The sequence below is a fragment of the Pan troglodytes genome, chromosome 22 (assembly GCF_028858775.2).
Source record: "Pan troglodytes isolate AG18354 chromosome 22, NHGRI_mPanTro3-v2.0_pri, whole genome shotgun sequence".
Taxonomy (NCBI): Eukaryota; Metazoa; Chordata; class Mammalia; order Primates; family Hominidae; genus Pan; species Pan troglodytes.
In genome coordinates, this window is record NC_072420.2 from 14,973,920 (window position 1) to 15,118,098 (window position 144,179).

Sequence of the window (144,179 nt, forward strand, 5' to 3'; positions counted from 1 at the left end):
CTGAATGGACATCTCTCATCCAGATCACAGGTGTGTCATGGCTGGGCTCCCAAGGCCTTGGGCAGCTCTGCACCTGTGGCTGTGCAGGGTCTATCCCCCACAGCTGCCCTCACGGGCTGGGCTGGTGTTGAGTGCCTGTAGCTTTTCCACACCAAGGTTGGAAAAGCCAACTGTTGGTGGGTCTATGAATCTGGGGTCTGGAGAATGGTGCCTCCATGTCTAGGGACTCCAGCCTTATATTCTCCTTCTGTACTGCCCTAGTAAAAGTTTCCCATGAGGCTCTGTCTCTTGGAAAAGCTTCTGCCTGAACACCCAGGTTTTTCCATACATACTCTGGAGTCTAGATGCAGGCTTCCAAGCGTCTAGTTTTGTCCTCTGTGCAGCTGCTGGCTTAACACTATTGGGAAGCCACCAAGGCTTGGAGCTTGCACCCCTGAAGCAGTGATGCAAGCTGTACCTGTGCATCTTTCAGCCATGGCTGGAGCTGGATCTGCAGGGATGCAGGCAGCAGTCTCCTGAGGCTGCACACAGAGGGGGGTCATGGAACTGGCCCAGGAAGCCATTCTTCTCTCCTAGGCCCCAGGGCCTGAGAGCAAGGGCTGCTGCAAACATCTCTGAAATGCCTCCAAGGCTTTTTCCCCCAGTGTCTTGGCTATTAGCACTGGCCTCTATTTTATGCAAGTTTCTGGAGCCTTCATGAATTTTCCCCCTGAAAATCAGCTTTCCTTTTTAACCACTTGGCCAGGCTGCAATGTTCCAAACTTTTGAGCTCTGCTTGTCATTTAAATATAAGTTCCAACTTGAGGCCATTTCCTCGGTCACACATAACCTCGGTCAATCATGAAAGCACAGGCTGTTTGATGCAGACATGCCCCCACCATTGTGCTATGCTGCCTAGAAATTCTTTCCACCAGATATGCACTAAATCTTCACCCGAGAGTTCAAAATTTCACAGATCTTGAGGGCAAGGTCGCCCTGCATCCATGTTCTTTGCTACAGCAAAACAAAAGCTAACCTTGGCTCCCGTTCCCAGTAAGATCCTCATTTTCATCTGAGACCTTGTAAGCCTGGCCTTCACTGTTCATCCTTCTCTCAGCCTTTTAATCACAACTATTTAACAAGTGCCTACAATGGTCCAAGCTTTCCTTCATCTCCCTGTCTTCTTTCAAGATCTCCAAACACTCCAACCTCTGGCTGTTACCCACTTCTGAACCTGCTTTACATTTTCAGCTATCTTTGTTACAGCCTGGCAATGCAGAAGAAAAAGAAGTCCATTTTCAGGGGGAGACTTCAAGAAGCCTTCAGATATTTGCATTAAAAAGAAGTCCAGTGCTAATAGCCAAGACGATGGGGAAATGTCATTGAAGATATTTCATAGCTCCACTTCGCAGTACTTTATTTTCTGTATGATCATAATGAAAAGGGGTTTAATTGGCTCATGGTTCTGCAGGCTGTAAAGAAAGCATAGTGGCTTCTGCTTCTGGGAGGACTCAGGAAGCCTCCCAATCATACCATTAGGAAAACTGCAATGAAATGTTTCATACAGAAGGAGTAGGAGCAAGGCTGAGAGAGGAAAGAGGTGCCACACCGTCCTATAACCGGATCTCATGAGAACTCACTATCACTAGGTCAGCATCAAGAAGATGGTGCTTAACCATTGGTGAAGGATCCGCCCCCCAACACAGCTCAACCCCCTACCATTCCAGACAGAAACCTGCTGCAGAGGCAGAGGCTCTTGGAAATCCTGTACTATGCCAGTGCAGAAGGAAAATAAGGGCTTTGAGTGACTATGCAGGAGGCCACCAGCCTCTAGACCCCAGATTCATAGACCTACCAACAGTTCACACCCTCAGTATGGAAAAGTGATAGGCACTCAACACCAGCCCAGCCCATGAGAGTAGCCATGGGCTACTTGCATGTAGCCTGCAAGGCCACAGGCGCACTGCCCTGGTAGAGGTTTTCCATGAGTCGCTGCCTCTGCAGCAGGCTACTCCCCCTTCCTACTACCCACCACCCTCCCACCACCCTACAGCCAGCCTACTCTTCCCCACCCTACCCACCCCTTTTTTCTTCCACCCCTACCCCTCCCATTCATGATTAAATAATCTCACACCAGGCCTCACCTCCAACATTTGGGATTACAATTCCACATGAGTTTTTCCAGGGGCACATAGCCAAATCATATTATGCTGACCTTGACCCCCCCAAATCTCATATCCTTCTCACAGAATAAAATACAATCGTGTCTTTTCAAAGTTTCCAAAATCCTTAAGTCATTCCCGCATTAACTCAAATATAAAAAGTTCAAAGTCTCATCTGAGACAAAGCTACAATCTCTTCTGCCTATGAGTCCCTGAAGTTAAAAGGGCATTCGTTTCTTTCAAGGTACAATGATGGTACAGATATTGGGTAAGCTTTCTCAATCCAAAGGGAAGAAATTTCCAAAAAAAATAACACAAATGGGACCACAGGCCCAATGGACATCCAAAATCCCGCAGGTCAGTGTTCATTCAATCTCACAGCTCCGAAATCATGAAGAGAACTCACTATCAGAAGGACGGCATTAAGGAGATGTTGTTTAACCGTTTGTGAAGGATGCACCCCCACCCCTGCCTTACACCCCCAACCCCACCACAATCCCCTCCAACCTTCCCCACCACCCAATCCACCCCAAACCTCCCCACCCCCCCAACCATCCAACCTCCACTCTCCATCATGTTTAAATCACCTTCTACCAGCCCCCACCTTTAACATTTCCCATTAACCTTCCGCTTGAACTTTGGTAGAGACAGAGAGCCAAAACATATTATTCTGTCCCTGGTCCCCCAATGTTCATGTCTTTCTCACATTGCAAAATGCAATGATGCCTTCCCTAGAGTCTCTCAAATCTTAACTCATTCCAGCATTTACTCAAATGCCCAAAGCCCAGAGTATTATCTGAGACAAGTCTACACTCCCTTCTGCCCATGAGCCACTGATTTATAAAGCAAGTTTACCACTTCCAAGGTAAATGATTGTACAGGCAACGGGTAAGCATTCCCAGGCAACAGAAAAAAAGAAAATTGCTAGAAAGAAGCACAAAACACAGATGGGACTCATAGGATACACAAGTGTCCAAAACCCAGCAGGCCAGTCCCTCAATCCTACAGCTCCAAAATCATCGTTTTTGAATCCTTGTCCCACATCCATGGCACAGGGCTGTGGGGGCTGAGCTCCCAAGGCCTTGGGCAGATCTGACCTGTGGCTTGGCAGCGTTCAGCCTCCGTGGCTGCCTCTCATGGACAGGGCTACTGTTGAGTGCCCATAGATTTTCCACACTGAGGGTGCAAGCTGTTTGTAGGTCTATGAATCTGGGGTTTGGACATTGATGCCTCCCTCCGTGGGGGCTTCAACCCTATAAGTCTCTTCTTTGCTCCCCTAGTAGAGGTTCCCCATGAGGTTCTGCCTCTTGGAAAAGCTTCTTCCTGGACATCCAGGATTTTCTGTACATCTTCTGGAGTCTAGACAGGAGCTCCCAAGCCTCTAGTCTCTTTCTCTGTGCACCTACTGGCTTAACACTATGTGGAAACCATCAAGGCTTTGAGCCACCTCTGAAGCAGTGACCCAAGCTGTACCTGTGCATCTTTCAGCCATGGCTGGTGCTGGAGCTGCAGGGATGCAGGCAGCAGTGCCCTGTGGTTGAGCACAGCAGCAGAGCCATGGGACTGGCCCAGGAAACCATTCTTCTCTTCTCTCCTAGGCCTCACGGTCTGTGACAGCAAGGGCTGCTGCAGAGGTCTCTAAAATACCTTCAATGCCAGTTTCCCACTGTCTTGGCTGTTTGCACTGGGTTCCTTTTTATGCAAATAACCTAAGCCTTCTTGAATTTTCCCCCTTAAAATCGGCTTTTCTTTTTGACCACTTGGCCAGGCTCCAAATTTTCCAAATTTTAGATCTCCACTTGAAGTTCCAACTTGAAGTTATTTCTTAGGTCACACATAAGAACACAGGCTGTTCAATGCAGACAGGACACCTCTTGTGCTATGCTGCCTAGATGTTCATTTCACCAGATACATCCTAAATCATCACCCCCAAGTTCATAGTTTCACAGATCTCCAGGGCAGGGTCCCTGTGCTGCCACATCCTTTGCTAAGGCCAATCAAATGTAATATTGGCCCCTGTTCATAGGAAATTCCTCATTTTCATCTGAGAACTTTTAAGTCTGGACGTCAGTGTTTACCCTCTCAGCCTTCTGATCACAAATATTTAACAATTCTCTATAGTGGTCCAATATTTTCCTCATCTTGTTGTCTTCTAAGCTTTCCCAACTCTTCCTACCTCTGTCTTTTACCCATTTCTGAACCTGGTTCTACATTGTCAGCTATCTTTATCACAGCCTGGCAATGTGGTAAAAGAGAAAAGTCCATTTTCAGGGAGAAAATTCACAAAGGCTTCAGATATTTCCATGAAAAGAAGCTGAGTGCTGGTTGCCAAGACAAAGGGGAAAGGGCCTTGAAGGCATTTCATGGCTCCACTTCACAGCACTAATTTTCTGTATGATCATAAAGAAAAGAGGTTTAATTGGCTCATGGTTCTGTAGGCTGTAAAGGAAGCATAGTGGCTTCTGCTTCTGGGAGGATCAGGAAGCCTCCCAATCATACCAGAAGGCCAAGGGGCAAGGAGATGTTTCATATGGCAGGAGTAGAAGCAAGACTGAGAGAGGAAAGAGGTGCCACACCCTGTTATATAACCAGATCTCATGAGAACACACTATCATGAGGACAGCATCAAGAAGATGCTGCCTAACCATTGGTGAAGGATCTGCCTCCCACCCCCACCTCCCAATGTTTCCAGGCAGAAGCCTGCTGCAGACGCAGAGTTCTTGGGTAACCTCTACTAGGGCAGTGCATTAGGAAAATATGGACTTGGAGCCCCCACACAGGGGACTACCACCCTCCAGACCCCAGATTCTTAGACCCACCAACAGCTTGCACCCTCCGTGTGGAAAAGCTACAGGCACTCAACACTAGTCCAGTCCATGAGAGCAGCCATGGTTCTCAAACCTGCAAAGCCACAGGTGCACTGCCCTAGTAGGGGTTTTCCATGAGGCTCTGCCTCTGCAGCAGGCTACTCCCCCTTCCTCTACCCACCACCCACCCACCACCCTACAGCCAGTCTACTCCCTCCCACCGTACCCACCCCTTTTTCCCTTCCACATCCACCCCCACCCATCCATGATTAAATCAGTCCCTCCCACTCCCTCTCATACTCTTATCCCTCCAAACCCTTCCAATCTTTGTTTGCTACCCACTACTGAGCCTGCTTTTACTTTTTCAGATATCTATATAGCAGGTTGGCTATGTAGCAATAACAAAAATCCCATTTAAGGGGAAAAATTCAAGAAGATTTCAGAAATTTGCATATAAAGAAGCCCTGTGCTAATAGCCAACACAAAGGGAAAAAGGCCTTGAAGACATTTCACAGCTCCTCTCTGCAGTTCTAATTATCTGCATTATTGTAAATAAAAGAGGTGTAATTGACTCATGGTTCTGCAAGCTGTGAAGGAAGCATAGTGTCTTCTGTTTCTGGGAGGAATCAGGAAGCCTCCTCATTATATCAGAAAGCCAAGGGAAAATGAGATGCCTCCTAAAGCAGGAGCAGGAGGAAGACAGAGTGAGGAAAGAGGTTCCACAGCCTGTTAAGGAATCAGATCTCATGAGAACTCACTCACTATCAGGAGGTGATGGTCCTTTATCAAGGTGATGGTCCTTTATCATTCGTGAAGGATCTACCTGCACCATTTTATGACTAAATCTTTTTCCACCTAGGCCCCGCCTCTGACATTACAGAATATAATTCCCCATGAGTTTTGGTAGGGACATAGAGAAAAACCATATTATTCTGTCCCTGACCCCACGAATCTCATATCCTTCTCACATTGCAAAATACAATCATGCCTTGCCAGCAGTCTCCCAAAGTCTTAACTCACTTCAGCATTAACTCAAAGTTACAAGGTCCAAAGTGTCATCTGGGTCAAGGCTACAGTCTCTTTGCCTATGAGTCTCTGAAATAAAAAGCAAGTTCACTGCTTCTAAGGTACAATGATGGTACAGGCATTGTGTAAGCTTTCCATATCCAAAAGGAAGACATTTTCCAGAAAGCTTCTTATTTCTCTCTGAGACCTCTTCAGCCTGGCCTTCACCGTCCATGTTTCTGTCAGGATTTTTGTCACAACCATTGAACCAGTCTCTAGGATGGTCCAAAAGTTTTCTCATCTATCTGTCTTCTTTTGAGCCCTCCAAATTCTTCCAACCTCCATCCATTACCTGGTTCCAAAGCTGCTTCCACATTTCCAGGTATCTTTATAGCAATGCTCCAGTCTTCATTTGCCATTTTCTGTATGATTTATTTTGAAAAAGAGGTTTAATTGTCTCGTGGTTCTAGGCACAGTGCTTCTGCTTCTAGGAGGCCTCAGAAATCTTTCAATAATCATGGAAGGCAAAGAAAGAATCAGTTCTCTCACATGGCAAGAGGAAAACACAGAGAGTAGGGATGTGACATAGAGTTTTCAGTGACCAGATCTCATGAGAAGTCACTCATTATTGTGAGCATGGTACAAGGGGATGGTGCTGAACCATTCATGAGAAATTTGCCTTCATAATTCAATCACCTTATAGCAGGATCCACCTTCCACATTAGGAAATATAACTCAACATGAGATTCGGTGTGGACACATATTCGAATTGCATCATCGATCTTTGAATATAAAGACGTCCACAGCAGGCTTTATCCAGCCAACTTCTTTGAGACTCTTTATAGGGTTTGAGGTCTAGAGCATATACACTAAAATATTCATACTTCAAAAAGCAATAAAGTGGTATTATCATTTTTCCAAAAGTTACAGCGGTAGTTTAGGCATTCATAGCATGATTTAGTTCATATTTGCTACCGTTTCTATTCTATCACCATATTAACTGTTTCCTATACAATTCTGTATTCAGCTGGATTTCAGTTGAGCACAAAACCATCCTTGTACTAGCTCTTTGCTAGTGTTATTATTCTGCTGTAGAAAGTATCCTTGAACTGGAAACAGTCCACGATGGAGTATCGAGTCATTCAACACTCTCAATTCCTGGGTGACTTTTTGAAAAAGTAGTATCTCTTGTTGCAAGAAATGCTGCATCTGTGAGTCCATGTCTCTCACTGGAATTGGATGGAAGTGGTGAATTTCAGCCAAAGTGGCCAAAGAAATCCTGTTCCTGTGATTCTGACATCATCAGCCTCTGCACCTCTATCTTCCCTTCTGCCACTTGTTGTTTGCTCTCCGTGACTTTAGTAAGAGCTTCCTTGTGTACGTGGACGATGTCCAGGATGTTGGTCTGGTGTCCCTGAGACAGCACTAACAGGTCCATGGCTGGGTCCAGGTCCTGCCTGGACTGATTGGCAAAGACCTCACAGACAGTGTGGAAGGCATCTATACTGAAGTGAATGGCCTGGTCCAGCTCCAAGGCCTGGCTGAGGCTGAAGAAGAACTGGCAGCCTTCTGATGCTCTTTCTTAAAGCCTGTCACCACTCATTGGCTGTGAAGTTGAGCTGAGTGCCCTGTTGTCCATCTTCTTGGTGAAGCACTTGAAGCCATCAATCTTGCTCTCCCACTCCTAAAGGTTGAGTGTTGCCCTGGGGGTGGGCTCAGGGCCAGGAAGAATCTGGCACTCACCAACTCATCCTTCTCAGCCTTCCTCTTGCCCTGTCTCCAGGCTGTCTCTTCAGTGCTGGTGGGGCGCATCAGGAAGTGACAAAAAATGTGGCACTGTGCCTGCATCCAGAAGCTGGCCGTGTGGTTCATCCACCAGATTGGGCCCTTTCTGCACTTGAACATATACCCCACTTCACCATAGATGCCTTCCACACTGTCAGTGAGCTCTTTGCCAATCAGCCCAGGCAGGACCTGGACCCAGTCATGGACCTGTTAATGCTGTCTCAGGGACACCAGGCCAACATCCTGGACATCATCCACATATCCAAGTAAGCTCTTACCAGAGTCCTTCTCAAGATGGCCTGTGGTCTGCCTCTTGGCATCCAAGAAGCCCACAGTGCTGTAGAAGCCCTGATGCATGGAATGGAGCCCCAAAGGCAGCACACACCCCGCTCCTGAGCCTGCTGCTCATTTCCTCTATGTGGCTCCATTTGCAGCACATTTGTTGCACTGAGGCCTGTGCATGCCAGGCAAGGCCAAGCTGACTCAAAGAGCAACCAGCCACCTCTGCAAGGGTGTGCCAGGGGCCGGTGGACCAGCCACCAACCTTACTCCCTGCCAGTCAGGGTAAATCAGTTATTCTGCCCTGGAGGTAGAGCCCCAGTGCCATCTGCTTTTCCTCAGGCCTCCACTCCATCAGCTGTCAGGTGGTGGTAACTCAGGCTGTGGGAACCTGGCCATCCCTGTTTTCTTTAAGTGGGGGAGGTTGGTGGCTGGTCCACCTGCTCCTGGCACACCCTTGCAGAGGTAACTGGTTGCTCTTTGAGCCAGCTTGGCCTCACCTGGCATACACAGGCCCCGGGTACTGACAAGCTGCTCCGAGTGAGTTTGTCTTGTCTTGGGCTAAATTCTAAGTCTGGCCAGGGCCACAGAAGGCCAAGTCCCCTGGCTGGTAATCCTGGCTGCTGCAGGGGGGCCTATGATGCCCCTCCCCTCCCAGGGCTCAGGATGAGGTCCAACTGGGACAGGATGCTTTAGGTATGGGACTTGTGCCCCAGGAGGGGGCCTCTGTCACACAGGTTGGGTGAGAAGATGTATGGCATGCTGCTGGCTGCCAGGGCTGTTAGGATGCACGTTCACCCTTCCCTTCAGGGACCTCAAAGTGACCAGCTTCCCCTTTAAGAATGACTTCCCAAGGCTCAGGAGCCATCTGGGGCTGCAGAGCAGCTGGCCGCATGCTGCCCTGGCTTCTTCCATGTTGTGCTGGTCACTACCCACCAAGGGGGTTCAGATGCAGGCACAATGCAGGACGGTTGTCTCTGGACCTGTGTCTTGGTTATCATGGAGCTGGACTGGGCCTGGTGACAGGGCCCTTATGGGGTTGTCCTGGGTGGTCACGGGGGTGATCAGAAAAGATGCAGAATGGAATTGCTGTGAGGACGAATGAGATGACTCTCAGCACAGAACAGGCACCTGGTGAGTGTTCAGGGATTACCCTCAGTAGCTGCCCAGAGACCAAAACCACCCACCTGATAGTGACTGTCCCCAAGCCAGGAGGAAGAGAAAAGAGCAGGTCCCACTCACCTGAGTCTGATCAGTGAGCTGTGTTGAGATGTGCCTCTCATCTAGAAAACGGTCCTTCACACAGAGCCACTCACGACACTGCTGTGTGTCTCTAACTGCTCCACAACACAGAGGCGATGGGGACTCAGCAACAGTGACATTGTGGGGTGACACAACCCACCACAATGGAAGCCTGCTTGGGTCAACAGGGCCCAGAGTCAGTGTCCTCTATCCCCTGAACTGACATGTGTGCATGCAATGTGTTTGTGTATGCATGTGTGCCTGTGTGTGTGTGTGCGCACATATGTGTGTGTTTGTCTTGCTTCTCTGGACAGGCCTAGCTTCTCCACTCATGGGTGCACCCAGGTCCTCATCACTGTCACCTTAGAGTGGGGATGCAGACAGACGAGAGGCACTGCATAATGCTGAGAGGGCTGGCACCCTCTCTAGGTGGAACACAGGTCATTTGTAAAGTTGTAGGTCTGCCAAGCAGTATTGGATTCAACACATCTTCTCACCTTCTCTTTCCAGCCACCCTCCAGGGTGCCCTGACTCACCTTCCCTGAAGATGGACATGAGGCTCCACAGACAAACCCCCTACCTGAGGTCACACAGTGGCCAGCGGGCCAGGTACTGACCAACCGCCGCTGACCAGGTTCCCAGTGATGAGGCCCCTAATGACCACTCCTCCATTGACCAGGTCCCACTGATCAAGTCCCCACTGACCATGTCTTCCTAACCAGGCCCGCACTTAATAGGCCTCATGGGCCGGACTCCACTGACCAATTTTCCACTGACCTGGTCCCCAGTGACAAGACCAGGTTTCCACTGACAAGACCACTATTTACCAGGTTGCTGCTCACCTGACCCCCCACTGAACAATTCTCCATGGATGAGTCCCCAGCTGACCAAGCCACCTCTGACCAGGCCCTCACTGACCAGGCTCCAAGCCACCAAGGCCCCACACTGACCAGGCCCCTGGTATACTGTATATGCCCCACCAACCAGTTTTTCATTGTTTATGTTCCAACCAATCAGGCCACACTAATAAGGCCACCACTGACTAGGTCCCCCCACTGACCAGGCTTCTAATGACTAGGTCACCAGGTCCCCACTGATGAGGCCTTTACTGAGGAGCCCACCACTAACCAGGCGCCTGCTGATGAGGTCCCAAATGACTAGGTCCTGATGACCAGGTCACCTCTGACCATGGTCCACTGACCAGGCCCCTGAGCAGCCGTGCTCAAAGTCTTATTACAATGTCCCCCTCAGCTCACAGACCCTCCCTCCCTGCATATAGGCCCAGAGGTCAGGCCCTGGGGTTTTTTTGGGGGGAAATGGCCTTTCCTCCAAGACACAGGGAGAGACAGTCAGCCTCAGGCTTCAGGTTCCCAGCTCCACACTCACCCCAAAGGCCCTCTGGGCCCATCTCAAAGAAGACAGTGAGGTGGCCTGGCACTGCCTGGACACGCCATCTACCCTATTCCTGAGTGTCAAAGTGTTAGGAAGGGAGGGACATTTGGCAGATGAGACACACTGTGCTGTTGGGTCTCCCAGGACCCTTCCCACAGAGCCCCGATCTAAAGACACAGCACAGAGGCTACAGGAAGACTAATCCAGAACCTCTGAGGCTGAGCCAGGGACCACATGAGGACTGTCCCCAGAGAGCCAGAAGGCCCTTTGCTAGTTTCTTGGTACCTCAGTGGATGCGGCAGCTGTTCTTCTGTTGGGGACCAGTGAGTACACGCTGGGGAGGGCTTGCCTGTGCTTCCTCAGTGGCTCCACCTCTGCTTCCAAAAAAAATTATTCATTCCAGCGCTGGGGCAGAGAAAATACAAGATGAGCTTAGAACATCTTGTGCCAGAAAGTAAAAAAGTGCTGACAGAGTAATGGAGACAAATCAAAAACACATCAAGTCAGCTTGGAATGTCTACCACTGGCCTAATCTTGGGGAATTGGAGCATCAGAATCATGAGCTTTCCTTCTCCCATATTTATTGGTTTTATTTCTCCATGTAGAACAAAGAAGAGAATAAGAAAATAATCATCTGGCAACCATCATAGTAATAATTGTTCAAACACAAGTCATCCATGAAATGCTAAATCTAGTGGGTTCTGAGGAGTAACCAGATATTTACAGAGCCTCAAAGTATCTCCATACAAAATATGGTTGAACTACAGAAACAAAATCGTAGCATTAGCATGGACAAACCTGGCAGGTACTCCTTAAGTCTCCTAAGTAATAAAAACTGTAAACTGCAAATAAGCCTTCGATGACCTTTACTAACCTTTACTAAAGTATCAATGATGACTTGGTTGTTTAAACAGCTGATATTTGGGCAATTTGAGTATGTCAAACTCAATAATACTTGTTTTTATTTGCAAGATCCACTTAAAACTTAAGGAGGCTAAAAAACATCATTTAAAATACCCTATAAATTATCATCGTACATATGATACAAAAATATCCTACTTCAGTAAATATTGTAATGTTATATATTTTATGAGAAACAATTAAAATGTGTAAATAGCCCAGTAATAAAGTTTTATAATCTTTTAAATCATACAATTTTTCCTTAAAACTTTATGGCTAAATATTCTCTTCATTAGATGTGGCTTACCAGTGGATTCTAGAGAAGAAAATTGATGGGAGCAAGTGTCCAACACAGCAACAGCTAGAAAGAAAAATAAAGAATTACATCCTTTACCTAAAGCACTTCAGTTAACTAAATGTGAGTTTAAAAACTAAAGAGTTGTGAACTTTATCAGAGTTTTTAAGTATGAGAAATATGTATGTACATTTACAATACAAAATTACTATTTAATAATTTACACATGGCATTAATTCTAATGGTGTTTAAATATCAGAGCTTTTTCAGTCTTCATTCATGTAATCAACAGCCACATGCTAAGGTACTAGAACCAGCACTGGAATTACAAGATGAAGATGGCATGGTCCACCTCTCAACAGTCATAAGCTATAACCTAAAAAACAGACAGGCAGGTAATGTCCATATAGAGTCATAGATACCATGACAGGTATACAGCAGGGCACTACTGGAACACATAGAAGGGACATCTACCCACTTTTATGTCAATATCATGGGCTTTCTGATGGAGGAGATAACATAGGTTGATACCTAAAGGACAAGAAAAAGCTTCCCAGATAGAGGGAAGAGGCAAAGGCAAAGAGCCTGAGGTGAGGAAGAGCCCTGCAGAGTTCCACTCCATCAAGTTTGGGCTAGAGCAAAGGGCAGAGTGCAGTAAGTGGTGAGAGACAAGGCTGAGTAACTTGACAAGAATTACATTGACATGGGTGTTTTTATTTCATGGTGAAAAATCTGGAATGTTTCCTGAGAACAAGTGTAAGCCAATGACACAGTAAATGACAGGAGATTTAAAATGTCACCTGTCAAGTGACTGCTTATGAAGGGTTATTGCTCAACTAAGCATTTCTGAATGAGTCTGAGGTCTGTTGGCCTTCAATTTCTACCAAAACCCTGAGAACTTGATGATGCCTGTGTTTTCTGAGAATCGTTTCAGTGTGCTGGCTGACAGTTCCATGAGGATGGCAAAACTTAAGAAAGTGTAGAGCCAGTGAAAAAGAGATGCACAGACTTCTTGGGAATTTTTTAAGCTACAGAACATGATGAATTTATGGTGCATAAGTACAGTCTTCTCTGTGAAAGTTTTTGTTTTCACATCTTTCATTAGATGTGTGTAAGAAAAAAAATACTTGACGTAGTATCTACTAACCCAAGAATGAAAAGGAATGCCATTTGCTATTTACACTTTATTTCTAAAATAAACCTAAATTTAATTAATAAATTTTGGCAACGTACTTCTCTTTGTTTCTCTAATTATTTGTTCCACACAGTCCAGCTCCATCTAAAATAAGTAAAAATAATAATAATGTTTAAGTTAAACAAGAAACATTATCATGAAAATAATGTATCATTTACAAAATGTGGCCTTTAGTATTTTTAGTGACTAGACATAACTTGAAGTTTGCTTAAATAGAAAAATAATCACATAAATAAAGTAAAATTTCTACTTATTTTAAGTTTAGATAACAGAGGATGTATATGTGTAATGCTGTTTAGAGTAATTGGACAAAAATACAGTTAATATTGATCTGTTGTATATACATGATTTTAGAAAGGTAGTGTTTTATTAGTACAAAGGTTAAACAATGGCCAGGCATGGTGGCTCATACCTGTAATCCCAGCACTTGGGGAGGCCAAAGCAGGCAGATCACAAGGTCAGGAGATCGTGACCATCCCGGCCTACATGGGGAAACCCCATCTCTACTAAAAATACAAAAATTAGCTGGGCGTGGTGATGCGAACCTGTAGTCACAGCTACTTGGGAGGCTAAGGCAGGAGAATTGCTTGAAGCCAGGAGATGGAGGTTGCAGTGAGCCAAGACTGCACCACTGCACTCCAGCCTGGTGACGGTGAGACCTTGTCTCAAAAAAAAAAAAAAAAAGATTAAGTAATTAAAGCCATCTTTTGCAATGAATGCATTGCTTTGAAATTCTTAGAAAACTCTGCCCTTTATAAAAGTTTAATCCATTTTTTACTTCAATAAATTTTATCTTAAAAAGAAATTTCTATTCTCTACTTATAGTAAACTTTTCTTTTTCTTTTTTTTTTTTTTTTTTAGTTTATATTCTAAATTAAGGTGGTACCTCTGTAGGATTCTTCCAAAGGTATATTGAGGGATGCCGAGGTTTGCAGTACAGTTGAGCCCATCACACAGGTAGTGAGCGTAGAACCCAGTAAGTAGTTTTTCAACCCTGGCCCACTCTGTCCCTCCCTGCTCTTATTTCCTAGTGTCTATTATTCCCATGTTTATGACAATGTGCACCCAATGTGTAGCTTCCACATGAGTGAAAACATGAGATACTTGGTTTCTGTTTCTGCATTGGTTTGCTTAGGAGAGTGGATTCCAGCTGTATCCATGTTGCTGCAAATGATGTGATTTTGTTCTTTTTATGGCTGCTTAGTATTCCATGGTATATATGGAATTTTCCAATCTACCTTGGATTTTCAATCTACCTTGGATGCACCTGGATTGACTCCATGTCTTTGCTATTGTGAATAGTGCTGCAATGAACATACATGTGCATGCATCTTTTTGTTACAATGATTTATTGTCCTTTCAGTATACCCCTAGTATAGTAATGGGGTTGCTGCATCCAACGGTCATTCTTAGTTCTTAATTTCCAAACTGCTGTCCATAGTAGCTGAATTAATTTACATTGCCACAAACGGTGTGTGTTCCCTTTTCTCCACAGCCTCCCCAACATCTTTTATTTATTTATTTATTTATTTTACTTTTTAACAAAAGTCATTCCGACTGGTGTGAAATGGTATCTCACTGATGTTTTGTTTGGCATTTTTCTGATTAGCAATGGTAAGCATTTGTTAATGTTTGTTGGCCACTTACATGTGTTATTTTGAGAAGTGTCTGTTCATGTCCTTTGCCCATGTTTAATGGTGTTATTTATTTTTTGCTTGTTGATTTGTTTAGGTCTCTTATAGATTCTGGATAATAGGATAATACGCATTTGCTATACCCATAGTTTGTGAATATTTTCTTCCATTCTTTAGGCTGTCTGTTTAATCCCGTGATAATTTCTCGTGCTGTGCAGCTCTTTAGCTAAATTAGATCACACTTCTCAATTTGTGTTATTCTTGCAATTGCTTTTGAGGACTTAGCCATAAATTGACAAATATGATGTCTAGAAGAGTATTTCCTAGGTTTTCTTCCAGGATTTTTATAGTCAGAAGATGTACTCTTATGTAGGAAAAGCACAAGCCTTTTTTTTTTTTTTTTTTTTTTTTGAGACGGAGTCTCCATCACCCAGGCTATAGTGCAATGGTATGATCTTGGCTTACTGCAACCTCTGTCTCCTGGGTTCAAGTGATTCTCCTGCCTCAGCCTCCTGAGTATCTGAGATTACACATGCCTGCCAACATGCCTTGCTAATTTTTGTATTTTCACTAGAGACAGGTTTCATCATGTTGACCAGGCTGGTCTCAAACTCCTGACCTCAGGTGATTCACCTGCCTCGGCCTCCCCAAATTTTGGGATTACAAGTGTGAGCCACTGCGCCTGGCCAAGCACAAAGCTTTTAACATAAAAATGGAAATGAACATTTTAGTGTTTGGTTTAATTCATAAAATGCAATTATTTTGGATTCTCCTAAATAATAAACATCCATATGTGGTAAAGTGTTTGGATGCCAATCATTCAGTTGTGATTATGGGTGGGAAGAGTTGAGATGGTGCAAATAAACTTTTTTTTAATTTTTTATTTTCAAGACGGAGTCTTTCCCTGTTACCCAGGCTGGAGTGCAGTGGTGCGATCTCAGCTCCTGCAACCTCTGTCTCCCAGGTTCAAGCAATTCTCTGCCTCAGCCTCCCTAGTAGCTGGGATTACAGGTGCCCACCACCACACCTGGCTTTTTTTTTTTTTTTTGTACTTTTAGTAGAGACGGGGTTTCACCATCTTGGCCAGGCTGGTCTTGAACTTCTGACCTCGTGACATTCCTGCCTCGGCCTCCCAAAGTGCTGGGATTACAGGCATGAGCCACCGCACCTGCCTGGTGCAAAGAAACATTAAAAGTGACATGGGCCGGGTGCGGTGGCTCATCCTGTAATCCCAGCACTTTGAGAGGCTGAGGCAGGCAGATCACAAGGTCAGGAGTTCAAGAAGAGCCTGGCCAATATGGTGAAACCCTGTCTCTACTGAAAATACAAACATTAGCTGGGTGTAATGGTGGGTGCTTGTAGTCTCAGCTACTTGGGAGGCTGAGGCAGGAGAATCACTTGAACCCGGGAGGTGGAGGTTGCAGTGAGTGGAGATGGCACCACGACACTCCAGCCTGGGTGACAGAGTGAGACACTGCCTCAAAAAAAAGAAAAAAAAATGTGGTATGAACCACAGCTAAACTACAATCAATTAGAGAGTAAGCCAAAGTATCTCAAAGTATATCATCAGTTATAAGGCAATAACATGCAATTTCTAAAACCTAACTTAAATGCAGCTTTTAAAGATATTTTAAACATGTCAGTTTAGTCACATTTATTGAATAAAGTTAGCAAATGGATATCTCTCAAAAATGAGAGCTCCAGGGAATTAAAAAATGTAAAGTTCCCATTTCCTTTCTGTGTTAACACAGCTAATTATGATCTTTACTTAACATGCATAAGTCAACAGAACAACTCAGTATTTCACCAAATTAAAAACAAGAATTACGCTAGAGAAATGAAACCCTAAAGAGAAACGGTCATATAACGAACCTCAGTCAAGTAGTTCTGGCAGTTATTTGAGGTCTGAGGGTTTGAAGTAGGAATTCTTACGGGCATTTGGGGAATATATTTTCAGTTGAGTCCTATACTAGTAAGATTTTCAACACAAGGTGACTCTGGGCCTCGCCTTGTAGGAAGAGTGCTGAGAAAATATTTCACCCGCTCTTTCTCCATAAGGAGCTTGGTGCTGATCATTGCTATTTTCTTATTAGATCTATAAAGATAGCAAAGACAGATGCTTAGTATTTCATTTTTCCTTAAATGATTCTTAATGACTTGTAGTTTTTAAAAACTTGCCCTGAGAGTAAACCAAATTACCCACTAAACAGTGTTTTCACACAGAAGATGTGTGAGAGCATACCTGTTGTAAGGAATTATACTTTTAAAATCATTCTAAAGAAGCACCTGTGTTTCTAAGGTGATTTATACCGAAGAAGCAGCTCAAACAAAGTAGACAGGGAAGAGAAATGGCTACCAGTGATGTATGGCTCAACGGGTAAAACTTGCTGCCTTCTAAAATGGCTCTACTTGTAAGATTCTGAAGATTCCACTTGAAATACTTGTATTTAAAGGGTAACAACATGGGAAAAGGAATATGTTGATTTGCTTGATTATAAGAACCACTTCACTAGAAATAATTATATCAAAACATCATGTTGTGCTCCTTAATGTAGGTTAAGAAAACTAAAATGAACAAAAAAAAATCTAGGAATACTTGTGTTTAGTAAACCAGTTTCAGGTTTCACCCTTGTACATTTCACCAATTATCTAGGACCAATTAAACATTTGGTAATGAGGAATAATTCAGAGCAACAACTCCTAGGGGAGAACTAGATTGTTTGGTTGTTGATCAAAAAGAACTAAAGCATCTCTGAAGGCAATTAGCCCCCAGCACTGTGACCAAGGCACCGCAGGTGGGACTTGTTCTTTTTGCCTTCCACACACCCCTTCAGACTGAACAAGGTGTTATTTTTTAACCGCTTTGTGAATTACACTTCTTTAAATTCCTGTGATAATTATTCCCTATTTCATAAGGATGCCTTTCTATAACATCTTGAATATGTTACACAGGTAGTCTTTCTTGAGGCACCCTCTAGTCATAATACTAAAGATCACAATCAAAAATGATTGTGCCCAGAGTAGCAGTACCACTTGACACTTTGGGTTTAGGTCGTGATCTACCGAAAAATAAACTTATTAGTATTACTATTTAGGGAAATTCTGACAAGTAATTTAAAACAAGATCACTTTATTAATTATAAAGCTTCAAAAATACTTAGTAAAAAAAACTAACAGATTAACTACAAGAGACTTTTCAGGGGAAAAAAGCCATACAAAAGCAAAAAAAAAAAAAAATGAGAGGAGAGACAGAAACTATCCTTGAATAACATTTTAAAAGTAAGATTACTTACTAACATTATTTTCCAAAATTACATTGTCAAATTAGCATTGACTTCCTACTAATATCCAGAAGCCATCTCACTAAAAATTATGCTTTCAAAACAAATTAATGAGCTGAATTCATTTTCTATGAGTGTATGTTTGGACTTACTTCGTTAATTTTTTTGACATGGAATTGTTAGCTTTCAATGCTGCTGCAAAGCCTTCCTTGTATTCTTCTAATTTGGTTGTAACCTCTTCATAAGTAGTTTTCATTTTGGAGAATTTACATTCCACATCTTTAAGTGTGAGATCCTTCTTATTTAGTGAAGCCGTATTACCCTTGTTTAACTGCTCTAATTGTTTTTCATATTGTGCTTGTTTCTAAAACAAATGAAAAGAATATATTTTTAAAACAATTATAACCTAATTATTATATGTTTGTTGCCTTTCATTTTGAGCCAGTGATTCAAAGAGCAATTTTGAATATGTTAAAAAAAGAGGCTGAAGCTTAAAATGTTTATCAGCAGTATCAAAACTAATAACTGAATTCAGAATCAAGTCTGATTTATAAAAATTTGAAATCATAATTATGTTAGTATTAATGTAATCTGGTCATATAAAAAGCAATAGAATCATTCATAATTTTAAAAAGTGATCAACGAACAAAGTAGCTTAAGACCAATTCAAAAGTATCACATAATTTCTAAATCACAACTTTTTCTTATGCCAACTGGTCTTAATCATCAAATGACTCCATAGTAAGAATCATTACTCTGAAAGATTGATTTTGTTATAATAATGGAAATTTAAATATTTAAAAGAAAAAACATGCCATTTTTTTTCTAAAACTCTACAAAGCAAATTGCTACAAGAGAGGCAGAGGAAACACAATATACACATATCCAAAATATAATTTGCAGTGAAATAAAGGAAAGCACATTACAGATAAACTTACCTGATTTAAAAAACTAACCTGTAAATGGATTTCTTCTAATTTTTCTACTGCCTGCATTGCCCTTTCATCTAGCTCCGGTTTATATTCTTGTAGTTTACTAAGTTCTACCATATTGTTTTCCATATGTGTCTTAAGATTTAATATTTCTTCTTCCAACATCTTTTTTTTTTTTTTGAGACGGAGTCTCGCTCTGTCGCCCAGGCTGGAGTGCAGTGGCACGATCTCGGCTCACTGCAAGCTCCGCCTCCCAGGTTCACGCCATTCTCCTGCCTCAGCCTCCCGAGTAGCTGGGACTACAGGCGCCTGCCACCACGCCCGGCTAATTTTTTGTATTTTTAGTAGAGACGAGGTTTCACCGTGTTAGCCAGGATGGTCTCGGTCTCCTGACCTCGTGATCCGCCCGCCTCGGCCTCCCAAAGTGCTGGGATTACAGGCGTGAGCCACCGCGCCCGGCCCCAACATCTTTTTATCCTCCTCAAGTTTTCCACATTCCTGTTGTACTTTTTTCATAGATAATAACTCCTGTTGAAGAACTTGATTGTCTTTAGCCAAATCAACACATTTTGAAGATACAGCTTCCTTCTCTGCTGTAAGATCATCAAACTGCATGAATAAAATAGTATAGCTTGATAATGAAGTAGGCTGAGAATAATCTAATACAAAATCAATAGCAAATTTTGAAATGCATTTACTCGGAATAAACTGTTATCTGTAGTGCAGTAGATTCTTCAAATGTGAACCCTTAAAATACTCAGAATTTTAAGAACAAAGTTAAAGCTACCATGAGTCACAAAAATACATTATTTAACTATCATCATCTTTGCCACAGAACTTTTGCACTTCATCTTACTTTTATTTTTCTGTTAATTTATTTTTGTTCCTCCTTAAGTAGCACTAAGCTATCTCTTAGTAAAAAGTGTCTATCCCCCTTCCCTCATTATCATTCCCCATAATATGTCAAAAAAAGTTTCAGAAATATCACACTGAGTTATTTAGGCCAAAGTCAATAAATGGCTCTAGGAATAAGACTTTGAAAATAATATAACACTCTATACTAGGCATGGTGGGTCATGCCTGTAATCCTAGCACTTTAAAAAGCTGTGGCAGAAAGATTACTTGAGGCCAGGAATTTGAGATCAGCCAGAGCAACATAGTGAGGCCCCTGTCTCTACAAAAAAAGGTGTTTTTTAAATTAGCCAGGCATGGTGGCTCATGTCTGTAGACCCAGCTATTTGGGAGACCGAGGCAAAAGGATGGTTTGTACCCAGAGTTCAGGGCTGCAGTGAATTATGACCACATCACTGCCCTTCTGTCTGGATGACAGACAAAGACCCTATCTCAAAAAAACACAAAATAATGAAACCTATAAATAAGTATTCTGATGCCATAAACCTTTCCTTAAACTGCAAATGTTTCATGCTAATTTGAGTTGCATTTTAAGAAGTAATGATTCTTGGGGTAAAGGCCACAGAATACAGCACCCAGAAATAAATCCACATATTTCCAGCCAAGTGATTTTGGATGAACATGCCAAGAACATACACTGGGGAAAGGACAGCCTCTTCAAATGAATGGCACTGGGAAAACTAAATATCCATATGGAGAAGAATGATACTAGATTCCTATGTAACACCATATAACAACATAAACTCAGAATCAATTGAACACTGAAATGTAAGGCCCAAAATTATCAAACTACTATAAGTAAACATAGGGAAAATTCTTGAGGACAGTCTGCACAAAGATTTTTATGGGTAAGATATCAGAAGCATAGGCAAAAAACAAATGATAGAAAAATGGTACTACATTAACCTTAAAAGCTTCTGTCCAGCTAACAACTGAGTGAAGAGAAAACTTGTAGAATGGGAGAAAATATCATCAAGCTATTAATCTAATAAGGGACTAATATCCAAAATGTACAAGAAATTCAAACAACTTGACAGTAAAAAAAAAATCTGAGTTCAAAATTGGGCAAAATATCTAACTATACTTTTTTTTAGAAAAAAGAAATACAAATAGCCAATAAATAAATTTAACAATGCTCAGTATCACTAATCCTCAGAGAAATACAAATCAAATCTACAATATGATATAATCTTGCTTCAATTTGAATAAATTATCATCACAGAAAAGATTTAAAAAAAATGCTGGTGAGGTTCCAGAGAACAGTAAACTCTTACGTGCTGTTGGTGGGAAGGTAAATTAGTGCAGCCACTATAGAAAACAACATGAGGTTTCCTCAAAAAATTAATAATGGAACTGCCGAGGGATCCAGCAAGCCCACTACTGGGTATTCAGTCAACAGAAAAGAAAACAATAGATCAAAAGGATACCTGTCCTCATATGTTTATTGTAGCACTAGTCACAATGGCTAGTGTATGGAATCAACCTACATATCCATCACCAAATGAAAAGACAAAAAACTGTGGCACACATACACAGTGGAATACTATTCACCGTATAAAGGAATTAAATCCTGTTATCGTGGCCACGTGTATCAGTCTGGGGGATGTTATGTTAAGTGCAGACACAGAAAGATAAATACTGCACATTCTCACTCCTGTGTGGGAGCTAAAGAAAAATTGAGGGCTGGGCAACATGGCTGATGTCTGTAATTTCCTAGCACTTAGAAAGACAAAGACAGGAGAGTCACTTGAGACCAAAAGTTCCAGAGCACCTGGGCAGCATAGGGAGATATTTCTATAAAGTCAAAAATCAGATGGGTGCAAGGGTGCATACTCATAATCCTAGCTTCTCAGGAGGCTGAGGTGTGAGGATCACATGAGCCCAAGAGTTGGGGGCTGCAGTGAACTATGATCAAACCACTGTCTCCCATCTGGGTGACTACAGTTGCCCAGAGCCCAGACTACACTAGCAAGACCCTGTCTCTTAACAACAACAAAAATCTCAAAGAAGTAGGGGAAGGTAGGTTGGTTAATGGATATAGAATTACAGTTAGATAAGAAGAATGAGTTCTGGTGTTCTGTGGCATTGTAGGGTGAATATGGTTAACTATGATTTATTGTATATTTTTTAAAAGCCAGAAGATTGTGAATGTTCACAATTCAAAGAAATGAAAAATGGTTGAAGTAGTAAATGTGCTAGTTAGCTTGATCATTACACCCTATTTACATGTATCAGAATATCACTCTATAACCCATAATTATGTATATATGTGTCAATTAAAACAAAAGAGAAGTTACATTGATCCCATTTAAAAAAACAGAATATGGGCCAACCTTACTGACTTCCTCCTAATGAATAGAATGCAGTAAAAGGGATACCATGTGGCTTACCTATCTCAGACTGCTTTCCCTTGGAACCCAGCCCCCAGATTGTGAGAGCACTCAGGCCACAAAGAGAACCTGGCAGTGCCAGTGTCAGTGTTCATGCTGCCTGTCCCAACCAAGGTTCCAGCCAATGGCCAGCATCAACCATCAAACATGTGGGCGAGCAACGCTTCAGAGGATTCCATTTCCCCAACTGATAGCTGTTCCTAGGGAAGCTGAGGGGAGTAGAGACAATCTGTCCTGGCCAAGCTTTTTCCAAACCACAGGTTCATTAACAAAATAAATATTTTTCTTTTAAGCCACAAAACTCTGGGTAATCATTAGAAAAATAAGTTTTAAAAAGAGACAACAGGAAACATAACTTATGCAGCAGAAAAGAGTCTCCTTTAAAGTAAGATCTAACACATGTTGAGGTTAATGTATTGATGGAAAACATTATTGAGAAGCAGCAGATAACCAGGACAGAGACATAAGCTGCTGAGGAGGAACATTTCCTAAAACTCCTTCAATTATGAACTCTGATAACAAGGCAAGGGTGTCTCCTTACAGTTTCCCCTCAAGTTAGGAAATAAGACTGGGAAGCAAGAAGAAGACATATGGTATGAAAAAAAAACTAGAAATACTTGGTTACACAATCAAAATCAGACATTTACCTGATATGAATTAACTAAAATTCTAAAAGATAAGCTTTCAGTATTTATTAATCAATCTAGTATTTAATTTTTATTTTCCTTTTCTCAATGAGGAAATAAGGAGAACATTATGAAATGATTTTTAGTCTTCACAGAAGTAAAATAAACATAGTTGCTTTGAGTGTTAAGCAATCAAATGCAATTTCTCCTTTACCTTACTTCAAGCTTGTTTGTTTGGAGAAGTTAAGACCATCCCATCTCTATGCTATACCACAAGACTTCTCTATAGCACACAACTTGGCTCTGAAATTTTGAAAGTCAAAATACTAATCTACTATGTGTCTCTGATAAATTGCCCGAACATTACCTGATTTTGAAGTGCTGCACTCCTAAGACCTTTTCTTGGAATGAGTCAAACTTTATATTCCAAGAATCCTCTACTGAGCTAGAAAGCAGAGCTGTGCATCTCTGTTTCAGTAAAAGGCGGTCAATACAGCTAACTGTGGTTTCTGAGAATGCAAGATCTGCACCAAGAAAAGGATTAGCCACAGTGCTACCCAAGAGAACCAGCTACCAGGTGGAAAGAGGATCTGTGAACTGCAAGATGATGACTTCACTTGATTTCCACTGAGGAAAGCTGGCGGCTCAGACTTAAACTTCTCCTTCCTGGATGGTAAACATCTATGGAAGATTCTATGAATTATAATGAGTTAGCAAAACATAATGCACTAAATATTAGACTATGTCAGCAGATCCTGTGACCAAAACTTACTGAAAACAAAACTATAGCAGGAGGCAATGGAAAAGAGACTAAAGATTTGAATGGAGAAAAAAGAAATAAAGTGTGTCTTATAGGCCTGGCTTCCCATCATGTCTTAGAGTAAGTAAGGTATAAGCTGGCCCAGAGACTCCTTTGAGACACAAAAGGTGAAATTAAAGATATTCCACTAAATTTAATTTTTATTACGACATAAGACAACTGGTAATATGCAAAATGATTGAAAAAAACTTCTCAGTAAATTCATTTTGGCCTTGGCATAATAATAGACATAAACAAAGTAAGAATTGATAATCTAAAAATAAACTTGTGCATTTACAGTCAATTGATTTTATATAAAGTTAACAAAAGAACAAAATTGGAAAAGAATAGTCTTTTCAACAAATGGTGCTGGGACAACTGGGTATCCATATGCAAAAAATAAATAAATTAGGACCAAATATCTTTTTTAAAAATTAACTCAAAATAAAACAGTTAACTGTAACAGCTAAAACTATAAAACTCTCAGAAGAAAACACTGGCATAAATCTTTGTGACTGCATTTGGCAGTGTTTTCTTAGCCATGACTCCAAAGGAAAAATGGATTCAATGGACTTCAAAATTGAAAACTGCTGTGCCTGAGAAGACAGTATCAAGAAGTGAAAAGGCAAGACACTAAGTAGAAGAAAGTATCTGAAAAGCATATACCTGATAAGCGACTTACATATATAGGATATGTAAAGAACCTTTGCAATTCATGAGTAACAAGATAATTCAATTTGAAAAATGGGCAAAGATTTTGAATAGATGTATCTGCAAAGAAGATGTAAAGATGCATAATGAGCACATTAATAGATGCTTGATGTAATTAGTCATTAGGAAAATGTAAATCAAAACCACATGTGGTATCACTTCACACCACAGGATAAAATCTTTGTTCAATAAAGAGAAAATAAGTGTTAGGAAAAATGTAAAGAAATCAAAACCCTTATCCAGTGCTGCTGGGGATGTAAAGTGATGCAGCCGCTTTGGAAAACAAACTGGCAGCTCCTCAAAAGGTTAAGCATGAAGTTACCATACGACCCAGAAATTCCAGTCATAAGTATATACTCCAGAAAAATAAAAATCATGCAAGCACAAAAACTCATACATAAATGTTTACAGCAGCATTACTAATATGAGTCAAAAAGTGGAAAGAACCAGAACGTCCATCACCTTTGGGTGGGAAAGAACCCAAAAGTCCATCACCTGGTGAATGGATAAATAAACTGTTTGATGTATCCATACAATGGAATATCACTCAGCAATAAGAAGAAATTAAGTACTGATACTGTATTAGGAGGAGACAGCAAAATGCCTAGGCAGATATGGAAGGGTCCCTGGAGAATCTCCAACAAGCTCCACAAGTGTTTACACCAGATGTTAAGTGCAGATAAGGGAACCTGGACTTGTCTTGCCTGGACATGCCTGCAGCAGACCAGAGGCCCACATGCACTGGGGGGATGGGGTGGAGCCACCAGGAATTCACGCCTTATGCAGGGGAGGAGCCTGGCCGCTTCAGCTCATGTGCTCCTGGTATTCAATTGTGAGGTGGAAACCTGTTTGCAGGACCACTCTCTTTGCTGAGAGCTTTCCTTTCACTTAATAAATTCTGTCCTCCTCACCCTTCAATGTGTCTGCGTGCTTAATTTTTCCTGGTCATAAGAACCCAGATGTAGCTGAACTAATGAGAAAAACCCCACATCAATACCTGCTACAGCACAGATGCAGCATGAAAAATTATGCTAAGTGAAATAAGCCAGTCACAGTAGACCGCTTGCTTTTTATTTCAGAGGCTTATAGGCAAATGTATATAAAGGAGGTTGGTGGTTCCCTACGGCTGAGGGAGGAAGGGAAAACTAGTGAAGATGGCTAAGTGATGTGGGGTTTGTTTTCAGGGTGATGAAAATGTTCTAAAATTGATTGTAATGATGACTGCATAACTCTCTGAAAATACTAAAGTCAATGACTCGTATATTTTAAATGAGTGACTTGCATGGTATGTTCATTATTTCTCAATAAACCTGTTACCCAGCCCCCCCCAAATTAATTTGGTACTAGTGGTCTGGAGACAGGTACTGCTTGGTTTCAGATCACTGGCCAGAGTTAAAGACATAAGAGAATCAACAGCATGTCCTTTTTATAGAAAAGAGGTTTATATTTTTAAAACTATCCTTTTCATTAGTATCAATTCTGTAAAATTAAATGAAAAATCTTTCTTTGACTGCTTAAAGCACTGAGAGATTTATATTGAGGAATAAGACCTTGTTTTCTTTGGCCCCAATTTCTATCTAAAGGGTCTGAGAATCACACACTTCAAACTATTAAATCTCATCAGATGGGTTTTATTAACTCTTATAATGTGGCTTACTTTCTCACCTGATTCTGGTACAGCATCACAGAGAGAAGAAGCTGAAGGAAATCAAAATATTTAAGCCCCAAATATATTTTTCTGACATATTTTGAAATGGTTGCTGCAGGGCCAAGAGATTGAAATGGCCCTCATTAATGTAGCCCAATCTCTTCCCTTCTAGGTCTTCCCAGATCTGGGGAAGATGAACTAAGAGGCTGATGCATTTAAAGTCTGAAAATATATATTTACCCTCTATTTTCTCAACATATTTTGGCAGAATTTGGGTTTTTCTATTATCAATATGTTCCCAAATTACGTGATTTTTAATCCCAAAACTGATTTAAAATTACCGTATGTTGGAATATAAGTTATTCTGTTATAAAGATACGTGCATTTGTATGTTCATTGCAGCACTATTCACAATAGCAAAGACATGGAATCAACCCAGATGTCCATCAGTGATAGATGGGATAAAGAAAATGTGGTATACATACACCATGGAGCCATAAAAATGAATGAGATCATGCTCTTTGCAGGGACATGGATGAACTCGAAGCAGTTATCCTCAGCAAACTAATGCAGGAACAAAAAACCAAACACTACATTTTCTCACTTATAAGTGGGAGCTGAACGATGAGAACACATGGACTCGGGGAGGGGAACAACAAACACTGGGGCCTGTTGGGGTCAAGAGGTAGAGCATCAAGATCAATAGCTAATTCCTGTGGGGCTTAATATCTAGGTGATGGATTGACAGGTGCAGCAAACCATCATGGCACACGTTTACCTATGTAACAAACCTGCACATCTCACACATGTAATCTAGACCTTAAGATAATTTTTTTTAAATTACCTTATTTTTTAGCTTCTTAATCAGAATATTCATTTTCAGTTGATCTGTTTTTAAGTCTCCATGGCAATCGAAGTCTTCATTTCCAAATACACTTAACACATTTATTGTCATTTCCAGGAGTTTCTTATATCTGCAGAAATGTACGGAATTACTAAGTCAAATATTTTTAAGAGTAAATATTTAATAATTGTTTAAACGATATTATGTTATAGCATATCAAAGAAACACATCTATAAACTATGATCCTTTCAGTTTCAACTGAGCATAGTTTGGAAGCACTCTATATGAAATTATAATCTTAGATAAATAATATGAAGAACAATTTTATGGCATATATGGCGGGTAAAGTGGTATTACAACCATACAGTTTTTGTTTTGTTTTTTTGTTTTTTTTTTGAGATGGAATTTCACTCTTCTTGCCTGGGCTGAAATGCAATGCTGTGATCTTGGCTTACTGCAACCTCTGCCTCCTGGATTCAAGTGATTCTCCTGCCTCAGCCTCCCAAGTAGCTGGGATTACAGACATGTATCACCACGCCTAGCTCATTTTGTATTTTTAGTAAAGATGGGGTTTCACCATGTTGGTCAGACTGGCCTTGAATGGTCAGACTGGTCTTGAACTCCTGACCTCAAATGATCCACCCACCTTGGCCTCCCAAAATGCTGTGATTACAAGTGTGAGCCACCACACCTGGCCTAACCGTACACTTTTTGTAAATAAACTATTCATATCCATGTTGGTATGCTAAGATAAAATAACCTATTACTAAATATAAGCCATAACCTAGAAATGAGTAACCAAGATAAAAAAGTAAAACACATACATTTGAGAAAGACAAAAAATTACATTTTGATACCCATTCACAGTCTATAAGAAGAAAAAAAAGTACACACAAAAAGCATCAAGGACATTATTCAATGTAGAAAAAGAGAAGACCAAGAAAGGAGCAGAGAGATGTGTGACGATTTAAAGACTTTGAAGAAGAGATCTAGAGATCTTTGCTGACATAATGTCAACAAAATGAAAGAGATACAAAACAATGTAGAGAAAGGCAATGACAGAAAAATGTAGATTAGAATCAGAAAACCAATTTAAGTGCTCAGTAAATAAATAGAAAAGTAGCTGTGTTCAGGGCTTCAAAGACACATTCCATTTTTTTTAAAAAAAATCTGTGATCAAAACATGAATGCTCATTTTACTTTTAAGTTATACACATATTTTTATATATATGAAATTTATTTCTGTAAAACAGAAGTTTAATAACATGTATACTTCATGTATACAACGGAGGTATCTGTGTAAAATGAGTAAATTTCCATGTTTTATATCTAAAAGAAAAAGAAGCAGAAACAAAATATAAGCTATATATCAAGATACATTTTGATGTTAAAGAATGACACAATAGGTCTTCTTTAAAGAATTTGAATGCAGTAGAGGATACTACAAAAGGAAGAAAAGATGACCACAGACAGCAAAAATATCTTCAGAAATAAAAATTCAAACTAGATAATGAAGAGTGGACTTGACATTATATGTCCAAGACTTTGTCATTGTTTTCAAAATCATTAAAGAATAAGTGGCTGGGCATGGTGGCTCATGCCACTTTGGGAGGCTGAGTCAGGCAGATCACGAGGTCAGGAGTTTGAGACCAGCCTGACCAACTTTTCAAAACCTCCTCTCTACTAAAAAATACAAAAATTAGCCGGGTGTGGTTGCACATGCCTGCAATCCCAGCTACTCAGGAGGCTGAGGCAGGAGAATTGCTTGGAGGCATAGGTTGCAGTGAGCCAAGATGGCACCATTGCACTCCAGCCTGGGAGACAGAGGCACTGTCTCAAAAAAAAATAATAAATAAAAATAAAAATAAATAAATAAATAAGTATAATATTTTGGCATTCAAAAAATTTTCAGATTATGTTGTTTCTCTTTTATACATATTTTAATATAAATTTTTTATCCCAACCTTGCCCCAGCAGCTCAGCTGACTCCCAACCCCATGATGCACATGCCTATAAAGTTGTGTTGTGAGTTTCTGAAATACATTTTAAAATAGAATTCATTTAATTATGAAAATGGAGACATAAAATGAATTTGTATCTCAGTTTTAGTCAAGTAAAATTAGAACTAAATCAATTAATAAATGATTAACATGTTCTACAATATGAAAACCATACCCAGTTGCCTCTTCTTCTAATTCATGATTTTTCTTTCTTATTTGATTCACATTATACTCCAGTGATGATACTAACACAAAAGGTTTCCTTAATTCTTCATTTTTTTCTTCAGGCTTAAAAAAAGTGTTTAAAATTATTTTTGTAAAATCTAGAGACCCTCTTTTTCTTAAAAATATTATTTCTCATAAGTTGATGAGTAATATGTATTTAGGCAGGGGTATAAAGTGCATTTTATAAGCCTGATGCCAATAAGGGCAGATTTCAGAAATAGTCACTTTTCTTAAAACTGCTAAAAATGATACATACTTTCATTATATTTTCTGAAATTTAAACTGCCAAAAATGTTTGTTACAAACAAGGGTTTTTACACATAAAATACTAAGGGTTAGTAAAAAATGTGTAGTTATATTTACATTTCACTTTTTAAAGATGCTCTGGAAACATTGTCATTAATAGTTTAAGATATTCCAAGTTTTCTTAAATTACGTCTAAGAAGATTTTTAGAAAACTCTTATCTATTTCCCATTACATTTTTGATCCTCATCTGTCTTCAGGTTGAGCTAAATACTGTCATTCTCTGTAAGTATTCACCCACAGGTTTCAGTTTTTCCCTTTCTCTTAACCCTTTCTCTTTAAATAAAGTTTTTTTCTATAATAAACAAAAACACAACTTTTGTCTACTTTTTGTGGTTTTTCTATTATCCTGTTTCTCCCCTTCCATTGGACTCTGTGACACATGGTCTCATCCAGAAATCTATTTTTCATCACTTATTGTGTTTTTAATATGGAAATCTGATTTTTAATAATTCTAATAAAAAAGTCCAAGGGTCATGAAGGACTTTATCCTGCTTTACTCAGCAGAAGCTGCGAGCAGTGACCAAATGTTCCCTCTGCTCCTCTGACCCCGCTTCATTTCTAAATGCAGCAACCTCTGTTCTTCAGTCCTATTCCTTTCTGTTTGTTTGTTTGTTTTTGAGATGGAGTCCCCCACTGTCACCCAGGCTGGAGTGCAGTGGCACAATCTCAGCTCACCGCAACCTCCACCTTCTGGGTTCAAGCGATTCTCCTGCCTCACCCTCCCAAGTAGCTAGGATTACAAGCGTGTGCTACCATGCCCGGCTAATTTTTCATATTTTTAGTAGAGATGGGGTTTCACTATGTTGGCCAGACTGATCTTGAACTCCTGACCTCATGATCTGCCTGCCTTGGCCTCCCAAAGTGCTGGGATTACAGGCATGAGCCACCACGCCTGGCTGCTATTCCACTTTTTAAATTCTCTCAGGACTCCTAAAATCTCAAAACTTTGACCTAGATTCCCTAATCTACATTTCCAGCTCTGACCTTTTTCTTGAGGCCTCTTCCTTCTAGTACACATATTATAGACAATATTCTCAAACACACGCTCAGACATTGCTACTTGGTGCAGATTACTTTTTTAGATAGTGAATCTTGTCTATTTTATGTTGGTTCTTATTGATGTTACTTTGAGTATACCGTTATTTTCTAATCTCAAAGGGGGACAGTCTCACCATTACGATATTGACCAGTATACTTTGTCCTTTCTTTCTTTCTTTCTTCTTTTTTGGACCAGTATACTTTGTCCCTTTTTTCCTTTTTCTTTTTTTTTTTTTTTTTGAGATGAGTCACACTGTGTCATCCAGGCTGGAGTGCAGTGGCGCCATCTTGGCTTACTGCAACTTCCACCTCCTGGGTTCAAGTGATTCTCCTGCCTCAGCCTCCCAAGTAGCTGGGACTACAGGTGCACACCACCATGCCTGGCTAATTTTTGTATTTTCAGTAGAGACAGGGTTTCACCATGTTGGCCAGGCTGTTTTTGAACTCCTGACCTCAGGTAATCCACCCACCTCAGCCTCTCAAAATGTTGGGATTACAGACATGAGCCATGGCACCCAGCCCTTTTTTTCTTTTATAATGAAAACTTTCCCATGAGAATCAGATTATCAATTGTTTGCCTTTGTTTTCTTTTAAAGAGTTTCCTTTTCCATAGAGATATGGCATGATGAAAGTCTTGTTCTAAAGTTTCTAAAGTTTCTTTCAGGTGACACTCAAATATACCATTGGGAAGCTCCAGTCAAGTAGACATCTCCCTTCTTCCCATTTGAGATTCTTCATCTCAAAACGGTGTCCACCAAACGTCTTCATCCAGGTAGTCTCTTGCTTAGAAATTCAGGAGATAAGAACCTTCTTGAGAAGTTAGAGGCTATTGACTGAGATGGTTTAATGCTGTCCCTTATTATATGTTTTACTCCCAAGGCAGACATCAACGTGGCTAATAATACTATGCCTGATGTCTAACTCACTTCTATGGGAATCTATACAAAACGTTTTATTTATGATACAGAGTCTCACTCTGTTACTCAGACTGGAGTGTAGTGGCTTGATCAACACTCACTGCAGCCTCAATATTCCAAGGTCAAGCGACCCTCCTACCACAGCCTCCCAATGTAGCTGGGACTACAGGCATGCACCACCATGCCTCTAAGTATTTATTTATTTATTTATTTATTTATTTATTTATTTATTTTTTAAAGACAGGTTCTCATTATATTGCTGTGGCTGATCTCAAACTCCTGGGCTCAAGCGATCCTCCTGCCTCAGCCTTCCAAAATGCTAGGATTACTTGCATGAGCCACCTCCCCCAACCAGGTGTTTAACTGGGGACTAACATGAAGCACTTACAAGAGTACGTGGAACATAGTGAGCTACAAAAAATATTTGCTATTAGCATAATAATTTTATTGTGTATCTTAACAAAATTGTGTATGTTAGGCAGGTGGCATGCCAATGGAAGTAGTCTCCTATAGCTGCACTGAATCATTCTTCTCACCACTGAGAGTTGCAGCAAATGGGGGGCATATAATTTATAACTTACTTTTCTCTGTGTATGACTCAGTAGGCAATGACTATGTATGTACTACAATGTAAATAGCACCTCCTGGATGGAATAGTACATAACTGACATGACCAGCAGAGAGGCTAAAGACACTGAGCTGAAAACCCTGGACTCTATTGCTAAACCAAGGCTCCTGAATCCGTTCCCTCTGAGCAACTGCTGCTGTGGTGCTGCCTTCACAAGCACTCTGTGGAGCACTGAGATTGAGGGGCTGTGCTATCCGTCATCAGACAAGCTGCAGCCAGAACTGTTCAGCTGACAAACTGGGAGCAGTCCAGAAATACAGTAATGGCTGCATAGTGAAAAAAGGCCAATTTAGATTCTTTTTCATAGAGAGAAAAACATAAACATGTGATTGAACAAGTCTCCTCTATTAGACTAATTGGTTTAGATTTGATATTTAATTGCTAAAAATACATTTAGAATATAAACCTCACTGTGTCAAGGTCTCAAAGAACAAATAATTGGTATGGTATAAAGTATTTAATTGTATGCTAAAAACTTCTAAGCTAAAATATTTTCAATTTATTAATATTTATGCTACAATTAGTTTTTTGTAAGTACTTCTGTGATAGAGTTTATTACTATAAGACGTTCAATTAGCTAAATATGGTCAACTACCACTACCTGAAAGAACATTATTATAACAGAGAGAGAAAACTGGAACTTTCCATCAACGTTCCACCCAGAAAAAGAATTGGTCACCAGAATTCTAAAGAGTAATGTATGGCAGACACATGAAAAAATGCTCATCATCACTTGCCATCAGAGAAATGCAAATCAAAACCATAATGAGATACCATCTCACACCAGTTAGAATGGCAATCATTAAAAAGTCAGGAAACAACAGGTGCTGGAGAGGATGTGAAGAAATAGGAACAGTTTTACACTGTTGGTGGGACTGTAAACTAGTTCAACCATTGTGGAAGACAGTCTGGCGATTCCTCAAGGATCTAGAACTAGAAACGCCATTTGACCCAGTCATCCCATTATTGGGTATATAACCAAAGGATTATAAATCATGCTGCTATAAAGACACATGCACACGTATGTTTATTGCAGCACTATTCACAATAGCAAAGACTTGGAACCAACCCAAATGTCCAACAATGATAGACTGGATTAAGAAAATGTGGCACATATACATCATGGAATACTATGCAGCCATAAAAAAGGATGACTTCATGTCCTTTGTAGGGACATGGATAAAGCTGGAAACCATCATTCTGAGCAAACTGTCACAAGGATAGAAAACCAAACACTGCATGTTCTCACTCATAGGTGGGAACTGAACAATGAGAACACTTAGACACAGGAAGGGGAACATCACACACCGGGGCCTGTTGTGGGGTGGGGGGAGGGGGAAGGGATAGCATTAGGAGATATGTCTAATGTAAATGACGAGTTAATGGGTGCAGCACAGCAACATGGCACATGTATACATATGTAACAAACCTGCACGTTGTGCACATGTACCCGAGAACTTAAAATATAATAGTAATAATAATAATAAAAGGTAATGTATGGCTTGAAAAGGTATATTTAATAGAATGTGAGTTGGGACTAATAAAAAGCTTAAGAAATGTTAATCTAAAATCTCAATGTTAAGATTCCAGTTCAATGATACTAGAAAATATATTGTAACCCTCTTTGCTACTGATGACCTATTTCTAATTTATTTCCTTTTTAATTATGGCATAATTTCTCAACATAACACATCAAAACTTATATGCCCTTAAATATTAAAAAATAATACAAATGTAAGCAATATTTTAAATACAATATTTAATTGTTAGATACATTAGGTATATTATATTACTTATAACATTCCATTATATAAAAATTCATTTGTGTATTTATTCAGATTAAACAACTATTAAGGCTGAATGTCTCATGCCTGTAACCCCAGCACTTTGAGAGGCTGAGGTGGGCAGAACACTTGAGCCCAACAGTTAAAGACCAGCCTGGGCAACAAGGCAAAACCCTGTCTCTACAAAACTCAGCCGAGCATGGTGACACAGGTCTATGGTGACATAGCTCTATTGTTTCAACTACTTGGATGGCTGAAGTGTGAGGATCTCCTGAGCCCAGGAAATGGAGATCGGAGTGAGCCAAGATCTCACCAGTGCCCTCCAGCCTGGATGACAGAGTGAAACCCCATCTCAAAAAACAACAAGTAAAATGCTTCTTACATGGAAGACTGTATTCTAGGTACTCCAGGATACACACAAATATGTTTACTGACCTCCAGTAGCCTATAGTATGCAGGAGCTTCCAATGATTATTTAAACAACTAAATAGAAAACCTTCTGACATTCAAAATTTCAGAATAGGATATAAGGACTTTGAGTGGTTATTTTATTTTTTAAGATGTAGTCTTTCTCTGTCACCCAGGTTGGAGTGCAATGGTGCGATCTTGGCTCACTGCAACCTCCGCCTCCCAGGTTCAAGCGATTCTCCCACCGTGGTCTCCTGAGCAGCTGGGATTACAGGCATGCAGCATCATGCCTGGTTAATTTTTGTGCTTCTTTTTTTTTTTTTTTTTTTTTTTTAGAGACAGGGTTTCACCACGTTGGCCAGGCTGATCTTGAACTCCTGACCTCAGGTGATCTGCCCACCTCAGCCTCCAAAAGTGCTGGGATTACAGGTGTGAGCCACCACGCCCAGCCAAGTAAATATTTTAAATAAACTATAATGACAAAATTATGATGATAAAGTCTTACCATATTGGTATTAAGAGTCTCTGCTTCTAGAACTGGTTATTTGCAGCAAAATACATGTTATTCAATTAGATGAAGTGTTTTATATAAACTCTTCATGGACAACTCATAAAACACACAAAAATCCCTTTGCAATACAAATTTTGAGAACATAAATTTAAATTTCTACGTTTCCACAATTTATATTTTTAAATCAGATACAGTCTTGTTATGTTGCCCAGGCTGTTCTCAAACTCCTGGGATCAAGCAATCTTCCTGCATCAAACTCCCAAGTAGCAGGGTCTACAGGTGTACACCACCACACTCAGCTATTTTTCTACAATTTTTAATATTATTTTAGTCTCACTACAGAACCAGTAATATAAGTAGAGAAACAATCTCTCCTAAAAACTATATGATACCGAAATAATAAGTTTCCAAGAACAAAAGCTATATGCTATGTGCTGAACCTTTTTGCAACTAAAAGTTACCAGGAGGATTCCATGATTACTGCAAATAATTTGATCCACTGAAGAGTTATACAGGCATAAATATTATGAAAGTCACACTCATATGATTTAAAAGTCAAAGTATTAGTATTTATCCAAATAAAGCTTAATCAAATTTCATATTTCCTCTATTGGAGAAAGCATTTCCTAATGTGATTTTCCTGTCACTACTTATTTTCCAGTTCATTTTTTTTTCAGCTCCTACCCTGTCACAGTACTTATCAATCTTTGTTAGTTACCAAAGTTAAACACATTTTTTCAATCAACTAGCCATATATATGTTTTTCTCTGACCCACTTTCCATTACCACCATAAAACAATGACAGGTAAACCACTGCTAAGTTTGAAAAGTAAATACTATGCAAAACTACATTCAGAGTGAGAAAATTAATTTTACAAGAGACCACTTTACCTTAGCAGCAATACTCAAGACTTTGTCATCCAATGCAGGCAATAAATCCACACACAGATCATGGAAAATGCTTGAGAGCAAAAATACACAATGAAAATGAGCAAGTTGATTTCTTTACAATTTTTTAACTGTCAGTTTATATCCAGCTTCCCCCTCAAAAAAGGAAAGAATAATCTGGGGAAAGGTCAGTGATCTATATATTAAATTATGATTCTTGATATAATTAAAATATGTCCTCTGTTCTAAAAATAGATTTTAGTTACATATTTCTGCCTCCACCTGTCTAAATCTATAAAATATTCAATGAAAACTAACCTTCAGCTTCATAACAAATAGTGACAGTCAATATATTGGCAGAGCCTAACAATAATTTGCCCTCACAAATTATCTGTCCTGAAGCTGAACTTAAAACTCAATTAATGGATGACATAAATTCTGTTACCTAAACTGGAAGAAAATTGATGACCTAAAACAAGGTAGAAAGATCCAGTGTCTCTTTTCCATGATCTATCTCTGGTTAAAAGACTAATCAGCATCACTTCAAAATGGCAGTCTTGATTCCTCAACATGGAACCCACTTACGAATGTCCTATTGCTTTGCCCTAAATCGGTACAGGAAATCCCATGCAATATTTGAAAGGTATGAAAGCCACATGTACAAAAATCAAATAACAAAGGTGTATGTTCTTATTGAGAATACTTTTCCCAGAAAGATTAAAATATTAACAATTATAAAATCCCATTATTTTCACTCTATAGGTCCTACTTATTCAGGTACACATAAACTAGCAAGCCCTTAAAAGTTTTCATAGGCACTCAGACACCCAAGGAGAGAGACTGCCAGAAAAACAGAGTCCTGGTAGTTGTACCTCTATTTCCCTAAGTACTATCTAAGTATCTGTCTTCCTATGGGCTCCCACTTCCAGATTCTACTTCTGCAGGGCTCCACAGAAGTCTCCAATCTTCAAATCTTCAGCCTATGAAAGCACAGATTCCTGAAAGGATGGCCTCAAATGACCAGGAGTAGGAGCCCTCTATAACCCTGCTCCTGAAAAACAAGCCAACTGGACTCTCCATCACCTGCACCCAGCATAGACACACTACCAACTACCCAACTGAACTCCATGACTGGTTTGCCAGCCAATCATGCCCCTGACCCAGCCTACATGGACATGGGAAGGACATCAGTGAATCGGGAACAGAGGCAGAGGTGAAGAGGCCACCTGTCCTGGGCCACACATCTATGTAGTCCAGCAATCTCCAGCCCCTTAGTACTCCAAGGGCTCTAAGCCACCCCTCTGAAAGTCAGGACAGAAGTAGATGACACCACATTTCTATCTGCTGTAGACACTCTTCCCAGTGTCTCAAAATGTTTTAGCATCTTTCGGTAAAATTCTTCAAGTTTGTCAGTCCTTGATTTAAAAAAAAGGAGCAAACTTTTTAGAGCTCCCTTGAACTCTTTATCAAACTTCTCATAAACCCTAATATTTTGATCTCTTATTGAAGAGTCCATACTCCTATCCAATCCAGTGTTGTTTCTCTTCAAACTTGGCCTTCCCCTGCTCATTCCATTCTTATCTACTTCCATTGGGTTCACCAGCTAATTCCATTTTCATACCATCCACTGGGTGCACCGGACTCACTCCCATTTGTATTATTAAAGCACATGCAAATAGGATATAAAAAGAAGGAAGAGTACTGGGCCTTAAAATGAGTTCAAATCTCATTTCTGCCAATTCCTGTGTCTAAAAAAAAAAGCATCCTAATCTCTTTGAGCATCACATTCTCTGAGAATCACTTGACCAGAATGTTCAATACAGGTAAAAATACTAGAAAGTATTTTAATTCATTCTAAGATTCCTTAAAATTCTGTAATTCTATGTCCTCTTGATTCTGTCTATAGGAAAACTGGGAATACATACCCAGCAAAATTTGAAAAAATAATAGAACAAAAGAAACAGCAAGAAAAGCAGAGAAGAAAAATCAAGACAAGATTATACAAAAGTCATGGAAAAAGAAACAAGACTTAAAAAAGTATTATGGAAGTAGCAGAAATACTTGCCTAAATGGAAAACCAAACTGGGAAGTCAAATGATTTCTCTCTAAGACTTGCCTAAACTTGCTTTTGTAAAACTTACAGTCCTATGGACAAAGCTAAGTCAGATCTGCCCTAAAGCCTTTGATGGTAAAAATAAGATACTGGCTACCACTGAAATTGTCAAATTTATTAGGACAAACTCTTCGACTAACCACATTTCTAACAATACTTTAAATGAGAGTTTAAGGTATTTAAGGTATTTAAACTCTCATTAATTTAGAGATTAATTAAATTAATGAATCTGATTAATCTGATTCAGACCTATACCTTCATCCAAGTGCTGCACGGATGTCTACCAATCTATGCTGAGGAGCAAGAGAAGGGATTTGGAAGCCAGGCAGGCTGACGGTCAAACTGTAGGCCAGCTGCTTTGTTAACTATGAGTTTATAAGGCAATTAATCAACTGCTCTAATCCATAGTTGTTTATTTAATAAACAGTAGGTTATAGGAACACAGATGTTGTGATGGCTTTATGAGATGATAAATGCATAGAAGATATTAGGATGTCTAGCCCAGAATACAACACTCAACAGATATTAGTTTCTTCCATCTATATTTTCTTAGTTAACATAATTTTTTAAATCTATAAAATCCTGACTGCAGACTCATCAGAACTTCCAACATCTATTAAAGAAAAAGGTAGAATGCATTTTAAATCAATAATAAATGTACAGAATATTAAAAGCATAAGAATGCACAGTGATGCATGCCTGTAATCCAAACTACTTGGGAGGATGAGGCAGGAGGATCACTTGAGGAATCTAGAAGTTTGAGACCAGCTTGGGAAACATAGTAAGACACTACCTTCATAAAAAAAATTGTGCACACTTGTGTGTATGCTTTAGATCCTGTTTTTGTTGTTGGTGGTGGTGGCGGTTTTGTTTTGGTTTGTTTTTTAAAAGCATAAGACTGATGCTTTGTTACAAATAATTCCTTTGGGAGCATGCCTGGGACCTTATTAGAATTAACATTAATTTTACCTATTGGTAGGTAATTCATGCAGTAAGAACTCTTCCCTTTGTATTTATTAGATGCAAAGAAGAATAACTTTATTAAAATTTGGTATCTACAAGTGAAGTGCAGTATACAAGTCATCCTAGCCAAACCCTATGAGATTGAGTAAAGATGTTATTGTTAGCAGAACAGGTGTGATGAGTCAACAGTGTCAAAGAGAATGATTTCTGGACCAAAATATGAGGAGCAGTTAAAACAGAGGATACAGTAGTACCCCTTATCCACTATATGTGAGGAAAGACATACTTGACATGTTTTTCTCTGCTCTCACGCCACAGCAACAATCATCAACAAAGAAGACTTCTGTGACCAAATGTGTGGAGAGTTTTCCCCACCAACAAGCAAGCAATCATTCCTGCTGATGGCACAATTCAATTCTCACACCCTATCTTCAGATTACATCAGATTTAATTTATAAATGAAACTTTATCATAGATATGTATGTATAGGAAAGAACAGTTTGTGATTCAGTACTATTCATGGTTTCTTGCATCCACTGGGGGTCTTGGAATGTATCTCCCACAGTTAAGGGGGAACTACTGCACTTATTTTGTTATAACACAACACAGCCTCTCTAGCTCTTCAGTTCAAACTGTTCAGTTTAGGATAAAACCCCCTATCACCAGAAGCCAGCAAAACATAGGAATCAGATCAGAAACAGGAATCCTTGCAAAAACTTTCCAGCTGCCAGTGGAGAAGATCTCAAGAGAGATCACTGTGTTACTCTGGCTAATACTCTTCTGGGGAAGGTGCTGGGTGGTTTCCTTAGTTGTAGCTATTTGCTCTGCCCTACATATAACAAGGCCCATGTTCACCTGCCATTTTACCTCCCACAGAAAGAACCACTGGAAAGATCACTCCTTTAAGAGCTTATCCACATTCAGAGAGAAGCTGAAGAAACACTGGGGAGGTGTGGCAGGGTGCTGGGCAGTATTATCTCATGTGAAAAATATATAGAAAGAAAACTATCAATGCCCTTTTACTACCGGAATGTTCCAATGCTTGCCGTTCTCCCTAGTAGGAGAAAAAAATTCTTTTTCACCTCACATAAAGCAAAACTCCCTTGCCATCCCTCATAACAGAATCTAGTTGTAGGTGAGTCATGTCATCATAATACAGGCTGTTCTCAACCTCATCCCTCAAAGGAAGAGGATCAGTGAGGAACATATGTATTTACCTATAGCATTCACTGCCTGGTCTTATTTCCAACCGAAGGTAAGTATGAAAGACTGTGTGATTCCAGTTTTATAAAGTACAACCCCTTGCGCTTGTCCCCTTCCATTGCTAGACAGTGTATCTGGACCCACCTCACAGAGCAAGATGCTCCAGTTTGTGCTGTGTGGTACGGCGTGGTGTCCTTTTCCTCAACCCTTTCCATTATGTGCCAAATATCTATACAAATCATGTTTTCTAAGTATGTAAAGCATACCTCATCAGCATATATCATTCTTTACAATGATAAAGAAGCAAAAGAAAAACAAAAGGACAAAGAACATCTTAAATGACTACCTTCAATTGCCATGGAGCTTTAATTTTTTTAACTATTCAAAAATATATCCACAGTATTATTCCAACTATGTGACTCTTCTGAAAAAAGTAAAACTATGAAGACAGAGTAAACATCAATGGCTGCCACGAGTTGCTAGGGAGAAAGGGAGAGATGAACAGGCATAGCATAGAGAAATTTTAGGGCAGTGAAACTGTTCTGTCAATAATATAACAGTAATAGATACATGTCATGTCATTATACATTTGTCCAAATTCACAGAATGTACAGCATCAAGAGTGAAGCCTGATGTAAACTATGAACTTTGAGTGATTATAAAGTGTCAATGTAAGTTCATCAGTTGTAACAAATGTATCACACTCTGGTGGAAAATACTAATAATGGGGGAGGCTATGCATGTGTTGGAGGCATGGAATATACAAGAAATCTCTGTACCTTCCCTCAATTTTGCTGTGAACCTAAAACTGCTCTAAGAAATAAAGTTATTGATTTAAAAAAGATATTCACAGCTGGGCTCAGTGGCTCATGCCTGTAACCTCAGCACTTTGGGAGGCATAGGCGGGTGGATCACCTGAGGTCAGCAGTTCAAGACCAGCCTGGCCAACATGGCAAAACCTCACCTCTACTAAATACAAAAGTTAGCTGGGCAAGGTGGAAGGCATCTGTAATTTCAGCGACTTGGGAGGCTGAGGCAGGAGAATCACTTGAGCCTAGAAGGCAGAGATTGTGGTTAACCAAAATTGCACCACTGCACTCCAGCCTGGGAGACAGTGAAACTCCATCTCAAAGAAAAAAAAAAAAAGATATTCACTGTTTATGCAACCCAGGATCTCCAGAACAATAATTAAAATAATAATTTTAAAAAATGGCCAGGCACAGTGGCTTATGCCTGTAATCCTAGCACTTTGGGAGGCCAAGGTGGGTGGATCACCTGAGGTCAGGAATTCCAGACCAGCCTGACCAACATGGTGAAACCTCGTCTCTACTAAATACAAAAGATTATCCAGGCATGGTGGTGCATGCCTGTAGTCCTACGTACTTGGGAGGCTGAGGCAGGAGAATTGCTTCAACCCAGGAGGTGGAGGTGGCAGTGAGCCAAGATTCTGTCATTGTACTGCAGCCTGGGCAACAGAGCAAAACTCTGTCTCAAAAAAATAATAAATAAATAAAAAATAAAGATATTCACTGAACCTGTTATGATGATATATTTAAGCAAGACACAGTGACCCTAAAAATTAGAGATCATTGAAGACCAAAGTAACAGCATGTGGTCATTATATTTCTCAAATTGAAGTATATGAAATATATAAAATAAATAAATTTAATTGCATGCTTAGGTAAGAAAATATTGATAAAAATGATTGAATATTTTATCTTATAATTCTAGAGGGATTTAGCACAATATGAAAACTAGATTATTCATGTAATCAAAATAAAATACAATTTTTATTCTAATTTTAACTCAGAAATTATTATGCTTATTTAATTCAACAATTTTACTGAAAGCTTAATGAGATAAAAAGGACAGATTATAATTACCTAACATTGCTATGGTAACTTATATACAAATACCTGTTAGTCACCAAAAGTCAAAAAGTAACCAGCATTGCAACTTAAGATGGATCATACAACAGAAATTAGTACCAAGTTACCTTATCTTATAATATTATGTGTTATTAAAATAAAATTTTAAAACAACACCAAAAATTAAATTGGGGCCATAAGCATTGTGCAGAAAAGATTTCATATAGCAGGAAAGAGACTGCCATCCTTAGAAAGGCCTGCATGCAAGGCTGGCCCTTGGCTGGTGTTAAGGAAATTGGAATTGGGAGGGTTTCCACCATTCCCTGAGAAGAGTGGCTCACTGTGTCTTAAGTGTTTATAGAAACAGTGTGGTTACTCTGAACATCTGCTTTCCTTGTAAGAGTCTGGAATTTGGGTACATGTAAGGGAGAGTAATTTCCACAGAAAAACTTGGATACTTCATCTCTAATGAGACTCTGGTACTGGTAGACATCACTGCACATACGCTGTCAAAATGTGAGCCTGGGAGAATTAAGCAGATCCCGGGCACTCCACAGGAGAGAACTCCTGGAGGCTTGTGCCTGGTTTCCTCCAGAATTGACCACAAGCACCTTTTTCCTCTACTAATTTTGCTTGTCCCCTTTCTTGTAATCAATTAAAGATCTGAGTATGACTATTTGCTGAGTCCTGTGAGTCCTTCTAGTGAACCACCAAACCTGGGGTGGTCTTGGGAAACCTTGACACAAATTCATTGTGTAAGATTTGTATTAAGTTGATATGATATATGTAACTGTAATCAGATGGCTATTTCACAGAATAATTTTCCCTAAACTGTTTTTCTTTTCTTTTTTGCCCTTGATATTTGACTTGGAGATTCTTGTATTTCTATATCTATCCACAGGAATAAAGCCATAAAAGGAATAAATGACACAATAATGTCAGAAAATAATGTGGAATAAGCAGCAATCCTATTTAAACTGAATAAAAAATAGAGAATCTGGGTGATTGACAATATGTTCTATAATATGAATGTTTCTAGAAAAAATAATGAAAAGGTGGTCAATTTTCTGCAACTCAACTGGGCTTAATTCCTTTTTATAATAATTGTGCAGGTCAGGTGCAGTGGCTCTCACCTGTAAATCCCAGCATTTTGGGAGGATGAGACAGGAGGATCACTTGAGCCCAGAAGTTCCAGACCAGCCTGGGCAATATAGTGAGACCTCATCTATTAAACAAAAGAATGAAAAACAAAAAAACCTTAAAAAGAAAATTAGCCAAGTGTGGTGGTGCATGCCTGGAGTCCCAGCTACTTGGGAGGCTAAGGTGAAAGGTGAAAGGATAATTTAAGGCCAGGAAGCAGAAGTTGCAGTGAGCCAAGATGGCACCACTGCACTCCAGTGCAGAGCAACAGAGGGAACAGAGGGAACAGAGGGAAACACAGTATCAAAAATAAATAAATAAACAATTGTGTATCAGGCCAGATATAACCATACAAAACTGTAGTCCCAGCTACTCAGGAAGATGAGGTAGGAGGACTGCTTGAGCCCAGGAGTTCAAGGCTACAGTGAGCTATGTTTGCACCAATGAATAGACACTTTATTCTAGCCTAGGCAACATAGAGAGACCCCATCTCCTATAATAATTGATTAATTGTGCATCATTCAAGTAAATTGTATACCTGGAGAAAAACATATGACTATTGAATATACCATAATAGTCTACTACTGATCATAGAGTTCCTGTTTACTTGCTTCTAATCTTTTTCTTTGTTTCTTATAAAACTAAAAACATGATTCACCCATTAAAGGCAGTTCATTACAGAACAAGTCAAAAAGTCAGAAGAATGGCATCCAAACTGTAGATGTGTTATCTACCACTCCCCGCAAACAGTTGGATTTGGTCATTAAGAATCAGCAGGACTTTTAACTTGGTGTCTGTGTGCACATGCGTGTGCACATATGTATGTGTATATGTGCATGTGTGTATGTGTATGTGTATAAACTATGACAGATAAAACCATTTTGCTTGTGTAAGAATATGTAATATAAGTTGTGCTTCTCATGAAGGAATTGCTTTTCTGTCTCCTGTGCTCAGTAGCTATCCTCAAAAAATAATCTCTTATTTGTATGGGTGCATGCTGGTTCAGTTTTACAGTTCGCATTGCCATTTATTTGTGGTACCAGAAAGGGATTGCTGAGTTCCTGGTTCTAAAGATAGTTACTTTCTTAGTGACACAAATCAATATGTAATACAGTTCACCCTTCAACAGCAAGGGTTTCAACTGCAGCGATTCACTTATATGCCGATGTTTTTCTGCCTTTGCAACCCAGAGACAGCAAGATCCACCTGTCCTCTTTCTCCTCAGCCTAATCAACCTGAAGATCTTGAAGACCTTTGTCAGGATCTACTTATGCTTTATGAAAAGTCAATATATCATTCCTGATGATTTTCTTTCTAACAGCTTCATTTCTCTAGCTTACTTTATTGCAAGAACACAGTATATAATAATGCACCACAAACAAAATAGGTGTCTATCAACTGTTTATGTTATCAGGAAGGCTCCCAGTCAATGGTGGGCTATTAGTAGCTAAGGTGAAGGAACCAAAAGTTATACTCAGATTTTCAACTGCACAGGGATCAGAGTCCCTCACCCCCACATTATTCATGGGTCAACTGTAATTATTTGTTTACTAAATATAAACAATTTATTATAAAAATGAAATAGAAGATCCATTTGTATAACAAGTCCAATTTGTTATAATGTGACTATAGAGGAAACATACAACATACTAACTTAAAAATCTTTTTTCTTATTTATGCAGAAATATTATATAGGATTTTAGGGATCATAATTAAATAAAGGAATTTTTTCAGACAATAATGTTTGAGATTATAAGTTAGCTACAACTACCATCTTAAATAAATCTGAATTTCAAAATAAAGAAGTTAAATTTTAAAAATTAATTTACATATGTATATACATATATGCACATTTAATTTACATATATTTTTAAACTGGTCTTTTTTTATTAACACTACCTTAATCTTACATCTTACTTTTTACTTTCTTATCAAGAGTAGGACCACCAAGAGAAATAAGAAATTCACTATCAGAAGTCTTACCTGGTTTGTCATTTTTAAGTATCATCTTTATATGTTCCAAAATTTGTTGTTGAATTCTACGTATACAAAAGTAATAAATAAAATTGCTATTTTAATACTGAAATAAAAAATATTTACCAAACATATTAAATTCTAAAACAATTTCAGGCAATATCAGACCTAATATCAGAATTTTAATGTCCCATACACTTCAAATTTTTAAACCTTACAAGCTTATTAAGCTTATAATTAAAGAAGAAAAAAAGTGAAGTACTCATAAATGGAGGAAGCATAGCTCAGTAAATGAACTCTAGTTAGCTGGACATCATGTAACGTGTCCTGCACTCAGAATAAGTCCTCACTCTGTAACTAATAGATATTTTGTTTTCAGACAAGTTGCTTCTCTTAGGCTCCCTGTTTTTTTCTAAAAAAGGATTTTGCTAGCTTACTTCAGTAGGTTGTTAGGAAGATGTAATAAGATTACATGTTTAAATGTTCAGGAAATAGTAAAGCAATGGAATGATTTATTCTTGAACTTTATTGCTTGGTGTGTGTTTTTCTATAAGTTCTAATATTCAATTGTTGCAGTTTTCAGAAAATGTTATTAAGTGCTAATTTTGGTTATTAGTTGTATTCTTTGTGGCTTGTAATTCAGGGCATTCTACCTAATTCATAACTAATCTGATTAAAATAGATTACCTAATTGTCTCCCATCACTGAGCTCATCAATCACACCAAAGGCAGAAAACTAATAGGTGTCAAAACCTGGGCTTGGACAACTACCACTTCTCTACCTCCTCAAACTCTGAGCCAGCAGATCTGTGCTAGGACGCTGGATCTCCATGGTCCTCTCCAACAAACAGACGAGACAAAACCCTGCTTTTATTGTTTTTCAGTTCCATGAAGGAAATGCAAGTTGACATTTTGTCATTTCCAAGACATGTAGTAGCAACAAGTAACATCCCCTTATTACTCAGCTCTGTTCTCATTTCAGAGATCACCTTACATCAATAGTTTTATAGTGATAATCACAATTTCAATATTGGGTGTCTTCTGTTTTGGTTTCACTCACACTGCTTCCTTGGAGCTACTCAACAAATAGTCAAATGACCTTCCCGGGACTATGCAAAATATGGAATGCTTTCTGAATTTGTGTGCCATCCCTAGGCAGCAGCCATGCTTACCTGCTCTGTATTGATCCAATTTTTAAATATGTGCTGCTGAAACAAGTACAAAGCCCTGTTTGATACATGGATACTCATGAGTTATGGATGAGGCTTAGCTCTGTTAAATCCAACTCACTGACTTTAGATTCAGAGAATTTTATTGAATGGCTTCCTGTGAGGTAGAATTTTAAAATATATTTAAAACTCCTGGAAGAGTTGTGATTAGCCCAGGAGATTTTCATTATCATAGAGACACATTACTTGAGGGGCCAATTGCAAGTTGGTTCCCACTACTCAGTGGAAAGATAACATGGAACCTTCTGCTATCTAACCAAAGCTGCTCCACAGGATGTAAAACAGCCTCAAGGTACAGATCTGATAGCAAAAGAGAAAGGGAACCCTAATCTCTTCCTGCAACATTATTTGAACATCCCTGACTGTTGAGAGCAATCCCAACTAATATTGGTTAAAGAACAGACAATCACGGGTCTCATAGGATAACTTACCATGAATGCCTAGGCTAAGTCTAGCTAAGATGTGGACTCCAAATAAGGTTTTTAGTGTAGGGTGAGGATCAACTTGCTCGATATTTGTGTGGGTAAAGCTAGGAGGCCTAGCTGCCAGATCAGGGTGCTGGGAACAATGACTGAGCATAAGTACATAAATTAATAAACCCCGTAGCTTTGAACTCTATGTATGAATCACCACAAAAACTGAGGGGTCTGAATGAATGAAGGCATCCTGGTGGCAAAGGTCAATCATTATCAGATTGCAGGACTGGTTACAATGGCAAAAATACAGGAATTGAGTCCATGGAAACAACAGAATGATCAGAATGGCCTTTTTCCCCCTTCTTCTGACTTGTAAAGAAAGATTGCCTTCCTTGGGCTTAGGAAACCCCTTAGCTTCTTGGAAAATCCAAAGAAGGAAGACACAGGAGATAGCCCCAGGGGAAAATACTAGATTTTCTGCTAAATTGGACATTTCAAGACCCGATAACTAATTAGAAAAGTCAGGCCAGGCATGGTGGCTAGCACTGTGAGAGGCCGAGGCAGGTGGATTACTTGAGCTCAGGAGTTCAAGACCAGCCAGGGCAACAGAGTGAGACCTTGTTTCAAGGAGAAAAAAAAAAAAAGAAAAGAAAGGAAAAGAAGTAAAAAATGTGGCTCTTTTTATCCCATGCATGGGGATTATACTTGGAATAAAATGAACAACATTGAGATCCCTAGGGATAAAGGTCTTAAAAATCCTGAAAACATCTTGCACTCTACTTCTAACTAATCTAGACTTCTGCTTGATTTCTGGCTAAAAGGTAGACTAACTCATTGCTATTTCAAACCATCTGAACAAAACTAGGAACTCTCACCTAATGTATAAGATGGAATAGTTGCAATTATTTTAAACTTCAATTCAATATTAACTGGCCTTTTAACATAAACACTTACTTTGTCAAACGGCAAGAAATAGCGTAATCTTCTGCATCTTTTCCACACATGTCTTGAGTAAAGACATTAATATTTTGCTTAAGAAGGATGTTGACAATACCCGGTGAGTCATAGTGCACAGCAAGCATGAGGGCTGTTCTAAAATAACAAAGAAATCACTCCACTCAAGAACTTTAATAAAGACTTTTTTAAACAGCTAGTTTGATATACTTTACCAATTTAATATCCACCTGTCAATGTAGACATAATAATATTTTGCATGTACTAGCTTGGGTCTATAAGCATCTAGGGTGCTCAGGTGTTCATCTTTATAAATTGTCACCAAGGCTAAAAGAAAAGGACAACAAGGAAGGCTCTTTTCCCACTGGGGTATGACATAATACAAGTTGCTAACTCATAGTCCTTTGATAGCCAAGAAACTGTGCTGAGGTCACTTATCTAAAGTAGGTAAAGATTTAGATGAAGATTTCCCCATTGCTTTCCTAGTCTGATATACTGTAATTTATATCAGCTAGGGGTCAGATAAGAGCTATCTGCAGACTGAAAACAACAACAACAATGATGATGATGACAATACTAGTAGTCATAAACTAAAAGTCCACACTTTAAAAATAAATAAAACTGGCCAGGTGCAGGGGCTCATGCCTGTAATCCCAGCACTTTGAGGAGCCAAGGAGAGCAGATCACAAGGTCAAGAGATTGAGACCATCCTGGCCAACATGGTGAAATCCCATCTCTACTAAAAATACAAAAATTAGCTGGGCATGGTGGTGCGTGCCTGTAGTCCCAGCTACTTGGAAGGCTGAGGCAGGAGAATCTCTTGAGCCTGAGAGGTGGAGGTTGCAGTGAGCCAAGATCACACCACTGTACTCCAGCCTGGCAACAGAGCCAGATTGCATCTCAAAAAAAATTAATAAAGCTAATACAAAACCCTTTAGCTAATAAAAGATTACAGTACCAAAAACATCCAGTTATAAATAACAAACACTCTGTATTATAGGAGAAGATGAATCCTACTATATACTGTTCTTTATGTTACTCAGTCCAAATATTTGCTGATCTATCTGATTATTCATGGTGATATTTTTCACTATATGCCAATAATTACATTAATCTTCTTATTAATATTTCTGACTTGAGTGACTGTTACCACTCTACAATACTCAGGTTTTATTTAAAAAGAACTACTGTACCATCTCAGGCTATCAATGGCATGTGTACTTGCTTTGTTTTTCAATAAAAATTCCACCATTTTCTCTTTCTTGCAAATTATAGCGAATAAAAGTGGGGTATTATTGTCCTATAAAACAGCAGAAAAAATTAATAATTCACAAAATTACATATTTCTCAACTGAACTGAAAATCTTCTCTAAGGTGCTTTGAACTTCAACATACAATATAGAAAGGAAGTAAATGAAAAGCAGTCCCTTCCTTCTCACTCCTCTGTGCTTTCTGATGTGCTGCTTTTTGCCTTGCAAACAACCCTCCTCTGTCTCCCCGGATTAACTGTGGTCATTGCCAAAACTCACCTTAAACATTTACCAGTCCCAAGAATCCTTGCTTTGATCACAGCACTTAGCATGGTACATTGTAATCATTTCACTGTGTCCCACTGAAACCAAGAGCTTCTTGAGGCAAGGGCTGTATCTTTTGTCTCTATAGCCCCAAAACCCTAAGACACAGTAGGAAACATTTTAAGTTTTTTACATAAATTAATGATCTAAATTATTCTCACTAAAGCAGTGTTTCTTAAACTATATTCCAAAGAATATTTGCCTTACCAGAAGTATTATACCCCAAGAGAAAGACTCCATGACCATCTGCATTTGAGAAGTATTGTAAAACTGTATGTTATGTCCAATAATCAAGGAATCTCTTGAATTTTACCTACTCCCCATTTGACAATACTATTTGTGGCAAACATTAACATTTGAGGAATTAAGAGTTTTAGGGGTACAGTTGCCAGAGCTTCCCAATGCAGGTGGAGGTTTTTTCTGGGTGGTACAGACTTGCTTGATTCACTTCTATCAATGGTGTCAGGATCCCAGATGCGAATGTCAGGCACTCCTGCTCCAAATGGGTCACTATGGAAATGAGCTTTGAATTAAGAGAGATTGGCTTCAAATGCACTTATTTTCCTTATTATTAAATAGTCCATGGGTTTTTTCCCTAATACAAGAGAATAGATTTTTATCTTTACTGTTCAAAAGCTCAGTATGTTCTGTGTAAGAGAAATAGGTTTAAAAAACTTAAGAACAAATATTTAAAAAACCAAAGCTCAGTAAGAAATACTATTCTCAATTATAATGGTAATCCCGGGACCCCAGGGCAGCTCTACTTTTTAAATCCATTTTTATTGGCTTCCACTTAAAGGGCTACTTAAAATTATTTTTTATTTTAGACAAAATATAAATCCAAAATAAAAACATAATGGCTTATCAAAAAAATTCTCATACTGATCCATATGAATTATTTCTGGCATAATAAAAGCCAGTAAGTCACTTGCATTTCTAAGGAAGAGCACTGAGGAGAAAGATGTAATGTCTGCAATATTCAGAAATTATCCGACTATAACCAGGAATAACCTAAAAAGGCTTCCAGGCATTCTTATGGGCAGAGAATTATTTGTGGTGTATACATAAAGAAAAGAGTTTCAAAAACTTCTAAATTCTAAAATTCAACTCCATAACTGAGGGATTTATATACTCTATAGACTATATATTATAACAAATATGTGCTGACTTAAAAACCTTGAAGTCTTTATCAAAATATACTATAACATAGGAGTTTTAAACTCAAATATTTACAAGGACAAAGGAAGGTTGCCTGAGTAAAGGAAGTACTAAGGTGGGCACAGTAGCAAACTGGAGAATACATGCCTTCTATAAAGGGGCAACCTCTGCACAGCAGACCAAACAGTGATAGAAACTCAGGGGACACCAGATTTGATTTTTTAAAATAAGCCTGAAGTCCAGATTTCTACACCAGTCTTCTAAATTTTACATGTTGATTCAACTTATAGAGGAAAACAAACAAATCTGTGTACCACATTAGAATATAGCCCTTGTGTTTTTATATTCGCTATTAATGTGTTACTAAATGGTTGTGTATAGCCCAAGTATTTGCATGTAAAATATTTTCTTTCTCTAGTATCATATATTTTACCAAAAAATCAGGCTCTCATATATAATAAAAATTGCTTTAAAAGACTCATAATACCTGCTTCAAGAATTTTTCCAACACTTATTCATTTAAAATATATTTGTATATAATTTTCCCAGATTGTTAACCAAATAGATAATTGGTTCATAGGACTGCTAAAACTAAATTATTAAAAGAATTCATATCTGTATTTTTATTAACTCCATGGACTTCAGTGTTTAAAACTGACATTTTGGGTATGCTAAAGCTCTATAAACTTAACAAACGTACTGAGCCAGTTCATAATACAACTTCAACTAAAAAAAATAGTTTAGGATTTGCTACTATTCTAATTGAGAAAGCCCAACTTGTAATGAACATTTGTTGACATGTAATTACATGCATGGTGACAATGGGACATCAAATCATGAAAGGGTCAGCCTCTACTTATTGAAAGATTACCCATAAGCAAATTTCTAGAAACTCTGAATGTCAGTGAATGATTAATGGTGGGAAGGAAAAGTGTTATTCTGTAAGCTGAGAGATATTGCCAGTAATATTTCCTTTCACTTTCCAGTCACAAATGTAGAGAAAGACAGATAAGTCAGGCTAATTTACTGAAAAGGAGAACTTTGAAGGAAGTAGCACCTATCAAATGCCAATTCTTCTAGAGATTTCTTACGTTTTTGAGATACAGAAATTTATATGTTGCACTTATCTGTTCTGGGGTTCTTAATCAGGAGTGTATCCTAAACTTGAGGGTTTGTGTGTGTGTGTGTGTGTGTGTGCTGTTATTGTTGTTAGAGGCAAGAGTCTCACTATGTTGCTCAAGCTGAACTTAAACTCAGGCTCAAGCTGGGACTACAGGAACATGTCACTGTGCCCAGCTTCAAGAAAATGTTTTTAAAAATGTTCAGGCCTTATTAGGTCTATTACATCAAAATCCTCAGGGGAAAGCCTACAGTTGTAGATTTTTAACAAAATGTCCTCAGGTCGCTGTAATGCACAATTCTGAGAATTAGTGCAGCAATCACTTCAGTCTCATCTCTCACCCGCATGGCTAGTTCCCTTTATCAGTTGGACATGTGGCCAAAAAGAGAAAAGAGTAAGAGATAGTGTCATTTATTAAAGCTCCAGTTAAGTTTCCTGGGTATGGGTAGAACACAAACAAGTAAACTCATAATCCCACTTGATTTTGCTATTTACAAGCTCCTTATCTCCCACCTTCCCACCAAGACATTCTAGGTTTGAGAGGAGTCTTTAGACTCTTATCTAAGTGGCTGTTTCTGCCAGGATGGGCAATAAGTCAGTTAATAATTTGTTCCAGCTTCTGCTGAAGTGTTTCTCACTTCACCACCACATATTCACTGCCAACCTGGTTTCCTCAAAGTTTTCCTAAAATTCATCTCTAGGCAAGTTTCAACTCACTCTCATTTTCAAACCAAAAATTATTAGACCCAAAGCTAAGGAGCACCTTGTCTCAACACATAAACTGGAAGAACAGCAAACTAAGAGAAAAAAAAAAAACTCTTCATAGCATTTTCCCTCATTACCTAATTTCCAAGTGACCTGCATATTTCTGATTGCTCCCCTTTTCCCTTCCCATTTTCCCCTGTTAAGCCCTGTGCCACTGACAGATGATACATCAGTTTTTCAGAAAATTATCAGCAGCAGCAACATGTCCACTTATTGTAAGTTGCTTTAGTTTTGTTTGAGTTTTAAGATAAAGCCTATTTCCAGGGCATATTTTCTTTCCTGTGTTGTTTTATGCTAATTAGGGGGGGGAAAAGGAAAGATAACCATGCACAGAAAAAAAGTTGAAAAGGTTTTACCTTTAACAAATTCACAAATATTTTCCAAAGTGCATTTTATAAAGCTGTACCCTTTAATGCTCCTTTAAAGGTATCAATATTTAAAATAAAATCTTAGACAATTATTTCAAAATAATTTGCATTTGCATTCAGGGAATGGTTGAGCTTCCAAACATAAAAAATTGACCCTTACCTATGTCAATGTTAAAACAAATATTTTGGAAAGAAAGTTGATTGATCTATACCTTGTCCAGTGCTTCAATATTTGCACCATGGAAAAGCAGTTTTTCTGCCAGTGAGGTGCTCTCACTATACACAGCATAATGGAGAGCAGTGTTGCCGTAGATATCCTTAAGGTTTGGATTGGTGCCACGTTCCAGCAGAATAATGTCACAAGACTCCTCCTGGCAATGGACAGCCTTTCCGTATTAGACCAAGAAACCGATTGTAAATTCCAAGAATTCAAAATACACATTCCACAGGTTTCACCAACTAGTTATATTTAATTGAGATCAATTTATTTTAATTCTATGTATGCAAATCAAAACCATGTCATGCTAAAAGAGTTGGCTCTAATATACCTGTATCAAAGGCGTTCTGTTTTCTTTGTCACAGATATCAATCTGGCATTTTCTGCTAACCAGGAGAGTGACCGCTTTCACATGGCCACTGGCACAGGCCAAATGTAGAGCAGTTCTACAAGAGTAAGAGAACTTTTTAGGAAACTGTAGTGCGACATCTCAAAACACACAATCATTCATATAACTGTAAAAAATGAATAGCATGTTTTTCCTCTGCCTTCAAAACAAATACTTAATTTTTTTGAAGAAAGTACAATACTTACTAGCTCTAATTGCTCACTGCCTTAATGAAAACAGCAGCCTATCTGAATAGAAATAGCTCAGTCTTTGGGTTCAGTTCAACTAGGGCTTGAGTCCTACTTTAAACCCTTTCACTTACCAACTATTGCTTAGCCTTTCTGTGCCTCAACTTCCTCATTAATAAAGATGACAATAGTAGCTATCTCATAGGACACCATCGTGATGCTTAAATGAGAAGCTATGTATTTAGAATAGTTCCTACAACAACTCAATAATTGTAAGATTTTTGTTTTTTGAGACTAAGTCTCACTCTTTTGCCCAGGCTGGAGTGCAATGATGTAACTATAGCTCACTGCAGCCTGGAACTCCTGGGCTCAAGCAATCTTCCATCCCCAGCCACCTGAGTAGCTGGGACCACAGATGTGCACCAGCATGCCCAGCTATTTATTTAAAAATTTTTGAAGAGTAAGAATCTCACTTTGTTGCCCAGGATGGTCTCAAACTCCTGACATCCAGCAATCCTCTCACCTCAGCCTCCCAAAGTTCTGGGATTACAGGTGTGAGCCACTGCACCCAGCCAGATATTATAATTGTTACTATTACTACTACTTAACAAAAACATTTTAATTAGGCAAAAGATACAATTATACCTACTTTGCAGGATGGCTTAAAGAGTAGGTCACATTTTAATACTTCTGACATTGGAATGCCACTTATATTATTATAACTATAATTGGTAGCATTTTAAAAATTATCTTATTGATATATAAAATAGCGGGGCATCACACACTCCATGAGACCTTACATTAAGTAGAATATGGTATACTCAGCAGGTCTAGGGCAGTTCTAGGCATATAACTGGCACTTAAATACATTTTAGTTCTTAAAGGTACTATGGGGATAGAGCACTGAAATAACAATAATGCATTTTTTAAACAAATTAATTCCTTGATTTTCAAACAAACTGAAGCCAAAGGAAACTCATGATTCAAATGAATACATACGGCTCATTTTATTCAATATTTATACTTACAGAATATATGCAAATAAGACTTTCCAATGATTAATATTAGTATTTAAGACTGATAAACTTTTGAATGGGCAGTTAAAGGTTATCTTCTACTATTTTCTAACTTCAGAAATGCTTTTGTTTGAAAGGTGGGAGATAAAGTTTCAAGGAGATTAAGTCCCAATATTCCTATTTTAAATCTCTCAGCTTGTGCAGGCAGGGCAGGTAAACATGAAGTTTTTAAGGATAGAAGGGTCCTGAGAGATAGTAGAATATGTCTGCTACATAACAGGTACTCAGGTTATGTTCGATGAATAAATGGAATGAAAGAATGGATAAATACAGTTGGGGAGTTCAATATTTTTAAATAACTCCTATAAAGCAATATTTTTGCAATAGTAATTATTTATATGTTATTTTTATTTTTAAAGAATACAATTAAAATGAAATGATTAATCTATCATTGTTTGCATAAATTGAATGAATATATAAGAAAAACATATGTACATAATAAAATATATAGATAATAAAATCTGGAAACAGATAAAAACATTCCCTTTTTACTTCTGAAGAGGCTAAAAGTTCAAAGAAGATAACAATACACACAATAATGATAAAAAATAGAAAGTGAGAAATTATTTTTAATATTGTAAGATTCATATTCCTCTCTTCCCGAGGATTATTCCTTTATTAATAAACTTTACTAGAAGTTTTGTACATGCTCACTGCAGCAATCACAGATAAGAAAAAGGAAAAGAACTTTACTTAAAATACAAATGCTCAGAAATTACAAATTTTATATTTTGTACATATTTTTTGCTAAAACAAGACCATAGCATGTTTGTGTGTATGTATAATTTAATTGATTTTTTTCCTCACTAGCTATAACAAAATACATTTTCGCACATCAATATACTTCTGTATCTATTGCCACCTTCAATGGTCACATATTATTCCCTCTTATGGATGCAACTGAAATTTATTTATAGGATCCATTCTATGGGTTCTTTTTAAAATAAGTGCTGTGAAAAATAAAGTGCATGTATCTTTATTTCCTAAGGGTGTTTTAGTATAATGGAATTGATGGGTAAAGGGCATACATATTTTTTAAATGTAGTACTTACCACCAAATTATCTATTTGAAAAGTAATCAGCAACTTAAACTTTAAACAGGAGTATAAAACATCCTCACAAATATTGTGGATAGAAAACTGTTTCATTCCTCTTTTAATTTAAATTCTTATACCAGAAATGCGAAGGACTTTTTGCTATGTGGACAAATAACTTGCAGATCTGGAAAAAAGTACTTTGCCCAATTTTAGAGTTTTTGATGATTTGATTTGAAAGAATTCCCTGTAAAATGAAAATGTACTTTTCATCTAATGTGTATATATACATACAACTTTTCATCTAATGTGTATATATAACTGATATATATATGAGATTATATCTGTAATAATATATATGGTATATGTATCAGCAATATATATATCATATGATATATAATAAACAATATAGGCTGGGCACGGTAGCTCATGCCTGTAATCCAAGCACTTTGGGAAGCCGAGGCAGGCAGATCACTTGAGCTCAGGAGTTCAAGACCAGCCTGGCCAACATGGTGAAACCCCTCTCTACTAAAAATAGAAAAATTAGCCAGGCATGCTGGCACCTGCCTGTAACCCCAGCTACTTGGGAGGCTGAGCGAGGAGAATTGCTTGAACCCGAGAGGCAGCGGTTGCAGTGAGCCAAGATTGTGCCATTGGACACCAGCCTGGGCAAAGAAGTGAGACTCTGACTCAAAAAAAAAAAAAGAAAAAGAATATAATGAATTCCCTCTAAAATGAAAACACACTTTTCATCTGAATATATATATATAATATAGTTAATATTTTTCAAGTAAGCTCTCTTTTGTTATTTTTTTTCTGAAACACAGGCAGTTTTAATTTTTAGTTTGCTAAATCAACCTTCAGAATGTCTGCTTATGAGGTCATTCTTAGGAAGGCTTTTGTCAACATAAAGTGTACCTGTAAAATAAGCGTTTGTGTTTTCTTCCGGTACTTTACTCATTTTCATATGTAAAAATTTCAATCTGTATTCCATCAGGAACTCATGTTTGTGACATAAAATTTCATTAGTTTTCTTCAAACAGCAGACATTTTTTCGTTAATAATTCATCCTTTCGTACTCATTAATCCTTACGTATATCTTACATAATTTCAGTGTTTCTGGGTTGCCTATTCTGTTCTATGCGTTTGTCTTTTCACCTGTTAGTCAACAATTAATTGTAGAAATTAATAGCACATTTTGATATCTAGAGGAGCAAGTGTTTTTTCACTCCATTATGAAATTTTTTTAAATGTCATCACAGTAGTGAAAGACAGCAGGTGTCATACAAAAATCTTAAAACCTTGATATTTTCATTCGGTCTATGTAAAATTGATAAACACAGAAAGAGCTCACATTTTGGGGAAAATGTGCCTTGCCATTCAAGAACACAGAACCCACCTCCCACTTCTAAGTTTCTCTCTAAGAACCTTCAGTAAAGAACCTACCTACACAGGGGGATACGGATGTAAAACGGACAGTTTTATCTGAGAACTTTTCGCCTACTGAAAATAACTCACGGTATTTTTGAGAGGGAAATGAGTTCTCTCATTAGGCACCTCCTATAATGTATATAAACCATGTTTTAAACGTGTACGTTAAAATTAACAACACTATATGCTTAACTTTGTGAGTTAAATCACTCAAATTCTCCACCAACTGCTCCAGCCAGGGAATTATGAGGGATGGAAAACAGCTGAGGGTCCGTTTGGCTCCGCCGCTCAGAGGGTGCCCGGCGACCTCCAAGGCCCCCGTCCCAGGGGCTGCCGGAAAGCCGGACCTGGGGACCCCCTGCCACCCCGGGCTGAGCCCCCGCTACCTGTGCTGCTTGTCCAGGGCGTCCAGGTCTCCGCTCCTGCGCGCCAGACAGCGCTCCACCTCCGTGGCGTCGCCCTTGACAGCTGCCTTGTGGATCTTCTGCAGTTCCGAGTACCGGATTCGGTACCCGGAACCCGTGTAGACGTGGTCTATGGTGCCCAGGACCGTCTGGCCCCTGTGGCTTCTGAAGCCGAACAACTTCTTGGTGGTGACTTCTCAGACTCCCAACCACCTGCTCTTGAGAGGGGGCAGCTCCCTGTCACCTTTTCACCTCCCCCCCCGCCCCCGCCGACCCAGCCCCAAATCCCCTATCCAACCCCAAATCCCCTATCCAACCCCAAATCCGCCATCCAACCCCCAATCGGCGATCCCAAATCTATTATCTAATCCAAAATCCGCGATCCAGCCCGGTCCACCACAGCCTTCAGCAGCGACACTCGCAGCCTCCGACCTCTCAGACCGAGTGAGCCTCGCAAAGCCGTTGGGCGCGCGCCTGCACCGCGGTGGCCGCCCGGCTCCCGGAAGTCGCTCGGAGGCGGCACGCGCTGGCAGGTGGGGCTGCAGCTGCGAGAGGGGGCGGGCCTGGGAACCACCGCGGGTATGCGGACCTTGCCATTCTCAGGATTCCTGCGGAAACACTGTGCGCTGGCTGCGCTCCAGGAGCAGGAGCAGGAGGAGGTCGCCCTCTAGAGTCTGGAGTCTGGGGAGAGGAGGAAGGCTCCTTCTTTGTAGGCCACTGGTGTTGCTGAAACCTCTGCCGCCACCTGCTGGGCACCCCCTGATAGCGCCCCTAACCCGCCGCCCGCTGTTGGACCCGGGATAGCGCCCCTAACACCCTCCCCTCGCCGCTGCAGTGTAGAAACCCAATAGCGCCCCCAACCCGTCCCCGCCTCAGACGTTGCAGCACCAGATAACTCCCCCAACCTGCCCCCTGCCGTGGGCCATGCAGCCACGGATTGGACCCCCAACCAACCCCCCCGCCGCGGGCAGTGACGCCCCAGAAAGCGCTGCAACCTGATCCCCGCCGTGAATAGTGCAGCCACGGATCCTTAAGGCCCCCAACCCGCTCCCCACGATGGGCAGTGCCCTCCCAGATAGCGGATAGCACCCTCAACCATCCCCCAGCCGCGGGGTATGATGCCCTGGATAGCTCACCCAACCCGCACCCCCCCCCCCGTGGACAGCTTAGCCCCCGACAGCTCCCCTAACCCGTATGCCACTACCGAGAATATGGTCCCGATAGCGCATCAAACCTGACCCCCGCCACAGGCAGTGCAGCAGCTGATAGCTCCCCTAACTCGCTCCCACTGACCACAGTACAGCCCCCTAATGATGCCCACAACCCACCACACCTCCCCACCCGCCACCAGTGGGGTATCGCCCCCAAACTGCCCCTTGCCGCTAGCAGTGTAGCCCCCAATAGCGCACCCAACGCCCCCCTCTATCATGAGCAGTCTGGCCCGCGATAGCACCTGAAACCACCCCCTCCAATCACCTCCCTGTACCCCCCTTTCCCGCGCCCCCCCCCCCCCACCTGCAGTGTACCACCTGATACTGCCCCTAACCTATCCCCTGCGGGGGGCATTGCAGCCCCAGATAGCGCCCCCAACAAGTCCCCCGCCACAGGCAGTGCAGCCCCCAAACCACCCCCCACCCCACTATGGGCAATGAAGCCAGACCAGTCAGCACCCCGAACAGTCCCTCCACCCCGGCACCGCCGGCAGTGTAACCACAGTAGCGGCCCTAACCCGTCCCCTGTGGCGGGCAGTGTAGCACCCAATAGGGCCCCCAACCAGCCCTACTGCTGCTGGCAATACAGCCCAGGATAGTGCCCCCAACCCGCCCCCCGCTGCTGCGGGCAGCGCAGCCCGGCATAGCACACCTAAAGTAGTGACGCCCGGAATAACACCCCTACCGGCCCCCGGCCGCGGGCAGTATAGCCCCGGATAGCGCACCTACCCAATCGCCTTTCTACGCTCTGGCCGGCTGCAGTGTCCGCTGCTGCCACCCACAGCAGCGAGGCGAGCCAGCGAGGCCAGCCGCAGTCCCACAGACTCTAGCCTCCAGCCTGTGGTAAGTGCCTCCTCTTTCCCTTCCTGTATCCAGGCAAGGAGCAGCTCCCGCTGCCAGCCGCCTGTCTCCATCACCGCCACACACTATGCAGAGCCAAGCCCTGGTGCCACAGGATCCAGCCTCCAGCCCCAGCGTGTGGCGGGGGACACCGCTTTCGCCTTCTTTAAGGTGGGAACGGAGGGGTTGGGAACGCTGAGGCACAACAGCCTGCAATGGCGCAATTCCCCCTTAGCATGCTTTATATACTGAGGTTATGCAAGCCAGGTTCCTGGACTTCATGTTCTGATTGGATGAGAGAAAACCGCTAGGCCTGCTAATTGGGGGCACTATCCCAGACTGTATTGCCGGCAGCAGTGAGGTGGGTTAAGGGTGCTATCCAGGGCTGCACTGCTCGGGGGTGCGGGTGGGGGGGGTTCGGGTTGAGGGCGCTATGGGGTGCTGCAATGCCCACGGTGCAGGGAGAGGGGGCAGTTTGGGTGTGCTGGGTGCGCTATCAGGGGGCTACACTGCTGATGGCAGCGGGCAAGGTGGGTTGGGGGCCATATCAGGGGCTGCACTGATTGCTTTAGCTAGGATTTCCAGTACTATGTTACATAACAGTGGTGACAGTGGGCATCCTTATCATGTGCCAGATCTTAGAGGAAAAGCTTTCCATTTTCCCCCATTCCATATGATTCTAGCTATGAGTCTCTCTCATGTGGTTTTTATTATGTTGCAGTATGTTTCTTCTGTACTTGGTTTTTTGAGGATTTATAACATGAAGGAATGCTGAATTTCATCAAATGCTTTTTCAGTTTCAGTTGACATAATCATACTGTTTTGTCGTTTATTTGGTTGATATGATGTGTCACATTGAGTGCTGAATGACCCTTGCATCCCAGGGATACATCCCACTTGATCCTGATGAATTATCTTTTTAATGTATTGCTGAATTTGATTTGCTGGTATTTTGTTGAGGATGTTTGCATCAATATTAGAGATACTGGCCTGTAGTTTCCTTCTTTGATGTCTTTGTCTGATTTTGGTATGAGGGTAATAATGGCCCCACAGAATAAGTTTGGAAGTATTCCCTGCTGTTTTTCAAAATAGTTTGAGTAGGATTGGTACTAGGTCTGTAAATGTGTGGTGTGAAGCCATCAGCAGTGAAGCCATCAGTTCCTGGGCTTTTCTTTACTGGGAGACTTTTTCTGATGGTTTCGATCTCATTACTTGTTACCAATCTGTTCTGGTCTTGGATGTTTTCACTGTTCAAACTAGGTAGGTTGTATGCGTCTAGGATTTCTACTAGGCTTTCCAATTTATTGGCATATAATAGCCAGTTAAGATCCTTTGAATTTCTGAAGTATCAGTTGTAATGTCTCCTATTTTATTTTTTGATTTTATTTATTTGAATCTTCTCTCTTTCTTCTTAGTCAGCCTGGCTAAAAGTTTGTCAGTTTTGTGTAGCTTTCCAGAAAACCAACTTTTTGTTTAATATTGTGCATTTTTTTAACTTCAATTTTATTTCTGCTATGATCTTTATTATTTCTTTTCTTATTTGGGGTTTAGTTTGTTCTTACTTTACTAGTCCTTTAAGATGTATTGTTTATTTGAAGTTTTTCTTCTCTTTGGATGGTAGGCACTTATAGCTATGAAACTCTGCCTTTGTACTGTTTTTGGCATATTATAAGTTTTGGTATATTGTGTCTTCATTACCATTTGTTTCATGAAATTTTTCAAATTCCATCTTAGTATCTTCATTGACCCACTAGTCATTCATTCAGGAGCGTATTATTTAACTTCCATGTGACTGTATGGTTTCCAAAATTATTCTTCTTATTGATACCTAGTTTTATTCTTTTGTAGTCAAAGAAGATGGCCATGGAGACAGCAGCGTGGTCGGAGTGGTAGCAGGCAGCCATCAGCAAGAGCTGCTCCGTGCCCGGCTGCTGGAGGCTAGAGCCTGTGGCCCAGTGGCTTGCCTCACTGTGGCTGGTGGTGGTGGTGACAGAGACTGCAGCATGACCACAGTGATAGGATAGGGGCCATCAGGGCTGCACTTTTCACAGTGTGGGGTGGGTTGGGGGCGCTATCTAGGGTGTCGCTGCCTGCACTGGGGGTACTGGTTGGTAGCATTCTATGGGGCTGCACTGTCCATAGTGGGGGGGGGTGTTATGGGTGCTCTCTGGGACTGCAATGCCCATAGAGGAGGACAGGTTAGGGCACTATCGGGTATACGCTGCTGGTGACGTTGGGGGTGGGGGTGGAGGTGGGGGGCACTATTGAGGGCAGGACTAGCCATGGAGGGGGGCAAGTTGGGTACTGTCGGGGGCTGCACTGCTGGCGACGGTCAGCAGAGTTGGCAGCGACAGTGGTGGCATCCAAGGAAGGAGCGGTTCTCCTCTCCCTGGACTCCACACTCCAGAGGGCAACCTACTCTTGCTCATACTGGAGCGCGGCAGACGCAGTGTTTCTGTGGAAATCCTGAGCATGGCAGAGCCCCTACACCCACTGTGGTTCCTGGGCCCATGCACTCTGGGTCTGTGCCACAGAGACTGCCTGGCACCCCCCAGTATGGAGTAGCAGACACCACTGGGGACAGGTCCCTGTACATGGAGGCATCCGGAACAGGAAGTGGCACCTGGGTGCAGAGGGTTGGCTGGGTCTGAGTTTCTGCTGCTCCTGCTCCCCGAGGAGTGCAGCCCGAGTGGGCCCAGCAGTTCCTGTGGAGTGGGGAGCCAGGCACTATGGTGTCTCCAGCACCCACCCCAGGCCCCAGTTTCTGGCCAGCTTGGGCCAAAAGGAGAGTCTGGACTTTGAAGGGTGGGTGTGAGTGCCTTCACTGAAACTGGCCCCTGCCACCCAGTGGCTGGCATGACAAAGTGAGGCTCTGACGCTACCACCCCTTGCATCTTCCTCTAGGATTTTCTGGCTTTGCCCTCCCAGCTGCTTTGTGCCAGGAGGAGGAGGAGACACCTGGAGCCTGCAACACCACAGCTCGCTTCTCTGTGGGCTGGTGGTGGCAATGCAGACTGCAGCATGCTGGAGCAGTAGGAGGGCAGGCGGCTGCGGCCAGGGTGGGGGCAGGCCTACAGCGGTGGCCAGGTTGCGGCAGTGGCCAGGTGGTAGGAGCCTTGTAGGGAGGGCCGATGCATTCACAATGGGCCTGGCTATGCCCTGCCTGTGCTATGGACCTGGCCCTGTACTGCCCTTCCCTGCCCTGGACCTGCCCTACCATTACCTGGACTGTCTCAGCCCCGCCCTGCTCTGGTCCCACCCTGGCCCTGTCTTGGCCCTGTGCTGCCCTGTCCCTGCTCTGGTCCCACCCTGGCCCTGTCTTGGCCCTGTGCTACCCTGTCCCTGCTCTGGTCCTGCCCTTGCACTGGCCCTTCCCTGGCTCAGGCCCTGGCTCCACCTCTGCCCTGGACCTTCCCTGAATCTGCGCTGACCCAGCTTTGGTGGCTCTGGCCCTGCCCCCTGTCCTGATCCTGGCCCTGCCATGGCACTGGCCCTGCCAATGGTCATGGTCCTGGTCCTGTTCTGGCCCTGACCTGGCCTTGGACATGTCCTGGCCCTGATTTGTCCCGGCCCTGCCTTGGCCTGTCCCTGACCTGGCCCCACCATGGCCCTGCCTGTTCTGCCCTCTCCTGGCACTGACCTTGCCCTGTCATGGCCCAGCGGTGCCATTGCCCTGCCTTACACTGCCCTGGTTGTGCCCTGGCCCTGCCTGATGCTGGCCGCTCCCTGGACCTGCCCTGACCTTGCCGTGGCTTTTGCCCTGCCCTCACTATGGCCTAGCTCTGGCCCTGTCCTGGCCCAGCCTCCTGGCCCTGACCCTGGTCCTGCCATATCCCTGGCTCTGCCCTTTTCCAGGTCCTGCCCTTGCCTGTGCCCTGGCCCTGGCCTGGAACCTGATCTTGCCAAGGACCTGCCCTGACTCTGCCATGGCCCTGGCCCTGCTCTGCCTTGCTTCTGGCCCTGACCCAGACCCTTTCCTGGTTCTGTCCTGGCCCTGGCCTTTCCCAGGCCCTGAGCTGGCAGTAGTCTGCCCTGGTCTTGCCACCACCTTGCCCTGCCGTGCTCTGGCTGTGTCATCACCCTGCCCTGGCCCTGCCCTCACCCTACTCTGGCTTTGACCCTGCCCTGGCCCTACCTTGGCTCTCACCCTAGTCTTAGCTAGGGCCTGCTCTGGACCTGGCCCTAGCCCAGACCTGGCCCTGACCCTGGCCCTGGTCTTTGTCCTGCCATATCCCTGGCCCTGGCCCTGCCCTGGCCCTGAAGTGACTTGACCCTATTTTGGCCTGTCCCTGCTCTGCCCCTACCATTGCCTTGTCCTGTTCTGCCTTGTCCTGGCACTGACCCGGCCATGCCATTGCCCTGCCTTACCCTGCCTTGGCCGTGCCCTGGCTCGGTTCTGGCCCTGGCCCTGGCCCCGCCCTGGACATGCCCTGACACTGCATCAGCTTTGGCACCAGCCTGGCTCTGCCTTGGCATTGGCCCTGCTCTCTCTATGGACCGGCTCTGGTCCTGTCCTGCACTGGCCATACCATGCCTTGCCCTGACTCAGCCCTGACTCAGCCCTGGCTCAGCTCTGGCCTTGGTGTTGCCCCTGGTCCTGCCGTGTTTCTTGCCCTGTCCCTACCCTGGCCCTGGCCCTGACCCTTACCCTGGTCTGGCCCTGCTCGTGCCCTAACACAGACCCTGGACCTGTCCTGGCCCTGGCCCTTCCTGGCTTGAGAACTTACCCTGGTTCTGCCCTGGCCCTGACCCTGTCCTGACCCTGAAATACTGGCCCTACCCTGGCCTTGCACTGCTCTGGTCCTTGCCCTGACTCTGGCCCTGTCACTATCCTAGCCCCAGCCCTGTTGCTGGTCTTACCATGGCCCAGACCCTGCCTTGGCCCTACCCTGACCCTGTCCTGGACCCCAGCTGTGCCAAGAACCTGAACTGTCCTTGCCCTTCTTTTGCTCCTGCCCTGAACCTGGTCCTGCCCAGGCCATGGCCATGGCCCTGTCTCTGCCCTGGTCTTGGCACTGGCCTGGCCCTGCCTTGGCCCTATGCTTTCCTGGACCTGTCCTGCCTGCCCTGGCCCTGCCTTGGCCCTAGCCTGGCTTTGACCCTGCCCTGGCCCTACCTTGGCCTTCACCCTAGCCTTGCCTGAGCCCTGTCTTGTACCTGGCTATAGCACAGACCTGGCTGTGGCCCTGGCCCTGCCATGGCCCTGTCCCAGACCCTGGCCCTGCCAGGTACCTGTCCTGGCCCTGCTCTGGGCCTAGCTTTGTCTCTGGTTTTTAGATGACCCTGACCCTGCCCCCTACCCTTGCCCTTTCCCTGGCACTGGCCTTGGACATGTCCATGGTCCTAACCCTGGCCCTGCCCTGGAGCTGCCACTGTCTTGGCTCTGCCCTGGCCCTGGCATGGACCTTGGCCCTGGCCTTCGCTGCTTAAGGCCATACCTGGCCTAGCCCTGGGCCTGACCCTGTCCTGGCCCTGATTTGCCCTGGCCCTACCCTGGCATGCTATTCTGGCCCTAGCCCTTACCCTGTCCCTGTCCCTGTCCTCGCCCTAGTCCTGTTGCTGGTCCTGCCATGGCCCTGGTCATGACATTGCCCTTTCCTGGTCCTGGCCTGGCCCTGCCCCGGCCCTGCCCTGTCCCTGGTCTGAACTCTGGCCCTACAATGGACCTGCCTTGTCTCTGCCCAGACCCTGGCTCTGGCCCTACCTCTGCCCTGGCCATACCCTTGCCCTGGTCCTTGTCCCGTCCCAGCCGCGTCCCTGGCCCTGCCCTGCCTGTGCCCTGTTCTATCCTGGGCTGGCCCTGCCATGGCCTGGTCTTGCTATTGCCCTGCCCTAGCCTGCCCTGCTTGTGCCGTAGATCTGCCCCGGCCTTTGCCCCTGTCTTCGTTCTAGCCCTGACTCAGCCCTGGACCTTCCCTGACCTTGCCTCAGCCCTGGCACTACCCTGGCCTTGCCTTGGCATTTGCCCTGCCCTCTCTATGGCCTGGCTGTGGTACTGCCCTGCTCTGCTCTTGTTCTGTCCTGGCACAGCCCTGGCCCTGGCCCTGTCCCTGGTCCTGCCATATCCCTGGCCCTGGTCCTGCCCTCATGCAGGCCTGCTCCTGCCCCTGCCCTGGCTTTGGCCTTGGCCCTGTGCTATCTTAGTCCTGCCCTGGCCCTGACCTCGCCCTGGCCCTACCCTCACCCTACCCTGGCCCTGCATTTGGCCTGCCCTGGCCCTGGTTCTGCCCTGGCCCTCCCCTTGCCCTGGCCCCTCCCTGGCCATGCTTTTTCCCTGGTCCTTCCCTGGCCTGCCCTTGCCCTGGCCCCTTTCTGGTCCTGCCATGTTTCTGGCCCTGCCCTGTCCATGCCCCGGACCTGGCTCTGGCCCTAGACTTCCCTGGCTGTGCCCTGCCATACCCTGGCCTGGTCCTTGCTCTACACTGACCCTGCCCTGCCTTGGCCCTGTGCTACCCTCACCCTGCCCTGGCCCTCCACTGGCCCTGGTCCTGCCATGGCCCTGGCCCTGACCTGGCCCTGTCTTAAGCCCTGGCCCTGCCATGTCCCTGCCCTGGCCCTGGTTCTGCCCTGCTTCTGGCCCTGGCCTTGGTTCTGTCATGTCCCTGGCTGTGACCCTGCCCGATTCTACCCTGGCTCTGGCCCTGCCCTGGTTCTGGTCCTGCCCTGGCCCAGCCCTGACTGGGCACTGTACTACCCTGGCCCTGCCCAGCCCAACACTGCCCAGGCTGGAGCCCTGCCTTGGCCATGCCCATGGCCCTGCCCCTGGTCCTGTCGTGGCCCTTACCCTGCCACTGGTCCTATGATAGCCCTGACCCTGACTTGGCCCTGGTCCTGACCTAGCTGTGGCCCTGCCCTGCTTCTGGCCCTGTCCTGGCCCTGCCACTGCCTTGGCCCTGGCCCTGCCCTGGCTCCTACCTGCCCTGGCCTTTCCTCGGCCCTGTGCTACCCTGGCCCTGACATGTTGTGGCCCTGCCTCTGCCTTGGCCCTGCTCTGGGCATGGCCTTAGCATTCGACCTGGCCCTGCCCTGCCCCTGCCCTGGACCTGCCCTACCATTACCTGGCCTGTCCCGGCCCCGCCCTGCCCTGGCCCCACCCTGGCCCTATCTTGGCCCTCTGACACCCTGTCCCTGCCCTGCCCTTGCATTGGCCCTTCCCTGGCACAGGCCCTGGATTAACAAAGTTGTACAGTCATCAATCACCACTGTTTCAGTGCAGAACATTTTCATCTTCCCAAAAAGAAACCATCAGTAATCACTCCCTGTCCCTCTCCCCTCATGGCCCTTGGCAACCACTATTCTAGTTTTTTGTCTCTATGGATTTACTTATTCTAAACTAGACATTTGATATACATGGAATCATTCAGCATGTGACCTTTTTGTCTGGCATGTGCCAAGATTTTTGAAGCGTACTTTTTAATTTTTCTCTGATATTTTCTAGATTTTAAAGTTTAGATCTTTAAATCTTTCTGGATTTAATTTTTTTTTTTGAGATGGAGTTTCGCTCTTGTTGCCCAGGTTGGAGTTCAATGGCACGATCTTGGCTGACTGCAACCACTGCCTCCCGGGTTCAAGCAATTCTCCTGCCTCAACCTCCCAAGTAGCTGGGATTACAGGCATGTGCCACCATGCCCGGCTAATTTTGTATTTATAGTAGAGATGGGATTTCTCCATGTTGGTCAAGCTGGTCTCAAACTCCCACCCTCAGGTAATCCACCTGCCTCAGCCTCTGAAAGTGCTGGGATTACAAGTGTGAGCCACCGCGCCTGGCTAAAAAAATGTATTTTTAAAAGTGTATTACAAAAAAAAATTAACTGGATGTAGTGGCAGGCGCCTGTGATCCCAGCTACTCAGGAGGCTAAGGCAGGGAGAATTGCTTGAACCTGGGAGGTAGAGGTTGCAGTGAGTTGAGATCATGCCACTGCACTCCAGCCTGGGCGACAGAGCGAGAGTCCATCTCAAAAAACAAAAAATAAAATAATAAAATAAAATAGTATTCTCACCCTTTTCTACTCACAATCCCTCTGAGCTAATTAGTGCTATTGGCTGGTGTGTATCCTTCCACTCACATTTACTTACTCGTACATTCAAATGCAAAATACACATACATACATAGGATGGTGGTGGTTGTATTTTAAAATGAAATTATTTTATGCACATTACTTTGCATCTTGCTTTATTTAAGAAAATATTTTAGCTGTTCCTCAAAAGAGTTGATAGAGATCTAACACATTCCTTTCAATATTAGGTAACATTCTGTTACACTAATGAGCCTCATTTACTCGACCATTTCACTGAATGGGTGGATATTCAGATGTTTTCAGTTTTTTGACACCATAGCTAAGTCTTAATAAATATCTTGTTCATATACTCTTCTTAACTGATGCTCTTAATTCTATAGGCTAGAATCCCAAATCTGGGGTTTCTGTGTCAAGAACATTTGCATTTAAAATTTGTAATAGTTATTACTAGATTTATGTTCCCCAGTAGTTGCAGCAGGTCACAGCTTCATCCCCACTGAAATGCCTATTTTCCTGCATTTTTATCAGGATTAGCTGTTTTGCAATCTTTAAAATTTTTTGCCCCACTAATAAGGTAAGAAAGTATCTTATCTCAAGTATTCTTACCTTCTCTTTCAGAGGTAAACTGTATGACGTAATGGATATGTTAATTACCTTGATTGTGGTACTCATTTTAGAATGTATAAGTTTATCAGAACATCATGTTTTGTACACCTTAAATATATACAATTTTTATTTTTCAATCATACCTCAATAAACCTGAAAAAAAGTCATTCAGAAAGGAATCAAACAGTAGATACTAGCATTAAAAATATGTTATAAATTTCCAAGCCTAGAATGATAACATAAGATTAGGAACAAGAATATGTGTGTATAGATTTTAACATTTATATCTGTGAATATTAATCGATATATACAGATCTTGAAGGCAAATTACAATCATGAAGAAAATGAAAATTATGTTGTGTACCTATAATATGAAAATAAAAAATCACACAAAGGCATATACCTTCACTCAAGGATGCATACTCAAGTATACATATTATTTATAATAACCTAAATTTGTAAACAGCCCCAAATGTCCATTAACTTGTGAATGAATAAACCAACAGTGATACCTTGAAAGAATGGAATACTATTCAGCAATAAAAAGGAACTAACTACTGACTCGGCAATATTCGTGAATCTCAAAAATATTATGCTAAGTGAAAGAGAGATGACATACTATGTGATTTCTTTTAAAATTTCTAGAAAAGACAAAATTCAGGACAGAAAGCAGATCAGTGGATGCCAGGAGTAGGAGTTAAGGGAGGAAATTTATTGCAAAGGAACAGTAGGTGACTGATTGTGGTGATGTTTGAAATGTTCTATGTCATGATCATGGTTGTGGTTACGTGACTATTCTGAAAGTTCGTTAAGTTGTACACTTCAAATTGCTGATGCTCATTATATGTTAATTATACCTTAAAGCTAATAATTCATATTTAATCTCCTTGTGGTTTTGATTAGCATTTCTCTGATGGCCAGTGATGATAAGCATTTTTTCATGTGTCTTTTGCCTGCATAAATGTGTCTGTTTATATCCTTTGCCCACTTTTTGATGGCGTTGTTTGATTTTTTCTTGTAAATTTGTTTAAGTTCTTTGTAAATTCTGGATATTAGCCCTTTGTCAGATGGGTAGATTGTAAAAATTCTCTCCCACCCTGTAGGTTGCCTGTTCACTCTGATGGTAGTTTCTTTTGCTGTGCAGAAGCTCTTTAGTTTAGTTAGATCCCATTTGTCAGTTTTGGCTTTTGTTGCCATTGCTTTTGGTGATTTAGACATGAAGTCCTTGCCCATGCCTATGTCCTGAATGGTATTGCCCAGGTTTTCTTCTAGGGTTTTTACGGTTTTAGGTCTAACATTTAAGTCTTTAATCCATCTTGAATTAATTTTTATATAAGGTGTAAGGAAGGGATCCAGTATCAGCTTTCTACATATGGCTAGGTAGGTTTCCCAGCACCATTTATTAAATAGGGAATCCTTTCCTCATTTCTTGTTTTTGTCAGGTTTGTCAAAGATCAGATGGTTGTAGATGTGTGGTATTATTTCCTAGGACTCTATTCTGTTCCATTGGTCTGTATCTCTGTTTTGGTACCAGTACCATGCTGTTTTGGTTACTGCAGAGTTGTAGTATAATTTGAAGTCAGGTAGTGTGATGCCTCCAGCTTTGTTCTTTTGGCTTAGGATAGTCTTGGCAATGCGGGCTCTTTTGTGGTTCTATATGATCTTTAAAGTAGTTTTTTCCAATTCTGTGAAGAAACTCATTGGTAGCTTGATGGGGATAGCATTGAATCTATAAATTACCTTGGGCAGTATGGCCATTTTCACAATATTGATTCTTCCTATCCATGAGCATGGAATGTTCTTCCATTTGTTTGTATCCTCTTTTATTTCATTGAGCAGTGGTTTGTAGTTCTCCTTGAAGAGGTCCTTCACATCCCTTGTAAGTTGGATTCCTAGGTATTTTATTTTCTTTGAAGCAATTGTGAATGGGAGTTCACTCAAGATTTGGCTCTCTGTTTGTCTGTTATTGGTGTATAGGAATGCTTGTGATTTTTGCACATTGATGTTGTATCCTGAGATTTTGCTGAAGTTGCTTATCAGCTTAAGGAGATTTTGGACTGAGATGATGGGATTTTCTAAATATACAATCATGTCATCTGCAAACAGGGACAATTTGACTTCCTCTTTCCCTAGTTGAATATCATTTATTTCTTTCTCTTGCCTGATTGCCCTGGCCAGAACTTCCAACACTATGTTGAATAGGAGTGGTGAGAGAGGGCATCCCTGTCTTGTGCAGTTTTCAAAGGGAATGCTTCCAGTTTTTGCCCATTCAGTATGATATTAGTTGTGGGTTTGTCGTAAATAGCTCTTATTATTTTGAGATACATCCCATCAATACTTAGTTTATTGAGAGTTTTTAGCATGAAGCGTTGTTGAATTTTGTCAAAGGCCTTTTCTGCATCTATTGAGATAATCATGTGGTTTTTGTCGTTTGTTCTGTTTATATGCTGGATTACATTTATTGATTTGTGTATGTTGAACCAGCCTTGCATCCCAGGGATGAAGCCAACTTGATTGTGGTGGATAAGCTTTTTGATATGCTGCTGGATTTGGTTTGCCAGGATTTTATTGAGGATTTTTGCATTGATGTTCATCAGGAATATTGGTCTAAAATTCTCTTTTTGTTGTGTCTGTGCCAGGCTTTGGTATCAGGATGATGTTGGCCTCATAAAATGAATTAGAGAGGATTCCCTCTTTTTCTATTTATTGGAACAGTTTCAGAAGGAATGGTACCAGCTCCTCTTTGTACCTCTGGTAGAATTCGGCTGTGAATCCATCTGGTCCTGGACTCTTTTTGGTTGGTAGGCTATTAATTATTGCCTCAATTTCAGAACCTATTATGGTCTATTCAGGGATTCAACTTCTTCCTGGTTTTGTCTTGGCAGGGTGTTATGTGTCCAGGAATTTATCCATTTCTTCGAGATTTTCTAGTTTATTTGCATGGAGGTGTTTATACTATTCTCTGATGGTAGTTTGTATTTCTGTGGGATCAGTGGTGATATCCCCTTTATCATTTTTTATTGCATCTATTTGATTCTTCTCTCTATTTTATTAGTCTTGCTAGTGGTCTATCAATTTTGTTGATCTTTTCCAAAACCATCTCCTGGATTCATTGATTTTTTGAAGGGTTTTTTGTGTCTCTGTCTCCTTCAGTTCTGCTCTGATCTTAGTTATTTCTTGCCTTCTGCTAGCTTTTGAATGTGTTTGCTCTTGCTTCTCTAGTTCTTTTAATTGTGTTGTTAGGGTGTCAGTTTTAGATCTTTCCTGCTTTCTGTTGTGGGCATTTAGTGCTATAAATTTCCCTCTACACACTGCTTTAAATGTGTCCCACAGATTCTGGTATGTTGTGTCTTTGTTCTCATTGGTTTCAAAGAACATCTTTATTTCTGTGTTCATTTCCTTACGTACCCAGTAGTCATTCAGGAGCAGGTTGTTCAGTTTCCATGTAGTTGAGTGGTTTTGAGTGAGTTTCTTAATCCTGAGTTCTAGTTTGATTGCACTGTGGTCTGAGAGATAGTTTGTTATAATTTCTGTTCTTTTACATTTGCTGAGGAGTGCTTTACTTCCAACTATGTGGTCAATTTTGGAATAGGTGTGGTGTGGTGCTGAAAAAAATGTATATTCTGTTGATTTGGGGTGGAGAGTTCTGTAGACGTCTATTAGGTCCACTTGGTGCAGAGCTGAGTTCAATTCCTGGATATCCTTGTTAACTTTCTGTCTCGTGGATCTGTCTAATATTGACAGTGGGGTGTTAAAGTCTCCCGTTATTATTATGTGGGAGTCTGAGTCTCTTTGTAGGTCTCTAAGGACTTGCTTTATGAATCTGGGTGCTCCTGTATTGGGTGCATATATATTTAGGATAGTTAGCTCTTCTTGTTGAATTGATCCCTTTACCATTATGTAATGGCCTTCTTTGTCTCTTCTGACCTTTGTTGGTTTAAAGTCTGTTTTATCAGAGACTAGGATTGCAACCCCTGCATTTTTTTGTTTTCCATTTGCTTGGTAGATCTTTCTCCATCCCTTTATTTTGAACCCATGTGTGTCTCTGCACATGAGATGGGTCTCCTGAATACAGCACACTGATGGGTCTTGACTCTTTATCCAATTTGCCAGTCTGTGTCTTTTAATTGGAGCATTTAGCCCATTTACATTTAAGGTTAATATTGTTATGTGAGAATTTGATCCTGTCATTTTGATGTTAGCTGCTTATTTTGCTCGTTAGTTGATGCAGTTTCTTCCTAGCCTCGATGGTCTTTACAATTTGGGATGTTTTTGCAGTGGCTGGTACCAGTGGTTGTTCCTTTCCATATTTAGTGCTTCCTTCAGGAACTCTTGTAGGGCAGGTCTGGTGGTGACAAAATCTCAGCATTTGTTTGTCTGTAACGTATTTTATTTCTCCTTCACTTATGGAGCTTAGTTTGGCTGGATATGAAATTCTGGGTTGCAAATTCTTTTCTTTAAGAATGTTGAATATTGGCCCCCACTCTCTTCTGGCTTGTAGAGTTTCTGCCGAGAGATCTGCTGTTAGTCTGATGGGCTTCCCTTTGTGGGTAACCCGACCTTTCTCTCTAGCTGCCCTTAACATTTTTTTCCTTCATTTCAGCTTTGGTGAATCTGACAATTACATGTCTTGGAGTTGCTCTTCTTGAGGAGCATCTTTGTGGCATTCTCTGTATTTCCTCAATTTGAATGTTAACTTGCCTCACTAAGTTGGGGAAGTTCTCCTGGATAGTATCCTGCAGAGTGTTTTCCAACTTGGTTCCATTCTCCCCATCACTTTCAGGTACACCAATCAGACATAGATTTGGTCTTTTCACATAGTCCCATATTTCTTGGAGGCTTTGTTCATTTCTCTTTACTCTTTTTTCTCTAAGCTTCTCTTCTCACTTCATTTCATTCATTTGGTCTTCAATCACTGATACCCTTTCTTCCACTTGATCAAATCAGCTACCAAAGCTTGTGCATGTGTCACATAGTTCTTGTGCCATGGTTTTCAGCTCCATCAGATCACTTAAGGACTTCTCTACACTGGTTATTCAGTTAGAAATTCGTCTAATCTTTTATCGAGGTTTTTAGCTTCTTTGTGATGGGTTCGAACATCCTCCTTTAGCTCGGAGAAGTTTGTTATTACTGATCGTCTGAAGCCTTCTTCTCTCAACTCATCAAAGTCATTCTCCGTCCAGCTTTGTTCTGTTGCTGGTGAGGAGCTGTGTTCCTTTGCAGGAGAAGAGGCACTCGGATTTTCAGAATTTTCAGCTTTTCTGCTCTGGTTTCTCCCCATCTTTGTGGTTTTATCTGACTTCGGTCTTTGATCATGGTGATGTACAGACGGGGTTTTGGTGTGGATGTCCTCTCTGTTTGTCAGTTTTCCTTCTAACAGTCAGGACCCTCAGCTGCAGGTCTGTTGGAGTTTGCTGGAGGTCCACTCCAGACCCTGTTTGCCTGGGTTTCAGAAGCAGAGGCTGCAGAACAGCGAATATTGCTGAACAGCAAATGTTGCTGCCCGATCGTTCCTCTGGAAGTTTCATCTCTGAGGGGTACCCGGCCATGTGAGGTGTCAGTCTGCCCCTACTCAGGGGTGCCTCCCAGTTAGGCTACTCGGGGTTCAGGGACCCACTTGAGGAGACAGTCTGTCCATTCTCAGATCTCAAACTCTGTGCTGGGAGAACCACTACTCTCTTCAAATCTGTCAGACAGGGACATTTAAGTCTGCAGAGGTTTCTTCTGCCTTTTGTTCAGCTAGGTCCTGCCCCCAGAGGTGGAGTCTACAGAGGCAGGTAGCCCTCCTTGAGCTGTGGTGGGCTCCACCCAGCTCGAGCTTCCCGGCCACTTTGTTTACCTACTCAAGCCTCAGCAAATGTGGGCACCCCTCCTCCAGCCTCGCTGCCACCTTGCAGTTCGATCTCAGACTGCCATGCTAGCAATGAGTAAGGCTCCATGGGCATGGGACCTTCCAAGCCAGGCACGGGATATAATTGTACCATTTGCTAAGACCATTGGAAAAGCGCAGTATTAGGGTGGGAGTGACCCAATTTTCAAGGTGCCTTCTGTCACAGCTTTGCTTGGCTGTGAAAGGGAATTCCCTGACCCCTTGCACTTCCGGGATGAGGTGATGCCTTGCCCTGCTTCAGCTCATGCTCAGTGCGCTGCACCCACTGTCCTGCACCCACTGTCCAACAAGCCCCAGTGAGATGAACCCAATCCCTCAGTTGGAAATGCAGAAATCACCCATCTTCTGCGTTGCTCATGCTGGGAGCTGTAGACTGGAGCTGTTCCTATTTGGCCATCTTCCACTTTACCACTTATCATTAGTTTTAAAGAAAAAAAATTGACATAATGGAAATTTTCACTATACCTCAGGAAGGGAATTCAGTGGAAAAGTAAGCTTCCTATTCCCTCTTGACCTTCAGTTTATACTTTTCTTCCTAAGTCAAGTACTACTACTGGTTTCTTATGCTATTTCTAGAACTAGCCTATCTATCTGTTGTCTATTTAAAATAACTCATTATTCACCTTTTATTTGAGCTGCCTTATGGATCTATGTAGTTTTTCTGTCTCTTTTTAAAATTTTTTATGTGGTAGAATACACATAACATAAAATTTACCATCTTAACCATTTTTCAGTGTACAGTTTAGTAGCACCATCTTTCACATTGTTGTGCAACCAATCTCCAAAACCTTTTCATTGTGCAAAACAAATTCTGTATCTATTCAACAGCTCTCCATTCTTCCCTACCCGCAACTCCTGCAACCATCCTTCTACTTTCTGTCTGTCTGAATTTGAATACCTCACATAAGTGGAATCATACAGTATTTGCCTTTTTGACATGGGCTTATTTTACTTAGCATAATGTCCTCCAGTTCCATTCACGTTGCCTTGAAAGACAGGATTTCATTATTTCTTTATGGCTGAAATAGTATTCATCCATGTTGTAGCATGTCAGATTCTCTTCCTCTTTAAGGCTGAATGATATTCCATTGTATGTATATACCAACATTCTATTTATCTAAATTTATCTGCCAATGGATTTTTCGGTTTCCACCTTTTGGCTATTATAAATAATGCTACTGTGAACATGGGAGTACAAATAACTTCAAAGCTCTGCTTGTAATTATTCTGAATATATATCCAGAAGTGGAATTGCTGGATCATATCTTTATTCTATTTTTAATTTTTTGAAGAATTTCTTTTTTTAAGTCACTTTTGATGGTTTGTTCTTTGCCAGAAAATATATTTTTCAATTTTATCAGTGCAGAGTTGTATATAATATTTATATATTTTACTTGTACAATTATATAAAAGTTGTATTATATTTCTATATTCTCATATAATTATCTTCAGTATCCATGTTTGTAACTGTTTCCTCATTTCTCTTTTTCCTCTTTCATGTTTACTATTTTATTGGTCTTTAAAACCTAGACTTTGATTTTGTTGTTGTTGTTGTTGTTTTTGAGACAGAGTCTTGCTCTATCACCCAGGCTGGAGTGGAGTGGCGTGATCTCAGCTTACTGCAACCTCCGCCTCCCAGGTTCAAGTAATTCTCCTGCCTCAGCATCCTGAGTAGCTGGGATTACAGGTGCCGGACACCATGCCCAGCTAATTTTTGTATTTTTAATAGAGATGGGGTTTCACTACGTTGGTCAGGCTGTTCTCAAACTCCTGACCTTGTGATCCACCCACCTCAGCCTCCCAAAGTGCTGGGATTACAGGCATGAGCCACCACGCCTGGCTGTTTCCTAGCATTTAAATTTTTCTGTTTCATTAATTTTAGCTTTCATTTTATTTATATTGTTATTTCTTCAGGCAATGGCTTGGTTCATCTATTTTCAGTTTTTTTTTTTAAAAAACTGTAAAGTGTAAGGCTCTAAATTTTATTTTTTTAGTTACAGGAATTTTTAATATATTCTGGTTATTAATCCCTTATGAGATATATTATTTGCAAGTATTTTCTCCCACTCTGTGGATTGTTGTTTCATCTTCTTGATAGTGTCCTTGATAGACACAAGTTTTTATTTTGATGAAGTCCAATTTATCTGTTTTTTCTTTTGTTGTCTGTGCTCTTTTGGCATCATATACCAGAAATCTTTGCCAAATCCAATGTTGGAAACATTTCTTTCCTATGTTTTCTCCTAGGAGTTTTATAGCTTTACTGTTAAGTTTTGGTCTTTGATCTATTTTGATTTAGTTTTTGTATATGATGTAAGGGAAGGGTCCATCTTCATTCTTTTGCATCTGGATAATCAGTTTTCCTAGCATCATTTGATGAAAAGACTGTTCTTTCTCCATTGAATGGTCTTACTACTTTTTTCAAAAATTGTTTGGTCATATGTGTGAGGTTTCTTTCTAGGCTCTCTATTCCATTGGTCTATATGACTGTGCTTATGCTAGTACCACATTGTTTTGATTACTGTAGCTTTGTAGTAAGTTTTCAAATAAGAAAGTGTGAGTTCCCCAACTTTATTCTTTCTCAAGATACTTCTGACTATTATGTGGTTCTTTGAGATTCATATGAATTTTACGATGGGTTTTTCTCTTTCTTTTTGCAAAAAAGACCATTGGGATTTTGATAGGGGTTGCATTGAATCTGTATATTGCTTTGGGTAATATTGTTACTTTAACAATCTAGGAACATGGGATATCTTTCCATTTATTTATGTTTAATTTCTTTCAGCAATGTTTGTAGTTTTTTATTGTATAAGTTTTTCACCTCATTGATTAATTCCTAAATATTTTCTTTTTGATGCTATCATAAGTGGAAATGTTTTCTTAATTTCCTTTTTGTATTTTTCATTGTGAATGTATAGAAATCCACCTGATTTTTGTGTGCTGACTTTGTATTCTATGACTTTGAATTTATTAGCTCTAACAGTTTGTTTTTGGTGTGTATGTGTCATCTTTAGGGATTTCTACATATATATCATCTGTGAATAGACATAATTTTGCTTCTTTCTGTCCAACTTGGATGACTTTTCCATCTTTTTCTTGCCTAATTGCCCTGTCTAGAATTTCTAGTATTATGCCGAATAGAAGTAGAAAAAGTGGGTATCCTCATCCTGTTCCTGATATTAGGGGGAGAACTTTCAGTCTTTCACTATTGAGTATGTTGTTAGCTATTGGTTTTTAATATATGGCTTTTATTATGTTGAGGAAATTTCCTTCTATTCCTAGCTTGAGGTTTTTTTTTTTAATCATGAAATGTGTTGAAATTTGTCAAGTGGTTTTTCTGTATCGATTCAGATGATCATGTGGAGTTTCTTCTTCATTCTATTAATGTGGTGTATTACATTGATTTTTTGTTGTTGTTGAAGCATCTTGTGCTCCTGGAGTAAGTTTCACTTGGTCATGGTGTGTCATCCTTTTAATAGGCTGCTGATTTTGTTGAGTTTTTCATCATTATTCCTAAGGTATATTGGCCTGTAGTTTTCTTGTAGTATTTTTGTCTGGCTTTGGTATCAGAGTAATGTTGGACTCATAGAACTAAGGGGGAGAAGTGTTCCCTTCTCTTTAATTTTTTGGAAGTGTTTGAGAAACTTTCTTCTTTAAATTTTGGGTAGAATCAACCCGTGAAAGCTATCTGGTCCTGACCTTTCCTTTGGGAGCTTTTTGATTACTGATTTGATCCCTTTACTAGTTATAGTTCTATTTAGATTTTCTATTTCCTTATGAGTTAGTTTTGGTAGATTGTGTGTTTGTAGGGATTTGTCCATTTTGTCCAGATTATTCAAATTGTTGGCATACAGTTTTACATGGTATCATCTCATCATCCTTTTTAGTTTTGTAAATAAGTAGTGTCACCAGTTTTTTTTTTTTAATGGAGTCTTGTTCTTTCATCCAGGCTGGAGTGCAGTGACATGATCTTGGCTTACTGCACCCTCCACCTCCTGGGTTCAAGCAATACTCCTGCCTCAGCCTCCCTAGTAGCTGAGACTACAGGTGTGCACCACCATGCCTGTGTAATTTTTGTCTTCTTGGTAGAGACAGGGGCTTTACCACATTGGTCAGGCTGGTCTTAAACTCCTGACCTCAAGAAATTCACCTGCCTCAGCTTCCCAAAGTGCTGGGATTACAGGCATGAGCCACTGCGCCTGGCTGTGTCACCACTTTCCTATATTTAGTAATTTGGTGTTCTTTCTCTCTGTCTCTCTTTATTTATTTTTTGGTTAATCGAACTAGCTAGAGTTTTCTCAACTTTTTCAAAGAATCAGCTTCTGGTTTTTTAATTTGTCTCCATGTTTTTCTGTTCTCTGTTTGTTCTCACTCTAATCTTTACTATTTTCTTCTTTCTGCTAGCTTTGGTGTAGTTTACTCTTTTTCTGGTTCCTTGAGGTGTATGGTTAGGTTATTGAGTTGAGAATTTTCTTGTTTTTTTAATGTAAAAGTTCACAGCTTTAATTTTTTCTTTTAGCCCTGCATTCACTGCATCCTGTAAGTTTTAGTGTATTGTGTTTTCATTTTTATTTGTCTCAAGATGGTTTCTAATTTCCTTCATGATTTTTTCCTTTGGTCTATTGGTTATGATTCACAAATTTTCCCATATTTGTGAATTTGTTAGTTTTTCATCTGCTGTTGGTTTTTCATTTCCATTATGATCAGAAAACATACTTTGTAAGATCTCAATTTCTTTAAATGTATTAAGACTTACTTTGTAGCCTAATATATGGTCTGTTTTGGAGAATGTTCCATGTACACTTGAGAAGAATATATTGTGCTGATGTTGGGTGAGTTTAGGTATTGACATGTTACATTTGAGCATACATGTAGGTGGAGATGTGAGATATTCATTTAGGAGAAAAGCCAGGGGAAGAAATTTATTAATGAACTGTAAAGAGGGGTTGACATTCACAAGAATATGTAATTTTTTTTTGAGAAACAAATTTAGAGCGATAGAACAGCCTTGAATATATTCTTATTTAGAAGGCTGAAGTTTGAATATAGCCTGGAGTGTTAGAAAAGGATGGAACAGTTTATCATAGACCAGAGCCAAGAGAGTATAATATTTAGATTTTAAATATCAAAAAGAAGATATGATCAGCTGAATTCAAAGTTGAAGCCTAGGCATGGTGGCTCATGCCTGTAATCCCAGCACTTTGGGAGGGTGAGGCAGAAGGATCACTTGAGCCCAGGGGTTCAAGACCAGGCTGGCTAACATGGCGAAACCCTGTCTCTACTAAAAATATAAAAATTAGCCAGGCCTGGTGGCAGGCGCCTGTGATCCCAGCTACTCTGGAGGCTGAGGCGGGAGAATCGCTTGACCCCAGGAGGCAGAGGTTGCAAAGAGCTGAGATGGTGCCTCTGCACTCCAGCCTGGGTGACAGAGGAAGACTCCATCTTAGAAAAAAAAAAAAAAGTTCAGAAAACAGCTCCCTTGTTTGGGAAGGACTGTTTTTGATATACCCTTAAAAATTCAATAAAGAAAATAGAAAAAAAAAGTTTTTTTTAATTTGAGAAACATTTAAATGATGACCACTACTTAAATTATGAAATTGGAAACCAGAAATATAAATTATGCACTCTATATAGTATGAGTTTTAGAGGTTGTTAATTTGCTATCATATTAGGTAAATCTGGAATAGAAGAAACTTCATATATTATCTTATCGCTATATTTGAATTCTGTAGAAGTTGTTTCTGGACAGTCTATGAAAAGTTCTTGCTGGCCACGGAGGAAGTAGGCAGCTGACAGAAAGTTCTGCAATTGCCTGTGCCAAACTGTGTAAAGCAAGTACTTACATCAATTGGGAAGATAATGCTGTCATTTTCCTACTTGTTCAGTCCGTGGTGGTTGATCTTAAGGTAACATGCTTATTCTTTCTCTACTACAAAGTTTAAGAAAATTAAATTAATTTTCTAGCATAAGTATTATGTCAAAGAGAATTGCTAACATTAAAGTTCTGATTCTTCTTTGATAAGTTCATAGGACTTGCTTTTGTTGTTACTGCGTTCATCAGTCTAAATGGACTGAGAATATGAAGAAAACACTGTTTTCTTAAATGAGCATAAATATACAGACTTGGGTTTAAAATAATGTGGCAATCAGGGGCTGAAAGGAACCTATATATGGTACAGGAAGAATTGTATCAGACTGATGAACCACAGTATTGGTGCTTTGTGCTGCTTCTGGCAACTGAATTTTACTGCCATCTATGTGGATAATGTGTTGATGTTATTACATATTAGTAAAGAAATACTGCATGGGTATTTAAAGGCTTTTGTTTTCTGTTGGGGTTTTTATAGAACCTGCTTTTTAATCCAAGTAAGCCATTCTCAAGGGGCAGTCAGCCTGCAGATGTGGATCTTATGATTGACTGCCTTGTTTCTTGCCTTCGTGTGAGCCCTCACAACAACCAAGTTTAAGGTGAGGGCACTGGTTTTTATCTAACTATGTTTACTGATGCCGTTATCCTTTATAAACGGAAAGACTAGAGGGATAACAGGTTCACCTCTATCGGCATTTCTCACTATTACGTATTGATGTTCATTTCAAGACCTTAAAAACTTAGTGTTTTTTTAAAAACTTTCTGTTTGCTGTTCTTTTTGACTTCATTTGTATTACTGAGTATTTTTCTCATAGAAATAATCTGCTTTTTTTTCTTTTTCTGTAGATCTGCCTGGTGCAGAATTCACATTCTACATTTCACTATGTGCTGGTAAATTCACTCCATCAAATCATCACCAATGTAAGTCCAATAGGCATTGCTAAACTACTAAAAAAAAAATTTCATTATTTTCTTTGCATATTTCTTTTTACGAAATGCACTCTTGGTTTTCAAAAAGGTTCTGAATTTAGATGTACGGAATAGGAAAATTTCTCCACGGTGATTATATTTGATAATTGATAAATACTTGTATTTTTCATAGTAAGCCTTGACCGAAGGGCCCATATTAAGGAAGATGGAGTTAATAAGATGCTTTGGAAAGATAAATCTAAAGCATTTTATTCAGATCAAAAGCCCTAGAGAAAAATGGCACTGAAAATATAATATAAAATTTTCATCCCAAAGCTTTTCAAACATATTATTTGAATACTCTTAGCCCTTTCACAGCATTTGATACGTTGACTTGCCACCTTACCATTTAAGTTAAAAGTAATAGTATTTATGTTGTAGTCCAGTATAGCACATTGACAAAATGATGGGACTATATTTGATGGTACTTTAAAACCTTTTGATCTTAAATTTATTCATATTGTAAAATTTCATTTTTCTTAAAATAAAATATTAACATACTTTAAAAGAGGTATTCACAAGATACAAAAGCATATCAAACAAAATAAGTGAAATCATTAAAAGGTACTTGGGAAAACTTCAACTCTGATATGGTGACATTAAATAGAGAGCAAAACTTTATCAGATTTGGACTGTGGATTTTTAAAATTCTAATTATGAACAACCCAGTTTTGAAAGTTCTCAGATGTTGGCCAGGCGCAGTGGCTGATGCCTGTAATCCCAGCACTTTGGGAGGCCAAGGTGGGTAGATCATGAGGTCAGGAGTTCAAGCCTGGCCAAGATGGTGAAACCCCATTTCTACTAAAAATACAAAAAATTAGCCAGGTGCGGTGGCAGGCGCCTGTAATCCCAGCTACTCGGGAGGCTGAGGCAGGAGAATTACTTGAACCTGGGAGGCGGAGGTTGCAGTGAGCTGATATCACGCCATTGCACTCCAGCCTGGGAGACAAGAGTGTGACTTCATCTCAAAAAAAAAAAAAAATGGTTTAGCACTTATTACTTAGTCATTGCTTCCATATTTGTGTACATTGCTATTGGTCCCATAAATTGATACATTTCTTGCAGTCTTTTTGGAACGCTATTTGGCAGGAGCTATACAAACATTTCATTTTTTTTGTACAAATAATTAAATTTCTATGACTTTAAAAATGTTATGAATATAACTCAAAAGGAAAAAGCTGCACACATAGGTACTTATTGCTCTTGATTACAATAGGAGAATATTAGAAGAACTTTACTAGGAGGAGAATGGGTTAATATTCAATAATGAGAATGGTATTTTAACTTGGTGAGCTGATAAACATTCATTAAAACCTATGTAGGGCCGGGCGCAGTGGGTCTCGCCTGTAATCCCAGCACTTTGAGAGGCTGAGGTGGGTGGATCATAAGATCAGAAGTTCAACATCAGCCTGGCCAAGATGGTGAAACCTGTCTCTACTAAAAATACAAAAAAAAATTAGCTGGGTGTGGTGGTGGACCCCCGTAATCCCAGCTACTTGGGAGGCTGAGGCAGAGAATTGCTTAAACCTGGGAGGCGGAGGATGCAGTGACCCGAGATCACATCAATGCACTCCAGCCTGGGCCACAGAACGAAGCCACGTCTCAAAGAAAAAAAAGACAAAAAAAAAACCTATATAGATCTGCGGGGCATGGTGGCTCATGCCTGTAATCCCAGCACTTTGGGAGGCCAAGGCGGGCTAATCACGAGGTCAGGAGATCAAGACTATCCTGGCTAACATGGTGAAACCCCATCTCTACTAAAAATACAAAAAATTAGCTGGGCGCGGTGGCGGGCGCCTGTAGTCCCAGCTACTCGGGAGGCTGAGGCAGGAGAATGGCGTGAACCCGGGAAGCGGAAGTTGCAGTGAGCCGAGATCGCGCCACTGCACTCTATCCTGGGTGACAGAGCAAGAGTCTGTCTCAAAAAACAATAGCAACAACAACAACAACAAAAACCTATATAGATCACATAGCAATATGGAAAAACATGATACGTCAAGTGAGTATACTGTGTTTATTGGCTTCGTTAAAACGTGGAAAATACAAAAAAAGGGAATATGAAAAGAAAATCAAAGCAGGGAAAAGGCTAACACGTTTTCTTTCAATATATATTTTTAAAGTTTTATCAAACAAAAATATAGAGAATTTGTCACTTGAAAAAGCTACTGCCAGTAAATTGTACCAAGTTTTGGTACAATAGTAGCAAATTTGATTTTTAATTTGTGTTTTTTTTTTGATATGAGAGCTTTAAATTAATAGTTTTTTGAGATTCTAACAATTAATTGCAATTTTCATTAAATATCTCAAAGTAATTACAATAACAATGTTTGAAATGAGATAATATGGGTCTGGCCTTTATACGTTGATAAATTGACCAAGGACTGAAAGGAATGTCCAGAGCTTCACAGTGTCTGCTGGGTTGGGGGTGGAGGGGGGTGGGAGGAATGTGAGTTGGGATTGTAGAATTGGAGTTAAGATAGGATCAGTTTGAAGGAAGAGTTTACGTTTTATTCTTTATATCTTTGATGGTTTTAATTTATGTAATAATCTATATGTTATATATTGTAAGTGAATTATTTAATTCCTGTTAATGTTCTCTGAACCAAATTCCAATTTCAGTTCTATGGTCCACTGAAATACTTTAGAATGGATAATCTGTTATGAAATACAAAATCCATTTTGCTTCCTCTCTCTTGATTTTGAAAAATAGTTGCTCTTTTCTGTTACAAGAGACTTTGTGGCAAGTGAGACAATTTTTACTTATCTTTTGCTGTGTGTATTAATTTTGGCAAGCCCTTCTTACTTGGGGATTAACTTTTTGTTTCATAGAGTTCTTTAATATCTGTTGAAATTATTTTGTTTGTTTCTTAAAGGAATTTTTACAGTTGTATATTGTTCTGAATTCATCATTTAGCTTTATATGGTTATGCCAGTTAGAGTAAGAATGATGAGAATAAAATGATATCATTCTGTCTATATTATTCCCTAGAGGTTTGTGTTCACCAGAGTTTATCTCTTTTTACCTTTTACTATGTATTAAAACTACAAATGAAATAGCTCAATTTCTTAGCATTTATACAATAAGTACTCCAGCGTTATGTTTACCAAACATGTTTGAGTGAGTCTTCTCTTTGCCTTTCTCTTTTTAAAAAAATTCAGGCTCGCTGGTTCTTCGTCAGTTAGATAGCATTGATTTGTGGAATCCTGATGCTCCTGGAGAAACATTTTGGGAGATTAGATATATGTACTTTTATTCTTTAAATTCAACTTTTAAATTTTATTTTGTATTTTTTGTCTTGAAATATTAACTCTATAGTATTTAGTATATTGTAAAACTTACACTTCCAAAGGTTTTATGATTTTGTATTTTTTTGACTTCAAATTATTAGAATTTCTTGTTTTAACTGTAAAAAAAAGTGTCACAGCAATTTAGAAAATAAGTTTTAAGAATAGTGCTAAATTTTGTCACCCAAACATAAGTACTGTTGTTTGGTATATTCCCTTTTTCAGATTTCAATGTGGTTACTACTGTGATTTAAATAGATTTTCGCAGTTTTAAGCCTAGAATGATAAAATTTTGTAAAAATATTGTTTTTTCAGTTTTTTAAGCTGTGTGATCTTTCACAAACTTTCTGTAATACCAATGCTTTTGATGAATGAATTAATCATGGACACCTGCTTAGAAGACAAAAATATATACAGAATTTTGTGGTCTACTTCCTAGATTATATAAGTCATTACATTTTCATGAGCATAAAGTCACCACACTGAGGAAAATGGAAATGTGTAAACCTCAATTTTGCCATTATCTTATAGGAATGGGTGTGCTAAGTTACTTGGCAGCTGAACTAAACCTTACTCTAGAGCAATGCTCTCCAATAGTAATATAATGAGAGCCCCATATGTTAAAGTTTCCTACATTAAAGAGTAAAAAGAAGCAGGTAAAGTTAATTGTATTAAATTTTATTTAACCCAGTGTATATTATCTGTAATATAATTTCAACATGTAATCAATATAAAAGTTATTAATGACATATTTCATTGTCTTTTTTAAATAAAGTCTTCGAATTTTGGTGTGTCTTTTATACTTGCAGCACATCTCAATTTGAACAAGCCACACTTAAAGTCCTCGATAGCCATGTGTGGCTGCCCAGTGGCTACCATGTTAGACACTGCAGCTCTAGAGTAGGGATCAGGAAACTTTTCTCTTAAGGCCAGATAGTAAATATTTTAGGCTTTGCGGGTCATACAGTTTCTGTCATAACCATTCAGTTCTGCCTCTGAAGCATGAAAGTGGCCACAGACAATATGTGAATGAACGGGAGTGGCTGTGTTTAACTAAGACTTTATATTTACAATAGCAAGTGATAGGCTGGATTTGGCCTATGGATGGTAGCTTGCAGACCCGCTGTCCTCATTCAGCTACCTCTGTCCCCCAGGGGAGTGCCTAGGTGGCCAGAACCTCCTCTGGGCTTCAGCCCATGCTGCTTAGGTCCGGGGTCCCTTGGGGAGTCTCTGAACGTGCACCTCACAGTCTCACGTTTGTGTGGTGGACGATGTGCACATGCCTGCCCATCCTGGGTGGAATCCTCATATGCTTGAGAGTCTAACACACTTCTAATAACTCATGAGGAAGACAAAATTATAAAGGAACTTTTCAAATACTTAGAACTGAAGAATAATAAAAATACTACATAGCAAAATGTGTAGAATGTAGTTAAAGTTCATTGTATACAGGGAAATGTAGCCTTTTAAAGACAGACTGGAAAAGAAGAAAGGCTACAAATTAATGAGTTAAGCTTCCAACTTAAGGACAAAAGAGGCAAGGCATGGTGGCTCACGCCTGTAATCCCAGCACTTTGGGAGGCTGAGGTGGACAAATCACCTGAGATCAGAAGTTCAAGACTAGCGTGACCAACATGGCAAGACCCCGTCTCTACTAAAAATACAAAAATTAACTGGGCATGGTGGCGGGCGCCTGTAATCCCAGCTACTCAGGAGGCTGAGGCAGGAGAATCGCTTGAACCTGGGAGGCAGAGGTTGCAGTGCGCCAAGTCAGACCCTGACTCACGCTACCGCCCCTGCCACCCCCAGTTGTTTCAGAAGTGCTGCCTGGTGCAGAGGATCCTGGAGGCCTGGGAAGCCAATGACCACACACAGTAAGAGCCACTCGGACATGGAGGGACCCAGCCTGGCCAGTCAGGGATGCAGAAACGCAACTCAGCCGGGCACTGGTGATGCTGCGTGCAGGACTGCACGCTCTGGTGGAGCGCTGGGTGTGCGACACAGCTCCACACTCTGAGGCTGCCATGCAAGGGGAGCTCCTACTGGGTGGACAGCTGCAAATGCTACTTGGGGAGGGGACACAGGGAGCTGACAGGAAGCAGTCCCATCCCCACCAGGCACCTGCTCTCGCCCCTGCCCAGCCTGGCTTGCCTAGGCTTTGCCCTCTTGCAGGTACCCTGTCCATTCCTGATCTTCTCCCAAGAACTCGGGTGCTCCATCAGCACTCGCACATGGGGACACGTTATTTTGGTCTTTCCGTGTCTTCTGCTTAATGGGTGCTCCCTCTGGTCAGGACACATGTCCTGCTTATTGTCCTGGACCCAAAGCCATCCCCACCCATTCATTGTCCTGCTGGGAGCTGTCTGGCTCTGGGCGATATCAGGAGGGACTCACTGGAGCTGGGAGGGGTTTGAGTGCAGCTGTGGGGAAGCAGAGGCTCAGCTGGGCTGCACAGCATGGAGGTCCCGCCCGACCCTCCCTGCAGGGTGCTGAGCCTGAGCTTTGCAGCTGACAGCGTGGGCTCAGCTCCTGCGCCACTGCTGCCACCAGCAAGGCTCAGGCCACACCACGACCTTTCTGCCTCCGTTTCCCTGTCTGTAAAATGGGATGAGAGCAGTGTCTGTCTCCACGTCTGTCTCAGTGGCACTTTTGGTAGTGAGGTTGGGGTGAGCCTGCTTCACGTGGCAGGTGCTGCTCAAACAGAAGTGTCTTGGAGGCAGGGCCAGGGGCACGGGCTCTGGGCAAGGGCCGGGCACTTGCTCTGGAGGTGAACCTGGAGGCCTGTGCCACTTGGCTCACCGGGTCATGGGTCTGGCAAGGTTGGGGACAGGCAGCCACCCTGATGGTGCCTGTGGCTTTTAGGGCAATGGGTGGCATGAGTCATCCTCACGCAGATCGCCAACGTGCTGGTGCAGAACCTGGAGCAGGGCTCTGTGCAGACGCACATCAGCGAAGTCATCTGAGGTGAGCCCCCCACCTGGTCATCCTTTTGCTGGTCGTGGGCACCGGGGCTCTGAAGGAGCTGCTGCCTGAGGCTCCCCTCTGCCTGTCAGCAGGTGCTGATTGCACTGACAGTGAAAGACCCCGCAGCCGTCTCTGTCCTCTCACTTCCCACATCAGATCTGTCCTCAGGGGGACCTGGGTCTCATGTGTCAGTTCTGTTGGGCAGACTTCTGTGGAGACCCTACCAGGCGTCAGCATGTAGCACAAGAGACAGTCCCTGCTGGGGGCAGTTGGTGACTCCGGAGCTGGTGCTCCGAAGCCATTAGGGCTGCCAGGCTCCTTGCAGCTCATGGAGTCCTGCCTGGGTGCAGGCAGTCCTGGCCGTGTGCCAGCTTTGCTCTGCATTCAGGTGGTTGGAGAGTCTCACATTCTCACTCAGGTGTGAGATTTCATAGCACAAGTCTCAGGGAAACAGGTAGCACCCTGTTTCTTAAGAGCACAGTGGGTTAGGTGGACACAGGCACACCACATGTGTGGCAGAGGCGGGCCCAGCCATGGCCCCTCCTCCCTATACCGGTACAAGGTGAGGAAGCTCTGGATGGTCCTCCCCGCACCCCAGGACCATAGGGTGAGGGGTCTCCTGGGTTGGGCCCCATTAGCCCCTAGCAAGGTCAGGCCTGCCGGCCGCTGTCACAAATAATAAGAGCAGGGCAAGAGGAGGGCAAAAGAGATGGGTGGAGGTGGAGGCCAGGGAGGGCTCCCCAGGGCAGGGTGGTTTAGGGAGGCGAGGGGCAAGCAGGAAGCTCTTGGATCATCCCATACAGTCTCCTGATTGTGAATCCTTCCAGGGTTCTGACCTCCCCGGAAAAACAGACAGGACACACACCCAGGCCTGCAGGCTGCTGCTGAGTTTGGGCCTGTGAGGCAGGGTGAAGGAAGCTTGCTGCTTTCTCAGATTCTGTTCCACAGCTTCTGCGTTTCTGGGAGTTCCTCAGAATGGGCTTCCACACCAACAGACTTGGAACTCAGTTGCCCACTGAGGTCTCGGTAGGGGCAGAAGTGCCCACCACCCTGCCCACAGTTGCTGCACATCAATCTCACTGTGGCCCCAGGCCCCTCCGGACACGCGACTATGCTGACTCCTTCCCATCCAGCAAAGCTCCTGCTTCAGGCCCTCAGATGGACTGACCACAGTAGCACCGTCCCATCCTCCTAGACCCAGGATGCACCTGCCGGAGCGCCTGAGTGCCCTGAGCCATCTGCAAGGGGTCTCCCAGGGCTCACCAGGCAGCACTTTCCTTGCAGGGCTCCCTGTGGATTGCCATGGCTGCTAGGAGAGCTTCGTGGAGGAGACGCTGACGGAGACCAACTGCAGGAACACTGTGGACTTGTTGAGGAGGCTTGGGGCTGCGCCCTCGGCGCCTGCATGGTGCTGGGACGCAGGAGGCTCGGGGCTGCCCCCTTGGTGCATGCACGGTGCTGGGACACTGTCAGACACTCCTGTCTTTGCCCTGAAGCAGAGGCCAAGAGAGGCACAAGGGCCGCACACCTGCCTGCTCCTCTTGGACGCGGGTGCCCGAGCATACCCTGCAAGTGTGCAGTCTGTCCTCCAGGCTGATGCCTGCAACACAGACCCCGTCCTGTGCCACACCCAGGGCTGGTCTCTGAGGACCTCTGTGCAGAGCCGGTGTTGGCCCCAGGTCCCTTCCCTCCCAGTCCAGGAGCTGTAGCTTGTTGGCAGAGGGCTCCATATGCCTGAGACCAACCTGCCCCCTGCACATGGATGTTGGGCTGTCACGGGGCCTTGGCCTCACCTGGGCACCTCCTTACACAGCAAGGCCTCCTGGGCCCAGAGATCTGATGAGTGACATGCTGGGCGGGGTCTGGGAGCCCTGGGCTGGGCAGGGTCTGGGGCGCTGGGCTGGCTCACACACCCACCCCATCTGGCCTGTGTTTTAGGCAAGCACTCACTACCTTCACTCCTGGAGTGAGGACATTGAGGGTGCTTTCCCTAATGAGCTGTCCCTTCAGCAGATGAGGGCGTGGCCAGCCCCTGCACCCTGCCGGGCCCTTCCTGGCACCTGTGTGCTTTCTGCTTGGTCCTCCAGACAAGTCTCTGATGGCATCTCACTAGCAAAAGGGAGAGGGGGCTCATCTCCGAGCACGTATGGGGTGGGGTGGGTCTGAGGGGAGAACTCCAAAGTCACTCCACCTTGATGAGAGCACTGAGGACACAGCAGATAAACTCGAAAGTCAAAGAATATGGGACGTATCTCGGATGTGAGCACAGTGAGCACGCGGCCTGAGTTTCGGTAGAATCCTGAGCCCTGAACAGTCAGAGTTTACTGCCCACTTTTGCTGGAGGAGAAGCTCCTGAACAACTAGAGAGACTGTGGTTCCCAAAGAGCAGCCTGTAGGCCTGAGGACTGCTCTATGACCGGCGTCAGTCCCTGCCTCCCTCCCTCCGTCCCTCCTTCCCTCCTTCCTTCCCAGGCCTTCTCTGACTACCAGATCCAGCAGATGACGGCCAACTTTGTGGATCAGTTTGGCTTCAATGATGAGGAGTTTGCAGACCATGACAACAACATCAAGTGAGTCCACTTGGATGCCCCCTGCACGAGGCGCGACTCCCCCTCCTCGCTGCTGAAGTCCCATGGGGGCAGCTCCCTTAGTTCTTGCCGGGAGATAACAGGTGTTTCCAGTTGCATGAGGGTGCTGAGGCCCCCAGTGAGCACCGGGGAGGAGCACTGAGGCCTCAGATGAGCACCGGGGGAGGAGTCCTGAGGCCCCAGATGAGCACCAGGGGAGGAGCACTGAGGCCCCAGATGAGCACCGGGGGAGGAGCGCCGAGGCCCCAGATGAGCAGTGGGGGAGGAGCACCGAGGCCCCCAGATGAGCAGTGGGCGGGGCAGGGAGCGCCGAGGCCGTCCCCCTTGCTCTTGCAGCGCCCCATTTGACAGGATCGCGGAGATCAACTTCAACATCAACACTGACGAGGACAGTGTGAGCGAGCGGGGCTGTGCGGGGTCATGCAGGCACCCTTTTCCCAGGCAGCTCAGGCCGCGCCCATGGCTCTGTCTGTCGTGGGCCTGTGCGGTGGGGCTGGGAGAGGCCCCTCTGTGGAGCTAGGAACAGTCGCTTTTCTTGACCCTCCCCATCATGCCCTCCAGCCCATGGCGCCCACATCCTGAACTAAGCCCCTCTGGGAGCCCTGTGGGGAGAGCGCCTCCTGTCTCCCCCAGACCCTCTGGAAACTGACCTTGGCGTTTTACTCTGCAGCCCAGCGCAGCTCTGAGGCCTGCTGCAGCGACCGCATCCAGCACTTTGATGAGAACGAGGACATCTCGGAGGACAGCGACACTTGCTGTGCTGCCCAGGTGAAGGCCAGAGCCAGGTGCGGGGCCTGCCCATCTCCCCAAAGCCTCTGCCGAGGAGGTGCAGCCCCCAGAACACCCGTCAGATGCCCAGACGCCCTGCTGTTTGTTATGCCGGCTCGCAGAGCAAGCACACCGGTCCTGCAAGCACTGGCGCCCAACGCAGCGGGTGACCCTCAGGAGCTCGGAGCTGAGGCCTGGAGCGACTCGTGCTCCTCACTCAGGGCATTCTGTGCTCACCCTCAGCCTGGAGCCTGCTACTGTCACTGACCCTCAGTGTTAGGCATCCGTCCTGGGCCACCAGGCATCTGACTCTGCATCTCCCCGAGGTTTGGAGCCCCCCATGCTTCAGAAAGCTGCTCAAAGAATGGCCCGGAGTGCGGAGGCCAGGATGGGAAGGCGAGCTTGGAAGCAGACCATGATGCGCCTGGGGCAGGTGCCCCCCAGACCCTGGAAAGAACAAAGCCCCTCCTCTGGAGGGTGACTCAGAAGGTGGTGCTGTGGGGCAGGGGCCGGGGACATGTGTGCTGGGGACAGGACATGGTACCCTGGCCTAGGGGTGTGGAGGCTTCATTTGGAGCTGAGGCATTTGGGGCTCACTGTGGCCTGAAACCTGCATCTCCAGCTCTTTCCCAGCCATCCTGAGTAGGGGTCTGTGCTGCCCTGTGCCCGGCACAAGGTGGTCTCCTGCCCCTGCCTCTCGGTTGTTGTCACTCTGCCACTGTCACCAAGGTTGGTGGGTGGTGTCCACCTAGTCCCCATCGTCCACCCGGCCCCCACACAATGCGACACAGGCCTGATGCCCACCCCAGCACAGCAGCACAGGCTGGCCTCCACCCTCACGGCTGACATCTAGGGCAGGAGCCAGTCCACCCCGCAGGCTGCACGGCTGATAAGACCCCTCTCCTTACCCCTGCTCTGGGGGCAGCACTGACCCACTCAGGACTTTGGGGAGGGGGCAGGGATCTCTGTTAGGAGGTGCCGAGCTCTTAGCTGAGGCCAAAAGAGAGAGCAAGGGCAACACCCTGGGGAAGCAGGAACGTCCCAGATAGGAGGAAGGCGGCTCATCCTTGAGGCCAGGGAGGGCCCGGTGGTGCTTGGTGAGCTGCCATCTCTGTTGGATGCGGTCCTGGATAGGACAGGGCAGTGGCATCACCTCCACACTGTCAGCGTCAGCCCTGCTGGAGGCCTAGGGGCCCTCAGGTGCCTGACTGAGCCCTGGATCATGGAGGGTAGTGGCATCGCCTCCACACTGTCAGTGTCAGCCTTGCTGGAGGCCTGGGGGCCCTCAGGCGCCTGACTCAGCCCCGGATCATGGAGGGCAGTGGCATCACCTCCACACTGTCAGTGTCAGCCCTGCTGGAGGCCTGGGGGCCCTCAGGCGCCTGGCTGAGCCCCGGTTCACACGCCCCATGGATGTTGGCAGCTTGTCAGGACCCTCGAGCTGTCCCCTGTTATTCTCTGAGGTGCTGAGGGGCACTGCCTGGGCCTCCCTCCTGGAGCAGCCCCATGTTCCTGTCAACCTCTGTGGGGCCCCCGGTGGGGGGTGCGCTGCCTCCCCTTTGCCTGCAGCACCCCAGACAGGCCTGCCCTCACCTGGCCACTGTGTCTCTCACCCAGCAGACACCATATGGATGACAGTGTTTGATAAGCCAGCAAACTCGACGCCCATAGCCCCAGGAGTGGTGAGGGACATGGGTTCCAGTGTGTGGGCAGCTGGCACCTCAGCTCCAGAGGAGAAAGGCTGGGCCAGTTCACCGAATTCCAGCCTTTCTGCTGGTAACAAATGCATTGGCAGGAGGGGGCCGTGTCAGGAAGTGCCTGTCAGGGTCAGGAGGTGCCCGTCCCCCGGGACTGACCCTGTCCTCGTCCTTGTCTGTAGCTCTGAGTCAGGGCCCAGGTGCAGCTCTCTGATGGACACAAAACACAGCCAGGCTGAGGCAGCCAGAGCCAAGGCCTCGAGAAAGCCTGTGAGTAGTAGCAGTGCAGGAGGCACCCAGCCTCCTGCAGAGGCCTAGCCTTGCCCAGTTTAAGGCCTGAGGCCAGCTGGCCCCCCTCCTTGGGGTCAGTGGGAGGAGGTGGCCAGGACCCCGCATGCTGCTAGGTCTCTTGTGACATTGGGGTTTGATACAGCAGTGGGACTGGAGCAGCCACGTGCAGATGGGGAGGCCCCCAGAGGGGAGGCAGCAAGGCCATTGGGCTGGCCCTGAGCCCCGTCTGAGCAGGTGGCACAGCCCAGGTCTGTACCCTTGGTTCTAGACAGCAGCACCAGGACCCCAGCATTGAGATGTGTGTGGGTGGGTTGCTGGCAGGAAGCCATTCTGGGGCCTGATCAGAGCCCCTGGCCCCCAGGCCCCTAGTCAGGCCGAGAGGCTCCCCCAGACAAGGCTGAGAGCTCCAGGCGAGCGACAGCTGGCTTCCAACACTGGTGTCCCCGGTGCTTGAAGGAGCTGTGGCAGGACCACACAAGGCAGAGCGGGCCCCTTCCTGAGCCTCTGCGTCCTCATGTGAGACCAGGGCACATTGCCCTGTATCATGGAGGAGGCAACAGTGTTGCTTGTGTGGAGACCACATGGAAGGTGTGTGAGCCTGTTAGCCTCGTCATGCGGTTTCCACACAGGTACACATGTGCAGGCAACAGGCTGCATGTGAGAGGGCTACACATAAGGGATCCCTATGGCCGGGGTTGCCACACCCTGTGGCCCCTCCTGCCTCACTGGACAGCACAGGCCTCCTACTCTGCAGTCAACTCAGCTTCTCCATGTACCTCCGTGTACCTCCGTGTGTGTCACCAGGAAGGCCCCCCTGCTGGCCTCTGACAGCAGCTCCTGTGGGGGCTCCGACAGCGATACATGACGACCAGAAGGCAGTGAGTGCCATGGATGCTGTGAACACGTGTCCGGGCTGGGAGGCCCCCCGCCCCCGCTGCCCACAGTGGCCAGGACAGAGGAGGCTGTCAGCAGGTGTGTGGGGCATGGGGGGTAGGTGGGCAGGCCTGCCTGGGTGCAAAGGCTGCGGCTTCCAGGCTCTGTCCCCAGCTCTTAGCTCCCTTGGGAGCAGGCTGAGGCCGGGCCAGGGGTCTTCTCCACACTGCTTCCCCGATGGCCCCGTGACCCCTTACAGGCTGGCTCGGGGTGGTCATGCCCATGCATTTAAATAGAGGCGGGATGGGAGGAGTGTGGGGGCTTCCTTCTTGGACAGAACATCTGTGTTCTCTGTTGTGAGTGGTTAAGACAAGAAGACAGGGCCTGGATGTCCCAGACAGTCCCCCAGGGACTTGGTGGGGGCAGCCCCTACCCCAGATCCCAGTTAGAGAGAACAGCCCAGCTCTTGGGGCTCTGGGCCTGGCTGAGCTGCCTGGGATCTGGGTACCCTGGTGGTTGGGGAGGGGCACAGACTTTAAGTCCAGCAGGTAAGCAGGCATCTGTGGAGCTCATGCAGACCTCGCCTGCTGCTCCCCTTCCATGGGAGGCCTAGATTTCCAGATGCCTCAGAAGCCAGGACAGTAGGATGGGGGGGCGGGGGCCTCAGGACTGCACTTGGGGCATCCAAACCCTGACTGAGTGTTGGAGGCAGCTTGCAGATGGGCAGAGGCTCAGGCTCCCTTGAGCCTCCAAGAGCCATTCCTGGGGAGAGAGTGGAGAGGGAGGCGCTCCCTGTGAGGAGGCTGGAGTCTGGCCAGCCCCTCCAGCAAGCTGAATCCCATCCATCCCCCCACAGGAAGAAGGTCCCTGGCATCCTTCAGTGAACAGATACCTCTTCTGGCCTTTGGGGTCAGGGGTTGGGAGTTTAGCAGGAGGGCAGGACAGCTGGGGTAGATGCTAGGGCCAGGTAAACCTGAGGGGGAAGGTAGGACTGGGCTTGAAGTGGGGAGGAGGGCACACCCGGCAAGGGCAAAGCTGTGCAGAGGCCCTGGGGCCTGAGCTCCCAGTAGGTCCAGGCAACAGTGGGGAAGTCCTTGGGCTGGATTCCTCTAGGAGAGGACAAGGTGCCTTTCACACCTGGCGATGCATCCCAGTCACTCCTGTTTCCATGCTTGTGAAGGGCCTGCCTGGAGTGGGGTGAGGGTGCCCCCAGCCTCACTGCCCAATGCAGCTCAGCCTGCAAGCGTCCCACCTGTCCTACCTTCCCCCGACAGGCGGGGCAGGTCTGACACCTCAGAGGACCCTGCCCACTGACCCCCAGCAGTCCTGGAGGGTCTGTGTGGTATTGGGGCTCTGGGCATCTCCCCCAGCCAGGCTGCAAGCTCAGCGCCAGGCTGGCTCTCCCTGCCCTGTTGACCAGCAGGCCATGTCTGTGCTCACAGCTCCTCCCCTTGTTTGGCCACGCTGCCGTCAGGGCATCTGCAGCAAGTGGGGGGCACAACACGGGAAATGGGGCCAAGGCCACAGCAATGGATGTCCCGATGCTGCCAGTCACTGGAAAGCCCAGGCCAGAGCCCCTCGGGTTGAAAGTCATACAGAGTTCCTGCGTGGGCTTCATTCCTTCTTAAAGTTTAGTCACTGAAATTCTTAAAAATCTTTATCCAGCCAGGCATGGTGGCTCACGCCTGTAATCCCAGCACTTTGGGAGGCCGAGGCAGGTGGATCATGAGGTCAGAAGTTCGAGACCAGCCTGGCCAATATGGTAAAACCTGTCTCTACTAAAAATACAAAAATTAGCTGAGCGTGGTGGCACACGCCTGTAGTCCCAGCTACTCGGGAGGCTGAGGCAGGAGAATCACTTGAACCTGGGAGGTGGAGGTCGCAGTGAGCCAAGATCATGCTACTGCACTCTGGCCTGGGCCTCAGAGTGAGACTCCATTTCAAAAAAAAAAAAAAAAAAAAATCTTTACCTTCGGCTGGGTGTGCTGGCTCACACCTGTAATCCCAGCACTTTTGGGAGGCCGAGGTGGGCGGATTGCCCAAGCTCAGGAGTTTGAGACCACCCTGGGCAACATAGCAAAACCCCACATCTACTAAAATACAAAAAATTAGGCGGGCATGGTGACGCATGCCTGTAGTCCCAGCTACTCGGGAGGCTGAGGCAGGAGAATTACTTGAACCTGAGAGCCAGAGGTTGCAGTGAGCAGAGATCGCACCACTGCACTCCAGCCTGGGCAATAGCGCGACATTATGTCTGCAAAAACCAAACCAAAACAAACCTTTACCCACTTTTCCTAAACAACCCCTAAAAAACTTTGCTCTGAAAAGCAGGGAATATCACTGTGCAAAGTAAGTTGCTTTTCTCCACGGGGCTATCTGTGTAAAACTTGCCACTGAGAGCTCTCTCTGCTCTGCTGTGACAGCCCAGCCTGCAGGTGAGCTTGCTTGCACTCCCACCTGATCAGAGCACGCCTCCCTGGGTCAGACACTCAATATCCTTGCCCTGCAGGAGGCCAGAGGGCCCATCTGCTGCTCATGGCCAGGCTGGGCCTTGGGGTGCCTGACCCCCCCCAGAGCAAGCCCCTTAGATGCCCGGCAGAATCCTCTCTCCCCTCCTGTACCTTGGAAGATTTCCCCACACTATGCCCAGTGTCAGGCTGAAGTTGGGATCATGGCACAGGAGCCTCTGGGGCCCTCGGAGAATGAGGTGCTTGATGATGAGCAGAATCTGAACGCAGCCTGGACGGAGGTTTGAGGTCATCAATGGACAGACAGCTTGTCCCAGCACTTAGAACTCAGGGCAGCAGAGCTGCCTAGCTGGGCACAACCTGGGCCACCCCACAGAGGGCAGGAGTGGGAGAGGCCAAAGGGAGTGATCCCAGGACATTTTTGTACCTTTAGTAGAGACGGGGTTTCACCATGTTGGCCAGGCTGGTCTGGAACTCCTGACCTCAGGTGATCCACCCACCTCGGCCTCCCAAAGTGCCGGCATTACAGGTGAGAGTCACTGCACCCAGCCTATTTTTTTTTTTTTTTTTTAATTTAAGACAGTCTCACTCTGCCATTCAGGCTTGAGTGCAGTGACGCAGTTTCGGCTCACTGCAATCTCCACCTCCTGGGTTCATGGGATTCTCCTGCCTCAGCCTCCTGAGCAGCTGGGATTACAGGTGTGTACCACCACACCCAGTTATTATTTTTTTTTTTTTTGTATTTTTAGTAGAGACAGTGTTTCAGCATGTTGGCCAGATTGGTCTCAAACTCCTGACCTCAGGTGATCTGCCCACCTTGGCCTCCAAAAGTGCTGGGATTACAAGTGTAAGCCACCATGCCCAGCCCACAGTGCAGTTTAAACCACCATTTCTGTGAAGCTTTCTCTGCCTGTTACCAGGTACTACCCATACATACACTACCCACGAACAAAGAAATATGCATTGTTCTGTGCTGCACACCACCATTGTAACAATTGTGATGATTTACTTTACAAGTTTCTCTCCCCTCTAGACTGTTGGCTCTTACATTTTTACATCTTTATCCTTTCATGAGTATTTAGCATGGTGTCGCCTTGTAGTGAATGCTTCATAAATATTTGTTGAATGAATGAATTTTAACTGATTATCTTTTTCTAAGCCACATGTTAAGATGTTCTTGTCTGTCTTTCAGTTAGGACTTTATTTTTACTTTTAAGTTCAGAGCTTCTTGATGGTTGTTCTTTCTAAATAATTATTATTTAGCAACTGACTGTCATAAGAGATTCAAAATACATCAAATATCTAACACAAAATATAAAATATGCAGTAATCTTAGCCCTCAAGGAAACCCAGATTTCCCAATTCTGAGTATATTGTTCAAGTTCCTTTTCCAAGACAGCTCAAGGTTCTGTCATTTATTTTTGTCTTTGTTTTTGTTTTGAGACAGTTTCACTCTGCCATCAAGGTGCAGTGCAGTGGTGTGATCATGACTCACTGTAGCCTCAACTTTCTGTGCTTAAGTGATCCTCCTGCCTCTGCCTCCAGAGTAGCTGAAACTATAGGCACACGTCATCATGCTCCACCTAATTAATTTTTTTTTTGGGGACAGGGTCTCACTATATTGCTCAGGCTGGTCTCCAAATCCTGAGTTCAAGCAGTCTTTCCACTTGACCTCCCAAAGTGTTAGGATTGCAGGTATGAACCACTGCACCTGGCCAATTTTATTTATTAACAAAGTGTTTCTAAAATTGTCACTGCCGGTCGTTTGGAAGAATCTGAGAAGTAGCAGCTCTGTTCTTGTTTCCAGAACTGCATCCTCTGCTGAATAGGTCTGGGTGCCCCCAGCGCAAGCCTCACCTTATTCACTTACTGACTCAGTTATCTCCTGACTAGAGAAGGGGCAGACCCATCTCCATCCTAGGAGGAGCTCTTAGTTTCTCCAGACAGGGATGTCTCCCTAGGACCAGGCAGTTGGCTGGGATGAGCCATTCATCATCAGGGAAGACACAGGCTACCTGGGTAGTCATGGTGTAGAATGCCTCCAGCACAGTGCACAGAAGCCCCTGAATCTGGGAAGAAAGCTACTTCCACATCAGGTGAGAATGCACCTCTGCCCATACCTGGACTGGGTCTTGATAACGCCCTCAGAAATAGCATGCAGGGAGTCACCAGTCTTTTGAAGTGGTGGTGGTTGGTCTCTTGGTAACCAAGATCTGGGCTGCTTGCTGTGCCCAGTGGCACCCCTTGAGGGTCTCTTATGGTGGGCATCACTGGTCTTCTTAATTTGCTACTGTGTCCATCCTCAGAGTCCTTTGCTTTCTTTTTCAAAGTCAAGCTGTGCTCATATCCTAGACTCTTTCCTGTGGAGAAAGCATGTGAGTTAAAGATTCACCACAATAGTTCACACAGAAGCTTATTCCAGAACCTTCCCATGCACATTCAGGTGACCCCCACTTGTCTCACCTCCCACTTGCCAGCTCCCTCAGCCTGCCTAATAAAGTGAGATTGAGTTCGCTCCTGGGTCCCCAAATGCTCTCTGAATGCCAGGATCTCTAAAATTCTTTCAACCACCAAGAAGACCGCTTCTTACCCAAGCCTTGCTTGTCTTGCTTGTCTGTTAGGATAAAAAAGCAAGACTCTACCTGCTCTATCTTGTCACGTGTCCTTGAAATTTTTTTTTCTTCATTTCTTCTGCTCATCTGAGCTGGACTCTGATTCTGTTGATAAAAATGGAGTGTGTGTGAGTGCCTCCAACTGAACACCTTGGAAGCCTTAGTCCATTTTTGATACACTAGAGATGAGGTTTCCGCAAAAACTCAGCTCTCCTCTGTGCTGCAGCGCCCAGGATCTGTAAAGTGCTGCATTCAAAAACGCTCTCAGTTTCTTTCCCAGGGGAGACTGTGTTAATCTATATCCTGTCCCTTCTCACCTTGGAAGAGTCAAGTCTTATTTGATCTAGCATTGCTGTTTCTGGTTTTGAGCTTAGTTTTCTTGGAATTCTATTTCCCATTTGGATTGGGGTCTGGTCCCAGTGGAAAAGGGAGTTCGGGTGATTCACCTTTCTCTAGACCCAGAGTCCCATAGTCTATTTCTGACTCATATTTGTGGGTCATTTTCTCAACTGATGCTGTTCAGCCAGCGTCAAAAGTGAGTGGGAAGAATACAGTCCCAGGAGATCATCACCACATTTCTCAAAGCCACCTGAGGGCTGTAATCCATTTCCTGTCCTCAATTACAAAATAAACTCTTATCAAAGACATACAGCTTAGTATCCTTGATTCCACCCCTCTTTGCAACCTTCATAAGAACAGCCCAAGGTCTTACCTGAGCTTTGAGTGCAGCTCTCACTGGAATGGAAAGAGAGCATCTTGCCTTTTTCTTCAAATCATTTCTCCTCCTCATCTGAGCCCCTTTCTGCAAAGGAGATATGTTGGAAAGGGGGCTGGCCAGTGAGGTCTTGGATGGAGGCACAGTGAGAATTTTGGTCTGCAGTTCCCCATTCCATGTTGAAGCTCAAATGAAAGGTCCTCTCTCTTACACATCCAGATTCAGAGTGTAGCGTGTTATGCTGGACTTGTCTTTTTTAAGTCTCTCTTTGCTTTGTTTTCTGTTTTTGTTTTGTTTTGCTTTTTTGAGACAGGGTCTCACTCTGTCGCCCAGGCTGGAGTGCAGTGGCGTGATCTTGGCTCAATGTAAGATTCTCCTGCCTCAGCCTCCTGAGTAGCTGGCATTACAGGCGCGTGCCACTAGGCCTGGCTAATTTTTGTATTTTTAGTAGAGACGGGGTTTCACCATGTTGGTCAGGCTGGTCTCAATCTCCTGACCTTGTGATCCACCCGCCTCAGCCTCCCAAAGTGCTGGGATTACAGGAGTGAGCCACCGTGTCTGGCCATAAGCCTCTGTTTATAAGCATGGCTCACTCTTACCGGCTGAAGAGATTGATTTCTCTTGCCTGCCGCTCTTCATAGCCTCCATAAGGAATGTTTCAGGATGTGATTATGCTGAGGACTTAGACACACATAAGGGGAGACTTTTGCAGAGTCCTGCCATAGCATCAAAAAACAAGATATAACAAAACCAGGAGGCATAGGGACTAGAATGCAGGAGGCTCATCACCTTTTGTTTCCTGGTCCAGTTCCCACCCAGGAGTACTCAAAACTCTGCCCAGATTCAAAATGCAAAATTAAACAGACCATATATTAACAGTTGTATATATATTTTGCACACGAAGAAAATCATTATAGTATTACAATTGTGTGTGTATATATATAGGTCATAATTTTTCAAATGCTTGGAAATGACAAATATTAAATTATACTCGATTGTATTAAATATATATATATATGATAAAATAAAATTCTATGATAGGGGATGTGGCATCTTGAAGGCCTAGTTGGGCTGCGTGTGCCATTAAGATATACAGGGCTGCAGAAAAGTAAACCCCAAATAGAATATTCCTTTATCCCTTGAATGTTGGAAGGATAATTAGATCAGATATGATCACGTTGAATTGATCAGATTGGAGCCAGTGCTAACTCAATCAACTTCCAATTCCTAAGGCAGCAGAAAGCCCAGCTGGAGAGGGAAACTTCTGCTCTATCTCACCCTCCCTTATTCATCCTGGGAGCCACACTGTGTTCTGTAGAATTTGCTCAGGATTCACAATCTGAGCTGATAAACTTACCTGGATTATCACAACCCTTACCATTTTGGTATTTTCTTTTTGTTTCTCAGTTTAAAATGGGTTGTGAATATTACTAACGCATCATAAGTTTTCAGACACCCAGTATGTCACTTGTCTGGGTCCCGTCCTAGGAAATCAATACCTAAATTCAAAAAGTCATCCTAAGATTAATCTTTGAAAGCTGCCTGTGATGATTCGGACTCACTGACCTCCCTTCTCTTCAACCTACAGAGAAAGTGAAAGAGCTACCAAGTCTTAGGGCACATGGACAGAACCAGAAGATGCCCAGTGAAGTGCTAGGATAGGGTACAGTCCCATAGCTTTTGGGCCAAATGAGAAGGAAAAGCAGAACCTGGGACCAGGAAAGCCCCAGCAGCTCCAGACTCCAGGGCTCTTTACCAAGACTGATGGGAGGAACTAAGGCAAAGATGAGACACCTGTCACCAAGACACTTGTCTTGGCTGCTTCCACCTCTGACTCAGTTGTGTTGGTGTGAATGCAAAACTGGCTCTCTGGCTCCCAAGAATGTATAAATCCAGGAGAGAAAACCAAGCATTTGGGCACCAGGCAAGAGGTCTTTCCAGATTCCCCAAACAGACTTTTCAGAATTCCCCAAAGATACTGAAACTTCAGACCCATTCTGACCCCACCCCAAAAAGTATCATAAATGGAATCTGGGAGCCATTCAGAGTCTCCAGCCTCCTCTTTGGTGAAAATGGACTTGGACCTAAAAAGGCACCCCACTGTCCACAAGGACACAAATTCAGATGCTGAGCACTGGCCTCCTGCCTTCCGATGACGGGTCTTACCTGAGTCCCATCAAAGCCCATACTGTTCCCCAACCTCCACCATCCAGACATTAGGAACAATCCCTCAGAACTGTCTTGATGAGATGGGACAAGCAGTGGTAGAAGTCCGGGTTCAGAATGGTTGCCTCATCTTTCCCTTCTGAGAAGCCTATACCTGCTGGTCTGAGCCTTCATCCCTTACATGGCTTAGCCCATGTCCCAGGAAGTGCCCCCTAAAAGAACCTTCTAGTATTTTTCTCCCCTGAAGAGAGGGTCCATGAGACACTGTATGCCAGGAAATACATGACCTCCATTCTCACATGACTTGATTGACTGATAAACTGATACCCTGAGAAAGAAAAAGATGCAGGGAACATCTTGTGTGTGGTGAATCTGTGCTCCTCAGCTGTGGTGCCTGTGCAAATGGTGGAACCCAAAAGAATATTGGGTGGTAGACACACAGACCCTACCTAATAAAATTATGTAAGTTTAAGTTTAATATAGATGGAACTTATAATGTCATATAAAATGTTGTTACTTATTTTGTAAGAAAGCTGAGTTAGATTTTGTAAAGGCATTAAATATAATTTTAATGGGAAGCTATGAAAATTGTGTGCATTTGGTGTGTAAATGACTCATTTTGGGTAATTCTGTGAAGGCCACCTATGAATGTGAGTCATTAGTAACCAAATCTCCTATAGATAGCATATTGCATATGCATTTTAATGTATTCTTTTACCTGAGCTCAATTTTTCTTAATTTTATTCATCAAATTTTATATGCTTTAGATAAAAGACACCTTGTAGTTACCATGTGCTCTATGGATCTCTATTTTGTTAGAAATACAGATTTTCAGGCAAAACCCAAGTATATTGTATCAAAATCAGGTTTTTAAATAATATTCCCAGGTGATTCACATGCATATTAATAATTGTTAAGTGGGGGTAATTCTATAATTAAAAGGGAAAAGGTTATATGAGTGTATTTATTTGTTAAAAAGGTACAGAAAAGATTGTATGTTTCAATGTATATACATCTTATCTCATAGAAAATAACTAAAAACAATAATAAAGTGGGGATGGGGAATGAGTTGTAGTAGAAGTTAAACAGAAATGGCACATAATTAGTAGATGTTTAGGCTGAGCATCAGTCTATTATACTACATTGCTTATTGTATATATGTTTAACATATTCTCTAATAAAATACTTGTATAAAAAGACAAACTTTATCTACAACATTAGCCCTTAAGATTGTGGTTACTTTTGGAGGGGAGGAAAAGAGAAAGTGGTTTGTGTGGCAGAAACAAGGCTAGTTCTATCCTATGCCTACACAAATGTATTTGCTTGTAATAATTTACTGAGCATTATGTTAATGCTTTGGACATATATTTCTGTATGCATGTCATTCAATAAAATTTAAATATTACATATTTAATCTTAACAGAATAATAGCAATGTTTGGTATTGTTTTGTTTGAAAGTGAGGCATTTAGTGTCAGACATCATGAGATGGGTATTAATATTCCAAGGTATTTATTCACATCCTGACTCTTGGGGGTCCCCCTCGATCTTTCATTTTTACCTCAATTGAGTAAGTAGCATGGTTGTAGTTTTGGGGAATGCAATTTTTTACAGCAAAGTCCTTCCTCCATGATAGTACTCACCACGGCCAGGACACTTAGCACAGGGCCCTGTACGTAGTGTGCACTCAGTGTGTGTGGAACTGGTTTGAATCAGAAACAAAACAAGTAGCAGAGGTCAGTTCTGCAAAGGATAGAAAGTAAGTAATCAAGACTGAAAGGCCGCAACTCAGCAGCAAACACGTCTATGTTAATTTGAGAAATAATTTCAACTGGCTCTCCAAAAGATGTTGGTTTAAAGCAGTAACATGGGAGTTGAGCTGTGTGCTATAATCACCCGAAAGCTTTAAGTAACACTGTTGCCTAGGTCTCACTCCAGAGATTCTGACTTAATTACCCCATTGCAACTTGGGTTTGAAGACTTTAAACACTCCTCTACAAGGTTATTGAAATATGCAGCCAAGGGTGAGAAGCATTGATTCAGGGTGAGGAATACATTGGCTGTATGTGATTTTCATGTGTGCTTTAGGGATTTGCCCCATAGCTGCTCCTGAATGTGGGGTCTTAGAAAACATCTTTACCCTTCAAAGCATATTCTGCTGATTGGCTAAATTGCAGCAGGAAAAAATAGCAGCAGCTCTGTCTTTATGTCACTTGCCTTCAAAGCAAAAGGTTTTTCAGGCACAGTAATTTGATTTAGTCTGTGTTAAAAATCATAAATAGCCTAGAAATACAAAAAAAAAAGAGACAGAGTTTGCAGATATGTGGAGTGCATTATAGGTGTTTTCAAATTTCTCCTATGATGAGAAATTAAAAATAGAATGTTGGGCATTAATTTCCTAAACTCAGTGCTCATCCATTTCCTCAAATTGTTTCCAGTTTTTCCAAGAGACTTCAGAAGCATTCCCTGGAATAAATTATTTCCAATGGTGAAGAGTACTAGATGGACAGGATGAGAATCTCAAAGAAATCTTGCTTCTATTTCAGAAGTGCCACTGTGCAGCACCTTGAAGGACCAGGAAACCTGGCTGAGGAGTGTGGTCTATGGAGGTGCATAGGCTTCAGAGTCAGTAGTTGAGAAATAAAGATAGGTATCCAGAGGCATGTGACTGGCATCGGCAGTGGGGACAGTGTTATGGGACTTAGCCTGAACTTGTGGGATCTATGCTGACTCTGGGCGGTGTTGGAATTGAGGTGTTGGACAGCTAGTTGGTGTTGGATAATTGGTTGGTGTTCAGCAAACTCCTTACGTTTTGTGTCAGAAGAAAGACATCACTGGGGCCTGGTCTACAAGGAGACTCCAGGTGTCTGAGGGAAGTGAGGCTTTGTTCTGCACACAGGCTTGTCGTCACCCTGTGCGTTGTCCTGTAATTCCAGGTCTCCTCCTACTGTGAGATGGAACGAGAGCTTAGAGTGAAGGAGCTCTGAGAACCTATTCCCTCCCCTGACCCTGCTGCCAGCCTCTACATGCTTCTAACCCACTCCTGAACATAACCACTAAAAATTGATCTGGCTACACTCCTCCCACGACAAAGTTTTACCCTCAGGAATTGTGCTCACAACAGCTTTCCTCCTAGAGATTTCTGCCGAGAACATACACAGGTGCCTAGAAGACTCCTGGCTTATCTCAACTGTAGACAATGAATCTCTATCGGGAACCTGTTTTTTCCACCAACCCAGGTTTCTTGGACTACCTGATCATAATCTCTTCTGATTGTATGAACACAGGAATAAGTCAGAACATAGCGCTGCCTGAGCCTGTATCTGTAGCACAAACCAGTTCCTTAACCAATTCTGCCCTGCATCCCCACCCATAGTACTTGATAGCATCTTTCTCTTTTCTGCTTTTTTCTTCCCCACAAATCCTCTTTCACATGTACACAGTGTGCCCAATGCCATCCCTCCAGTGCCTGAATCCAGTGCCTACTAGAAGTCAGATGTTAATGAGTTCAAGACCATGCCTTTAGACCCGGCTGTTGTAGGAGCAAATACAAATTATAAAGAAAAGGTTTAATGCCTTCTCTTTAAAATGAGGGAAGAATTTTTGCTCTTCTTTCTTTTCTTAAAGCATTTAGTTTGAAAACCTTTCTCTACTTCTTTGAAATATATGTAAATCATTTTTATCAGTTAAATAGGTCATTTGGTTGTGTGTGTGTGTGTGTGTGTGTGTGTGTGTGTGTGTGTGTTTGACTCAGAATTGTCTTAATCTAGGACCTGGGAACTATTGCTTTGAAATATAATTAGCAAGTTTATACACCCTATCCCACAGTTTCTGTAGGAGAGTAGAAGGCTGCCTTCAGCAGGTGTCTAACTCCACATTGCAACACTACCTCCTGTCATGAAGATGAGGGAAGTTTATTTTTCCTTTAAACATTACCAATTAGAAAACCCAGATGACAGCCCAAATTATAATAAGCTGTGTATGACAAATGGTACAGTTGAGTACTAATTATGTTGACCTTTCTCTGTTTGCAATCTCTTAGTATATTGCCTGTGATGCACATCACATTTTAGTTTAATTATATAACAAAACAGTTTTCTTGCTGTTCTGTTATGGTGGAGAGTTGTTGTTTGTTTTTTTGTTTTTTTGCTTTTTTTTTTGAGAGAGAGAGTCTCGCTCTGTTGCCCAGGCTGGAGTGCAGTGGTGCGATCTCGGCTCACTGCAAGCTCTGCTTCCCAGGTTCATGCCATTCTCCTGGCTCAGCCTCCTGAGTAGCTGGGACTACAGGCGCCCACCACCACGCCCGGCTAATTTTTTTTTTTTGTATTTTTAGTAGAGACGGGGTTTCACCATGTTCGCCAGGATGGTCTCGATCTCCTGACCTCGTGATCCGCCCGTCTCGGCCTCCCAAAGTGCTGGGATTACAGGCGTGAGCCACCGCGCCCGGCTGGTGGAGAGTTTTTTAGGGTCAGAAATGAGTTTGCTTTCAGTTATGTTTTCCACACTGTCCAGCATTACTACATGTTATACACAAGGTGCCCACCAGGCTTCACTTTAGAGAGAACTTTCTTTCTCAGGATTCCAGTCCCAACCCACAATTGTGCAGCAAAGTGCCCCCCAAATCTTCAAACAGAATGGCCTCTCTTTGGAATCTACAGTCCCTTCTAGAGCAGGGAGAGTAGATTTTTACAAAAATAACTTTTCAGGACAGCAGTCAAGTATTCCACCTCCATTAGTGCTCCTGGCATCTTCACATCTGACACTGATTCAGAGATCATGGGGCCCATAAACCCAATTAGGATCACACATGTGCATTAATTAAACCTGAAAACTTCAACTCCCTCCCACCTCCCCTTGCCCAAATGCCCACACGTGTGCCACCGCTCATCAGCCCTTCAAGACCTAAATGTGCAGCTCCAGATTTTGAATTTATGTCCTGGGATTTGAGAGAAGAAAAGGTGTTGAAGGAGCTTCCATGAGAGGATCTTTCCTCTGGTTTTACTCTGCTTGCTGTAACCCCCAAGAATGCAGAGGCACATTGATCCCACCTAGAATCTGCACATAAAAGCTGGCCTCTGCCTAGGATTCACAAGACAGGGCCAGACTTTGGGTTGAAGACATACAGAAAACTCACAGAAAACATTTTCTGCATCATGAGAGGTCAACATAGACATCTTAAGCATCAGTTTCAGAGTGGAGCCCTTTGAGTTTTCCAGATCTTGTCCAGTGACCTGCTGCAGCTCTGTGAGAGGCTTCTGGTGTCAACAGAATCCTGTAAGTTAAACAAGCACCTTAGCAGTGGGAGGTCAGAGCTACAAAATAACCAGAGCCATAATCACAACTGTGCCTCCCTGTAAACTGTTAGTGGAGTAGAGTATTTTTGTTCTTCCCCTTACCTCAGACTTAGCTGGACAGGGACGGGATATTACAGCTAGATTCGGGATCTGTCGCTCCACCAGAGCAGAACCATTTTCTATAATATTTGCACCCCGCAAAGCCTGAGTGTCTCCTGTCTCAGGATCATTATGGAGGCGTCAGCCCATAGTCACTGGGGATGCTCTCACCAGCACCTGTGAATTTTGGAGACATTGAGGATGTCCTGTGCAAATTGGGGTCAGTCTGACTACAAGGTTTAATTCTGCCCACATTTTAGAGGAAGAGAAATGGTTCAGCCAGGGTTTGTTCCTCCCCTCACAGAAATAATTTCCTTGATTTGTACCCAGATGGGAGTTGCTTCAGTTTTCTGGTTCTTTGGTGAAAAATGAGGAGATCTGGAGACGCAAACTGGTCAATATGCTAATTGCTTCTATTTCATATGTCATTAGAAAAAGAGATGAAGCAGTCATGGTCCCTACCATGAAGGAACTTGCAATCTAGAGCACATGAATAAGTAGTTGAATTCAGCATCATGTGTTAAGCACAAAGACGGAAGGTGTAGAGGAGACTTAAGCTTCATTTGGGTCACATCCCTTGTTTTGAGTTTTGATGCCACCAACTGAAGGTCTATTCAAGGACAGAAGAGAAGTTATTATTTGTATTGTTTTTACCTTGCTAAGAATAAATATTTACCTTCTAATATAATTGCTCTAGGAAAACGTAAGGGTTTTGGTTAAATTCCTTCTTATCGTATGTTACAAAATAGGGAAGTGGCTAAAATAGATTAAAATTGCACAAACTCTGAAAATCAGATTTCTCTTGGTCAGGCTTAGAAAAGATAAAACTGAAAATTCTTAGCAGCATGGAGATCTGTCCCAACCCTGCGCAGATCCACCCTCTACTGCTAAACTTTCTCCAGGTCTGATCCCACACTGAAATCTCTCACAGAACTGCCTAGAGGAGATCAGAGTTTGGAGTGACTACCCCTACTGCCTCTCCACAGCTGGTGCTCACAATTTCCTGAAACCCAAAAGGAGATAAAAGGGGAAAAACTATATACTTTGGGGCCTTAAATTCTTTTTTAAAAAATTAGGCTGGGTGCGGTGGCTCATGCCTGTAATCCCAGCACTTTGGGAGGCCAAGGCGGGCAGATCACTTGAGGTCAGGAGTGCAAGACCAGCCTGGCCAACATGATGAAACCCCGGCTGTACTAAAAATACTAAAAATTAGCTGGGCGCGGTGGTGGGCACCCGTAATCCCAGCTATTTGGGAGGTTGAGGCAGGAGAATTGCTTGGACCTGGGAGGTGGAGGTTGCAGTGAGCCGAGATTGCACCATTGCATTCCAGCCTGGGCAATAAGAGCGAAACTCAGTCTTAAAAAAAAAAAAAAATTAAAACCAGTGTTTCTAGAGACATCCCATCCAGCAACCTGTTCTCCATTCCTGCAGTTTCAATGATTTCTTCACAAGTCTCAAAGTAAATACAAACACTGAATTGCAGTTAACAGTTCCTTTCTGTATCTCTCCATCTGTCTAAAATGAGCTATTATTCTATACATTTTATTTTTAAAATCAATGATAGGAAAACAGAAGAAATAGAAATGGCAGGCCCTGCATTTAAATCCTGGGAAGTGTGGGACAATTAGTACCCACCTCTGCAGAAACCTGTTATGAGAATTAACACATAATGTGAGCTTCCCAGCACAGTGCTCTGTGACATACTCCTGAGCACATAGTACATGCTCCATAAACATTGCATTAATGCTTGTGCACATGTTTTTCAACTGCAGACTTATTCAGACATTGCCATTATCTCCAGCCTGTGTAAACTATGTAAAAGGGCCTGCAGAGAATGCCAAGTTTCAGGCTGATGATTGGTGGTCTTTTCTTTGGATGAAGGATATGTGTGTTGTGATAAGGGTGTTGGGATAAGGGATTCTGTGAAAATTTCTGAAGCTTTTATGAGGAAAAAATCCGTGCCTGCAATATTTATAATTTAGTTTAATCGTTAAAAAATACTTGTTCATCAAATAATGAGTACACAAATTAACTTAAATCCACTTAGATGCTCACATAGGATGAAAGAAACTTTCAGTATAGGTATATTCATGACAATAAATACTTTGGTGTTCAGCTTCCTGAAAGCCACCTTACACTGCACGGAGTTAAATTTAGTGCTTGCAATCCTTGCCACTGAAAGATCCAAGGACCAGCAGCATCAGCATTGCCAGGGAGTTTGATAGATTCGCAAAGTCCCAAATACTGCACCAGTATTACGGACTCAGAATCTCCATTTTGACAGGATCCCCAGGCTGTGTCTATGCATAATGGTGTTTGTGAGGCTAGGAGCTGGTGTCAGATCTGGTAGTGCAAGTGGCACCTTCCTCCTCCTTGAATATTTATAGCTAAATGGTCAGTTTCTCTAAACCAGCATATAGGTAGGGCAAAGAAGCATTTTAGATGATAGCTACAATTGAGTGAAATGTTAAACACATGTGATTATATTAGATAATTATATCCAAGTCTCTTACTCAGCAATTTAATTCTTAGTGGCATTTTATCTTGCAAACATTTGCCACACGTTAGTATGTGGTTTGTTTACACCTGTCTCACTTGAATATTTGGTAAAACATTACTTTTACTCTAATCCTGTTGAAGTAATAGAAGGAAATCTATTTTCATGTACTCACTCATTGAATAAGCATTTAATGAGCAGAAAGGCCAATTAAGAGTCTGTTACATTCTTGCTGGCAAAAGATGGCAAGAGCCAAAGGTGGGGCCAGAAGTTCTCGAGCTTTTAGATGGAGTCAACTTCATACCCAGGCAGGAGGGCAAGGGTACAGAGAATCCACAGAATCTGAAGGCTCCTACATACTTTATCTACAATGTTCTTCATGTCATATTCCACTTTGCGTACAATATTGCAATTATTGCTTTAAATGAACAAATTTCTAAGATATCCTCGTCTATCCATTCATTACACTGTAAAAAATGAATTAAATCCTTTATTATACAAGCATCTTAGACAGAAATCAAATGTAATTCATCGCACATGCTGTCAGCTAATTAAAGTATTTGTACCACAGATTCCTCAGCCTGTTATATAAACTTGGAGGAGCACTGGGGTCTTATTCCAGGAGAAAAGCAAATGAATCTGCATTTTCCTCTTATTTAATTTATGCCACAATAACAGTAGCTTCAGTGCAGAGCTGCAGCTTCAAGCTTTACATTTACCCTGGAAGGTAAATGTGCACCTTCCGAAAACTGCCTGCAAGTAAAAAGAAGGAAATTACACGTTAAAAAATTTTTAAATTGGGAAGAACTGGTTTTTCCTCCTCCTGCTACATTCAGAGTTCTGTCTTAAGTATCATTCCCCCTCACCTTGCTATTTACTTTTCTCCTGATCTCAGCCCAGTGGGAACTGAGATACTGGAGAAAGTCTATTTTTTCCCTAGTTTTACAGTGTGACAGAAGAAAGTTTAAGTGATAGGCAAATGAAGGAAATGCAAGTCCTCAATATTCAGAACTAATTTACCAGGTTCTTGGCATGCTGAGAAACTCACTAGGTTTGTGGTCTTTTTGTGAATAAGAGCACATTTTCACCTAGGACTGGCAGGTGGTCACAGCTCAGCTAAAGAGAGTCCCATTAGACAGCTCATTCTGCTGTCATGTAACTAAGTGATTTTTTTCCCTGAAAGTTTATGTACTATATTCTATATAGAACACTATATAGAACATTTGCGCCTCATGCAGGGAACTGTTATTGTGGCATAAATTAAATTTAGCATTTTGACTTAAAAAATTATTGGGCAAGTACTGTGTGCAGGATGCTCCTAAGTAATTGGCAGTGGCTATAAATACTTTAAGCAATTTTTCCAACCCTATGCTGGGAAGAATTCCTGCCACAACATATCATAAAGGTAGTAAGGGCAGTAAAGAGCCCTAGAAGCTCAGTGTTGAAAGAAACATCTACCGGTTATCTAGTGCAGCTACCTTCTGATGCTTAAATTCGCTTCTGCAATAGAAGGGTTGAATGCTAGTTTAGTCTCTGCTTGACTGTCTGTGGGGACAGGGAGCTCTCCACTTGCTGAAAGATCTTTAGACCTCTGAGACACCTTAGTATGTTTGTGTTCTCACCCCCTTATTTCATGGTATATCCTTTGGTTTAACATAACAAGTCGATTCCCTCTCCCACATTAGGTCCTTTTACATACTTTAAGATACTTATTTTTAATTTTCATGACATTTCTCTTATAGCTTAAAAATCCCAGGCTATTTATTATTGTTATATTATTTTTCTCATATATAACATGGCTTCCAAGTCTTAACTTACCTGGTCATTTTTCATTAGATGCTAAGTTGTCTCTTTTCATCTTAAAGAGAGATTCTTAACACAGTATCATTCTCAGGCATGGCCAGACCTGTAGGGAAGAAGGTAGAACTTACTCTTTATCCCATTTTAAATATTCTGCTTTTATTGATAGAGCCCCCATTTTTATTAATTATTGAATCTGGTTGGATTGCCACATAATGTCTTTTCATACTGCTTTGCAATACTTCAGACATACTTGTATGGAATCTGAACATTAATGTTTCCCATCAGGATGAAAGAATAAAGGGACTAAGATAGTACACTCTTGAATTACAAGCTAAGTCTTTGTATTAGTCTCTTTTCATGCTGCTAATAAAGACATACCCGAGACTGGGAAGAAAAATAGGTTGAATGGATTCACAGTTTCACATGCTGGGGAGGCCTCACAATCACGGCAGAAGGCAAAAGGCACTTCTCACATGGCAGAGGCAAGAGAGAATGAGAGAGAAGCAAAAGTGGAAACCCTTTATAAAACCATCAGATTTTGTGAGACTTATTCACTACCACGAGAACAGTATGCGGGAAGTCGCCCCGGTGATTCAGTTATCTCCCACAACACGTGGGAATTATGGAAGTACAATTCAAGATGAGATTTGGGTGGGGACACAGAGCCAAATCATATCAGTCTTAATTTGAATCTGAAGCTTGCCCAGCATTTTCTCACGTCACCTTAATTTGCAAAAGTGGAGCTTGGGTGAAATGAGGAATGAAAGTAAGAGAGAAAGAGAAGGAGGTCATATTGAGTGTAAAAAATGTGGCAATATAATACAGGAGAAAAAATGTTTGCTGTGGAATATTAGGGGAAAAATAACACAACAAATGAGTTCTAGTCCGTGAGCTCTCATTTGTCAACCCTGTTGATCTTGGGAAACATAGATAAGTTATCCGATCTTTAATTTTGTGATTTTTGAAGTGAAAAACACTATAATATTGCATAAATATAATGGAAATAATCAAATGAGATATTAGGTGAAAGCATTTATCTTATATTCATGTGTAATGCACACGTTCTTTCTTCCTTTCTCATCCTTGCAGTCGCATTCTCTTCCTTTTACGTCTTTCATTCCATTTAGGTGTCAAAACCACAAGTCTGGGAAAGGAATAATATGTAAGAGCAAAGATGCCTACTAGGTGGGCACATAGAGAGCTCCTGGTGGGACAGGGACTGCACGAGAAGAGCCACTGCTTGGAGAGGTTTCTCAAAAACTCTGCCTTATGTAAATGAATTTCAACAGCAAAGTGATGACATATCCACACATTTAAATAAAATCCTTCCCCTTTCCCTGGCAGTTAATATATTGAAATATTGTATCATGTTTATCAAAGGAAAACACCACCAAAGACCTGCTTTTTATTCTTGGCAGGTGTCCCTAATCCAGAATGACACTCTTCCCACTGACCTGGACAGGCTTTCTGGTATCAAGTCCCCCTTCCAGGTAGCCGTTAACAACTATTCCAAGTTGGCATTAGAGACTAAACTAGATGGTCATAATTGGTCCTGTCTAAAATGAGAGCCATGGGGAATGCCTAATTATGATTGGCTGTTTCCTTCCATGTTTGTGTGTGTGTGTGCGTGTCCTGATGAGGTGGTTCTCCAGATACTTGTATCTGGTATCCAGATTTTCTCTGCTTCTCCACAGCAAGAAATGATGTAGGGCATCTCTAGGCTTGTCTTTTGCCCCTAATCCAGACTCATGGGTCTCGGGGATTAAGGGTCCTCCACCAATTCATAAGACCTTCACCTATTCTCCTTGTTACCATCATCACAAAACTTCTGTTTCTGATTGCTCCTGCTCCTCTCCCATATTTTTATTTGTCTTAGAGAAGAAAATACTTGAATTAATTTAGGTTAGTTTTTTTTCTGAGTTGTTGGTACGGTCTTCCTTGACCTTAATGTTTTTATTCCATGTTGTTATATATACTCTGTTGGGCTCTCAAGAATCTTTTTATTATGCAATCTCTAAAAGTAACCTAAGAAATAAATTTTTATTTGATTGACAATGAAAATAAATGTCTCTGCAGTATGCAATTATGACACATAGATTAGTTTTGAGAAAGTATTTGGTTGGTATATTTAATGTTGGACAGTGCTTCTTTAACAAGTGTATTAAACCACTCCAACAAAACTTGGTAAGAGAAAGAGTCTCCTTCAGTTTCCTTCCTGGAACTTAAGCTCATCACGGTAGGATACCCAGAATAGAAGGAAAATTGGCACTTTTTCATTGCTTGACTGGTCTGTCTTACATCTATCCTGATGCTGGCTTCAGGCAGAAAATCTCTCTGTTACTAGCTGTGAAATGTTCACAAGATATTGCAGTAATATTTAGTGATGAAGTAGGGCATTCTAAAGAATATCAGTAAGGGGTTTTCTTCTTCCTCATAGCACCCATAAGACCTACTCTACTCCCCCACATACAAAATTTGTACCCTAGTTTTCCACATGTGGGTGCCTGGAATCTTTCTCCTATCTCCTGCTGATGTGCCCCATTAGCCAAACCCACACAGAAGCCAGAGAGGCATAGGAGAAACCTGGTGATGTAACCCAAACAGGCAGCCCTCCCAGGTGGAGAACATTTTGGAGATAGGTAGAAAGTGAATCTATAGGATCAAATTGAAAATATGTGACACACTCTTCATCTGCTTATTTATTGAGTACACACACACACACAGACATGCTACTTTGCTATTAAAACACACAAACACATATATTTAAAAATTAGCAAAAATTGAAGCTAAAGCCAAGTAATTTCAAACTTGACATAATAAAATCATTTGGATACTAATAATTCAGCTATGTGCAAAGCACTTGGTAGGCACTGCAAGCAGCAGAGATGTATGTGAGGAAAAGCAGCTGTTTCCAAAGAGCGTATAGTTAAGCAATGAAATCAGATAGCATTTTATCTCCTAGAAAGCAAAGTGTTAAGTGTAGGTGAAACTTGGACAGTAGGATCCAGATTTGAATGCAAATAGCAACTTCTAAAATCAGAAATGTATCTTTATTAGCACCGAGGATGTGCCTATTTGAAAACAGATGAAGCAAATGAGGAGCAAGCATTCTCTTGGGAAAAATGTGGACCATACAAATCCAGCAGTGACATGATTACCGGGACCCCAAAATGTTCTGAAACCCTGCGTAATGACCACCTATGAGGCCTATGACTCCTCTAGAGTGAAGTTTGCTTAATCTTTTTCTCTGATGTCTTCCTTAGTTATCTTCTTTTTAAATTAGAAAAATTAAAACGTAGTTCCTTGGTTTTCAACATTTTTTCAAGTCTGGGTGTTAATTTTTTCATGATACCACATGAGGTCAGACTCAATGGTAAAATCAATTAATGTATTTTGCTTGGAAGTCATTCTTGAAGTGAAAAAACATTCTGCTATACTTTTGGTTTCAGCCTCTCTTTATGTTAATGAATACTAAAGAAAACAAAAGTAGCCACCTAGTTGCAAAGCATGCGCTTGTTAATCACATCACTACATAAATAAAATAAGGCTATTTACACAATTGCAAAGAATCTCTTTACATTTGATTTACTGTTTTCCAAGCAGCTCATGTAAGAGAGATGTTAACAGATTAAATTTCCCTTAGCAACATTCTACATCCTCGGTCAATGGATAATCTACTAGCACTGGCTCTACAACTTTACTTATTTATTTTTTAACTTTTATTTTAGGTTCAGGGTTACATGTGAAGGTTTGTTATGTAGGTAAACTCGTGTCACAGGGGTTTGTTGTACAGATTATTTCATCACTCTGGTATTAAGGCCAGTACCAAATAGTTACCATTTCTGCTCCTCTCCCTCCTCCCACCCTCCCCCATCAAGTAGACCCCAGTGTCTGTTGTTTCCTTCTTTGTGTTCATAACTTCTTATCATTTAGCCCCCACTTATAAGTGAGAACATGCAGCATTTAGTTTTCCGTTCCTATGTTAGTTTGTTAAGGAAAATAGCCTCCAGCTCCATCCATGTTCCTGCAAAAGACATAATCTTGTTCTCTTTGATGGCTTCATAGTATTCTATGGTATATATGTACCACATTTTCTTTACCCAGTCTGTCCCTGATGGGCATGTATGTTGATTCCATGTCTTTGCTATTGTGAATAGTGCTGGAATGCATTCTGTGTGCATGTGTCTTCATGGTATAATGATTTATATTTTTCTGGGTAGATACTCAGTAATGGGATTGCTGGGTCGAGTGACAGCTCTGCTTTTAGCTCTCTGAGGAATCATCATACTGCTTTTCTCAATGGTTGAACTAATTGCTTTACATCTTTAAATATAAATCACGCATCATCCAGGTGGCTTACCCAGGACTAAGGAAGGTTTCCCACACAAGGTGGAGGAGAAAGTGCTAGAATTCTTATATGAGAGGACCTCATGGACAGTCTCTTGTTGGAATGTTAGGACGTTGGGAGAGGAGTAGAAGTAGTAGGGCAGTGCTATGACGTAGTTCTTATCTCAGAACTGCTTTTAGCTGGTTATTTAAATGAGATGGGGAATAGATTAATTGTCCATATCAAAGAGTAATGGTAGGATTCTAATGAAGGTGAGATGGGAAAATCTCTCTCCAAGCCAAGTCCCGATCAATTACCAGGTTGTAGAACATTTTAAAAATGAGATAGATTTTATAACAGCCTGATCCTTACTTTATGAATAAAGAGATAAAGAGAAATGTGTTGGGCAAAAGTGGAGTAAGAGGGCCCACATTTCTGCATTGGATATTAAGCATCCAGGATAATGGCTACTGAGAGCAGAAACAAATAGTGTCAGTTCTAAAATTATCCTTCACTTACTTCTTGGAGAGAGTTTCCAGGCTGCAAATTAAGAAAGAAAAATATAGGCAGAACCCAACAGTATTCCTGAATAAGAAAATGAAGCCGGGATTCCTAGGAGGCCAAAGTAGTTATACTTTAAAAAGACCGGGTAAGGAAGAGAAAATAGATACATGGAGAGAGTCCCATCAATCTGTAGAGGGCACCTGTTCAGTCATTATTTGAGTAGTGATCAGCACATGTATGTGAGGAAACTACTTGAGGCCAAGAACAAAGCTGTATCAGACAAGCAAGCAGAGGGAAAAAATCCTGGCAGCTTGCATAAGATCAGGAATATTTCATGTGCCTCATGGCCAGAAAGAAAAATCTCATAATTCTCGAGGCATTGAACAGAGTATTTAAGTTCTAGTTACAGCAAAACAAAGCTTAAAAAGCAAGATTGGAAAGGAAAATAAATACTTCCAAGTAATTTAACTGTATCCTGTAGTAAAGTTTAAGAATATTTATAGGAATTAAAAGATACAGCACTGAAAAAGTAAAATTCACAATGTGTGTCATTTAATAAAAAAATTAACAGGAATACAAATAAGAAATTACAATTCATAATGAAGAAAAAAATTAATAAAACAGACCCAGAAATGACACAGATAATAGAATTAGTAGTAAAGGCATTTAAATGGCCAAGAGGATAAAAGTTTAGCATGTTAAGCAGAGATATAAATGTTTTTAAAAAGATCTAAATACAATTTCTAGAAATAAAAATATACTATCTGGGATTATCAGATTATGCACTGCAGAAGGTTAGATTAGTAATCTTGAAGACATAATGATAGAATGTATCAAAAATGAAAGAGAGACCCAGAGAATGGCATGCTGGTGAGTGGTGGGATAACTTCAGACGGCTTACTCTATGTATAATTGAAATCCCAAACGACAGGAAAAAAAAACATTAGAAGAAATAATAGTCTGCAATTTTCCAAATTTGATGAAAACTATAAGCCTACAGATGCAAGAAGTTCAAAACTCTCCAAGCACAAGACATTTGAAGAAAATTACATGAAGACACATTATGATCAAATTGTTTAAAATAAATGATAAAGATAATATCTTAAAAGCAGCCAGATAAGAAAGGCACAGTGGGTATAAAAGAATTCAGGTAAGAATGAAAAGAGGCTTCTTGTCAGAAACAAAGCAAACCAGGAGACAAAGGATCAAAGTTTTTAAAGTATTCGGAGGAGGCAATGATTATCTTGGAATTCTACAACTAGCAAAAATATATTTGAGATAGGAAGATAAAAGGTTTACATACATTAAAAAAAAAAACTAAAAGAATTTATCCCCAGTCAATATACACTACAAGAAATAGTAAAGGAAGTTCTCCAGGCAGAAGGAAAATGATATCAAATGGAATCTGGATTCACAGTAAGAAATGAACAGCACTAGAAATGCTAAATATGTGAGTAAATATAAAATTTTAAAAAATTATTTTAAAACATCCTTATTAAGTAGTTGACTATTTAAAGCAAACCAATAAGATTGTATTGTGGTGCTTATATGTAAAAATAAAATGTATTTCAACTATAAATAAAATTTGTGGGAGGCCATTGTTTTGGATTGAGCTCCTGCACCAAGCTCCAACAGACCAGAGCAAACCAGAATGGAGTTACTGGTGCTAGGCACCCGTAACCAAATTGAACTTAAAAACAGGCCAGTTTTCCAAAAAGCAAAAGATTCATGCAACCAATCAAAAGGGACCCAGGCAACCTGAACCGGCATGATAAGGAAGCCCCCTCTGCCTTAACCCACACTAGGAAAGTAATCTGAAGTAACTTGATGTTAACCAATCTGCTTCTTCTACTATATTGTTTCCTTGTTCCTGCTCAAGCAATTTCACAAAAATCTACTGTTCTGCCATTCCCAGTGGGGCTTATGTCTATTTATATACTAGATGCTGCCTGGTTCATGAATAGCTAATAAAAGTCAATTAGATCTTCAAAAATCAATTTTTGAAATTTTGTTTTTTGACATCACAATAACCAAAATTCTAGGAAGGGAGAAATTAAAGTACACTGCTATATGCAAAGTGGTGTATTACTTGAGAATAGACCATAATAAATTAAAATTTTGTATTATAAACCTTAAAGCAATGACTCAAACAAAAACCGAAAGAACAGTTATAGCCCTTAAACCAAAAAGGCAGAGGAAAAAAAAGGCAAAAAAAAAAAAAGAGAAAAAAGGAAAACAAATAAATGGAAAAAAAAAACAACATAGCAAGTTGGTAGATTTAAACCTCATCATCATAATAATTACATTAAATAAATTGCCTAAACAACACAACCCAAGCAAAAGGTAAGGATTTTTAGGTTGGACAAAAAAGTAAGACCCAAATACATGTTACCAGTAAGAAGCTAACTTTAGGCCGGGCGTGGTGGCTCATGCCTGTAATCCCATCACTTTGGGAGGCCGAGGCGGGCAGATCACCTGAGGTCAGGAGTTTGAGACCAGCCTGTTTAACATGGTGAAACCCTGTTTCTACCAAAAAAAAAAAATACAAAAAATTAGCTGGGTGGCACATGCCTGTAATTCCAGCTACTTGGCAGGCTGAGGCAGGAGAATCGCTTGAACCTGGGAAGTGAAGGTTGCAGTGAGCCAAGATAGTGCCATTGCACTCCAGCTTGGGCAACAGGAGTGAAACTCTATCTCAAAAAAAAGGAGCTAACTTTAAATATTAAAACAGAAATGGGTTAAAAGAAAAAAGATTGATAGATATAGGTCATGCTAACTTTAATAAAAAAGAATCTTGGGTGGCTACATTAATACCAGGCAAAGTAGATTTCAGAGAAAACAATATTACTGAGGATAAAGAGGGAATTTTCATAGACAATGGGTTCAATTCATTAAGTAGACATAATAATTCTAAATGTATGTGCACCTAATAATAAAACTTGAAAACACATGAAACAAAATCTGGTAGCATGACAAGGAGAAACAGGCAAATTCACAATTACAGTAAAATATTACAACACTCATCTTTCAATGATTGATAGAACAAGTAGAAAATTATTAAGGATGCCAGAAGGCTTAAACAATACCATCAACCAATTAGATCTAATTACAAATTATAGAACATTCCACAAAAGACAGCCAAATAATTATTTCTTTACATTTTTTCCAGTGTACTCGAAAAATTTACCTAGATAAACCTTGTTCTGGGTCATAAAACAAGTCTCAATAAATTTAATTCAAATCATACAAACTCTATTCTCCGACTACAAAGGAATTAAATTAGAAATCAGTATCAAAGAGGTCTGTGTGATATAAGCTATTTGGAAATGATATTAAATGCTTTTAAATCTCCTAGTTCAAATAAGAAATCAAAAGAGGACTTACAAAGTATTTTGAACTGAAAGAAAATGACAACGTATTATATTAAAATGTTTACAAGACAGCTAAAGCGAAACAGAAATTTATGGCACTAACTACCTGTATAGAAAAGGAGAAAGGTCTCAAATCAATGGCTTCCACTTCCACCTAATGATAATAGGAAAAAAAAAGAGAAAATTAAACTCAATGTATGCAAAAGAAGGAAATAAAAGAGTAGAAATCAAAGAAAATAAAAGTAAGCAAAAAATAGAGTAGTAGATAAAAATCAATGAAACCAAAAGCTGGTTCCTTGTGAATTTTGATATAATGATAAATCTCCAGCCAGACATATCAGGAAATAAACAAATGAGAGAGAGACAGAGAAAGAGAGAGAGAAGGAGTGAGAGAGGGAACAAATTTACCAGTATAAAGAAAGAAAGGTTAATATTTGTAAAGATTCTACAATAATAATGAATGATTGTGAACAACTTCATGCCAATAAGTTCAACAACTTTAATGAAATGGACTTTACTGAAAGATATAAGCTATCAAAGCATATTCATGAAGAAATAGATTACTTGGATAGTCTTATATATGTGAAAGTAATTGAACTTATAGCTAAGCACTTCCTACAAAGAAAACTTCAGACTGAGATGGCTTCATTGATGAATTCCACAAAACATTTCAGGAGGAAATAGTACTGATTCCATATAAACTCTTCAAGAAATTGAAGAGATCATACTTTTCAACTAATTCTGTGAAGCCAATATTACCATGATATCAAGAGAAGAGGAAACATTACAAGAAAAGGAAACTACAAACTAATATCTGCTATGAACATAAATGAAAAAATTCACAAATCCAATCCTGTAATATATAAAAATGATAATGCATCATAAATAAATGGGCTTTATCCCTGAAATGCAAGATTGTTTTAACATTCAAAAATAAATTGAGGGGACTTTTATTTTCACCTTTGACACATAAAGAGGTTGGAAACTTTTATTCCTGACCTTTCAACAAGAAAAAGCTGAACAAACCGAAAATCAATGAATTTTCTTGGACCTGTGAGATAATTGAGGGCTCAGGGTAAACTGCCACCAGAAATCTGGAGGTGAATACAGGTAAACACAAGGAGTCCCAGCCTAAATGGAACAGAAGCTACTGGAGCCCTAAACTGATAGGGACACTAAAAATACTAACTTTGATGAATCCCTGGAGGCTGAATATGGCCTAGTCTGAGAGTGAGAAACAGCTGGAGAGCCTGCATTTTTGTGGATTTTACTTGGAGTTACTCATAATGAAGAGCTGTGAAAAACCTTGATGTTTCTGGCAGGGGAGGAAATAAGTAAAACTTTTGAAATATGGCCAGAATACTCTGTTATAAATGTCTGCTCAGCAAGAGAAAAGACTTTACCAGGATGTTACCTGAGGTGGGGGGATAGAAATTACACAACTGCAGCCTTTTGTAAGTGTTTCTCTATAAGGGAGAAGGGGGAAGCTGAGAAACACTTGTGAAGATCACACTAGTGACACAGGCCCACTTAAAGCCTGAGACTTAATCATAGGATGACGGACTGCTTCCCCTTTTCCATACCTTACTATCGCAACAAGCCTCACATATAAAATAACAATGGATGATCCAGGCATGGTGGCTCAAGCCTGTAATCCCAGCACTCAGGAGGCTGAGGCAGGAGAATCACTTGAACCCAGGTGGCAGAGTTTGCAGTGAGCCGAAATCATGCCATTGCACTCCAGCCTGGGCAACAAGAGTGAAACTCCATTTCAATAAAATAGAATAGAATAGAGTGGAGTGGAGTGGAGTGGAGAGTGGAGTGGAGTGGAGCGGAGCAGAGTGGAGTGGAGTGGAATAGAACTGCAAGGCACAGACTCTTATTTAAGAGCACTTTTAGGGAAACCCAAAGACAAAATAGAAGCCAATTTACAAGAGTACAAGAGGAAATTGAAGGCTCTGGCATCTGCAGCTATAGCAAACATTAGACAAGGCCTATCTCCTAGCCAGATAAGCATAAGACCTGTCACTAAAGGCATATTTACCTCGGATCGTATTACATGATACATACTAAATGGTTTTCAACCAAAAAATTATGAAGTGTGCTAAAAAAGCAAGCAAAAACATAGTGTGAAAAGACAAATTAAGCATCACATCCAGATTCAGATATGGCATGGATTTTGGAATTATCAGACAGAATTTCACTTGATCTAAGCCAAAAGGCCAAGAAGTGATATCAGACAGAATTTAAAATAACTCTCATTAATATGTTAAGAACTATAATGGATAAAATAGAGAACACATGAGTACTGTAAATAGAGACAGCTAAAAATACTAAGAACAAATCAAAAGAAAATGTTAGAAAAATTTTAAAAAGCACTGTAATAGTCATACTTTTGGTGGGATTATCAGTAAACTGTACGTGGCCAAAGAAAGAATAAGTGAGCTTGAAGATATGTCAGTAGACAGTTTAGCTTAGAAAGCACAAACCAGGATAAAACCCCCCAATTTTACACCTAAGTATATCTATTAAACTGCAGAAAACTAAAGAAAAAAGGAAAATCTTAAAAGTAGCCAGGTGTGCACCTTAACTATAGAAGAAGAAAGATAAGAATTATATCAGACTTCTTTTCAGAAATCATGCAAGAAAAAAGAGAAGAGAGTAAAATATTTAAATTACTGAAAGAGAGACACACCAATATAGAATTCCATATTCAACCAAATTATCCTTCAAAAGTGAAGAAGAAATAAAGTCTTTATCAGATGAACAAAAAGCTGAGGAAATTCATTGCCAACAGAACTTTTCTGCAAGAAATATGAAAAGAAGTTCTTCAGAGAGAAGGAAAATGATATATATTAGAAACTTAGATTTACCTAAAGAAAAGAGCATCTAAGAAGGAATAAAGGTAAAATAAAATCTTTTATTTTTAAAATTCTTAATTGATCTAATACATAGCTGTTCAAAGTAATAATAATAACAATATATTAGGTGATTATAGAATATGGGTAAGTGGAATGAATGACAGCAATGCAAAATATAAGGGATTCAACTGATGTGGGGGATGATCTAGGAAGCTGATATTACCATGAGGGCAATAGCACACACAGGCTTTAATGGGTAACACTTCAACGGGTTTGCTTTTTGGGGAAGCCTCTTATAGCAGGAATCTGTCCAGAGATTACAGCATGGGGTTGGCTACTCAGAAGGGAAGAGGAAAAAGGAAACATTTTGAGGAGAGGGAAATGGAGAGAAAACTTACTACCTAGGTGATGTCACTCAGCAACAAGGAAGGGATTCTCTAGGTCAGAAAACTCCAAAGTGCGTAGCAGCTTGGGGTCTTACAACCACAGGCTTGCTTTTGTCAATGGCCAGCAAATGTGAGGATATGTAAAGCAAGCAGCCTCTCAGTGACTAAAAATCTGCTTGTTTGAGCTATTTTAAAAATAACTGGATATGTAAAAATTTGAGTTTGGCCCTTTTGGGCTTTTCAGCTAGTGGGTCTCAGCATGCAGTGAAGAAATAAGCAATCTGGGGAGCAGTACACAGACATTATTTTTGACTTATTTATATAACAGTAAAGGATGGAGGGAAGGATTGGGAATGCACTATTATAAGTGCAATTACCTTATAATAGCCTATTCCCAATTCCTTCCCTCTATCCTTTGTATGAAGCTCTATAATGTTATTTGGGAGTGAACTTAAATGCTTTTTATAGGTATATAGCAAACGCCATGGCAATCACAAATTGTGGTGTGTGTATGTGTGTGTATGTGTATATTTGATATGCTAACAGAGGACAGAAAAATGGACTCATATAATGTGATCAGTTACAACCAGAAAAGGCAGACAAAAAGGAGGAGAAAAAAAGAAAAAGCATAACAAATAGAAAACAGTTACAGACATGGTAGATAAACCAACTCTATAAAAATAATAACTGTAAATGTGGAGGTCTAAACACATGCATTACAAAATAGAAATTGTCAGAATGGATCTAAAAATTAAATCCAACTATATGTTGCCTATAATAAATATGCTTTAAATATAAATACACAGATACATTAAAAGTAAAGGGGTGGAGAAAGATATATTCTGCTAGCACTAATCAGAAGAAGGCTGGAGTAGCTGTATTAATTTCAGACAAAGCGGACTTCAGAACAAAGAAATTTGTTAAGAATAAAAAGGATAATATAAAGGAGTCAATTATCTAAGGAGACATAACAATCCTTAATATGTTTGTGCCAAATAACAATGAATCAAAATATGTGAAGCAAAAGTGTATGGAATGCAAAGAGAAATAGACAAATCCAATATTATACTTGCAGACTTTTACAACCCTATTTAAATAATTTACAGATCATGTCTAACTTTTACTTGAGGAAACCAGAGAGAGGAAAGAAATTTAGGCCTAAAAGAAGCAGAAGAAAAGAATTTATAGTAATTAGAGCAGATATCAGTGAAATTAAAAACAGAAAATATTGGAGTAAATCAACAAAACCAAATGTTGGTTCTTTGAAAAGATAAATAAACTTGGTTAAATTCTAGCCAGATTAACTAAACCAAAACAAACACAAACAGAAAAAGAGAGAACATACAAATTACTAATGTTAGAAATAAAAGAGGGGTCGTTCTTGTTGATTCCATAGACATCAAAAGGATGATAAAGGGATATTATGAAAAACCCCATGCCCACAAATGTGATGAATAGAATATACAAATTCGTTAAAAGATACGACTACCCAAAATCCCACAGGGAGAATTATATAATCTGAGTAAGTCTGTGTCTATTAAAGAAATTGAACTGTAATTCAAGAAAGAAAACACCAGGCCCAGATGGTTTCACTGGCGAATTTTACCAAAAGTTTAAGGAAGAATTAATATGAATTCTCTTCAATCTCCTCAAGAGAATAGAAGCAGAAGGAGCATCTCTTACCTCATTGCTATGAGACAAGCATTACTGTAAAACCAAAACCAGATAGAGACATTACAAGAAAAGAAAACCACAGACCAATTTCTCTCAAGATCATAGATGGAAAAATCCTCAGCAAACCAAATCCAACAATGTACAATTATTTACCAGGACCAAGTGGTATTTATTCCAGTTATGCAAAACTAGTATTGTATTTAAAAATCAATTAAGGCAACCCCTGACATTAACAGGAATTGATCATAATACCAATCAAAATTCTAGCAAAATCCTATTTTATGGATATTGTGAAATTGAAGTTTAAAGTCAGTTTCAAAGTTGGAGGACTGACATTTCACATTTTACTATAAAGTTGTACGACTATCAAGTAGAGTGGTGTTTTCCAGAAATAGACTCATAGATCAATGGAATGTGATAGAGTGCCCAGAAACAGACCCATACAAATGCAGACAATGGATATTTGACAAAGGAACAAAGGCAGTTCATTTTTCAACAAATGCTGTTAAACAATTGGATGTCCAAATGCAATGCAAAGAGAGAGAGAGAGAAAAGATTTCAACAGAGACTTAAATGTTTCATAAAATAACTCAAAATATGATCAGTAGTCTAAATATAAAATGCAGTAATGTAAAACTTTTAGAGGGTAGGTGCAGTGGCTCATGCCTGCAATCCCAATGCTTTGAGAAGCCAAGATGAGAGGATCACTTGAGACCAGGAACTTAAGACCAGCCTGAGCAACATATGGAGACTCTGCCTCCACAAAAAAAAAATAATAGCCAGATGTGACCCACATCTGTAGTCCCAATCACTTGCGAGGCTAAGGTGGGAAGATTACTTGAGCCAAGGAGTTTGAGGCTGCAGTGAGCTATCATGGCACCACTGCACTCTAGCATGGGTGACAGAGTGAGACCCTGCTTCAAAACATCAACAACCAAACAAACCTTTAGGAGAAAACATAGGAGAAAGTCTACATGACCTTGGGTTTGGCAAAGCTCTTTTTTTTCCCATGCACAAAAAGCATGATCCGTGGGAAAAAAATTGATAAATTATACTTTATCAAAAGTTAAAAAAATTCTGTTTTGCAAAAGTGACTGTTAAGAGAATCAAGACACAGACTAACAGAAAATGTTTTTACACCACATAACTGATACAGAACTTGTATCCAAAGTATACAAATAACTCTTAGACCTCAACACTAAGAAAAAAACAACAAGAGAAAACCACAAAGCCCAGCTTAAAAATATGTCTACCTATTTAATGCAATTTCAATAAAAATTCATTCAGGCTTTTTCTTTGGTAGAAATTCACAGATTCTAAAATTTGCATGAAAAGAAACTGTGCGTAAGTAGCCAAAATAAATGAAAGAGAAGACCAATTTTGGGGGCTTATACTTCATGATTTCAAGATTTATTATAAAACTACAGCGAATCAAGATCCTAGTGTAAAAATAGATGATAGTTCATTGGAACAGAATAAAGTTTTCAGCTATAGACACATAATGACACTGACAAGAAAATGAAAAGCATTTCACAGACTGGAAAAACATTTGCAAAATGTATATCCAAACAAGGATCTATATCTAGTATATATGAAGAACTTTTACAGCTCATAAGAACACAATAAGCCAATTTAAAATGGGCAGAAGATTTGCTTAGACACTTCACCAAAAAAGATCTATAGATGGCAAATAAGCACATGTAAATTTGCTTGGCATTATTATTCATTAGAGAAATGCAAATTAAAAGAAGCTACCAGTATACTCCTACTAAAAAAATGGCTAAAATTAGAAACCCTGACCAGCTAGAGCAACTACAACTCTCATATACTGCTGGTGGGTTTCTGAAATGGTACAAACACTTGGAAAATTGTGGGAATTCTTAAAAGTGAATCATATAACCTAGCCATTGTATTTCTAAGTAGTTATCCAAAATACCTGGAAGCATATTTCTGTACAAAAAATGAGTTCATAAATGTTAATTGTTTTATTTGTAATAGCTAAAAACTTAAAATAACACAAATATTCATCAAGTAAATAAATAAATTGAAGCATACCCATATAATGAAATATTGCTTATTAATAAAAATAAATGAACTCCATATGCTACAACATGGATAAATCCCAAAATTATTATGCTGACTGAAAGATGCCAGAATACCTACTTCATAATTGCATTTATATAACATTTTGGAAAATAGGAAGTAATCTGTAGCATCAGAAATCAGATCATTGGTTGCCTGTGGGATAGATGGGGTTTGAAAGGGTGGGAGGAAAGGCTTAAAAAGAAACAGGTGGAAACTTTGGGAATACGAGTGTGTTATGTTGATTATGGAGATAGTTTTATGGATTCATGAATATATTTCAAAACTTATCAAATTGTAAATTTAAATACATGCAGTTTTTATGTGAAATCTTGACAAAGGTTTAAAGAAAAAGATGTGTTTTGTCTTTTTAAAAACTTGTTATTAGAAGGTTGAATTGCTATTACTTAATTATTTTCCTCTGTTTTAGACTATAATCTTTTCAAAGTCAGGAATCCATTCTATTTTTTTTAACTTTTATTTTTAATTCAGGGTATGTGTGCACGTTTGTTCATAGATAAATCTGTGTCTGTGACATAGATAGACTTTTGTTGTACGGATTATTTATCACCCACGTATTAAGCCTTGTACTCATTAGCTATTTTTCCTGATACTCTCCCTCCTCCCACCCTCCACCCTCATGTAGATCCTAGTGTCTGTGTTTGCCCTGTATGTGTCCATGTCCCTGTGTTCTCATCATTTACTCCACCTGTAAGCGAGAACATGCAGTATTTGATTTTCTGCCCCTCTTAGTTTGCTAACGATAATGACCTCCAGCTCCGTCCATGTCCTAGCAAAGGACATGATCTCATTCTTTTGTTACGGCTGCATAATATTCCATGGTGTATATGTACCACATTTTCTTTATCTGTCTACATTTTCTTTATCACCACGCCTGGCTAATTTTTTGTATTTTTACTGGAGACAGGGTCTTTCCATGTTGGCCAGGCTGATCTTGAACTCCTGACCTCAGGTGATCCGCCCGCCTTGGCCTCCCAAAGTGCTGGGATTACAGGCATGAGCCATGGCGCCTGGCCAAATGCTAGTGATTTTTGCACATTGATTTTGTATCCTGAGACATTGTTGAAGTTGTTTATCTCCTTAAGAAGCTTTTGGGAGGCTGAGGCAGGAGAATTGCTTGAACCTGGGAGGCGGAGGTTGCAATGAGCTGAGATCACACCATTGCACTCCAGCCTGGGCAACAGAGTGAGACTCTACCTCAAACAAAAACAAACAAACAAACAAAAAAGCTTTTAGGCTGTGATAATGGGTTTTCTAGATATAGGGTCATGTCATCTGCAAACAGAGATAGTTTATCTTTCTCTTTTCCTATTTGGATGCCCTTTATTTCTTTCTCTTGACTGATTGCCCTGGCCAGAACTTCCAGTACTATGTTGAATAGGAGTGGTGAGGAAGGACGACCTTTTCTTGTGCCGGTTTTCCAAGGGAATGCTTCCAGCTTTTGCCCATTCAGTATGATGTTGGCTGTGCGTTTGTCATATGTGGCTCTTACTATTTTGAGGTATGTTCCTTCAATACCTAGTTTATTGAGAATTTTTACCGTAAATGGATGTTGAATTTTATCAAAAGCCTTCCCTGCATCTATTGAGATAATCGTGGGTCTTTTGTCTTTAGTTCGGCTTACGTGATGAATCACATTTATTGATTTGTGTATGTTGCACCAGCCTTGTATCCCAGGAATAAACCCTAGTAGATCTTGGCGCATAAGCTTTTTGATGTGCTGCTGAATTTGGTTTGCCAGTATTTTATTGAGGATTTTTGTATTGATGTTCATCAAGAATATTTGCCTGAAGTTTTCTTTTTTTCTTCTATCTGCCAGGTTTTGGTATCAGGATGCTGCTTGCCTCATAAAATAGGGAGACGTCTCATCTCAATTTTTTTTTAATAGTTTCAATAGGAATGGTACCAGCTCTTCTTGGTACATCTGGTAAAATTCAGCTGTGAATGTCTGGTCCTGAGTTTTTTTTGGCTGGTAGGCTATGTATTACTGCCTCAGTTTCAGAGCTCATTATCAGTCTGTTCGGGGATTCAATTTCTTCCTGGTTCAGTCTTAAGAGGGTGTATGTGTCCAGGAATGTATTAATTTCTTCTAGATTTTCTAGTTTATGTGCATAGAGGTGTTTTGCAATATTCTTCTGCCTCAGCCTCCCGAGTAGCTGGGATTACAGCCACGTGCCACCACGTCCTGCTAATTTTTGTATTTTTAGTAGAGACGGGGTTTCACCATGTTGGCCACGGTGGTCTCAAACTCCTTGACCGGGTTCAAACTCCTGACCTCAGGTGATCCACCCACGTCGGCCTCCAAAAGTGCTGGGATTACAGGTGTGAGCCTATGCACCCGGCCTCCGAGTCAGCTTTTCTAAATAAAATTATATTGGAACATGGCAGTACCAGGGCAGAGGAGGGCAGGGCAATGCAGGACTGGGCCATGGCAGCGCTTGGTCAACTCCAGGGCAGGGCCAGAAGCAGCACAGGGTCAGGGCCAATGCTCAGGCCAGGGACAGGGCATGGCAGGAAGTGCCAGAGCAGGGCCAGGCCAACATTGGGGCAGGGCAAATCAGGTCAGGACACCTCCAAGTCCAGCTCTGGCCCTGCCTTGGCCCTGGCCCCTCCCTGGCCTGACCTTGTCCCTGGCCCTGCCCTATCCATGCCCTGTGTATATGACCAATGTTTCATAACCAGAATCCTACCAGGAACTTAAACAAATCGACTACTTTTGTGCATTTTTAGTAGAGACAGGGTTTCACAATGTTGCCCAGGCTGGTCCCGAACTCCTGAGCTCAAGCCATCTGCCAGCCTTGGCCTCCCAAAGTGCTGGGATTACAGGTGTGAGCCACTGCGCCACGCCAAGTATTTAACCTCTTTATGCCTGTTTCCTACATTTGGAAAATGGGGATACTATAAGTAACTAGCACACAGAGTTATTGTGAGAATTAATGCCTCACATATATACATATTTATATAGTTATAGTCATAGAACAGTACCAGAAGCAAAGAAAGTATTGGTTAAAATTTAGTGATTATTAACTACTGCAAATATTATTACTATTACAAACAACATAGTATAGATAATATTATTACTAGTATAGTTATCTTAAAAATCTAAAAATTTTAAATAATATCCTAATGTAATCTCTCCTGCTCTGCCCTGGCCCTGCCCTGGCTCAGCCTTAGCGCTGGCCCTGCCCCTAGTCCTACCATATCCCTGGCCCTGACCCTTCCCTGGCCCTGCTGCTGCCCTGGCCCTTCCCATATTCAGGCCTTACCATGGCCCTCCACTGGTCCTGACCCTGCCCTGGCCTGGTCCTAACCCTGGCCTACCCCTTTAGAACAGAGAAGGGGTAGGGAAGATCCAGGGAAGGGCTGGGGCAAATAAAGGACAGGACACATCCAAGTCCAGGAAAGGGCTAGGGCCATGACAGAGCCAGGGTGAGTCCTTGGCAGGGCCAGATTCCAGGCCAGGGCCAGGGAAGGGTAATGGCAGGGTCACTGTATGGCCAAGGTTCAGGCCAAAGCCAGGGCAGGGGCAGGGGCAGGAGCAGGCCTGCATGAGGGCAGGACCAGGGCCAGGGATGTGGCAGGACCAGGGGCAGGGCCAGGACCAGGGCTGTGCCAGGACAGAACAAGAGCAGAGCAGGGCAGTACCACAGCCAGGCCATAGAGAGGGCAGGGCAAATGCCAAGGCAAGGCTAGGGTAGTGCCAGGGCTGAGGCAAGGTCAGGGAAGGTCTAGGGCTGAGTCAAGGCTAGAACCAAGACAGGGGCAAAGGCTGGGGCAGATCTAGGGCACAAGCAGGCCAGGCTAGGGCAGGGCAATGGCAAGACCAGGCCATGGCAGGGCCAGCCCTGGATAGAACAGGGCACAGGCAGGTCAGGGCCAGGGACATGGCTGGGACAGGACAAGGACCAGGGCAAGGGCATGCCCAGGGCAGAGGTAGGGCCAGAGCCAGGGTCTGGACAGGGACAAGTCAGGTCCATTCCAGGGCCAGAGTTCAGACCAGGGCCAGGGCAGGGCCAGGGCAGGGCCAGGGCCAGGACCAGGAAAGGGCAATGTCAGGACCAGGGCCATGGCAGGACCAGCAACAGGGCTAGGGCGAAGACAGGGACAGGGACAGGGTGAGGGCTAGGGCCAGAATAGCATGCCAGGGTAGGGCCAGGGCAAATCAGGGCCAGGACAGGGTCAGGCCCAGGGCTAGGCCAGGTATGGCCTTAAGCAGCGAAGGCCAGGGCCAAGGTCCATGCCAGGGCCAGGGCCAGTCCGGGGTAGGAGCATGGCCATGGCCAGGTCTAGGACAAGGCTGAGGCAGGGCCAAGGTCTGCGTCAGGCCCAGCAAAAGACCAGGGCAGAGCCAGAGGAGGAGCAGAGCCATGGTAGGGCCAGGACAGGGATGGGCCAAGGCAGAGCCAGGTTAAATCAGGGACAAGACACCTTCAAATCCACTTCAGAGCCAGGGTCAGGGCAGGGCGAGTTCAGGGTCACGGCCAAGGGCTGGAGCTGTCAGGATCGTTGGCAGGGCCAGGGCCATGGCAGGACTAGGGTCAAGAGCAGCGGTCAATGCCAGGCCAAGGCCAGAACTAGGACCAGGTCTATGCTAGGGTCAGTGCGAGGGCCAAGGTGGGGTCAGGGCAGGGCCAAAGGCAGGGCAGTGCCAGGGCAGGGCAGGGTGGAGGAGGCCCAGGGTAGCACAGGGTGAAGGCAGGGCATGGCCAACCAGGGCAGGTCTATGGCGGGGGCACGGCCAGGGCCAGGGAAGAGCCAAGACAGTGGCAGCTCCAGGGCAGGGCCAGGGTTAGGACCACGGACGTGTCCCAGTGTCCAAGGCCAGTGCCAGGGAAAGGGCAAGGGTAGGGAGCAGGGTCAGGGTCATCTAAAAACCAAGGACAAATCTAGGCCCAGAGCAGGGCCAGGATAGGTACCTGGCAGGGCCAGGGTCTGGGACAGGGCCATGGCAGGGCCAGGGCCACAGCCAGGTCTGTGCTATAGCCAGGTACATGACAGGGCCCAGGCAAGGCTAGGGTGAAGGCCAAGGTAGGGCCAGGGCAGGGTCAAAGCCAGGCTAGGACCAAGGCAGGGCCAGGACAGGCAGGATGGGTCCAGGAAAGCATAGGGCCAAGGCAGGGCAGGGCCAGGCCAGTGCCAAGACCTGGACAGGGCCAGGGAACAGCCAGGGCAGGGACAGGGCCATGGCCATGGCCTGGGCAGGACCAGGTTCGGGGCAGAAGCAAAAGAAGGGCAAGGACAGTGCAGGTTCTTGGCACAGCCGGGGTCCAGGACAGGGTCAGGGCAGGGCCAAGGCAGAGTCTGGGCCATGGTAAGACCAGCAACAGCGCTAGGGCTAGGATAGTGACAGGGTCAGAATCAGGGCAAGGACCAGAGCAGTGCAAGGCCAGGGTAGGGCCGGTATTTCAGGGTCAGGACAGGGTCAGGGCCAGGGCAGAACCAGGGTAAGGTCTTAAGCCAGGAGGGGCCAGGGCCAGGGCCAGGATAGGTCCAGGGGCTGCATTAGGGCAAGAGCAGGGCCAGACCAGGGTAAGGGTCAGGGCCAGGGCCAGGATAGGGACAGGGCAAGAAACATGGCAGGACCATGGGCAACACCAAGGCCAGAGCTGAGCCAGGGCTGAGTCAGAGCTGAGTCAGGGCTGAGTCAGGGCAAGGCATGGTATGGCCAGTACAGGACAGGACCAGAGCCGGTCCATAGATAGAGCAGGGCCAATGCCAAGGCAGAGCCAGGCTAGTGCCAAAGCTGAGGCAGTGTCAGGGCATGTTCAGGGCGGGGCCAGGGCCAGAACCGAGCCAGGGCACGGCCAAGGCAGGGTAAGGCAGGGCAATGGCATGGCCGGGTCAGTGCCAGGACAAGGCAGAACAGGGCAAGGCAATGGTAGGGGCAGAGCAGGGACAGGCCAAAACAGGGTCTAGTCACTTCAGGGCCAGGGCCAGGGCCAGGGCCATGGCAGGACAAAGGCCAGGGTCAGGGCCAGGTCTGGGCTAGGGCCAGGTCCAGAGCACGCCGTAGCCAAGACTAGGGTGAGAGCCAAGGTAGGGCCAGGGCAGGGTCAAAGCCAGAGTAGGGTGAAGGCAGGACCAGGGCAGGGTGATGACACAGCCAGAGCACGGCAGGGCAGGTTGGCGCCAAGACCAGGGGCAGACTACTGCCAGCTCAGGGCCAGGGAAGGGCCAGGGAAAGGCCAGGGCCAGGACAGAACCAGGAAAGGGTCTGGGTCAGGGCCAGGAGCAAGGCAGAGCAGGGCCAGGGCCATGGCAGAATCAGGGCAGGTCCTTGGCAGGATGAGGTTCCAGGCCAGGGCCAGGGCACAGGCAGGGGCAGGGCCTGGATAAGGGCAGGGCCAGGGATATGGCAGGACCAGGGTCCAGGCCAGGGCCAGGGTCCAGGCTGGGCCAGGACAGGACCAGAGCCAGGCCATAGTGAGGGCAGGGCAAAAGCCATGGCAGGGTCAGGGCAGGTCCAGGGAGCGGCCAGCGCCAGGCAGGGCCAGGGCACAAACAGGGCAGGGTAAGGCAGGTCAGTGGCACCACTGGGCCATGACAGGGCAAGGTCAGTGCCAGGAGAGGGCAGAACAGGCAGGGCCATGGTGGGGCCAGGGCAGGGACAGGCCAAGGCAGGGCCAGGACAAATCAGGGCCAGGACATGTCCAAGGCCAGGTCAGGGCCAGAACAGGACCAGGACCATGACCATTGGCAGGGCCAGGATCAGGACAGGAGGCAGGGCCAGAGCCAAAGCTGGGTCAGCGCAGATTCAGGGAAGGTCCAGGGCAGAGGTGGAGCCAGGGCCTGAGCCAGGGAAGGGCCAGTGCAAGGGCAGGACCAGAGCAGGGACAGGGTAGCACAGGGCCAAGACAGGGCCAGGGTGGGACCAGAGCAGGGCAGGGCTGAGACAGTCCAGGTAATGGTAGGGCAGGTCCAGGGCAAGGCAGGGCAGTACGGGGCCAGGTCCACAGCACAGGCAGGGCATAGCCAGGCCCATTGTGAATGCATCGGCCCTCCCTACAAGGCTCCTGCCACCTGGCCACTGCCGCGGCCTGGCCACTGCTGTAGGCCTGCCCCAACTCTGGCCACAGCCACCTGCCCTCCTACCGCTCCAGCACGCTGCAGTCTGCATTGCCCCCACGAGCCCACAGAGAAGTGAGCTGCGGCGTTGCAGGCTCCAGGTGTCTCCTCCTACTCCTGGCACGGAGCAGCTGGGACGGCAAAGCCAGAAAATCCTAGAGGAAGATGCAAGGGGTGGTAGCATCAGAGCCTCACTTTGTCATGCCAGCCACTGGGTGGCAGGGGCCAGTTTCAGTGAAAGCACTCACAGCCACCCTTCAAAGTCCAGCCTCTCCTTTTGGCCCAAGCTGGCCAGAAACCGGGGCCTGGGGTGGGTGCTGGAGACACCACAGTGCCTGGCTCCTCACTCCACAGGAACTGCTGGGCCCACCTGGGCTGCACTCCTCGGGGAGCAGGAGCAGCAGAAACTCAGACCCAGCCAACCCTCTGCACCCAGGTGCCACTTCCTGTTCTGGATGCCTTCACATACAGGGCCCTTTCCCCAGTGGCGTCTGCTACTCCATACCAGGGGGTGCCAGGCAGTCTCTGTGGCACAGACTCAGTGCATGGGCCCAGGAACCACGGTGGGTATGGGGGCTCTGCCATGCTCAGGATTTTCACAGAAACACCATGTGTCTGCCACGCTCCAGTATGAGCAAGAGTAGGTTGCCCTCTGGAGTGTGGAGTCCAGGGAGAGGAGAACCGCTCCTTCCTTGGATGCCACCACTGTCACTGCCAACTCTGCTGACCGTCGCCAGCAGTGCAGCCCCCAACAGTACCCAACTTGCCCCCCTCCATGGCTAATCCTGCCCTCAATAGCGCCCCCCACCTCCACCCCCCCCCAACGCCACCAGCAGCGTATACCCAATAGTGCCCTAACCTGTTCTCCTCTATGGGCATTGCAGCCCCAGAGAGTGCCCATAACACACCCCCCACCATGGGCAGTGCAGCCCCATACAATGCTACCAACCAGTACCCCCAATGCAGGCAGTGACACCCTAGATAGCACCCCCACCCCACCCCACACTGTGAAAAGTGCAGCCCTGATAGCCCCTGTCCTACCACTCTGGTCATGCTGCAGTCTCTGTCACCACCACCACCAGCCACAGTGAGGCAAGCCACTGGGCCGCAGGCTCTAGCCTCCAGCAGCTGGGCAGGGAGCAGCTCTTGCTGATGGCGGCCTGCTACCACTCCAACCACGCTGCTGTCTCCATGGCCATCTTCTTTGACTACAAAAGAATAAAACTAGGTATCAATAAGAAGAGTAATTTTGGAAACCATACAGTCACATGGAAGTTAAACAGTACGCTCCTGAATGAATGACTAGTGGGTCAATGAAGATACTAAGATGGAAATTGAAAAATTTCATGAAACAAATGGTAATGAAGACACAATATACCAAAACTTATGATATGCCAAAAACAGTACAAAGGCAGAGATTCATAGCTATAAGTGCCTACCATCCAAAGAGAAGAAAAACTTCAAATAAACAATACATCTTAAAGGACTAGTAAAGTAAGAACAAACTAAACCCCAAATAAGAAAAAAAATAATAAAGATCGTAGCAGAAATAAAATTGAAGTTAAAAAAATGCACAATATTAAACAAAAAGTTGGTTTTCTGGAAAGCTACACAAAACTGACAAACTTTTAGCCAGGCTGACTAAGAAGAAAGAGAGAAGATTCAAATAAATAAAATCAAAAAATAAAATAGGAGACATTACAACTGATACTTCAGAAATTCAAAGGATCTTAACTGGCTATTATATGCCAATAAATTGGAAAGCCTAGTAGAAATCCTAGACGCATACAACCTACCTAGTTTGAACAGTGAAAACATCCAAGACCAGAACAGATTGGTAACAAGTAATGAGATCGAAACCATCAGAAAAAGTCTCCCAGTAAAGAAAAGCCCAGGAACTGATGGCTTCACTGCTGATGGCTTCACACCACACATTTACAGACCTAGTACCAATCCTACTCAAACTATTTTGAAAAACAGCAGGGAATACTTCCAAACTTATTCTGTGGGGCCATTATTACCCTCATACCAAAATCAGACAAAGACATCAAAGAAGGAAACTACAGGCCAGCATCTCTAATATTGGTGCAAAAATCCTCAACAAAATACCAGCAAATCAAATTCAGCAATACATTAAAAAGATAATTCATCAGGATCAAGTGGGTTGTATCCCTGGGATGCAAGGGTCATTCAACACTCAATGTGATATATCATATCAACCAAATAAATGACAAAACAGTATGATTATGTCAACTGAAACTGAAAAAGCATTTGATGAAATTCAGCATTCCTTCATGTTATAAATCCTCAAAAAACCAGGTACAGAAGAAACATACCGCAACATAATAAAAACCACATGAGAGAGACTCACAGCTAGAATCATATGGAATGGGGGAAAATGGAAAGCTTTTCCTCTAAGATCTGGCACATGATAAGGATGCCCACTGTCACCACTGTTACTTAACATAGTACTGGAAATCCTAGCTAAAGCAATCAGTGCAGCCCCTGATATGGCCCCCAACCCACCTTGCCCGCTGCCACCAGCAGTGTAGCCCCCTGATAGCGCACCCAGCACACCCAAACTGCCCCCTCTTCCCGCACCATGGGCATTGCAGCACCCCATAGTGCCTAAACCCAAACCCCCCCCACCCGCACCCCCGAGCAGTGCAGCCCTGGATAGCACCCTTAACCCACCTCACTGCTGCCGGCAATACAGTCTGGGATAGTGCCCCCAATTAGCAGGCCTAGCGGTTTTCTCTCATCCAATCAGAACATGAAGTCCAGGAACCTGGCTTGCATAACCTCAGTATATAAAGCATGCTAAGGGGGAATTGCGCCATTGCAGGCTGTTGTGCCTCAGCGTTCCCAACCCCTCCGTTCCCACCTTAAAGAAGGCGAAAGCGGTGTCCCCCGCCACACGCTGGGGGCTGGAGGCTGGATCCTGTGGCACCAGGGCTTGCCTCTGCATAGTGTGTGGCGGTGATGGAGACAGGCGACTGGCAGCGAGAGCTGTTCCTTGCCTGGATACAGGAAGGGAAAGAGGAGGCACCTACCACAGGCTGGAGGCTAGAGTCTGTGGGACTGCGGCTGGCCTCGCTGGCTCGCCTCGCTGCTGTGGGTGGCAGCAGCGGACACTGCAGCCGGCCAGAGCGTAGAAAGGCGATTGGGTAGATGCGCTATCCTGGGCTACATTGCCTGTGGCCAGGGGCTGGTAGGAGTGTTATTCTGGGCGTCACTACTTTAGGTGTGCTATCCCGGGCTGCGCTGTCCGCAGCAGCGGGGGGGGGGGGGGGGGGGCAGGTTGGGGGCACTATCCTGGGCTGTATTGCCAGCAGCAGTAGGGCTGGTTGGGGGCCGTATTGGGTGCTACACTGCCCGCGACAGGGGGCGGGTTAGGGCCGCTACTGTGGTTACACTGCCGGCGGCGCCGGGGTGGGGGGACTGGTCTGGGTACTGACTGGTCTGGCTTCATTGCCCATAGTGGGGTGGGGGGCGGTGTGGGGGCTGCACCGCCTGCGGCGGGGGGCTTGTTGGGGGCGCTATCTGGGGCTGCAGTGCCCCCCACAGGGGATAGGTTAGGGGGAGTATCCCGTGATACACTGCAGGTGGAGCGGGGCGGGAAAAGGGGTTACAGGGAGGTGATTGGAGGGGGTGGTTTCAGGCGCTATCGCGGGCCAGACTGCTCATGATAGGGGGGGCGTTGGGTGCGCTATTGGCTACACTGCCAGTGGCAAGGGACAGTTTGGGGGCGATACCCCACCAGTGGTGGGTGGGGAGGTGTGGTGGGTTGTGGGCACCATTAGGGGGCTGTACTGTGGTCAATGGGAGCGAGTTAGGGGAGCTATCAGCTGCTGCACTGCCTGTGGAGGGGATCAGGTTTGGTGCGCTATCGGGACCATATTCTCGGTAGTGGCATACGGGTTAGGGGAGCTGTCGGGGGCTAAGCCGTCCACGGGGGGTGCGGGTTGGGTGCGCTATCCAGGGCATCACACCCCGCGGCTGGGGTATGGTTGGGGGTGCTCTTCGCTATCTGGGACTGCATTGCCCATCGTGGGGAGCGGGTTGGGGGCCTTAAGGATCCGTGGCTGCACTATTCACGGTGGGGATCAGGTTGCAGCACTTTCTGGGGCGTCGCTGCCCGCGGCAGGGGGGTTGGTTGAGGGTCCAATCCGTGGCTGCATGGCCCACGGCAGGGGGCAGGTTGGGGGAGTTATCTGGTGCTGCAACGTCTGAGGCGGGGACGGGTTGGGGGCGCTATTGGGTTCTACGCTGCAGCGGCGAGGGGAGGGTGTTAGGGGCGCCATCCCGGGGCCAACAGCGGGCGGCGGGTTAGGGGCGCTATCAGGGGGTGCCCTGAAGGACACTCCGGTGGCCGCGAAGTGGCCTTGCCAGCACCCGATCTCCCTTCCGAGGAGAAGCAGGGCGGGCCGCAAGGCCAGACAGGCCATCCTCCTCAGGCCCGGCTGGCTGAGCGCGTGCGATTCTCGGGCTGCCCCGGCGAGCCCAGGAGAACCGGCGAGCCCAGCGGTGCCTGCCCGCAGCTGCACCCCCACCTGCCAGCGCGTGCCGCTTCCCAGCGACTTCCGGGAGCCCGGCGGCCACCGCGGTGCAGGCGCGCACCCAACCGCTTTGCCAGGCTCACTCGGTCTGAGAGGTCGGAGGCTGCAAGTGTCGTTGCTGAAGGCTGTAGTGGACCGGGCTGGATCGCGGATTTTGAAGATCATAGATTGGGATCGCGGATTGGGGGTTGGATCTCGGATTGGGGGTTGGATCGGGGATTTGGGGTTGGATAGGGGATTTGGGGCTGGGTCGGCGGGGGCGGGGGGTGGTAGTGAAAAGGTGACAGGGAGCTGCCCCCTCTCAAGAGCCGGTGATTGGGGGTCTGAGAAGTCACCACCAAGAAGTTGTTCGGCTTCGGGAGCCGCAGGGGCCAGATGGTCCTGGACTCCATAGACCACGTCTACATGGGTTCCGGGTACCGAATCCGGGACTCCGAACTGCAGAAGATCCACAAGGTGGCTGTCAAGGGCGACGCCACGGAGGTGGAGCGCTGTCTGGCGCGCAGGAGCAGAGACCTGGACGCCCTGGACAAGCAGCACAGGTAGCGGGGGCTCAGCCCGGGGTGGGAGGGGGTCCCCAGGCGCGGCTTTCCGGCAGCCCCTGGGACGGGGCCTTGCAAGGCGCCGGGCACCCTCTGAGCGGCGGAGCCAAACGGACCCTGAGCTGTTTTCCATCCCTTATAATTCCCTGGCTGGAGCAGTTGGTGGAGAATTTGAGTGATTTAACTCACAAATTTAAGCATATACAGTGTTGTTATTTTTAACGTACACGTTTAAAACATGGTATATATACATTATAGGAGGTGCCTAATGAGAGAACTCATTTCCCTCTCAAAAATACCGTGAGTTATTTTCAGTAGGCGAAAAGTTCTCAGATAAAACTGTCCGTTTTACATCCGTATCCCCCTGTGTAGGTAGGTTCTTTACTGAAGGTTCTTAGAGAGAAACTTGGAAGTGGGAGGTGGGTTCTGTGTTCTTGAATGGGAAGGCACATTTTTCCCAAAATGTGAGCTCTTTCTGTGTTAATTAGTTTTACGTAGACCGAATGAAAATATCAAGGTTTTAAGATTTTTGTATGACACCTGCTGTCTTTCGCTATTGTGATGACATTTTAAAAAATTTCATAATGGAGTGAAAAAACACTTGCTCCTCTAGATAGCAAAATGTGCTATTAATTTCTACAATTAATTGTTTACTAACAGCTGAAAAGACAGATAAACGCATGGAACAGAATAGGCAACCCAGAAACACTGAAATTATGTAAGATATACATAAGGATTGAGGAGTAGGAAAGGATGAATTATTAATAAAAAAAAGTCTGCTGTTTGAAGAAAACTAATGAAATTTTATGTCACAAACAAAGTTCCTGATGGAATACAGATTGAAATTTTTACATATGCAAATGAGTAAAGTGCCAGAAGAAAACACAAACGCTTATTTTACAGGTACACTTTATGTTGACAAAAGCCTTCCTAAGAATGACCTCATAAGCAGACATTCTGAAGGTTGATTTAGCAAACTAAAAATTAAAACTGCCTGTGTTTCAGGAAAAAAAACAACAAAAGAGAACTTACTTGAAAAATATTAACTATATTATATATATATTCAAATGAAATGTATGTTTTCATTTTATAGGGAATTCATTATATATATATATATATTTTTTTTTTTGAGTCAGAGTCTCACTTCTTTGCCCAGGCTGGTGTCCAATGGCACAATCTTGGCTCACTGCAACCTCTGCCTCCCGGGTTCAAGCAATTCTCTTCACTCAGCCTCCCAAGTAGCTGGGATTACAGGCAGGTGCCAGCATGCCTGGCTAACTTTGGTATTTTTAGTAGAGAGGGGTTTCACCATGTTGGCCAGGCTGGTCTCGAACTCCTGAGCTCAAGTGATCTGCCTGCCTCAGCCTCTCAAAGTGCTGGGATTACAGGCATGAGCTACGGTGCCCGGCCTATATTGTTTATTATGTATCGTATGATATATATATTACTGATACATATACCATATATTACAGATATAATCTGTAATATATATATCAGTTATATATACACATTAGATGAAAAGTTGTATGTATATATACACATTAGATGAAAAGTACATTTTCATTTTACAGGGAATTCTTTCAAATCAAATCATCAAAAACTCTAAAATTGGGCAAAGTACTTTTTTCCAGATCTACAAGTTACTTGTGTACGTAGGAAAAAGTCCTTCACATTTCTGGTATAAGAATTTAAAATAAAAGAGGAATGAAACAGTTTTCTATCCACAATATTTGTGAGGATGTTTTACACTCCTGCTTAAAGTCTAAGTTGCTGATTACTTTTCAAATAGGTAATTTGGTGGTAAGTACTACATTTAAAAAATATGTATGCCCTTTACTCATCAATTCCATTATACTAAAACACACTTAGGAAATAAAGATACATGCACTTTATTTTTTGCAACACTTATTTTAAAAAAAACCCATAGAATGGATCCTATAAATAAATTTCAGTTGCATCTGTAGGATGGAATAATATGTGACCATTGAAGGTGGCAATAGATACAGAAGTACATTGATGTGCGAAGATGTATTTTGTTATAGCTAGCGAGGAAAAAAAATCAGTTAAATTATACATACACACAAATATACTATGGTCTTGTTTTAGCAAAAAAAATATACAAAATATAAAATTTGTAATTTCTGAGCAATTGTATTTTAAGTAAAGTTCTTTTCCTTTTTCTTATCTGTGATTGCTGCAGTGAGCATGTACAAAGCTTCTAGTAAAGTTTATTAATAAAGGAATAATCCTTGGGAAGAGAGGAATATGAATCTTACAATATTAACAATAATTTCTCGCTTTTTATTTTTTATCATTATTTTGTGTATTGTTATCTTCTTTGAACTTTTAGCCTCTTCAGAAGTAAAAAGGGAATGTTTTTATCTGTTTCCAGATTTTATTTTCTGTATATATTATTATGTACATGTTTTTCTTATATATTCACTCAATTTATGCAAACAGTGATAGATTAATAATTTCATTTCAATTGTATTCTTTAAAAATAAAAATAATATATAAATACTATTGCAAAAATATTGCTTTATAGGAGTTTATTTAAAAATATCGATATCCCCAACTGTATTTATCCATTCTTTCATTCCATTTATTCATCAAACATAACCTGAGTACCTGTTATGTAGCAGACATATTCTACTATCTCTCAGGACGCTTCTATCCTTAAAAACTTCATGTTTACCTGCCCTGCCTGCACAAGCTGAGAGATTTAATATAGGAATATTGGGACTTAATCTCCTTGAAACTTTGTGTCCCACCTTTCAAACAAAAGCATTTCTGAACTTAGAAAATAGTAGAAGATAACCTTTAACTGCTCTTTGAAAAGTTTATCAGTCTTAAATACTAATATTAATCATTGGAAAGTGTTATTTGCATATATTCTGTAAGTATTATAAGTATTGAATAAAATGAGCCATATGTATTCATTTGAATCATGAGTTTCCTTTGGCTTCAATTTGTTTGAAAATGAAGGAATTAATTTTTTTAAAAAAATGCATTATTGTTATTTCAGTGCTCTATCCCCATAGTACCTTTAAGAACTAAAATGTATTTACATGCCAGTTATATGCCTAGAACTGCCCTAGACCTGCTGAGTATATCATATTCTACTTAATGTAAGGTCTCATGGATTGTGTGATACCCCGCTATTTTATATATCAATAAGATAATTTTTAAATGCTACCAATTATAGTTATAATAATATAAGTGGCATTCCAATGTCAGAGTTATTAAAATGTGACCTACTCTTTAAGCCATCCTGCAAAGTAGGTGTAATTGTATCTTTTGCCTAATTAAAATGTTTTTGTTAAGTAGTAATAGTAACAATTATAATATCTGGCTGGGTGCAGTGACTCACACCTGTAATCCCAGAACTTTGGGAGGCTGAGGTGAGAGGATTGCTTGATGCCAGGAGTTTGAGACCATCCTGGGCAACAAAGTGAGATTCTTACTCTACAAAAATTTTTAAATAGCTGGGCATGCTGGTGCACATCTGTAGTCCCAGCTACTCAGGAGGCTGGGGATGGAAGATCGCTTGAGCCCAGGAGTTCCAGGCTGCAGTGAGCTATAGTTACATCATTGCACTCCAGCCTGGGCAAAAGAGTGAGACTTGTCTCAAAAACAAAAATCTTACAATTATTGAGTTGTAGGAACTATTCTAAATACATAGCTTCTCATTTAAGCATCACAATGGTGTCCTATGAGATAGCTACTATTGTCATCTTCATTAATGAGGAAGTTGAGGCACAGAAAGGCTAAGAAATAGTTGGTAAGTGACAGGATTTAAAGTAGGACTCAAACCCTAATTGAACTGAATCCAAAGACTGAGCTCTTTCTATTCAAATAGGCTGCTGTTTTCATTAAGGCAATGAGCAATCAGAGCTAGTAAGTATTGTACTTTCTTCAAAAAAAAATAAGTATTTGTTTTGAAGGCAGAGGAAAAACATGCTATTCATTTTTTACAGTTACATGAATGATTGTATGTTTTGAGATGTTGCACTACAGTTTCCTGAAAAGTCCTCTTACTCTCATAGAACTGCTCTACATTTGGCCTGTGCCAGTGGCCATGTGAAAGTGGTCACTCTCCTGGTTAACAGAAAATGCCAGATTGATATCTGTGACAAAGAAAATAGAATACCTTTGATACAGGTATATTAGAGCCAACTCTTTTAGCATGACATGGATTTGATTTGCATACATAGAATTAAAATAAATTGATCTCATTTACATATAACTAGTTGGTGAAACCTGTGGAATGTGTATTTTGAATTCTTGGAATTTACAATCTATTTCTTGGTCTAATACGGACAGGCTGTCCATTGCCAGGAAGAGGCTTGTGCCGTTATTCTGCTGGAACATGGCACCAATCCAAACCTTAAGGATATGTACGGCAACACTGCTCTCCATTATGCTGTGTATAGTGAGAGCACCTCACTGGCAGAAAAACTGCTTTTCAATGGTGCAGATATTGAAGCACTGGACAAGGTATAGATCAATCAACTTTCTTTCCAAAATATTTGTTTTAACATTGACATAGGTAAGGGTCATTTTTTTATATTTGGAAGCTCAACCATTCCCTGAATGCAAATGCAAATTATTTTGAAATAATTGTCTAAGATTTTATTTTAAATATTGATACTTTTAAAGGACCATTAAAGGGTACAGCTTTATAAAATGCACTTTGGAAAATATTTGTGAATTTGTTAAAGGTAAAACCTTTTCAACTTTTTTTCTGTGGAGGGTTATTCTTTCCTCCCACCCCCCCCCCCCCAATTAGTGTAAAACAACACAGGAAAGAAATTATGCCCTGGAAATAGGCTTTATCTTAAAACTCAAACAAAACTAAAGCAAATAAGTGGACATGTTGCTGCTGCTAATTTTCTGAAAAACCGATGTATCATCTCTCAGTGGCACAAGGCTTAACAGGGGAAAATGGGAAGGGAAAAGGAGAGCAATCAGAAATATGCAGGTCACTTGGAAATTAGGTAATGAGGGAAAATGCCAAGAATAGTTTTTTTTTTTTCTCTTAGTTTGTTGTTCTTCCAGTTTATGCCTAAAACCTAAAGTATAGTAATAATAATTTTAAAAAAGCACCCCCAAAGCGACCAACCAATCCAAGAAAAAATACGTCTCAGGGTTCTGTTGGTCCTCTTGCATGGGCGGCCCTGCCCCCCTTTTCTGGCCCGGCTCAAGCACCCTCCACCCTACCCCAGCCTGCTCGAAGGAGCCCTGTCTACCAGAGCAGAGGGCTCCCTCTCCCAGGCTCTATCACTCTGGCTCTCTAGCTCTCTCACCCTCTCTCTATTTCTCTTATTCCCCCTCCATCTCATGCTCTTTCTGTCACTCTCTCTCTTTCGCTCTCTCTCTCTCCTTCCTGTCTCTCTCTATATCGCAGTCTCTCTCCCTCAGTTTCTATCTCTCCATCCCTCTTTCCCTTGCTCTCCTTCAAGCTGTATCTTTGTGTATCTGTGTGTGTCTGTGTGTCTGTGTGCCCACGCGCATGCACCCATGTGTGTCTGTGGGTTTGCTCGTGGTGGTGGTGAGGTGTGTCTGGCTGTCCATCAGCCTCTCTCTCCCGGGATCAGTCTGCCAGCTCTAGTGGCAGCGCCGGGCAAAGCAGCTCCTCCCACTCACTTGGCCACGGGCCATGTCCTTGTCGGGACAAGCGACGCTGTTAGTGACATTGTGAGAGAAAGGGCTCGTAGGGCTAGGGCGGCTGTTCACCCCTGGGCAGCCCTGGTAGCTCTGGGTGGGTGAGGAAAGAGGGGGCCTTGCAGGTGGGGCGGCAAGGGAACCAAAACAATCCCTCGGGCGGCAAGGAGGAGGACAGGAGGGTATCCCAGGACCGTGGGCCCAGGGCCCTGAGGGCTGGGAGCACAAACTGTCCTGAGCAGGCGCGATGTGGTGGAAGCTTGGGAGCTCAGGAGCCTGGGGAAGGCCTGGAGCGTCGGAAGAATGGAGGCCACCCAGAGAGCCCGAAGTCTGGGCAGGGGATGGAAACCTCTGGCGTCCCCACTCAACAGCAGGGTGCCACCACGGCGGTCCAGTGCATGGCCTCGCCAGCGATGGCGGGAGGCTCTTGGAGGCTGGCGGAAGGTCCAGCGTGGAGACCCACAGTGCTGGGGCGTGGAGGGGGAGAGCAGCCCAGC

The 144,179-nt window shown here is 42.8% G+C and overlaps 3 protein-coding genes, 1 non-coding gene and 1 pseudogene across 4 annotated transcripts in view; 2 read left to right on the plus strand and 3 right to left on the minus strand.

The window, feature by feature from the left end:
* Positions 1–10,936: 10,936 nt before the first annotated feature.
* On the minus strand, positions 10,937–59,232 carry LOC107966637 (inversin-A). The gene is given in 12 exon segments (XM_063803418.1): positions 10,937–11,056; positions 11,859–11,912; positions 13,080–13,125; positions 16,548–16,770; positions 18,109–18,320; positions 18,913–19,113; positions 52,582–52,755; positions 52,918–53,032; positions 57,090–57,300; positions 57,549–57,737; positions 58,891–58,970; positions 59,048–59,232. Coding segments are annotated over 12 exon segments (1,701 nt in total). The 3' UTR covers positions 10,937–11,045.
* On the minus strand, positions 35,528–49,056 carry LOC129135399 (putative ankyrin repeat domain-containing protein 20A2). The gene is made up of 5 exons (XM_054675192.2): positions 48,914–49,056; positions 47,385–47,522; positions 44,795–44,850; positions 40,150–40,282; positions 35,528–35,597 (listed from the first exon to the last, which is right to left on the minus strand). The coding sequence occupies exons 1-4, from the start codon at positions 48,964–48,966 to the stop codon at positions 40,263–40,265; spliced, it is 267 nt and encodes an 88-aa protein (XP_054531167.1). The 5' UTR covers positions 48,967–49,056; the 3' UTR covers positions 35,528–35,597; positions 40,150–40,262.
* On the minus strand, positions 45,900–46,006 carry LOC112207392 (U6 spliceosomal RNA). Its single transcript, XR_002941819.1, has one exon. It is a non-coding gene; the product is annotated as a U6 spliceosomal RNA (small nuclear RNA).
* Positions 59,233–61,440: 2,208 nt separating the features above from the next.
* On the plus strand, positions 61,441–93,094 carry LOC100615530 (serine/threonine-protein phosphatase 6 regulatory subunit 2-like; annotated as a pseudogene).
* Positions 93,095–137,754: 44,660 nt separating this feature from the next.
* The window catches only part of LOC112204111 (uncharacterized), a 20,947-nt gene continuing 14,522 nt past the window's right edge, over positions 137,755–144,179 (plus strand). The window contains exon 1 of the mRNA XM_024352368.2: positions 137,755–138,018. Within this exon, the coding sequence (XP_024208136.2) occupies positions 137,852–138,018 (167 nt within the window). The 5' untranslated portion in view covers positions 137,755–137,851. The remainder of the gene's footprint in view (positions 138,019–144,179) is intronic.

Coding starts and splice junctions, on each gene's coding strand:
- LOC129135399 (XM_054675192.2), bottom strand. CDS start 48,966: ATGCTAAGTGCTGTGATCAAAGCAAGGATTCTTGGGACTGGTAAATGT. Junction 47,523..48,913: donor GGGACTGGTAAATGTTTAAG/GTGAGTTTTGGC, acceptor TTGTTATTTTAG/AACAGCCCTCATGCTTGCTG. Junction 40,283..44,794: donor ACTTAAAAATGACAAACCAG/GTAAGACTTCTG, acceptor CTTTCTCCCTAG/CAACTCGTGGCAGCCATTGA.